Source organism: Culex pipiens, chromosome 2, assembly GCF_016801865.2.
Source record: "Culex pipiens pallens isolate TS chromosome 2, TS_CPP_V2, whole genome shotgun sequence".
Lineage (NCBI taxonomy): Eukaryota > Metazoa > Arthropoda > Insecta > Diptera > Culicidae > Culex > Culex pipiens.
This window is the reverse complement of record NC_068938.1, coordinates 198,434,731-198,557,576: the sequence shown is the minus strand read 5'-3', so window position 1 is coordinate 198,557,576 and position 122,846 is coordinate 198,434,731. Positions and strand designations below refer to the sequence as shown.

At 36.2% G+C, this 122,846-nt stretch overlaps 4 protein-coding genes across 6 annotated transcripts; 3 read left to right on the top strand and 1 right to left on the bottom strand.

The window, feature by feature from the left end:
• Nucleotides 1-1,200: 1,200 nt before the first annotated feature.
• On the top strand, nucleotides 1,201-88,227 carry LOC120412718 (sine oculis-binding protein homolog B). Of its 3 annotated transcripts, none has more exons than XM_039573302.2 (4): nucleotides 1,201-1,830; nucleotides 76,899-77,445; nucleotides 86,336-86,656; nucleotides 86,719-88,227. In XM_039573302.2, the coding sequence occupies exons 1-4, from the start codon at nucleotides 1,738-1,740 to the stop codon at nucleotides 88,014-88,016; spliced, it is 2,259 nt and encodes a 752-aa protein (XP_039429236.1). In that variant the 5' UTR covers nucleotides 1,201-1,737; the 3' UTR covers nucleotides 88,017-88,227. The 3 variants fall into 3 exon arrangements, with proteins under 3 accessions (XP_039429236.1, XP_039429239.1, XP_039429238.1); XM_039573304.2 differs by lacking the exon at nucleotides 1,201-1,830 and adding an exon at nucleotides 51,756-51,845 and having other exon boundaries at nucleotides 86,719-88,226; XM_039573305.2 differs by lacking the exons at nucleotides 76,899-77,445; nucleotides 86,336-86,656; nucleotides 86,719-88,227 and adding exons at nucleotides 55,453-55,829; nucleotides 55,889-57,315 and having other exon boundaries at nucleotides 1,450-1,830.
• LOC120412719 (uncharacterized) lies at nucleotides 48,210-50,161 on the top strand. The gene is made up of 2 exons (XM_039573306.2): nucleotides 48,210-48,631; nucleotides 48,697-50,161. Exons 1-2 carry the CDS (start codon nucleotides 48,327-48,329, stop codon nucleotides 50,069-50,071), a joined length of 1,680 nt encoding a protein of 559 aa, XP_039429240.1. The 5' UTR covers nucleotides 48,210-48,326; the 3' UTR covers nucleotides 50,072-50,161.
• On the top strand, nucleotides 51,049-51,470 carry LOC120412720 (protamine-like). Its single transcript, XM_039573307.1, has one exon. The coding sequence runs from the start codon at nucleotides 51,150-51,152 to the stop codon at nucleotides 51,453-51,455; it is 306 nt and encodes a 101-aa protein (XP_039429241.1). The 5' UTR covers nucleotides 51,049-51,149; the 3' UTR covers nucleotides 51,456-51,470.
• Nucleotides 88,228-96,233: 8,006 nt separating the features above from the next.
• LOC120412759 (guanine nucleotide-binding protein subunit beta-like protein 1) lies at nucleotides 96,234-97,573 on the bottom strand. The gene is made up of 2 exons (XM_039573351.2): nucleotides 97,182-97,573; nucleotides 96,234-97,126 (listed from the first exon to the last, which is right to left on the bottom strand). The coding sequence occupies exons 1-2, from the start codon at nucleotides 97,317-97,319 to the stop codon at nucleotides 96,275-96,277; spliced, it is 990 nt and encodes a 329-aa protein (XP_039429285.1). The 5' UTR covers nucleotides 97,320-97,573; the 3' UTR covers nucleotides 96,234-96,274.
• Nucleotides 97,574-122,846: the final 25,273 nt, after the last annotated feature.

The window sequence follows — 122,846 nt, the reverse complement described above, 5'->3', positions numbered from 1 at the left end:
AAAATACAAAAATACAAAAATACAAAAATACAAAAATACAAAAATACAAAAATACAAAAATACAAAAATACAAAAATACAAAAATACAAAAATACAAAAATACAAAAATACAAAAATACAAAAATACAAAAATACAAAAATACAAAAATACAAAAATACAAAAATACAAAAATACAAAAATACAAAAATACAAAAATACAAAAATACAAAAATACAAAAATACAAAAATACAAAAATACAAAAATACAAAAATACAAAAATACAAAAATACAAAAATACAAAAATACAAAAATACAAAAATACAAAAATACAAAAATACAAAAATACAAAAATACAAAAATACAAAAATACAAAAATACAAAAATACAAAAATACAAAAATACAAAAATACAAAAATACAAAATACAAAAATACAAAAATACAAAAATACAAAAATACAAAAATACAAAAATACAAAAATACAAAAATACAAAAATACAAAAATACAAAAATACAAAAATACAAAAATACAAAAATACAAAAATACAAAAATACAAAAATACAAAAATACAAAAATACAAAAATACAAAAATACAAAAATACAAAAATACAAAAATACAAAAATACAAAAATACAAAAATACAAAAATACAAAAATACAAAAATACAAAAATACAAAAATACAAACATACAAAAATACAAAAATACAAAAATACAAAAATACAAAAATACAAAAATACAAAAATACAAAAATACAAAAATACAAAAATACAAAAATACAAACATACAAAAATACAAAAATACAAAAATACAAAAATACAAAAATACAAAAATACAAAAATACAAAAATACAAAAATACAAAAATACAAAAATACAAAAATACAAAAATACAAAAATACAAAAATACAAAAATACAAAAATAAAAAAATACAAAAATACAAAAATACAAAAATACAAAAATACAAAAATACAAAAATACAAAAATACAAAAATACAAAAATACAAAAATACAAAAATACAAAAAACAGTTCAATAAGTTTATTTATGTATTCATTAGCCAAATAACGATTTTCTTTTCTGTTCCTCTTATCTTTGTTCTGACATTTTTACTGTTCACTCATCGCACAAATTTAACGATATCTAATAAATCTATTTTAGCTAAGCTATTCCCGTTTCCATCGATGGCATGCACTGAATCAATAATAAAAAGTCTGAAATCAAATCCATCTCCAATAATCGCTTTATTCTTGGTTAAAGTTTTATTTCTTTTTTTTCTCGACTTGCTTTCAGAAGCTTTGTGTGATCCGATCAATGCAATGGTGGTGTCCTCCGCAGCAAAATCATAAAGCATTCCCCAAATCGCGCAAGATCTTCTCCAAACCGATAAACTTCCAAGCTGTCCACCGGGTGGGGACACACGGCCAAAGGAAGATCTCAACCAGATAACGAGGCAGAAGAAAAAACAAAAACAACAGCAAATTAATTTATGCAGATCTCACCCCGGCTGAGTAACCGGAACGTTTCAAATTTCATCGAGTTTGAAATCGAATCAACGAGACTGCTTTTCTCTCTCTCTGGTTTTTTCGCGCCCGATTAACTCGCGTGGGACTCTGCCCTGGTCCGGCAAAACAGTGTGAACAAGTGACGTCACCGTTTCGAGAGCGCGCGCGCTCGTGTTAGTGTGTGAAAAACAGATCAAGTTACTCCGGCGGAGATAACTGACTTGTCTGCGCTGCGCCCGGATTGGAACCCACGTGGATGGATCTAGTCATGGCCACGTCAGCGAAGAGCACATCGCCCCACCGGATTAAGGTCAAGAAGGAGATTTGCAGCGAACCGGACAACATTAAGGTAAGTGGTGCAACTATGGCCAGGCGGCTCCGTGTCAAAACGGAGTTGTATTTCTTCTGGAATTCTCCTTTCTGCGCGCACACACTTTGTATCAACAACATAACCTATAAAAAAAACGAAACGGCCGGTGTGGAGGAACGCGTGCGTCTGCGGTAATCCGATATCCCGTACCACCGTCGACCGGTCCTGGTCCTGGTCGTGGAGAGCGAGATGTAATCGGACACCTTCGGAGTCGTCGTCGTCACCGTCATCGCTGTCTGATTTGTATCGGATATATAATGTAACGTGTTTTGTTGCTGCTGCTGCAGTTTGCCCGGCGTGTAATTGTGTGATTCCGTCGGTTGATGAGGAATTTGTCCACGGTGCATGTGGCTGTAATGCGGTGTGGTACAATGTTCGGGTTCGTTACCCTGTTATCGGGGAATGTAGCAATTTTTTACTGAAATATCAGATTTTGTATGTTATGTGCAAAAATTGTTTAAATATAGTCTGCAGAAGTTAACATTTTTAATGAATTTTTCATCCTATTCAATCATTTGTGAATAAAATAAAGGCCATTGAAAATTTGCGTTATTCAAACAAGTCGTACCGTCAACTATTTTTGTTGTTTTTGTTATTTTGGATTTTTTAAAGATTAAATCAAGCCAAAACAAAGTTTTTGGTCCACAAAAACAACCTCGTAAAATTTAGAACCGATTGGTTGCTTCCACACTTGGCGCATTTCAAATTAATTTTGTACCTATGGAAATTCGTATGGGCAACTCCACTTTTTGTATATATTTTTTACTTTTTGATTTTTGTATTTTTTATTTTGAATTGAATTTTTAAACCCAATATATTTAATTCAGAACGCCAGTTAAAAAAAACATTAAAGCTATTTCTAGAACGATCATGTTAACATTATTGACTCGTGATATGATGATATGACGGTTCGCCACAAACGCGAATAATTTTACTTATGTGTTACATGAATCAATAACATGAATAAAATTTTATATTTTACGCAGAAAAAAGAGATTTCATGATATGGCCATGGTTTCCGTATTCATAAGAAATATTGATTGCAAAATGTTTTGTACATCCTACACGGAGAGACTGTGCCCAGAAATTTTAACAATTAAAATTGTTGATTTTACTTTCGTAAATTTTAACAAAAACGTACTTGTTACTGCCAATATTCCGTTAAAATAACTAAAATTCAGTAATAATTTAATAACCTGTTTGTTGAAAATGCTAGAGGCAAAAAGCTAACAGATTTCCCGAACTCGAATGAACGTGCTCGACTGTTAGCTTTGGTTTTAGGAAAATCAAAAATTTTGTTGGTTGAATATAATTAACAATTGGTTGAATATTTAAAAGATGAACTTGGGTTTGTTTACGTCTGTCATTTGAAGTCAGGATTCGAACGAGAGCGGTCGATTTGTTGAGTTTGTGTTGTTAATTATGAAGTGAGAGGATGTGAAATGTGAAAATTACACTATTTGATTAATGTTGAAGTGGCAAATCAAAGTGTTGCAACTGGGGAGGTGGAATTGGTGAGTTGGTTTGTTGATGATTTCTTTGCAGGTGATAAACTATAAAAAGCAAGAGGACGACCTTCGCCATGAGGACCTCTAATGCGAGGGGACTTTATGATAATGTTTGGTGGAAAGAGAGGGGCAGTGGAAGGAAGAGGCGGACCAACTCTTGCACGACAATACTTGCACGGGCAAATTTAACAAAATGTTGGTTAATCTAAGTAAGTATGGTTTTAATTTTACACAACAATTTATCTATTGTGATTTTAATTAGAAAACTGGATCATTAGGATCCATCGTGCTTACGATGGATACAATTTAAATGAACCATTATTTTTTCAGAATCATCAACCATAAAATACATGGAAATGCGTACACATTATATCAAAATAAAAATTCGATGGTGGGAAATGTTTAAAAAAAAAAATTATAAAAGATATACAAAAGAAGACATTAATATTTTAAAAATGCTGTTGAAAAAGACAGCTCAATAAACTGGTAAGTAAAACTCAAAATATTGTTGTCAGGAATCGGAGTACGTTGAATAAATTGAATCAAATGCAATGAAAGTGTGTTGCCAAAAGTAGTTGTTAAATTAGTGCAAACTTGGTAAGTAGCATTATTGATATTTCTTCATTCCTCATTATAATTACATTTATTTACGTTCCTTTTATCAGTTTAGAGCCGAAATTATTTTTTTTTTATTAGATTAATAATAAATTTCATATGTCTATTTGCAGCAAAAGGTTCGCCTTGGTGTAAATTCTGTGTCCAACCACAAGAAAAATAACTAAACATGAGACCGTTGTAGATGATGACGACTTATCGGATGATTTCAAAGTGATGGTAAGTGAATACAACACTTAATTGTATGCAACATAATAAAAATATAAGCTTAAAACTTGGTGAAAATTTTACTCGGTTTCTACTTTTAAGGAATTTACGAGAAATTAAACATCTTTTTTGAACATGTTTAACAAAATTTGTAAAATGCTTTTTTATTATATTTTTTTTAAACATTAATCAAACTTAACATGTTTTATAATAACAATTAAAAAAATACAAATAAGTACAAGTACAACGAATTAATTTGTGAGGCATTTACTGCAAATTCAATAAAAATATTGCTAACAACAGCTAATTACTGACTACATGTACGAATATTTTTCTGTATTCAAGTAAGACATTTGTTAAAAATATAGCTAGAAATTCGGGCCAGCCGAAAATATAGAAAATATATATAGACACTAACATAAATTATGTTTAAATAAGAAATGTTTTGTTATAAACCACTAATAATTTGCTGCATGCAAAAATATTTCAGTTGATACAACGAAAAAAAATGTTAAAAAATAGTTGAAAGATATTGTCCAGCCTGTTTTTTACAGAATATTTAACAATATTTCAGCTGAAAACAAAAAAAATAGTTAATTTTGTGAAAAAAATATTCTAGCAGTCGACTACTAGAATTTTTTTTCGGTCATTTAACCAACAAAAATGGCAATTCTAACTATTTTTTTAGTTACTTTTACCTACTGGTGGTCAGCAATTTTGGGTTAACAAAATCAACAATCGATTGTTGAAAAAAAGCTGTGTAAAAAATTAACCCATACTTTTAGTTAAATTAACCAAGAATTTCTTAGATTTGCCCTGGCCGGTCTCTCCGTGTAACAGTTTAACAAATATCCAAAAAATAAGCATTTTTTAGATTAATTTTTATTTTTGAATAGACTGAAATATTGGCTGAAACGTTGTGAGTACTTTCTGTCTGAATAAATAGGGCATCTTGCATCATTAGTTTGTCCTTACAGCTACCAAAATTGTGTCCAATTTGTGGAAATTTATGATCTCTCCGAATAAAATAAGAAAAAAATGAAGCCATGCTTAACCCTCTACTGCCCAAATTTTTTTTTCGAAAATTTTCATTTTTCCCTTGTTTAGGAGGTCATTTTTGTAGAGTCTAGACATAACCTAATCATTATACACCATGCTCCCCTATATTGTCATGCTTCTGAGAGTATTTGACAGCAGGCGAGAATGAGTGCTGCATTCGCTGAGAGCGTGAGTTACCGGAGGTTGTTTGACAAGTAGCGCTCAAGTGATGCGTGCTCAGTTCGGATTCTACAATTGGCGCAGTCGGTAGCATAAACTTTGCTCCTGATTGTGTTGTTTTTTTTTACAATAAAAATTGAGTGAAAAGTGCAAAGAAATTATATGACTGGGGAAGAAAAGGTGAGGTTGAGGTGAGTGATAGTTGGAGCGGCAATTTGAAAAAAAAAAAAAAATTGGCCATGAACTATGGTGAAAGAGTTTGTTGCATAATCATAGCATTTGCCAAAAACGTGGTCGCATAAAGGGGCAAATGAACTGCGGCGGCAGCGAATGCAAGCCAAAGAGGGAGAAGAAAAGTACCAAGAATTCCTTCCCTCTCCTTTGTGCTTGGCGAGTTTTCGTTTATTCGGGGAAGAGAAGGAATGCACGGTGGGTGGAGTTTTTATAAAGGTTTGCACGTGGCATGGCCTACTGCGTTAACCTAAAGCTTACATAATCTAATTTTCAAGGGCCGCACTTGGGCTTGACTTCCAACAGCGCTGCTTTCCTTAAGCTTTTTCGTGAACCCTTTTTGTTTTAAAGATTATTAGACACTTGTAATAGGTTGTGATGATTCCTGCAATTCTGCCTTTACATTCTTTTTCTGGCAAAATGGATAGAGAAATCCCGAAGTTTTGGGTAGAGAAAGGAATGGTCTTTGAATGTGTTTTCTTCAATCGGTTTCATTGTTCTTGTAACTGTTAAGCTACGTCATAACAGAACGTCCAGTGTTAGTCTGGCCAACATAGAGGTATCTACGTCCGCATGTACTGCGTATGCGTACACGAACAGGATTGAGGTTAAATTTTGTCCGGCCAGCAAGATCAAATAGTGCGCTAACGTCATAAACCTCTTTTGGCATGTTATTAAGTTGTAAACTAACAGGTTATCGTTATAAATATGCGCACAAATTACAAATTATAAAATTAATGAACTTGAAAGCAGGATTGTTATTGGGGTTTGTCGTTCTCTGAATGTGTTGAAAGAGTAAAAATATGCAATGCCCAGTTGACAGTGGTGAATAGATCGACAGTCAAAAAGGCGAGTCCGACGAAGGTCGTAGCGCTGAGAAAGAGGCGAGTCCGACGAAAGTCGTAGCGCTGGAAAAAGGCGAGTCCGACGAAAGTCGTAGCGCTGAGAGAAAGGCGAGTCCGACGAAAGTCGTAGCGCTGAGAGAAAGGCGAGTCCGACGAAAGTCGTAGCGCTGAGGAAAAAGCGAGTCCGATAAAGAAAATCGTAGCGCTTAGAAAAGGCGAGTCCGACGAAAGTCGTAGCGCTGAGAAAAAGGCGAGTCCGACGAAAGTCGTAGCGCTGAGATAAAAGTGAGTACGACGAAGGTCGTAGCGCTTGAACAAAAGGCGAGCCCAACGAAAGTCGCAGCGGTGAGAAAAAGGCGATCCCGATGAAGGTCGTAACGCTGAGGAAAAGGCGAGTCCGACGAAAGTCGTAGCGCTGAGACGAATGAAAAGGTAGACAAACGGTAGTCGTAGCACGGAGCAATGAAAAGTTGAACAAATTGAAGGGTTGATTTGAACGAGATGTTGCCGATTTTCTAGAATCACAAAAAAAAGTCAAAATCTAGAATCACAAGTATGGTTCGAATTGAGATGAATGAAAGTTCACTATTTCAATAGAAGATAGATGGAAGATTAAGATAGGTCAGTATTTTAACACCCAAGAGAGAGAGAGAGAGAGAGAGATACTTGGCAGACTTTGCCATCCAGAAGGCACACCGGAATCCCTGTCAGGGCGTTGTAGCAGGATTCTAACAGCTGGCTATTCTGACAACATTCTGACAGGAATAATTCACTAGCAGAACTCTGGAAGAACCAGCTCTGCTAAAATATCCTGTGACTGGAATACCACGAATCAGACGAGAATCGGAAAAGAAAGAACGTGTGATTTACATTGCTCTAACAAGCTTTATTGAGCCTGCTAAACAATCAGATCTGATCAGTCTGATGGTTGAATAAAATAAATGGTTGAATTGACCGTTCGGTGCGTTTAATTCCTCAGTGGGCATCAAGGCTCGGCAAGGAGCAGTAACCTAGGCAGTAACGCACCAAAGTTGTGTAAAGTAGATGAACACGGCTCATTTCAACATTACAGAGAAATAAAATTGATATGGAGGATCGAATTAAAGTTACTAAAGTATTACTGATAGTCAGGTAATTGCTAGCTGCCAAAAGGGATAAAAAAGAACACAATCCTTGGGTGTAGTCAACTGGTTATGGGTTTGACATTTCCATTTGCATTATTTATATGTATTGTTTAATGACTGAAATTAATTCTACGTTAGCCTGGCCCATGGCTTCCTTCCAAAAGGTACTCACAAGTGTGAAGTGTTGCGATTGACATGGTGGCTATCTTAGACTCTCTTATATGGAAGCTGACTTTCTTTAATTTTTGGTTTTAGTGGCATGGACTAAGTCTCTCAGATTAATGCAAACCACGATGATGAATACCTCTGAGATACTAGCCAACCTAAGAGTAAATTTGTCAGAGATCCAAGCAATACCCAAGAGTGAAGATCCAATCAAAGACAGAAACTTCATGTAGGATAAAACCGAATACAACGTTTACCCCAAGTTACGATCTCACTAGGTTTTTTTGGCCAAATTTTCCCTAGTTTTTGACTATTTGCATTTAAAGAACCTTCTGTTACCAAGCGGTAAATGAAAAAGAAATAGTTGCAAGGAACACCATATCTCTATGAACCAGCCAATCACACAAGATGTAAAATTGTTATTTCGGTAAATAAAATGAATTGAAATGAAAATTGAATACAACGTTAGTTGTTGCAATTCAATAATCAGGCTTTTTAGGCACACTTAAAAATCTATGACTTGTGTTAATGAATGAATTCTCCTCAGAGTGTCGCCACAGCCGCTGGTAGTTTCCTGATGAAAACAAACAACTATCACAATCCCAGCGAAATATGTTGGCTGATATCGGGCGGTCAATCAAAAAAATAAAACAGGCAAGATGTCACATGATAAACACTTTTTACGAGAAAGAACAATTTCTGATGCAAACAAACCAACGCCTGTGATACTCAGGGGTGTGAATGTGTTAGTAATTAAATTAAAGTTTGTTTAGAGGGTTTGTAGAATCTGAATGAATAGCAGCTTGAGTTATTTGAAGAACTGCAAATTTACACAAATAGTGGCAATATATTGATGTAACATGATAAGATTATGTATGGTCTTCACTATGATTGGCAGGAGCTTAAAACCGCTTGACAACCGCTGTGTTAAAATCGATTGGATTTAAATAATGTTCAGTGTTGATTTGTTTATCAACTTGATTTGGCCTGCAATAAAATAACTTAGATCTATGGCAAGTCAAGAATAAAGTTGTTTTTGAGACAGTAATTCACCTGTCATGCGGTCACACTATAACTAGCGAGCTCGAATATTAAACCCTGCCGTGATCATATCGGTATAGTTGATAAAGGCAACCCTTAATTATTTTTTGAATTTCTTTCGAAAAGATGAACAATTCTAGATTAAATTTTCAAAACAACCTATCCCTCATGGGTTTCCTATGCAGATAGGGCCTTTTGAAAATTTAATCGAGAATTGATAAATGTTATCAAAACAAATTAGTTTTTACGACAGTTTGTTTCTGAATCAACCAGGATAGGAACCACTTCCTAATATGCAACTGGTTTTCTTTGTAATTTTACTATTTAAAAGTCAAATTAGATAACCAACTTGTAATTCATAGACTAAAGCGCGGCAGTATAACAAAATTCTGGTTGCTGATTATGAGGATTGTTTTTCTATGAAATTTCTATAACTCATTTTTTTTTTTGTTTTGAGTAGAAAAGGGATTGTAGAGTCTAGACATAACCTAATCATTATACACCATGCTCCCCTATATTGTCATGCTTCTGAGAGTATTTGACAGCAGGCGAGAATGAGTGCTGCATTCGCTGAGAGCGTGAGTTACCGGAGGTTGTTTGACAAGTAGCGCTCAAGTGATGCGTGCTCAGTTCGGATTCTACAATTTTGAGCAACTTTTGTTCTACGAAAAACTTCACTTCTCTTGTTTTATGTTTTTCTTGTTTTATTTTTAGTATTTTAATTTTCATTTATCTTGTTTAGTTTATGTTTGTTTTTGGTAGTATTTGGCCTATTCTAACACCTCCTATCATTACATTTTGCCTATCTAATTTTTTTATGTTTCTACAGTCACTTTTTCAATTTTTTACTTGTTTTTCACATTTTTCGCTATAGAACGGCATTATCCATTATCATTTATATTGTAAACAAATGCGTAGAGGCATAGTCTGGGACACTACAAAAATTACTGCATACTTATTTTTACTTAAAATATAGCAAATGTTAGTAAAAAACACAGCCAAAGTTCACCCCTAAAAAAAATAAATTTTTAAAAACATTGGCAAAGTCACATTAAACAAGTTATAATTCCAACCCTGAAATTTTCTAAAATTTTAAGAGTTCTTCTTTCCAATGCTTTTTTAAGATCAAAAATTGGTTGGAAAATTGATTTTTGGCGATTTTTTAGATCGAAGCCCGTCTAAAGGCGGGGTTAGGTTGTAGAGGGTTAAGAAAAGGTCTTAAACAACTAATTTTCAAATTTTTTAAGAGTATGAGTTATGAGCAATTCTCTACGAAATCGGTATTTTTTCTTCAATTTTAATTTTTGTATTTTTTAATTCAGCTGTAACTTTTATGGTGCTTTCGGTATGCCCAAAGAAGCCGTTTTGCACCATTAGTTTGCCATATAATTTTCCATATAAATTTGGCAGCTGTCCAGCTATTGTTTGGGTAATTTTAAGCATTTGTGCAAATTTTGAGCGAGATTAGTTGAGATTAACCCATTGATACCCGAGCCTAAAGTTGGTGAAACAAGTGTTTTTCATACCTAAATGACTATTTTTTATCGCTAATAACTTTTCAGGGTTAAGTTTTACAGCTTTGGTATATTCTACAAAGTTGTAGAGCATTAAATTTTCATTAAGAATCTCACTTTTGGGAATATTTTGATGAAAAAAGCGCACTGGGCAGACCAAACCGTAAGAAAATTGAGTTTTCCATACATTTTTTCGATTTTTCCCATACAAACTTCACCTTCGAGTATCAATGGGTAAATGTTGACCGATTTTGCTCATATTTGGCCCAGAGTCCTAAAATAGCTCAAGGAACAATATTCAGCTTGTGGAGCGAGGTTTTGAGAAAAAGTCCCATATTCTGTGCACCCTGCTGTCCATACAAAAATGATGTATGAAAATTCAAAAATCTGTTTCTTTTGAAGGAATTTTTTGATCGATTTGGTGTCTTCGGCAAAGTTGTAGGTATGGATATGGACTGCACTGAAAAAAAGAAAAAATACACGGTAATTTTTTGTGATTTTTAAATTTTACTTTTTGTAACTAAAAATTGGTTAGCAAAAAAAAACACTATTTTTTTCTGATATGATTTAGGTAACATCAAATGACAACTTTTCAGAAATTTCAAGAATAGCCAAAATATTTTTGACCGAATTATGAATTTTTGAATCAATCCTGAATACTGATTTCAACTTAATTTTTCGATGTAAAATCGAATTTGCAATCAAAAAGTACTTCAGTGAAATTTTGATAAAGTGCACCGTTTTTACGTTATAGCCATTTTTAGGTAACTTTTTTGAAAAAAGGCGCAGTTATTCATTTTTTTTTAATTTGTTCCCATGTTTGCCAACTTTTGAAAAAATATTTTTGAAAAGCTGAGAAAATTATGTATGCTTTGCTTTTTTGAACTTTGTTGATACAACCCTTAGTTGCTGAGATATTGCCATGCAATGATTTAATAACAGGAAAATTGAATAATTTTAGACTAACAATCATTTTTTTAATCAACACTAACATTTCAAAAGGGCCGCACATTCAATATTACACCCTTTTGAAATGTTAGTCTTGAGTAAAAAAAATATCATAATATTGTTTTCGATAAGATTGGAAAATTTCACGAATGTTTCATATTTTAACATTGATAATCGGACCATTAGTTTCTGAGATATCGACATTAGAAAATGGAGGGTTGTTTGGACTTAGAAAAATTCAATTTATCTGTTTTTAAATCTTTGCATGGCAATATCTCAGCAACTTAGGGTTGTATCAATAAAGTTTAAAAAAGAAAAATATACAGAATTTTCTCAGTCTTTCAAAAATATTTTTTCAAAAGTGGGCTAACTTGTAAACAAAAAACAAAAAAGTTACCTAAAAATGGCTTGAAAACGGGGCACTTTATCAAAATTTCACCAAAGTACTCTTTGATTGCAAATTCGATTTTACATCGAAAAATGAAGTTGATTTTTTTTTGCGACAGTATATCGATTTTTGAAAAAATCAGGATTTATTCAAAAATTCATAACTCGGTCAAAGATATTTTGCCTATTCTGTAAAATAAAAAAAAAACTTAAAAATAGTGTTTTTTTTTTGCAAATCAAGTTTTAGTGACATAAAGTGAAATAAAAAATCACCAAACTTTTTTTTGAATGATTATCACTTTTTGCAGTGTAGTCCTTATCCATACCTACAACTTTGCCGAGGATACCAAATCGATTAAAAATCCTTCAAAAGATTCAGATTTTTGAATTTTCGTATATTATTTTTGCCTTCCTCACCTTACTGAGGAAAGGCTATAAAATCACTATAAAACTGAACTTTTCAATTAGACCTCCTAGACCCACCTTCATGTATACCTATCGACTCAGAATCAAATTCTGAGCAAATGTCTGTGTGTGTGGTGGGATGTTGATCAAAAAAATTTGCACTGGATTATCTCGGCACTGGCTGAACCAATTAAGTCTCATTCGATCCGTCTTGGGGTCCCATAAGTCGCTATTGAAAATTATAAAGTTTAGTTAAGTACTTCAAAAGTTATGCTAAAAAAACGATTTTAACAAAAGTCCGGAAGATTGTAAAAAGGGTGGTTTTTGTAAGAAAACCTGGCATGTTATACATTTTTAGAAAGGTATTTAAAACCTTCCCAACGCGACCAATACATTGAAGATCTGACAACCCTATCAAAAGTTATTAGCACTTAAGTGTCATTTATGTACTTTTTGGAAGCCGGATCTCAGATATCATGATGAAAACGTTGTCCGGATCTATCATGCAACCTGTCGTTGGATAGGTAATCAAAAGACCTTTCCAACGCGTTCAAAACATTGAAAATCTGACAACCCTACCAAAAGTTATGAGCACTTAAGTGTTATTTATACACTTTTTTAGGACAGATCTCAGATATTTTGATGAAAACGTTGTCCAAATATATCATGCAACCTATCTTTGGATAGGTAATTTAATGACCTTTCCAACGAATGTGAGGAAGGCACCAACCACCTAAGGGTGGATTAAGTAACGTTTTGTATGGACAGCTGAAAAATTTGTATAGAAAATTTAATGGTCAAACTAATTAGGCAAAATAGCTTCTTTGGGCATACCGAAGGCACCACAAAAGTTTCTGATCACTTTTTTTTCATTTTAATGCAAAAAAAAAAAAAATACAAGACAACATTTTTTCGATGGATCAACTATGGTCCCCTTGGAACGAGCTATCAAGTAGGACCTTTTCTGTCAAGAAGGGCCGCGAAGTTAATTTTTCAAAATTGATTAAAAAATCCATTTTAAATCCTTTGCGGTCGTACAAAGGGTCATTGTACTCAGAAAAATCATCTTTTTCGTTGTGAACAATAATATCACAAATTTAAGCTTAATTTTAGGACCCAATTGCTCATAAGTGGCAGCAAAAAACTAAAGGGTTAACTTGGGGTTAACTTTGATTTTAACGAAAACATTGTAAACAAAGAAAGATTTTTCTAATAATAAATTTAAAAGCAAGAAGCAATCTCCCACAGCAAACTAATATGTGACCAAAACTCTTGCTTAGCCGTGTCCCGACTCCACAGCTTGTTTACTATATATGGCGTGTAACCCTAGCTTATCGTATTAGTTTTCGCGTAATGAACTGAACGCTTAGCCATTATAAACATCATCAAGCCACGTGTAACCCAAAACCATTGCACGGTGGTGGTGTCCCGTCTCCCGGCTCCGTTCCCCCCTCCGATATAGTGGTGGTTCGGGCTCGGGCAAGATAGTATTACCATCGTTAGTATATATACCATATAGTAGTGTATAGGCTGGCTCTAGCCTCCGGCTGGTGGGTCAAGCTTCCTGTGAGGTCCCGAGGACAAATTGTTTTGTTTTTGGAAGAGCTATTTCTTGTGTTGATTTTAGAGGACAAATTGAAGTAATTTTTTTTTGAAGAGCATGACGAAAATAAAAACTTTCAAATTAGGTATTTTTTATAAGAAAATAAAAATAACACAAAAAATGTGGCTTATCACTCTTAAATTACAACGATCCCACTGAACAAACAGGTAAAATTACCTTTTCCACGGTTTATTTCTATATTGCATATCACGTGTGCGTATGTATAATTTCTTCTACTTTTTTCGCGCACGACTAAACGACGGAACTAAAAATAAGCCTCTCTGTGATATGCGACGCTCGAGCGACGCCGCCGCCGACGTCGCCAACATTATAAACGAATTACGCAGGTAAAAAAGGCAGTTGGGGTGTAATTTGTGGACCACTCTCGAAATATAAATTATTCAAAACCATTTGTTAAAAATTCGTTTTATCTAATTCATTTAAGTAAAAAATATGAAAATTTACGTTTAATTTAAATATTGTTTTCTTTGTCCAGTTTTCTTGTGCTATTTTTGTTTTTCAAAAAACACATCTTTCATATTTTCAATTATTAATTTTTTTTTGAGGATTTCTCTAAAAAACAGCTCTTGAATGTTCCTCCCAAACTGTATCGCGAAAATATTGCACACCTCGGTTCAAGCATGTTCTGATGGCCCTCCTTCTCAATTTCCCCGCCAAAGGTAAGGAAGCGAAGAACTCATCATAATATGTTATGTTAGTCAAAGCAGAAAGGTATAGTGTCCGAGGGGTGAATGGTTGTGAGCGCTGCTACAAATGAGGTGTAAGTGAGAAGCAGCACAGAACAGTCATCGTAAGATGTATTTTTGGCAAAATTGAGAGGAAAAAAGGCAAACAAGCAAAATGACACCGAATCCGAAAAGATAATTTCTTGGGGAGAAATGTTCCCCTTGACTGGTTGTGTTGAAATCGGATATCGGCAAAGTTGTATTTTTTTCTGCTTGCTTGTTTCTCTTTTCTTGGTTTGGTGATGCTGGATATCGCGCTCTCTGTCTCATTTGCTGACTGATTGACTGACAATGAGCAGTTTGACACGGAACAAATGATCATCTTTTTTTGTTGTTGTTGCTCTGCGATGTGACCTAGGGCAATGGGGTAAGTTTAAAATTTTTAGGGGATTTTATGATTGGTTACAAATTGTACTTTGAGATATTAGTGACATAAATTTAAACAAATTTTTAGAATAATATTTATTTTGTTTACTTAAAAAAATTATTTCAAAAAAATGTTCCTCTTTAGAGCAATGCTATGACCAGTGTTGCGTTCCTCACGCGCTCACGCGCTCGTGAGCGCTCATTTTTCGCTCATTCGTGAGGAGGAGCGCTGCGCGAGCTAGCTCACGTTTGCCCGCGCTCACGTTTGCTCCGATTTTTTCAGCTCGCGTTTGCCCCACGCTCGCGCTCGCGCTCATTTTTCGCTCACGGAGCGCTCACTTTGGAAGTATCGCGAATCGTTTTACGTTTTTGAGACAGTTTTTTTGTTTTTCAATCCTAGTTAGATTTTTTACTTAAGGCGCAGCATGTCAGTGGAAACATCACTTAGTTATTTTCATTAACCATATTTTTGAATAATAAATTGGATTCACAAGGGTCAAATCATATTGGGGACCTACAGTCAGAGTTGAAAATATAAATATTTTCGAATTAATCGGCCTTACCTTAATAATAGTTAAGGTAAATACAGACAATTGCTGGGGGAAGGGTATAAGCGCGTAATCAAAAAGGACTCCCCAAGGTTTTCACCTTGGGAAAACTTACAAAACAAGAAGTCAAGTTAATTATATTTAGCACTTCCGCTACCAAGCCTCTGAAAATATTCAATTACAAATTCAATAAATGATTTTTTGAATATGGACATTCTATAAAATGTTCCGAATATGAGGGATGATTATAACTTTTATAAAGCTTTCTGCTGGGTTTTTTAATGGTCCAATAAAACAAATTTTATTTTTTTGATGTTTTTAAAACCGCCTTGAGTCAAAACTCTGGATTCTAAAAACTTAAAATAAACATTTGTCAATTAATTCATTTTTTTTGTACATATCAGTGCATCTCTTCACGTCAATGAATTTTTAAATTAAGAATGAGTTAGCTCTTTGTTAGAACATCCTTAGATTATTCTGAATTTAAAATAGAACGTATATTTCGGTTCGCGGAATAAATCCATTTCATTGCTTACTTTTGTTTGTTTGACTACTTTCTTGTTTGTTTTTGCTGCCTGTGCTGAGATAGTTCTAGAAACTTCTTTTCAAACAGGCAGATGCTTCAACAGGGAAAAACAACTACCTACTTTGGCTCACCAGCTCACGTGAGCGCAAAACGCTCCGGTGAGCGTGAGCGAGCACGAGCTACCTGATAAAAACTCACGCTCCAGCTGGAGCGAGCACACTTTCCGTGAGCGCTCGCTCATTCGCAACCCTGGCTATGACTCTTCGGACAACGATTTTTGTTGTTTTTTTTATTTGACTGAACATTTATGTGTACCTTTCCTATAACCAAAAAAAAAATAAAATAAAATATGTATATTGAGAACGGATTTTCTGATCAATTTGGTGTCTTCGTCAAAGTCATAGATAGTTCTTAGGGCGATTCAGGAAAAAACATAACTCGTTTTTTTTATTCGACTTCTCACACAAAAAAATATTTGCGCAAAGTAACAATTTTTTTGAAAAAAATAGTTTTTGGACATGTTTTAGATTACAAAAAAAAATCATTTTTTGAGCTACGGCAAAAGTTGTTCAAATTTGCTTTGACAGTGTTGCCAATTAAAAAAAAAATGAATTTATGAAAAACGTAGTAAAAAGTCAATATACATTATTTTTTGATAATAAACAAAATTTTGAACCAAAAGGTACTTTAAGATACAGTCGACTCTCTGGTTGTCAATATCCAAGGGACCGTCGAGGAAGAGAAGCATCAGTTTACAGAACGATGCAACATGAAGACTCGATTGAAATTTGTTTTTTCTTGCTAACCAGCTATAGGAGAGAATCATGGCAACGTCCAGCAAACAAAAACAAATAAATGTCAAACACCCCTTCAAAGCTTCGTTTCTCAAAGAAAAATGCATATGCGAGCCATGAGAAAGTGAAATTATTGACGACCGGAATAGATATTTAAAGCAAATAGAATCCAAGGGACCGTCGAGGAAGAGATCCTTCAAGCAAAAGAAAATATCGAGGAATAAAGACAAGCGAAGTATGCAGTTTGAAGGGACTGAAGAATTCATCGGTACATGGAGCATTATTGATATCGAGAAGATCGACAGACAGATAGTCGACTCTAAATCATTTTTAAATATGAATGTTAAAACCACAACCAAAAATGTTAACTGATAAAATCTAACAATAATTTCGTTTATTTTATAAAAGTAATTGGCTTGAAAAAAACAAAAATCAATCAAAAAATTTGTAAATTGTCCAGTTTATATGAGAATTGAACATGGTCCACAAGTCTTCGGCCACTCCTGGTGTACACATTTCCGTACAGCATCATCACCAATTGGAGAGCATCGTGAAGAGATCTTAAGCCGTACCATGCCTGAACGGATCAGGTTCTGCAGATGATGGCCGCGCGCGCGTGTCCACCATCGGCATGGCCATCAAACCATCAAGGACCAAGTTACTGCTGCTGCTGCTGCTAACTGACTCCGCTGCTGACTGAGTCTGATGAGTCTGTGTTTGTGTGCACACACACGTACATCGCAAAAGAGATGGTATTTCGTTAGCATTGGGGAAAAGTATTCCGTTTCACGGGTATCGTATTTCGAAGTTATTCTCAATTTCGAAATTGCGTAGCTGCTTCAAGCTCTGAGACTCGGGACTGCTGCTTCTGGCCATGGTCTGGTCTCTCGCTTTGTTCCGACACTGCTGCTTCCCGGTTCTCTCGCACTCGGTCCGGGTAGTATATGAGCTGCCGCCTCGCAACTAAAATGACTGCTGGTTTTAATTAAGTAAGTTGATCCCGTTGTTTGTGCTGCGCGGAAACGAACCAACCAACGACTGTGGGTGCGGGGGTGGTGTTGGACACGATGGACGATTTTCGCTAGGAATATCATCGGTCTATTTTCAGTGAGGCAGCAGCAGCAGAAAGTGTCCATGATCTCTGGTTGGTCAGTCCATTATTTGTTGTTGAAGGGTTTCTTGGAAGAAAATCTTGCGCCAGAAACTGGGTGCAATTTTGAAAACAATATCCCATTTTTTTACAATTTGGAACTTTTGAGGTGCTTCTGTTTTTGATGTTTAATTTATGAGTAATTCTCGCTGAAAGTGGACCACTATTTACACAAGGTGCTCAAAAATCAAATGCAATGTACTTTTCCAATAGCCCCCACCAAGTTATGAACGAAACCATGTTTGGTTGGTTGAATTTGTCCTCACCTCGGCGCCACGAAGCAAAAACATTTTTTTTAATTGGTAATTTTTTGACTTAGGCGCGCCTACAAAATTGCTAATAACTTTGCAAAACTTCAACGAACCCTTGATGTTTAGGGGTGTTTTGGAAAGGAAATGAGCAGAGCTTTCGAATGCACTTGTCAGAAATATACCGTTCCATACATTTTTTAGCCACAAAACACCAATGTATTTTTAAAAGTCATTTTTGAAGGCCGGCGCCCCGCTTTATCGAAAAACTGACAAATCCATTCGAAAGCTGAGACGATTTCACATAAAGGACCAATAAATCTAAGGTGTATGTTCCTCCTATCTTTTTTAATCTAATTTTGATTCTGCGAGCACAGCGCTCCGTTCGCATTTCGGGCACCCAAAATGTTGCAATTTGCTTGCCCCATTTCAAGGTTTTGTCAAAAAATAAAGGTGCTCACTTTTCAAATGATAGTTTATTGTCCAAGGATCAAAATGCACTTTCGATAATTGACCAATATTTATGTTTTTGGGTTCTTCCAGGCAATTTAATGTCGAAAAATTGTTTTTTTTTTACTTTTTTTTTTGTAAAATGCTCACTTACAATTGGGTGGACTTTATTTCAGTAGAACTAATGAATGTAGCATGTAGGAAATTCGCTACGAACATTTTTCTTTAAAAAAAAACGTAATTTCGATACTCCAGTGCCAAGATATTTTAGTTTTAGTGAGAAAAAAAAGTACCAATTTTACAAATTTCTCGGAATCAACAACAACGGCCTATTATTTACATGCGGCATATGTTTTGGAGGCCAGAGTATGGTTTCTTATAGTTATTTTGGTCGCTGAATTCGGATCTGGAATCAAATTTCAGATTAACAGTGAACCGTGATATTTTATCCACGCTCAAATATTATTTGCGTGTATTCCCCATAGCCACTTAGGGATCGGCAGCCGAAGCCGCTAACCACCGCGCCACGAGGCCTCTTAAAACAATCAGAAGTTGAAAAAAAACAATCTCCATAAAAAAATCCGTGAGTAAAATATCAATTAAAGGTGAGCGAAAGTTGAAATATGACCGAATTCACTAGCGATTAAAATTACAGAATACTACCGCAAATAACTTTTGGGCGTGGCTCCAAATTTAACTGTTAATCTGAAATTTGATTCCAGATCCGAATTCAGCGACCAAAATAACTATAAGAAACCATACTCTGGCCTCCAAAACATATGCCGCATGTAAATAATAGGCCGTTGTTGTTGATTCCGAGAAATTTGTAAAATTGGTACTTTTTTTTCTCACTAAAACTAAAATATCTTGGCACTGGAGTATCGAAATTACGTTTTCTTTTAGAGAAAAATGTTCGTAGTGAAATTTCTTACATGCTACATTCATTATTTCTACTGAAAAAAGTCCACCCAATTGTAAATGAGCATTTTACAAAAAAAAAAAAAAGCAAAAAAAAACAATTTTTCGACATTAAATTGCCTGGAAGAACCCAAAAACATAAATATTGGTAAATTATCGAAAGTGCATTTCGATCCTTGGACAATAAACTATCATTTAAAAAGTGAGCACCTATATTTTTTGACAAAACCTTAAAATGGGGCAAGCAAATTGCAACATTTTGGGTGCCCGAAATGCGAACGGAGCGCTGCGCTCGCAGAATCAAAATTAGATTAAAAAAGATAGAAGGAACATACACCTTAGTTTTATTGGTCCTTTTTGTGAAATCGTCTCAGCTTTCGAATGGATTTGTCAGTTTTTCGATAAAGCGGGGCGCCGGCCTTCAAAAATGACTTTTAAAAATACATTGGTGTTTTGTGGCTAAAAAATGTATGGAACGGTATATTTCTGACAAGTGCATTCGAAAGCTCTGCTCATTTCCTTTCCAAAACACCCCTAAACATCAAGGGTTCGTTGAAGTTTTGCAAAGTTATTAGCAATTTTGTAGGCGCGCCTAAGTCAAAAAATTACCAATTAAAAAAAATGTTTTTGCTTCGTGGCGCCGAGGTGAGGACAAATTCAACCAACCAAACATGGTTTCGTTCATAACTTGGTGGGGGCTATTGGAAAAGTACATTGCATTTGATTTTTGAGCACCTTGTGTAAATAGTGGTCCACTTTCAGCGAGAATTACTCTATATATTTTAAAATTTAACTCCTGTGTTCGTATTATTAATTGATTTTTTATGATTCTTTAATTTTTATATGATTTAGTTATGATTCAAAAGCTTGGTAATGTTTTCATTTTATTTTGAAAGTTTCAAACATTCGTGAATCGTAGAACAAACTTTGAATATTCGACAATCTGTATCTCGCAAAAAAATCCCCTTTAAAAGAATAAGTAATTTTTTATTTCACAGATGGTGAAATTTCCAGAATATCGTATTTTTAATTTGGTGGAAATGGTACAAATATTATTTAAACATTGTGTCCCTCAGCTCTGGTCAAAGACGAAGGGGAAAACTGAATTAAAAATTGCAAGCTTATTTTACAAATTCTGAAGCAAAAATTGCCACACAATGATTTTTGCATTATTACAATTATGCTGCTATCGAAAATAAAATATCAATTTTCTTAAAGTTTTATGTCTTTTTCCAATCGGTTTTCGGACCATAAACTCAAAAGTTTGTAAATAGTCCAAAAGCACCCTATTTGTTTAAATAATAAAAAAAAAGGTTATACAATGTATTTGAAATAGTTCACAACCAATTGTACAAGTTTTTTTCAATGACCATTTTTTTGCCCTTTGAGAATTTTAAAGGGTGGGGGTACAAAAATTTGAAATAAAGTTTGCAAAATGGGGACCTAAAAAGGAAACTTTTGTGCCATACAAAAGTATAGACAAATTCTCGCTTACTTTTACAAAAGGTCGTATCTACATAGGAAACCCATGACGCATTGGTTGTTTTTAAAAAAGTACTCTAGAATTTTTTTTCAGATATTGATTTTTTTAAATAGTAATTTTTCGCAAATATTCAGTATGTACTCCAAATTTTTTTTATAAATATTATGTTTAAGGTAAAACGGGACGCCAATACTTGGACAAATTCTGTTCAACCAGAATCAATTTTTGAATTCAGACACATGTGCTTGCTAATGACCTTTTTAGCGTAACGTAACTTTGTAAGTTACGGCATTTTCCTTGGAGGGGCCAACAAATAACAAAAAAAAAACAAATTCCATGCCAAACCTTAAACATTCTGAAGCAATAAGAACCAAAAAGTGTTTTATAAATTGTTACATATATGCTACTAACGAAAATTTGTAAAACATAAAAAAAAAAAAATGATGATACTATTTTTCCAAAAGTTTTATGTCTTTTTTTTCGATCTGTGGTTCTAAATACAAAATTTGCTAAAAGTCTTAAAGTGTCCTAATTGATTTAAAATACAAAAATAAACGTTATACTTCGTATTTAATTTTTTTTCAGCAAAATAATTGTGCTGGAAAGCAATAATTTTTTGTCGCCTGATTTTTTGGGGCGTTTTTGAAGGAAAAAAGGCAACAAAAACATGAAATAAAAAAAAAAAAATTTCAATGGCCTCAATGTTTTTTTTGAATAATAATGACTGTCCATTTCTGAAAAAAATCAAATTGCTTTCTGGACAAACAGTTGCTGAAACATAGCACTATAAAGAATTTAAATTGAGATTACTGCAATTTTCTTTATGTTTTCTATTTTGTTTTATTTTCTAAGTGTTTTTTAAACACCGAAAGCCTTTTTTAAACACCGAAACTCCCAAGCTCGAAAAAAGGGGAAATTCCCCCTTTTTCTCGAGCTTGGGAGTTTAACTGGTAATGACGATAGCTTTCAAAATTCGTATAAAAATATTTATAAAAAATCAAAGTTAAGCATAACATTGCAAAAGGGACAAAAAATTGCTGTTTCTTCAAAATTTTATATTATTACTTTTTGATTTGGCTAAAAAATCGGTGGGGGTCTTCTGTAAGTATTTTTTTGCGACATAACGTAAAATTCCCAAAATCCTTTTTATTATTTTCGTGTTTACTAGGCTAAAGAAAGAAACTTTTGAGCTAAGCAAAAGTATGAACAAAACCTTGTTCACGTAACTATATTTGGCGAGGTTTGAAAAATTAAAGTTACTTGAAAAAATCTCAGAAAAACTATTTTGTGTGTTTATTACATACACTTTGAAGATATTTGCATCTGCCTTATATCACATGTTCAATCTAAATTATAATCTTAAATAAAATTTTCAAACGCATTAAAGTGTGTTTTTGTAGAAAAAAGTTTTTAAATTAATTTATGAAAAGAATAATAATTAAATTTCGAAGAATAAACAAGTTTAATCTATTTTTTGACATTTTCGCTTTTCGACATTATGTCTTTCTTTAGTTTTGGATAAGTTCTTATTTTGTACAGATGTTTTATACATTGAAATTATTTTCATTTGTTGAATTGAATAAGTGGTCACTCATGCCGTTTAAATTTAAAACATATTCAGCAACAATAAATTAGTGCGATACAAACAGAATCTGAATTGAAGCTAAAGCTGACACCACTTTGATGGGGGTTCATATTACAAAAAAGCACAGATAAACAGATGTTTCACTACGAGAATTTTTTGTTTCAAATTCTCTTTCAAATTTTTAAAATGATTTTACCAAGATATTTTTGTTTTCGGAAACATATTTTTCATTTTTTTTCTCTCTCAACTGACATCAACAATTAGCAGCAATAACAACCCCCCTGTGAAACTGTGAAAAGTTCGAAATCGGACGACACTTTTTTCATGCAAATGTTGACTGTATACGTCAGACGCTTTCGGCTTTCTTGCTTGCGATATCACATTTCAAATGGTGACTGGTTCTGGGTAAACAATTTTATTTTCGACGCTGAAATTCATAAATTTTGTTTTCGAGCGCGCGGAGCCAGTTTCTGGAACTGATTAAAAAATAATCAGTTTTGAGGGTCGTCCAAGGGGCGGTTTATCGCGCGAATAATTTTTCCTGCAATGTTTAATTATCGATATGCTTAATTGGAAGAATCATTAACGAGTGAGATTTTTTTCCCCCGATATTTCATAATGATTTTTAAAATGATATCACTTTTCGACATTTAAAATTAAAACCCCATTTCCAACTATACACATTGAAGAGAGTCACCCTTCATTGACGCTGGCGATCAAAGACCTTTGATCTTCTGTGTCAGCATGGAGCAGAGCCGCTAAAAACAGTCGTAAACCTCGTGCGAGCATAAAACTGTATCTATCTTCGTCCGCGGGAGATACATATTATAGGCCGGCCGGTCAGACTGTTAGTGTTACGATCCGGTTGCACCCAGTTGGAAATTTGTGCACCTGTTGGTTGTCACTGGTAAATCTGTCAGACTTCAGTGTGGAAATTAGTTTAACGGAAAATAATTTTTCACAAGTTTGTGGTGGTTTTTACCTCATTTAAACTTTTGTTATTTGAATTGTTTTCTTTTTTTTTAATAGTATTTTTTTTTAGATTTAAATTTCTTTCCGTATTTTTCTTGACTTGCATTTCATAGACTTTTTGGACACATTCCTCGCGGCATGTGGAATGGCAATCGCGTTCCTTCTCTTGATGAGCCCGGCTGCCATTCGAGATGGGTTGCATTTGCGCGAAATCAGATCAAGATGTTTCGCGTAGCTTGCATTGAGGCGAAGCAATTCTAGAAATTCAACTGAAATTTTTTATGATTTTTTTTTTCAAAATAAATTTATTTTTTTGCCTATATTTTTCATTTCAGCTAAAATAAGCCCATTTCAAATCATAATCCCCTTAAATTTTATGCAATTTAGTTGCCCCAGCATCAAAAATATGAGCGAGCACTGCCAAAATTATTATTACACGTTCGGCTGTTTATCATGTTTAACTCTCGGCTAATGAGCCATAGTTTGTCATAATTAGATTACCTTTGCCGGTGCGGCCCGGTGACGGCTCATCAAAAATATAAAGTTACTCACGATCGTGGGCCGTTTCGGGTCGTTTCTGGGATAATTTGGGACTGTTTTATGACCGCTCTTTGGTTGTAATCAGATAAATTTAGGCTGATCAAAACTATGCAGGAGTTTTGTCACTAATTTTATTTCTTAAAATAAAATTGCATTTTTTCCACACAAAAAAAAAACATGAACACCGAGATTTGAACCGAAGCACTTTGGATGATACTCTAACTCTTTACCGCCGTGCCACAATATATTGTTATCATTAGAGAGGCAGAACGCAAACATGTTCTTCTCCCTTTGCGCTCTCTTTCTATATCTCTCTGGTTGGGTGAGAGGATCTCATCATTAATTTGCAGTAGAGCTGTAATTCACTGTGAGAGATTTCTGATTACATCGCGTTGCAGCAATTATTGATTTGGGTGTAAAGAGTACATTTGATTTTTGTTAACTATTTATTTATTATTTTTAAAGTTAGAACTATGGGGTATTTAAAACGATTCCTTGGAATGTGCCACAAAATCCAACCCGCGTGAAAACGGTTCCGTTCCAATAGTGTGTGTGGCAGCACCATCAGCAGGTATATAGTCAACCAGCCAGCAAATCATCGCCACCAGCCATTGGGCTGATAGAGGACGGAGGGAAACCTTTTTGGCGTGTAGAGTTGCATTGATTGAATAAATTTGAAACCAGATATGGAACCGGTCGTCACAGATTGGTATCACAGGAGGACAGAAGGCATCCAGGTAAGAGTTGTAAGATAATAATAATTTATCCGACATGAGCCCCTGATGCAAGTAGGATGGCTGGTTGGAGGATGTTGATGTTTGCCAAAGTGTCGGATTTATCGGGCTGTTGGGAATATATTGGAAGTAACCGGCTAGGAGCCGGTAGGAGCTTAATTATAACAAAAGTGTTCAAATAACAAGTAACAACACTGAGTTTCGACAAAAAGTTATCCCAGAGTATAAAAAAAATCACCAATTAAAAAAAAAAACAAATTCCAGGTAAAATAAGATAATAAGCAACTTGTAAAAAAAAAATCCAATCAAATTTCATGTAATATCTTTTTGATATTTCAATTTAACATTATTCTAAAAAGCTCTGGCTCAGGATATTATTTGAAATGATTTTTGTTATTCTTGTTTGAGAAATATTCTAAGTTACATAAACTTTTAAGATATATTTTGGAACGGCTTATTGATTTTAGAAATTGAGCAATTCTCTGAGATTTCAGTCATTTGATTTTTTTTTTGTAATTTTTAATCCGGCTTTTTGGTGCCTTCAGTATGCCCAAAGAAGCCATTTTGCATCATTCATATAATTTACAAATTTGGCAGCTGTCCATACAAAATGATATATGAAAATTCAAAAATCTGTATCTTTTGAAGGAATTTTTTGATCGATTTGGTGTCTTCGACAAAAGTGGTAGGTATGGATAAGGACTTTTTTGTGATTCTTTATTCCACTTTTTGTCACTAAAATTTGATTTGCGAAAAAACACTTTTTTTCTATTTTTTGATATGTTATAGAGGACATCAAATGCCAACTTTTCAGAAATTTCCAGAATGTGCAAAAAATCTTTGACCGAGTTATGAATTTTTGAATCAATACCGATTTTTCCAAAAAATCTAAATATTGGTCGCAAAAATTCAACTTCATTTTTCGATGTAAAATCGAATTTTCAATCAAAAAGTAGTTTAGTTAAATTTTGATAAAGTGCACCGTTTTCAAGTTATAGCCATTTTTATGTAAATTTTTTGAAAATAGTCGCAGTTATTAATTTTTTCAAATTAGTGGAGATTTGCTATTTTTTATATTTGTTTTAAGGGAGTTAAAAAGGCATATTTTGCGCTAGAGGTTAGGGTTGTGCTAAATGGGGTACAGGCTAGGGTACAGGAGATATGAAATTAAGCAAGTTTTTTTTCTCTTTCTTCAGTTAAAACAAATCGAGTGTTTTATTTAAAGTCCTGTAAACCATTGTGTTTTATATTTTTATATATATATGTACATGAAATCTATTAGCTGTAACATTTTTAACAAGAATTTGATGGAGGAACAACATCACTTGAAACGCAAAATTAAAAAAATGTAACATGACTTTCCACCATTAAAAATGTATTGAATTTAATTGAGATATGAAATTTAAAAAAATTGAAAATGTCTGCAATATTTAGTTTGTCTTTATAATAATATAAACCATAATTTTTAGAAAAAAACAACTCTTACTTTGTTTTGATAAAGTGCACCGTTTTCAAGTAAAACTAATTAAGGCTAATTGTCTTATAAGAAAAAATCGTTTTTTTGCAATTCAAAATATGAAAAATATTTAAAATTTAGTATTTTTGACTAGTAGACTACTAGTCTAAAACACTAAATTTTAAATAATCTAAAATTCTAAAATTTTAAAATTCCAAAGTTTTAAAATTCCTAAATTCTTTAATTTTAAAATTTCTAAAGCCTGAAGTTCTAATGTTCTAAATTTCTAAAATTTTGGAATTTTCGTGCACGGCAACGAATGAAGTTGTTGTCTTTTATTCCAAAATTGTCAAAACTTACGGACCCAATCCTGCAACAACAGGATTATAAAATAAGTCAAACTTTGTTGTAAATTACTGTGTGAACAGTACTTTAGGGGACGAATAAAAAAATATTTCGATAATACCCGTAATTTTGAAGATATTAAAATGTCTGTAATAAAAATCTGGGTGCAAAAGCTCTGGTTGATGTGCACCGTTAAGGTTTCATATTAAAGGAAAGTGCAATTTCAATTTTATGTAAATGTCATTAATACATCATTCTTTAAATGTTTCTTAAAAAAATGAAACCATATCAACAAATTAAAATAAAAACATTATCCCTTGGAGTCAAATCCTTCAAAAGTGAAACCTCCAAGATTTTTCCCGGAAAATTCGCACAATTTTCTGCCCATCAAGACACAACACACCAGCAACAACAACAACAACATATTATGCTCGTGCATCGACTCAGATAGCTCACATTTCGACCTGTTCCCCCTCCCTCTCTCTGGAAACCTGTCCTCCCACCGACGTCCGATAAGCGAATCTTCATAATATTCAATTTCACCCGGTTTTCCACCCGGTGGTGGTATCCGGTCCCCGATTCCGAGGCGGCAGCCCCCCGTCAGCAGCCGATATGGCTCTCAGGTTGTGGCGTTTCATTTTCACAAAAGTTCTCACATTTCGAAAGCCGACCCAACTTCAGATGGGCAAAGCCAACCCACGTGGCGTCACAGCCGTGTGCACGTGTATATTTCCCCAGCATCATCATCATCATCAGAAGCTTCACCGGGAGTCACCGGAGAGGACGTGGTGGGTCTCCTGTTCCGGGTTGTCCGTTGCCCGATGTTGACGGTGACGGTGGTGGCGCCCAAAAGCAGCACTAAAATAACACATAATTTCATCGTTAAACAGTGCCGCATTACGAAACGCGAACCCAACGAAGGGGTATCGAATTTGACTCGTTTTTTTTCCTTCCCTGGAAAATGGAGGAAAAACTGGGACAGCGTCGTTCCTTTGGTGCACATTTTTACGCAATAATTAATGCGTTGCAAATTTGAAAGTGCAAATTTGGGAAAATTACACGATAGTTGGCAACACTGCCAGTGGCACTGCGAGGAACCGGAAATTCAACACCCAGCGATTGGATCGATTTTCTTTGTTGCTTGTTTTTCCCGGAGAATTTTCCGCCCGAATCAGGTTACGTTACTGCTGTTGGAAATTTCATAGAAAAAAAGCAGCTGGGGTAGGTTTGAGGACGTGCTCTTAATCAATTTTTATTTAAGTAATTCTGTTAAACTTTGAAATTTTTAACCATGAAAACTTAAATTGAAAAATCGTTATTTTTTGCATGTCACTATTTTTTTCGAAAAGTGCTTAACATAACCTATAACTTTGCCGAAGACAGAAAATCGATCAGAAAAATCATTCTAAAGATAAACATTTCAAACATTAAATGTTTTACATACCCATTTTGTATGACCAGCAACCAAAATTGCATGGAGACTTGAATGACAAAACTAATTATACAAAATTGCTTAGTTCGACATTGGGAATGCATGGACAAAGTTTAGTCCAATTAAAAAATATTTAAAAAACACGAAAAAATGTGCGAAAATCTAGAGAACAAATCATCTTCCAAATGAATTACTCGATATCATCCCACTGGATACCGATTGATGGGAAAGGTGAAGTCATGTTGAAGCTGTTCGCTTGAGATTCATTTTCTCCGTGGGATAGAATTTCTTCGTTGTCTCGAAAGAGCCCCCGAGCCGGAGAATATTGAATGTTATCTCTGCGCGTTGGAGAGGTAATCAAAAACTTGAACCCTTGCCGTGGATGCACTTTGCCAGAGATGATTTTTCCTGCGTCTGACACGTTTCCGATAGATATTGCACAAGGTTCGAGTATCTCTTTGAAAAGCGTGTGATTGTGTGTTCATACGAAAATAAAACAAATTCAGCAGGTCATTTACCGACGTGGGCCACCATCAAAATGTGCCCGGTCAAGTGAAATATAATAGGGGAAGGTGGGGCAAGACGACCATATGGGGCAAGAGGAACAATCGCTCGTACGGCCGTAATTTTTACAATTTTGACCATTTCCAGTATGAGGAATTGTTGCTAACAATGCGATTAGCTGATTCTACTACCACATAACCGCCAAAACGACGTAAACGCCACGGAGCATAAGGTTTAATGAAGTTTTTGACATAGGACTATGTCTCTACTTACTATATTGGGGGGCCAGTTCAGAAATTCGATCCAAACCGTCACAAGCGTGCGAAAAAAATTGACATATTTCAAACGCTTATATCTTTTCCCCCAATCGATTAATCCAGAAGATTCAATCACCAGTCGAAAGGGGAAGACTTAAGCTATCGTTTTATTACATAATAACTTTGACTAAACATAGTTTAAGCGCTTAAAACATGCAATCCAAATGAGTCATTTTTCAGTTCAAATCGGGCAGATGACCAATCAGAGCGAGCGTATGCATTCGAGGCCGCGCCCCTTTTGTGCCGTTCTCCGGCTGTGCCGCTATATAAGCAGAAAATTTCGCAAAAGCAAGTCACTTTGGAACGAGCACTCGAACCGGGTACATCGGGCCAGCGCGGAGCAGCAGCAGCAGCGGCCAAAAGAAGAAGAGGACCAGCAACCAGAAGGAAGAACCACCAGCAGCAGAAGGAGGAAATTCGAGCGAAGCGGACCGGTGGAAGTCGCTATGAAAAATGGCCATTTCGACAGTGGTGGCCAAATCCTGGAGAGGCCGGTGCCCTCGAAGCAGGTTCCCCCGGGGCCCGGAGGGCCTTTTACAGAACCATACGAGTTGTGGCAATATGGGTATCAAAATTCATGGTTTTTGATACTGAACATGAAAATTGCCATTTCGACAGTGGTGGCCACAACCTGGAGTGGCCGGTGCCCTCAAAGCAGGTTCCCCCGGGGCCCGGAGGGCCTTTTACAGAACCATACGAGTTTTGGCAATATGGGTATCAAAATTTATGGTTTTTGATACTGAACATAATTATTGCCATTTCGACAGTAGTGGCCACAACCTGAAGTTGCCGGTGATTTCAAAGCAGGTTCCCCCGGGGCCCGGAGGGCCTTTTACAGAACCATACGAGTTTTGGCAATATGGGTATCAAAATTCATGGTTTTTGATACTGAACATGAAAATTGCCATTTCGACAGTGGTGGCCACAACCTGGAGTGGCCGGTGCCCTCAAAGCAGGTTCCCCCGGGGCCCGGAGGGCCTTTTACAGAACCATACGAGTTTTGGCAATATGGGTATCAAAATTTATGGTTTTTGATACTGAACATAATTATTGCCATTTCGACAGTAGTGGCCACAACCTGAAGTTGCCGGTGATTTCAAAGCAGGTTCCCCCGGGGCCCGGAGGGCCTTTTACTAAACCATACGAGTTGTGGCAATATGGGTATCAAAAATCATGGTTTTTGATACTGAACATGAAAATGGCCATTTCGACAGAGGTGGCCACAACCTGGAGTGGCCGGTGATCTCAAAGCAGGTTCCCCCGGGGCCCGGAGGGCCTTTTACAGAACCATACGAGTTGTGGCAATATGGGTATCAAAATTCATGGTTTTTGATACTGAACATGCAAATTGCCATTTCGACAGTGGTGGCCACAACCTGGAGTGGCCGGTGCCCTCAAAGCAGGTTCCCCCGGGGCCCGGAGGGCCTTTTACAGAACCATACGAGTTTTGGCAATATGGGTATCAAAATTTATGGTTTTTGATACTGAACATAATTATTGCCATTTCGACAGTAGTGGCCACAACCTGAAGTTGCCGGTGATTTCAAAGCAGGTTCCCCCGGGGCCCGGAGGGCCTTTTACAGAACCATACGAGTTTTGGCAATATGGGTATCAAAATTTATGGTTTTTGATACTGAACATAATTATTGCCATTTCGACAGTAGTGGCCACAACCTGAAGTTGCCGGTGATTTCAAAGCAGGTTCCCCCGGGGCCCGGAGGGCCTTTTACTAAACCATACGAGTTGTGGCAATATGGGTATCAAAACTCATGGTTTTTGATACTGAACATGAAAATGGCCATTTCGACAGAGGTGGCCACAACCTGGAGTGGCCGGTGATCTCAAAGCAGGTTCCCCCGGGGCCCGGAGGGCCTTTTACAGAACCATACGAGTTGTGGCAATATGGGTATCAAAATTCATGGTTTTTGATACTGAACATGCAAATTGCCATTTCGACAGTGGTGGCCACAACCTGGAGTGGCCGGTGCCCTCAAAGCAGGTTCCCCCGGGGCCCGGAGGGCCTTTTACAGAACCATACGAGTTTTGGCAATATGGGTATCAAAATTTATGGTTTTTGATACTGAACATAATTATTGCCATTTCGACAGTAGTGGCCACAACCTGAAGTTGCCGGTGATTTCAAAGCAGGTTCCCCCGGGGCCCGGAGGGCCTTTTACAGAACCATACGAGTTTTGGCAATATGGGTATCAAAATTTATGGTTTTTGATACTGAACATAATTATTGCCATTTCGACAGTAGTGGCCACAACCTGAAGTTGCCGGTGATTTCAAAGCAGGTTCCCCCGGGGCCCGGAGGGCCTTTTACTAAACCATACGAGTTGTGGCAATATGGGTATCAAAATTCATGGTTTTTGATACTGAACATGAAAATTGCCATTTCGACAGTGGTGGCCACAACCTGGAGTGGCCGGTGCCCTCAAAGCAGGTTCCCCCGGGGCCCGGAGGGCCTTTTACAGAACCATACGAGTTTTGGCAATATGGGTATCAAAATTTATGGTTTTTGATACTGAACATAATTATTGCCATTTCGACAGTAGTGGCCACAACCTGAAGTTGCCGGTGATTTCAAAGCAGGTTCCCCCGGGGCCCGGAGGGCCTTTTACTAAACCATACGAGTTGTGGCAATATGGGTATCAAAATTCATGGTTTTTGATACTGAACATGAAAATTGCCATTTCGACAGTGGTGGCCACAACCTGGAGTGGCCGGTGCCCTCAAAGCAGGTTCCCCCGGGGCCCGGAGGGCCTTTTACAGAACCATACGAGTTTTGGCAATATGGGTATCAAAATTTATGGTTTTTGATACTGAACATAATTATTACCATTTCGACAGTAGTGGCCACAACCTGAAGTTGCCGGTGATTTCAAAGCAGGTTCCCCCGGGGCCCGGAGGGCCTTTTACAGAACCATACGAGTTTTGGCAATATGGGTATCAAAATTTATGGTTTTTGATACTGAACATAATTATTGCCATTTCGACAGTAGTGGCCACAACCTGAAGTTGCCGGTGATTTCAAAGCAGGTTCCCCCGGGGCCCGGAGGGCCTTTTACTAAACCATACGAGTTGTGGCAATATGGGTATCAAAAATCATGGTTTTTGATACTGAACATGAAAATGGCCATTTCGACAGAGGTGGCCACAACCTGGAGTGGCCGGTGATCTCAAAGCAGGTTCCCCCGGGGCCCGGAGGGCCTTTTACAGAACCATACGAGTTTTGGCAATATGGGTATCAAAATTTATGGTTTTTGATACTGAACATAATTATTGCCATTTCGACAGTAGTGGCCACAACCTGAAGTTGCCGGTGATTTCAAAGCAGGTTCCCCCGGGGCCCGGAGGGCCTTTTACAGAACCATACGAGTTGTGGCAATATGGGTATCAAAATTCATGGTTTTTGATACTGAACATGAAAATTGCCATTTCGACAGTGGTGGCCACAACCTGGAGTGGCCGGTGCCCTCAAAGCAGGTTCCCCCGGGGCCCGGAGGGCCTTTTACAGAACCATACGAGTTTTGGCAATATGGGTATCAAAATTTATGGTTTTTGATACTGAACATAATTATTGCCATTTCGACAGTAGTGGCCACAACCTGAAGTTGCCGGTGATTTCAAAGCAGGTTCCCCCGGGGCCCGGAGGGCCTTTTACTAAACCATACGAGTTGTGGCAATATGGGTATCAAAATTCATGGTTTTTGATACTGAACATGAAAATTGCCATTTCGACAGTGGTGGCCACAACCTGGAGTGGCCGGTGCCCTCAAAGCAGGTTCCCCCGGGGCCCGGAGGGCCTTTTACAGAACCATACGAGTTTTGGCAATATGGGTATCAAAATTTATGGTTTTTGATACTGAACATAATTATTACCATTTCGACAGTAGTGGCCACAACCTGAAGTTGCCGGTGATTTCAAAGCAGGTTCCCCCGGGGCCCGGAGGGCCTTTTACAGAACCATACGAGTTGTGGCAATATGGGTATCAAAAATCATGGTTTTTGATACTGAACATGAAAATTGCCATTTCGACAGTGGTGGCCACAACCTGGAGTGGCCGGTGCCCTCAAAGCAGGTTCCCCCGGGGCCCGGAGGGCCTTTTACAGAACCATACGAGTTGTGGCAATATGGGTATCAAAATTCATGGTTTTTGATACTGAACATGAAAATTGCCATTTCGACAGTGGTGGCCACAACCTGGAGTGGCCGGTGCCCTCAAAGCAGGTTCCCCCGGGGCCCGGAGGGCCTTTTACAGAACCATACGAGTTTTGGCAATATGGGTATCAAAATTTATGGTTTTTGATACTGAACATAATTATTGCCATTTCGACAGTAGTGGCCACAACCTGAAGTTGCCGGTGATTTCAAAGAAGGTTCCCCTTGGGCTAACATTAACCGAAACATACGAATTGTGGCAATATGGGTATCAAAATTCATAGTTTTGATATTGAACCTGCAAATGGCCATTTCGACAGTAGTGGCCACAACCTGGAGTTGCCGGTGCCCTCATGGAAGGTTCACCTTGGGGGAACATTTATGACAATTTTGCCGACAAATCTATGAAACAAAATAAAATAATCTTATTCCAGATTTCACTAGCAATCCAAAAACTCATTCAAATTGTTTGGTCCTATGTCTTTCGGTTATGTCTCTGACATACCATCTTGAACTTTTTTCAAAACCTTTGTTTTCTTATAATATTTGGAAAGTACAAAATAAGGCTTAGGGTTCGTTTTAAGGCTAATTTTATCAAAATGCAATTTTTCCTAGATCAGTAGTGTCCCTACCAATGACTTGCACCTATTATAAAGTATGATTTAACTTTTGGTGATTTTTGTTGAGAGCTTTTAAAAATTTTTGCTCAGGTGGGGCAAGTGTACCATATGGATTTTTAGTATGGAAAAAATTATGAATTGCTGCAACAACATATTTTATTGGGAAATAAATACATAAACGTACTTAAAAACTGATAAACAATTGTTTAAAAAATTGTCCATACACTATATAATAATATCATGAAAATTTACTATTTATCATCTAAGTAATATTTTTTTTTTTCGTAAAAACGGTAATTTTTTTTGTAAAATATTATTTTTTAATCTAAAAATGAAAGAAACGTTTCAAATACACCCTAATCTGATGTATCTAAGTGATAACAGTTCAATTGTAAGTAAATTTACATGTTGTTTCATGCATTGTTCCTCTTGCCCCAACGGGTTGTTCGTCTTGCCCCACTAGTTGAGTAGAACGTACGGAAAATCATTTTTTTTAAATCAATTTTTTGCATTCAAAAACAGGATTTTTTAAAAACTTGTTCTATCAAAGTCTTAGTCAAGACCTGGAATAAGATGATTATTAAAAAATCCGACAGATTTTTAACGTTTTTAATGGGTTACAACGATCATTTCCTTAGCTTGTTACACTTGCCCCACTTTCCCCTATTTTGACCCTAACTGCTAGGAACATGAAAGCGGATCGTTGCATATTGCAGAGTGCAGCGTGTTCTTTATTTTTTCATATTTTTGCATTGCAGCTTATGCAACGCGTGTGAAAAACTTGAGAGCCCGCAAACACCTTGGCGCATTATTGATCGCATTTGGAGAAACATATTTCCCAAGTAACATTTTTTCCCGGAGTTCTACAAGAGCTCTTCAAGACATCTACAGCATAGCAGTTTGGACCGCGGTAGGATAAAACTCTCTTCAAGTACTCTTCCAAACTCCTGAAGAAGTTTTGAAGAGAATTTTATCCTACCGCGGTCCAAACTGCTATGCTGTAGCTATCTTGAAGAGCTCTTGTAGAACTCTTGGAAAAAATGTTACTTGGGATGGTTCATGTTGTAGCTTTTTTGATTAATAATAAATAAATAAAACTCTGAATCAATTAAAATAACATTGCATATTTTAAATGGATTTTCATTTAAGTCAACGAAAAATTAAATAAATTAATCAATCATGTAAAAAAATCAAGTTTGTCAAAATATAATAAAAGCAGTATATTGTTTTCATTTCTTGTAAATTTCAATCTAAAAAAAATCAAAATTGTACAAAGGAACTTTTAAATTTAGAATAATTCTAACCTTAAATTTTAATTCTGAATTAAATTTTACATCTAAAATGATTTTTTGATATTTTTGTGTTCACTTTCAATACTTTCCAAAAAACACTTTGTTTACAAAAGAGCATAGATTAGCAAAAAAAAAAACGTTACGTAATAAAAGAACGCCCTCTAAAGTTGGTCAAAATAGATTTTTCGGATTTTTCTTAATAGAAAGTTATTTAAAACCTGTATGTTTTTTAGAGTGTTACCATTTCATTCTGAAAGGTTTTCATCATATTCAGAAACCCAAGTAACATTTTTAAACCAACTAGCCTCCATCTAGTTTTATTGAGGTTTTGTGGTAGCATCTTGATTGCTTATAAGTTTTATGTTGGCATCCAATAAAAAATCAAATTATTCGCTCTACAGCATTGCCTTGGCGTTCTCGATTGCGAGATTCCTACTCGATACTAGGTGTCCGAAGGCTTGATTGTTGAGGCAATTGCAAACCTCTTATTACACCTAAGCTTCCATCCACCCCGGGATTCGAACTGACGACCCTTGGATTGTTAGTCCAACTGCCTACTGTCGTAACTCTGGCTACATTCTGCCACACGCGGGAGCGAACCTTCGTTTCGTTTTATGGTCCCACCACCCACCACATAAAACTCAACCGCTCGCTTCAGGATTAAACGCCAGACTGAAGAACTCTTCTGAATCCCGAAACCCGAAGGCCAGTCCCGACACAATCGGTCCACAAGCGAACAAACACACGCGTAACTCTCTCAATTTCCCTCAACCACGCCGCGCGAGTTCATCCCGAAGTTCATCAGCTACACTCTCACGACACATCCGCGTCTACGTTCGTTTTCGCTCTCTCTCTTTGCTCTACCAACGTGCGCGTTGCGCACACTTCAATCTACCCAGACGCCGCGCTCACACTTATACAGTTGCACCCGCGGAGCAGGCTCATTTCATTGCACACGAGGTTGCTCTCGCTTCATGTGCATCTTCGTTGTCTAACGGAGAATCAAGAGACATTCGAATTGCGGCACTAACATTTCGAATGGTCACAGGCAATATCTCTGCAACATTTTGTGCTCATTTACGCATTCTTCAAATTCTACCATCATTGCCCGCCCTATCTGCGACATTTTCCTTCTCCTGTACTCCGCTTTGAATAAACAATTCAAATTTCGCAATTTTAACAATTCCTCTCCAGCGCATTCATCATCAGGTTTAAATTTTCCTTACAATTCAATCAAAATTTTAAAACATGATTGTTCTCTCTCGCAATCACCATCCTCAATTCTCACTAGAATTCAATCAACGGCTCCAACATAAGTCGTGTGGAGTTTCAAACTACCATTTCTTAAATCTTTGCTCAAAACTGATTGAAATTCTCAAACCCAACGATTTTTCTCGTTCGCAAACACCATTTTCAAATTCTACAATGAAATCAAAAGCTCCAACGTAAGTCGTGTAGGGTTTCAGGCTACCATTTCTTAAATCTTTGGTCAAAACTGATTTAAATTCTCAAACCCATCGATTTTTTTCTAGCTCAAATCAACATTTTAAATTCTCCCTGGAATACAATCAAAAGCTCCAACGTAAGTCGTGTAGGGTTTCAGGCTACCGTTTCTTAAATCTTTGCTCAAAACTGATTGAATTTCTCAAACCCATAGATTTTTCTAGCTCAGATCAACATCTTATATTCTCCCTAGAAAACAATCAAAAGCTCCAACGTAAGTCGTGTAGGGTTTCAGGCTACCATTTCTTAAATCTTTGCTCAAAACTGATTTAAATTCTCAAACCCATCGATTTTTTTCTAGCTCAAATCAACATTTTATATCCTCCCTGGAATACAATCAAAAGCTCCAACGAAAGTCGTGTAGGGTTTCAGGCTACCGTTTCTTAAATCTTTGCTCAAAACTGATTGAATTTCTCAAACCCATCGATTTTTTCTAGCTCAAATCAACATTTTAAATTCTCCCTGGAATACAATCAAAAGCTCCAACGTAAGTCGTGTAGGGTTTCAGGCTACCGTTTCTTAAATCTTTGCTCAAAACTGATTTAAATTCTCAAACCCATCGATTTTTTTTCTAGCTCAAATCAACATTTTAAATTCTCCCTGGAATACAATCAAAAGCTCCAACGTAAGTCGTGTAGGTTTTCAGGCTACCGTTTCTTAAATCTTTGCTCAAAACTGATTGAATTTCTCAAACCCACCGATTTTTCAAGCTCAAATCAACATTTTAAATTCTCCCTGGAATACAATCAAAAGCTCCAACGTAAGTCGTGTAGGGTTTCAGGCTACCGTTTCTTAAATCTTTGCTCAAAACTGATTGAATTTCTCAAACCCATCGATTTTTTCTAGCTCAAATCAACATTATAAATTCTCCCTGGAATACAATTAAAAGCTCCAACGTAAGTCGTGTAGGGTTTCAGGCTACCGTTTCTTAAATCTCAGCTCAAAACTGATTGAAATTCTTAAATCCAACGATTTTTCTAGCTCAAATCAACATCTTATATTCCCCCTAGAAAACAATCAAAAGCTCCAACGTAAGTCGTGTAGGGTTTCAGGCTACCGTTTCTTATATCTCAGCTCAAAACTGATTGAAATTCTCAAATCCAACGATTTTTCTAGCTCAAATCAACATTTTAAATTCTCCCTGGAATACAATCAAAAGCTCCAACGTAAGTCGTGTAGGGTTTCAGGCTACCGTTTCTTAAATCTTTGCTCAAAACTGATTTAAATTCTCAAACCCATCGATTTTTTTTCTAGCTCAAATCAACATTTTAAATTCTCCCTGGAATACAATCAAAAGCTCCAACGTAAGTCGTGTAGGTTTTCAGGCTACCGTTTCTTAAATCTTTGCTCAAAACTGATTGAATTTCTCAAACCCACCGATTTTTCAAGCTCAAATCAACATTTTAAATTCTCCCTGGAATACAATCAAAAGCTCCAACGTAAGTCGTGTAGGGTTTCAGGCTACCGTTTCTTATATCTCAGCTCAAAACTGATTGAAATTCTCAAATCCAACGATTTTTCTAGCTCAAATCAACATCTTATATTCCCCCTAGAAAACAATCAAAAGCTCCAACGTAAGTCGTGTAGGGTTTCAGGCTACCATTTCTTAAATCTTTGGTCAAAACTGATTTAAATTCTCAAACCAACCGATTTTTCTAGCTCAAATCAATATTTTAAATTCTCCCTAGAATACAATCAAAAGCTCCAACGTAAGTCGTGTAGGGTTTCAGGCTACCATTTCTTGAATCTTTGCTCTAAACTGATTGAAATTCTCAAACCCACGAATTTTTCTAGCTCAAATCAACATTTTAAATTCTCCCTAGAATACAATCAAAAGCTCCAACGTAAGTCGTGTAGGGTTTCAGGCTACCATTTCTTAAATCTTTGCTCAAAACTGATTGAAATTCTCAAACCCACCGATTTTTCTAGCTCAAATCAACATTTTAAATTCTCCCTAGAATACAATCAAAAGCTCCAACGTAAGTCGTGTAGGGTTTCAGGCTACCGTTTCTTAAATCTTTGCTCAAAACTGATTGAAATTCTCAAACCCAACGATTTTTCTAGCTCAAATCAACATCTTATATTCCCCCTAGAAAACAATCAAAAGCTCCAACGTAAGTCGTGTAGGGTTTCAGGCTACCATTTCTTAAATCTTTGCTCAAAACTGATTGAAATTCTCAAACCCACCGATTTTTCTAGCTCAAATCAACATTTTAAATTCTCCCTAGAATACAATCAAAAGCTCCAACGTAAGTCGTGTAGGGTTTCAGGCTACCGTTTCTTAAATCTTTGCTCAAAACTGATTGAATTTCTCAAACCCAACGATTTTTCTCGCTCAAATCAACATTTTAAATTCTCCCTAGAATACAATCAAAAGCTCCAACGTGTAGGGTTTCAGGCTACCGTTTCTTAAATCTTTGCTCAAAACTGATTGAAATTCTCAAACCCAACGATTTTTCTCGCTCGAATCAACATTTTAAATTCTCCCTAGAATACATTCAAAAGCTCCAACGTAAGTAGCCTGTACGGTTGCTTAAATCTTTGCTCAAAACTGATTGAATTTCTCAAACCCACCAATTTATCTCGCTCAAATCAACATTTTAATTTCTCCCTAGAATACAATCAAAAGCTCCAACGTAAGTCGTGTAGGGTTTCAGGCTACCGTTTCTTAAATCTTTGCTCAAAACAGATTGGAATTCTCAAACCCAACGATTTTTCGCTCGCACTTTTAAATTCTCCCTAGAATACATTCAAAAGCTCCAACGTAAGTAGCCTGTACGGTTACTTAAATCTTTGCTAAAAACTGATTGAAGTTCTCAAACCCACCGATTTATCTCGCTCAAATCAACATTTCAAATTCTCCCTAGAATACAATCAAAAGCTCCAACGTAAGTCGCGTAGGGTTTCAGGCTATCGTTTCTTAAATCTTTGCTCAAAACTGATTGAAATTCTCAAACCCAACAATTTTCTCGCTCAAATCAACATCTTATATTCTCCCTAGAATACAATCAAAAGCTCCAACGTAAGTCGTGTAGGGTTTCAGGCTATCGTTTCTTAAATCTTTGCTCAAAACTGATTGAAATTCTCAAACCCAACGATTTTTCGCTCGCAATCATTATTTTAATTCCTTAGAATTCAACCAACGGTTCCAACAAAAGTCGTATAGAGGTACAAGCTACCTTTTATTAAGTCTTGTCTTTTCCTAAATATCTATCCTTGTTTCAAACGTAGCATTTCTTCTACCAAATATGTTTCTTTCCGTAACCGTAAAATGCTAGTTACACAAAGATCCTGGCATGGTGGCTCGTGTTAATGCCCACCAAGCAAAACTCGTCTCGAGAATTTTCGCCTCAGTGGCCAACGAACAACGCTCGTCTCACGATTTTTTCTAGCGGTCATCGAGCAACGCTCATCTCACAATGTATCCTCCTTAGTGGCCAACGAGCAACGCTCGTCTCACAAATTTTACTCTCAGTGTCCAACGAGTAACGCTCGTCTCACAATTGTCCCTCTAAGCGGTCAACGAGCAACGCTCGTCTCACAAATTCATCCTTAGTGGCCATCGAGCAACGCTCATCTCACAATGTATCCACCTTAGTGGCCAACGAGCAACGCTCGTCTCACGAAATTGTGTCTTTGTGGCCAACGAGCAACGCTCATCTCACACATTTCACTTTCAGTGGCCAACGAGCAACGCTCGTCTCACAACAGTGGGCAACGAGCACGCTCGTCTCACGAAATTGTGTCCTAGTGGCCAACGAGCAACGCTCGTCTCACAAATTCTCCCTCAGTGGCCAACGAGCAACGCTCGTCTCACAAAAGTCCTTCTTATTGGCCAACGAGCAACGCTCGTCTCACAAATTCTTCCTCAGTGGCCAACGAGCAACGCTCGTCTCACGTGATTTTGGTCTAGTGTCCAACGGGTAACGCTCGTAACACATTTTTTTTATAGTGGCCAACGAGCAACGCTCGTCTCACAAATTTCAGTGGCCAACGAGCAACGCTCGTCTCAAGATACAAGAGACGCTCGTCACACATTTTTCTTAGTGGCCAACGAGCAACGCTCGTCTCACAAATTTACCGGCAAACTAGCAACGCTTGTCAAACAAATTTTCATCTAAGTCACACATTGTTTAATTTATTTCTTGTATTAACTTTCATGTTTACCTTTTTAGTGTCCAATCAACAGTTATCACCATTTCATGTTGCCTGTAATATTTTTTTATATAAGTCTAGCGTATTCCATTTTTTGACTCACTCTCAAATTTCATCACGGAACGATCCTTTTAATGTCAGCTCCAAAACAAACGACATCGAATTGATTTCGACCACAACATGTAGCCGAATTGCATAACCACAAATCAAATAAACTTGACAGCTCTCCAACCATTCAACGTCAACTCAATATTTCAGCGCATTTCAATATACCGTTCCAATCAGAATCAGAACATTTAAAATATTGTTTGAAGTGCTACCGCTTCCAGTATTGCTTGACCAATCATTCGACAATTTCCATTTTTGTTTTTATAAACAAATCCTATAAAAAATAACTATTTCAACAAATCACGCCATAAAACACCGAATCAGACAAAAAAATAATTTCTGCGTGATATCTAATCATCATCGGGCCGAAATTGGGCAGAAGTGGTCACCCTTAGGATGTCTCGTCGACTCAACTTTCACCTGACAAAATTAATTCCTTCGGCACGATGTCTGATCAACATCGGCCCGACATTGGTCAGGATTGCGCACAATCACTGCGGTTTGTCGACCCAACTCTCACATGTCTCGAACCCAACATACTTTGCGGGCCACACACATTGATGCGATTAAACATGGCGTCTCGTTCAAAACACCTTTGAAAAGTCACGAAAACTTACCGGCTTTCTTCATCTGTCCAAGGAGTAGAAAACACCTGCTGAATTTCAGGAAACTGCTCATCAACACATTTCACAACACTACTTTTACAATTACTTCAATCACTTCTTGTGGGACCATCAAAACAAACATTATCGGAGAAATTACTCACTTTATTTAATAAACCTACAGACTGCGCCATTGTCGTAACTCTGGCTACATTTTGCCACACGCGGGAGCGAACCTTCGTTTCGTTTTATGGTCCCACCACCCACCACATAAAACTCAACCGCTCGCTTCAGGATTAAACGCCAGACTGAAGAACTCTTCTGAATCCCGAAACCCGAAGGCCAGTCCCGACACAATCGGTCCACAAGCGAACAAACACACGCGTAACTCTCTCAATTTCCCTCAACCACGCCGCGCGAGTTCATCCCGAAGTTCATCAGCTACACTCTCACGACACATCCGCGTCTACGTTCGTTTTCGCTCTCTCTCTTTCCTCTACCAACGTGCGCGTTGCGCACACTTCAATCTACCCAGACGACGCGCTCACACTTATACAGTTGCACCCGCGGAGCAGGCTCATTTCATTGCACACGAGGTTGCTCTCGCTTCATGTGCATCTTCGTTGTCTAACGGAGAATCAAGAGACATTCGAATTGCGGCACTAACATTTCGAATGGTCACAGGCAATATCTCTGCAACATTTTGTGCTCATTTACGCATTCTTCAAATTCTACCATCATTGCCCGCCCTATCTGCGACACCTACCAGCGACTCCACCGAGGCAGGACCCAGGGAGACGAGTCCTACTCCTGGACTGAGCTAACGACCTAACCTCTAGGTTAGACCGGGACCAACATTTACTTCCCTGTCCGACGGAAGGCGTGATCAGACAAATCTCGTATCAAAATTTGCCACCGGGACCTTCTGGGATCGAACCCAGGCCGACTGGGTGAGGTGTTGGCATCCACAACAACCAATTAGCATGGGCTGATTTAAAGGTTCTAAGAAGGTTTTATGCCAGGGGTGACCAAAGTATGGCCCGCGGGCCAAACGTGGCCCGCGAGGTGATATTTTGTGGCCCGCGGACCCATTTTGAATGATCATTTAAAATGGCCCGTAGACCACTTGTAAAGTGATTTTATACTTTTTCAAAAATAAGGTTTATTTTAAACTTTTATATGCTTTTTTTATTTTTTGTTAATTAAAAAAACCTATTATTTATATTGTGATCCCCACTTTAGGATACAAATAATTTGTTCAAAAAATTTTATAATTAAAACAATTTCACACGTTTCAATGTAAGTGGAACTAGTAAATATCGTCAAAATGTTCATCAAACATTTTTGGAAATATTAAAAAAAACGTTCAAGTTTGACTTAGAATTCTGTAATGGTTGCAAAAATATAAGTTTTCTTTATTAATTTGCAAGCCATAATGACCCTTTTATGAACTAACCCTCAAATTTACATTGCACTTCAGGATTCGAACGTAGATAACGAATCTGATTCACTACCAACTGATTCAGGCAGACAAACGGACGATCAAGTTTGTTGCAAATATTTTACAAAGCTTTCGGAGCAAAAAAATATTTTCAAAAAACTTTAAAAAATTAAACTTAAATGCAATCAGCTGAAATTTATTAAATATGCATTCCTTTGCATTCGAGCATGTTGGGGTTTACTAAAAATAATTTGAATTTTAGTGAATTTTCGATAAAATAAATAAATGTTTTTTCGCTAGATTGGTTTATTTTGTCGAATCTTATTTTTTTTAAATGATTGCAGTTTAACTATACGGAAGCTAATATCATTTTCTTACAATTTTTTTCATTGAAATGTTGAAATTCTGTCTCTCAAAGATTTTTCATTAGCCACACTTTACTTATAGATATAATTACGCCGTTAGAAGAATTGTTCAACATGTAATGTAACCATTTTCGATACATAAAAAGAAAACTTTTTTTTTTTTAAATTTCGGCTAAAAACTTTTTTTTTCAAATACCTGAAACAATAAAATAAACAATACCGATAGAAAACCGTTATTTTGTGGTTTCTATTATTTTGAATTGACTTTTTTAAATAACAGAAATTAAATCTTTTGAATTAAAATAGCGCAATTTATTTTTATAAAACCTTTTTTGAAAATTTGGCCCGCAAGCTCATTTGAGCTTCAAATTTGGCCCGGCCTCCAAAAACTTTGAGCACCCCTGTTTTATGCCAATTGGCTTTCAATAAGGTTTTATGAAAATTTTAAGAGTGTCTTGAAAATAGATGGCAATGTCATGCCAAACGGTTCTATTGCATGTTCTTTAAAACCAAGCTGTCAAGTACCATTAGGCATGCAAAAAGCTTAAGTTTAATCGGGCAAGAGAATTTATTTTTCCAAAATCTCTCAGTTATTTAGTAGATTTTAGCCAATATTTTACAAGCTAAGCAATTTTAAATGCTCAAATTTTTTATTCGGGTAAAACTTTAATGTACGAGCAGTTGTACAATGAAAAGTTTTTCTCATTTTGTTTAGAAAATCATTTACTTTTGGAAGAAAAGTAGGAAACTGAAAATTAGTTTGAAAAATTTTAAGTAGTGTTTGGCGACAATGCTATATTGGGTTTAATTTTTATCAGCAATATTTTTTTCAATTTGGAATTTCATTTTCAGTTCAAAAAACAAATTTAATGCTTCAATTTGTTCGAAATTCAATAAATTATATTTATGACAAGTTAAAAAATCATTCCATCTTGGAACGGTTATTTCAAAGGGCGGAGTTTAAAAAAGAACCGCGGTTCTTTTTTTGTGAGCCATGGTTCGTTCGCTCTTTTTAGTGAACCAGCTCTTTGAGCGGCTCGCTCTTTTTTTGCCCACCTCTACTCAAAATCATATGCTCCTAAAAAAGAAATTTAACGCGGCCAAATAGCAATGCATAAATATGGCGCTAAACGCGTGATCTAATTGAATGTGATTGACCGCCATCTTGGTAGAAAAAATAGAAAAAGCAATAAATTTGATTAACATTCGAAGAAAACACACATTTATGCTTTTTTACACAACCAGTATAACCATCGAAGTTCAAAAATATGTTGAAATTTTATTTTCTAAAAATTGCATTTTTCTTTATTAAAACTTGTGATGACAAAATAATTATTTTTGATGAAGCTATCTCCCCCACATTTATCGATACAATTTAAACCACAGGTGAAATTAAGCCACCACCTGCGAGAAATAATCATTCAAATTATTATACACGCAGAAAAATAAGGCATATTTGAATCAACAAAACGTTTTGTTGATTTGAAAATCAAGATTTTTGTTTAATCAACGCTAAACGTCAAAGCAACTTTTTCAAAACAACAAAAGATTTTTGTGGAATTGAGAAAATCAAGGTTTGTTTCAACGCAGAATCGGCGTTGATTATATTCAACAAAAATTTTGTTGAATCAAACCTCGTACAGGCTGATTCTACAAAAAAATTTCTGCGTGTAATTACCTTCAATACATATTATTTCATCAACGCCATTTTTGCAAAACATCTCCACCATATCATATGGCAGCACGAACCCTTATTTTTGCCAGAAAAAAAACCTGTGGCTTAAGACGTTTGAAGACGTATGAAATGTCATTTTTTCATAAGTCCTGACAAAGGTTTTATCATGGCTTTGAGTAGGTTGTTAGGATTCAATGATAAAGCCTTGAACTCCTATGTAGGTTTTATAAATAGGCCGTGACAACCTTTTGCGGAGGTCCTTTTGGGTTTTAAAGAGGTTTATCGGGGTTCTGGGGAGGCGGTTACGACTAAGAGGTTTTAATGTTGGTTTTGGCTGGTAGGTTTTATAGCGGTTGCGACAGCTTGAAATGTTACTTGGGCTGGACATCAGGAGTCGATGGAAAAAATTTCATACAAATTGAAATTTTTAAAATTGAATAAATTTGAAAATTATAAAAATTTGTCCTAAGATTGATTACACTTACTTTGAATCATTGAATTTAAGTTTCACTTTAAAAAATAAGATTTTTTAATGTTTTGTTTATCCGAAGTCTCTGGAAACTTTTGGATACTAAAATTTTATATAATTAATCTTCGGTTAACAGGTATTTTGAGCAGTCAGGTGCGGGATGTATTGTTTCTATAACATATATTTGAATTCTTTAATGTTAGATTTTTAGTTTAGTTCGAAAATTAAGGAATTTATCATTTAATAATTTGAAAAATTCTAAAATTAAAAAAAAATAATTCAAGAGTTTAAAAATTCAAGAATTTTGAAAATTTAAGAGTTAAAAAATAAAAATTGAGGAACATAGAAATCAAAAAATTAGGAACTTTGAAACTACACAATTTGGATTTTTATGCAATATTTTTGAATGAATCTGATAAAAAATTCGATCTTATGAGGCAACTCTGGATTTTCAATAGGGGTTTCTACGTGCACATGTATTGTGTGTACGTACACGAAAAAGATTGAGGTTAAATTTTGTCCGGCCAGCAAAATCAAATGGTGCGCTAGTGTGCGTACGCGAAACGTCATAAAGCTCTACACTCAAAATCAGAAGTACCCCTCAAAAGGGTTCTATCTACCCTTTATCTGTCAACACAAGGAAAACAAACCCTTTTTGAGGATTACTTCCACCCTTTTTTTTCAAGTTTATACGTCGTTACCCTTTTGAAAAGGGTGACTATCGGTAAACCTGAAAAAAGGGTGAAAGTAACCCTCAAAAAGGGTTTGTTTTCCTTGTGATGACAGATAAAGGGTAGATAGAACCCTTTTTGAGGGGTACTTCTGATTTTGAGTGTATACTGCCGACAAGCACCGAAGTGCAACAAATTCGCCATAATTCGAGCCGACAAAGCGCAGTGCGCGGTCCAAAGAAGCCTGCGTCGCGACGCCGGCTAAGGAAAACGCGCGCGCGCATTACAAAACAGGCCCGGGGGTTTCAATTTCGCAAAGGAAAAGTAAATAAAAGCTGATGCACTCCCATGTGCCGTTTTCTGGCCAGTGTTACTTTTTGTGTCTCTTTTTTTGGTTTGTGGCACATTTTCTGCAGTTTCAAAAAAAAAGTTTGTTTCGACTGCTACGCTGAGACGTTGTGCAAGTTTATTTGCACTGTATCATATTTCAATTAGCAATTCTCCCTTTTTTTATGGACACTTTTTTTTCTGCGCCGGCATTTTGGTGTGAATGGGTGACAGAGTGTGGTAGAGAAGGTTTCAGTTGTTATTTTCAGTTTGTTGGAATCGGCTTAAATTTCCGCTATTTAGGTTCAGGTTTTGTCCCAGGACTGACAGCGCCTTGTAAGGGTTTTATATTTTAGCAGCCTCTCTCGGAGGTAATTATAATTTGAATTGTAAGTGTCGAATTGCAGTTGTGTACATTGCTGGTTGAATATATTGGCGATTAATTGGTGTAAAAATGGTCAAAATCAATCCGCTTCACAAGCCGCCTTTAACCAGGCGCGATCGCGCTCTTCTCGTTCCGCCATGGTTGCATTCTGTTAAAAATTCTAAAATTATAAAATTCTAAAATCGCATTTCCAGAAAAAAGCCTAAACATTAGTCTATTAATCTAATCTAATCTAATCAGACCCTAGCGCAGCCAATCTTTCGAAGGGATCCTGGAGAGTGCCTTAGGTTAGATGACGCCTAGCACTCTTCTTGTCATTTATTAACATTTGTAGTGCGCCATTGCATTAGAATGCATTGAAACATCACAAGTGTTTAAGCGGCCAGGCCTTCTGCGTAAAGCCTTATCGCAGAGATGACTCGTAATTGGGTTGAGTTTGAGCACTGAGTGTTCGAACAACAACACAATTCTGAATCGACAGGGGAGGAAGAAGCGTGGGGACACAGCACCATACGCTTCGAGATTTGGTTGTATTCGTTGGGAGCACCATGCTAAGAAGGTTTGGTACTCCGGGACCCTCTGGGATGGGACATTGTATTTCCACGAATGCCCTGGACACTATTTGCTGTGGTTATAGCGCCACAACTCGCTCTCTGTAACAGTATTCCTAATTCCAGTCCACGCTCACCAAGTCGTCATGGCCTAGTGGTTAGCATTTTTGCTTACCAATCCAAAGGACGGAGGATTGAACCCCGCCTTGAGCGACTTTGATTTTTCGTTCATATTCATCATTTCAAATTAATGTGTTCTTAACTTTCTCGTTGGGAGCAGATGGGAATCGAACCCAGAACCATTCGCTTACAAAGCGAACACCTTAACCAGTCAGCAACGGCTGCTCCCTAAGCCTAAACATTAGTCTTTTATGACGGACTTTTGTCCGGAGTGCACAGCGGATTACCGCGACGAGACGAGAATCGGCGAAAGGAAAAACACTCGCGTTTAACTTTTACAAAAGAACGTTTTATTCTGCGAGAAAATATCGAACCGCACGCGACAACGTTTTGGGCGGGAAAACGTTTTGGGCGGTAAACGCCGAGGCAACTCAACTGAAGGTTGGTGCAGAAACGGCGAGCCAAGGAGGAGGCATAAAGGTGAACACTGTTACTTTCAACATTTTAAGCCTATAAATTAATCTTTTTAGGCCTAAAAATAAGGCCTAATGAAAGTCCGCCATCTTGGATTTTGCCCAATATTCGGTCGCTTTGATTCCCTCGCATTTCCAGAAAAGTCTAGAAATTAGGCATTTTATTCTATAAATACGTCTTTTTGGGCCTAAAAATTAGGCTTTATCAAGTTCTGCCATCTTGGATTACGCCTAAATTTGTATCGCTCTGGTATCGTTCATTTCTCGAAAAAGACTAAAATTTAGTCTTTTTGAAGGAGAAAACAGGCCTAAAATTTAGCCTTTTTCATACTAAAACGAGACTAGTCTTTTTAAGACTAATCCATCATTAGTCATAAAAGAGTTAACACGGTTAGGTTCGATAAAGGCTAATTTTTAGTCTTTTAAGACTAATGTCGGTTTTGCGTGTAAAATCGCACTTCAGTTAACAAAAAATGTGTAAAGTCAAAAAATAATTGGTTCCCCACAACAGTGCATTAAACGACAGAAAATTTTTTGGCGCGAAAATCAGATCCTCGGAGAAGAACCCAAACAACCAGTCGAAACTTCTAGTCCGTCGTGCCGGAACAGTCATAAACGCCCCCGAACCATGAATCCGAACCTGCTTCCGTCACCCCTGGCGGCCGGTGCCATCGATCTGCTGCAGGAGATGCTCCTCGAGCGGGGGGCCATCCGGGCCGACTTTTCGCTGTACCAGAACTTTATGGACGCGCGTCGGGCCGTGCTGCTTGTGCCGGAACAAGGCAAGTGCGACGCCGACGCGGCCCGCTTCCGCAACACCGGCAACCGGCTCTACCTGGACGGGAAGTACGAGGAAGCTTTGGTGTGGTACAACCGGAGCATCTGCTTCGCGGAGAAGGGGACGGACCAGCTGGCCACGGGATACGGGAATCGGTAGGGCGGAAGGCGAGACGTGTGTGGTTGAGGTTAGGTTTTGATGTATGTTTTTTATTTTGAAGGTCGGCGGTTTACTACGAGCAGGGCGAGTACGAGTTTGCACTGTACAACATCGATCTGGCCAAGAAGCATGGTTATCCGGAGAAGTTGATGCCGAAGCTGCGGGTCAGGGAGTTGAACTGCAAGCAGCAGATTGCCGCTGGCCGTTCGAAGGGCACGGTTCCAAGTCCGCGGATGGACATCAATGTGGACACGAATCCGAAGATTCCCTTCCTGGCCAAGGGAATAAAGGTTGATGACCGGCGAATCCTGGTCGCCGAGAAGGATTTCAATCCGGGGGACGTGATTATGGATGCGGAACCGCTGCTGACGGCGATCGACTTCAACCTGTGCTACGAAAACTGCAGCCACTGCGGGGTCAAGTTCAGCAACAGCTTGATTCCTTGCCCGGGCTGCGTCTTCTTTATGTACTGCGGCGAGGAGTGTCGGAAGAAGAGCTGGAAGCTGTGGCATCGGTTCGAATGTCCGGTGGCCACGAAGCTGCGCAATTTCTCCAACTTCAATGTGCTGAGCACTCCGCGTCTGTTTTTCTACGGTCTTTCCCTGTTTGATGACGACTTGACCGAACTGAAGCGGTTCTGCGAGGCAAACGAGGGCGCGGAGCTGAACCGGTTCGAGTTGGATTACAGCAACCTGGACCGACGTGAGCTGTTCAGAATTCTGTACAACACGGAGCCTCGTCGCGACGAGGTCGGAGAGTTTAACGGCTACATGGAGGAAAAGCTGATTTCTTACGGTTACTTCTTGGTGTTCCAAGCGAATCCACTGATGGTTCCGGTCACGGCTGGCCGCCGGAACTTTACGATCCAAACCCTGAACAAGCTCGCTCGCCTGGCTACCACTCTGCTCTCAAACAACCGCGACTACCTCGGGCGCATCATTTCCTGGATCTTCCCGGCTATCCCCGCCAACATCCACACGTGCGATCCGAACGCGCACACGGCCTACGAATCCGGCCGCATGAAGATGGTGCTGCTACGCCCGGTTGCTGCCGGCCAACCCTTCGTCGAGTCGTTCGGACCAACCTGGTGGAGTTCCGACCCGGAACCGCGCCCCCCAGGAATGAGCTGTAGCTGCGCCGCCTGTGACGATGGGCCACGTGGCCGGGTGTGGCGTGCCCAGCTGCACCGTAAACCGCCTCCGGAGACGGCCAAAGATTTTGCCGTGGCGACTCAGGTGTTGAGCAGCGACGACATCGGCGATGCGGACAAGCTGAAAGCGCTGCAGCAGTTTATCAAGCGGAACGGCCACGTTCATCCGGCGGTTCAAGTAGGCCAGATCTTGGAGCACTACCGGCTGCTGCTGACCAAGGCGATTCACGCCGAGCGGGGAGCGCTGAACCGTGCCCAGCTGCAGGCTGCCTACGTTGAGCAGTGAGGAACGAACTCTTCTTCGAGAAAATTAACTCTGAACTTGAATTAAAATGCAAAAACTGAATTCTCTTGCAAAATAAACTTCTAAAATCAATCTGATTTTTCTTCACAACCCAATCAGCAAAGAGTCAATCCGCTCATGACCGTTGCCACTGGTCATCTGATCGGATGGACCAAGTCTCAGGTGACACACTCAAGTCTTACTTGCTGCCTGAACTTGTCCACTCGGGCGAGCCTGAAAACGCTGAAATTTACGCAGAGCTTGGAAAAAACTCCGAAGCGTGAAACCTAATCAATTTAATCGAAGCTGGTTTACTCGCTTGATCGGCGCGAAAATTACGACTCCGAACACCGAATCTGTGAAACTCTATCCGTTATGCAAAGTCGGACTTACGGTAATAAATATATCTCACGCGTGCTAGAACAACGACAGTGGGATGTGAGCTGCACACAGCTAAAATATCATTTAATTTGCATTTTGCAGCTGGGTTGGCTCTAGGTTATGTCGTCATGATGGTCGGAATGCATCCGACGAGACGAAATTATGAGATGGACAGATCCTTAACTCTACCGATGAAATAGAAGAGTTATTTTTTTAGGTTGCTGACCGGGTTTGATCCCTTAACCTTCTGCTTGTGAAGTAGAAGACCAGTTTTGAGATCTGTCAAAATTTTAATTTGGTGTCTACTTTGTTCAATCTAGGGTAACAGTTTTCAAAATCTTGGCTAAGGGAGCGTTCTTTTATTACGTAACGCAGTAGGGGGGGAGGGGGGGGTCGGAGGCCGTGTTACGCTCCATACAAAATTTTTAAAATTTGTATGGAAATTTTGTTACGAGGGGGGGGGAGGGGGTCTAAAAGTCCGATTTTTCGCGTTACGTAATAAAAGAACGCTCCCTAACTTGTCTTTTATTAATAATTTTGAGAGCACTTTCGATCCTCTGATAAGAACAAAATAAAAATGTCTGGAAAAAATCTTTAACCCATTTCCAAATCGAAGCACTCGTTGATTTTTTAAGATAGCGTCGAAGAGTTCGGAAACGGAACCGTCAAACATACTACACACCGAACTTGTCTGCAAATTATGGACTCCCAGCGAGACTCGAAACGTTCCGGTGGCCGTTCCTGCAACCCCGGTCGGCGCTCCCGGAACCCGTACATCAACTTTCTGCGTGATTTCCGGCGCTCCCACTGTGGCCTCCGGCCCGTCGAAGTGATCCGTCAGGGGGCGCAGGCGTGGGGCCGGCTGACGGAGGAGCAGCGGCTTCCGTACATCCGGGAGTCGTTCTATCATCCCCTGCGCCGGCGGCCGTGTCGACCTGCGGCCAGGATGGCGTCCCGCCGGAGATCTGGAATGTCAAGCAGAACGCGGAAGAGTTCTGGGAGATGATTTTTTTTTTGGGTATGGAGGCGATAAATTATTTATGAAATAAATTATGAGATGGTGGAAAAAAAAGTCTATTAATTTTTTTAAAGGAATTTTTTTTCGACATTCAATGAAGCATTTTTGAGGATATTATTTCTCTCCGTGTCTTATTTTCACTCGACAAACGATTCACATTCAGATAGCGTCGTCAATTCCGCTAGAGGCGCTGCGAGCTCGTTTGTTTTGTTTTGAAGCTGAACTGTCACAAAATCAGCTGGAATCTGCGAGTTTTGGTGTTGTGCTAAGTTTTCGAAATTTTAATTGATTTCTTGTGGAATTGTCCTTAAAAAGTGTATATTTTGATGAAGTTAAACCAGGTTTTGTGATTTGTAATAGTTTTATGTGGCATACGTAGTAAGTGAAACGAAATTCACACCACCATGTTGATCAACAAGCTAGCCGGCATTACAGTTATTTTATCGTTGTTGTTTACATTAATTTATAGGGGAATACAGGGCTTATCGAAAAACTTCTCTTTTTAATTTCTTTGCAAACTTTTACAAACTTTTTACCTCTCGGATGTAAAAGTTGCGTTTGTTGTTTTTCGTTGTTCCTTGCAAAGGACCGACCTTCCACATATCACGCGCAAATTTCTTTGAAAGTTATTAAAAAAATGTTATGCATGAAATTAAAAATAATAAAATTCAAAAATTTAAATCTCTAAAATTTTCAAAAATTTTATTCTTTCAAAAAAATATTCTTTCTAAATAAAAAATCAATATGAAAATCATTGTGTATCTTTGACGGCTTCGTTTCCGAACTTTTCGGCTTTTTTTAATATAAATCGATAAGTGCTTCGATTTCAACTTGGTTTTTGAGACAAAAATAACAAATAAACGATTTGTCTTTTTAATGCAGCCTTTTATGATACAATATTTATTTTTTAAAGTAATTTAACCTCAAATAAAAAAAATAAAATAAAAAGTATTTAAAAAATCAAGAAATTTTTAAAAGTAGAAACAAAAATTAAAAAAAACCCCTATTTTAAAATTTGCGGTTAAATAACAATGTTTTTGTTTTATTTTTGCCTCAAAAACCAGATTAAAATCGAAGCACTAATTGATTATTTAAAAAAAGAGTCGAAAAGTTAGGGCAACGGAACCGTCAAACATACACACCAAACTTAACTTTTTTTGTAAATTATGGACTAAATGCGAACAAACACCAAGATTTAAATATTTTAAAATTGAATAATTCAATCATTCAAAGTAAAAAAAATGTAAAATAAAATAACCCAAAAAATAAATAAAAAATGAAAGACAACTAGATTTTTTTTAAAGTTAACAAGGAATTTTTTTTTGAAACTTTTTTTTTTATTGGAAAAAATCTCTGTTAAAAAAAATTTGCTTGCAATTTACATGATTTCCCGGTTTTCTGAAATACTTTTTTATCCAACTTTTAATCGATAATTTTTTTTCTTGTTTTTTTTATTTTTAAAGGGTAAATAATTTACTGAAAATTTCATAATTGGGTAAAAATTCATTAGTATTTTTCCTAAAAAAGTATTTTTTGCTGCAACTAAAATTAATTTTATAGTACAAAATACATTATCATACATTTTGCAAAGTTACTTGTTTCCCTAATAAAACGAATAAATCTGAAGATATTTTTGAGTTCGGTTTAAATAACACTTAAAACTTGTAACCTAGAAATTAATTATCCCTGTTCCAAGTGTAAGAAAAACTTTTTTTCATTGAGACAAACATGACACTTTGCAAATATTCAAAAAATCCTATCGATCTATGTTTTCATAACTCTTTTTTTCATAACTCTAGTTAACTATTTTTGCCTTCCTCACCTCACTGAGGCAAGGCTATAAAATCACTCGAAAAATGAACTTCTTAAATACACCTCCTAGATAAACCTTCACGTATACCTAACGAATCAGAATCAAAATCTGAACAAATGTCTGTGGGGATGTGTGTAGACATGATTTTTTTTCCACACGATTATCTCAGAACTGGCTGAACCGATTTTGGCCGGATCCGCCTTATTCTGTTCGTTTTAGGGTCCCCTAAGACCCTATTAAATTTTATTCTGTTTAGTGAAGTACTTTTAAAGTTATGCCACGAAAAAGTTTTTTTGTAGCTGTAAAAAAGGGTGATTTTTGCATAACCTCAAAGGCCGGATCTTTTTTCTTACGCGCGAGAGTCGCGCAGCATGCGTATCGCCCGGTTGCCACATTGCTTAAGCAGTGTCTGCGTCTCTTCTGGAAAAAGTCTGTATTAATTATGTTGCTGAATACATCATTTTGTCTCGACAAAGATTTACACGAACTATAACTGAAATATACAATTCAAAAGACATTGTTTACTAAGACTAGGGGGACAGCTTGCATTTCCATCGTGCACCTAATGTTAGCATATCAGCACTTTTAAATTCAATTACAGCCCCCCTCCCCTATTCTCCTTTATTTTGGAGAGTTGGTAAAAAAAGAATTGAAAATTGCTGTTCTGGTAAAAACAATAATAATAAAAAAATTAAATGAAAAAAATAAAAAAAGAATAAAAAATACTCTTAAATTTGTAAATTTAACCTAAAATACAACATGAATGTGAGGAAGGCACCAACCACCTTAAGGTGGATTAAGTAACGTTTTTAAACTGAAAATTATTTCTTGGGTTACCTTGAATACTTATCTACCAAGCTCCAGCGGTTCCATACCATTTCGTTTGTTCTCTAGTAGTTAATGGAAATTTTATGATAATAATTAATAATTAAAATAACCTTTAAAAATATAACATTCATAAAAAATATAAAAATTTCGATAAAACTTCGTTTTTAATACATTTACACTTATTTTCATGTACTTATTATGTGGCAGTGCGTAGCCGAATGGTTACGCTGTCCGCTTTGTAAGCGGATGATTCTGGGTTCGATTCCCATCTGCGGCAACCTTCCATCGGATGAGGAAGTAAAATGTCGGTCCCGGTCTTGGTTGTCAGGCCGTTAAGTCATTCCAGGTGTAGGAGTCGTCTCCATGCCATAAGTACAAACAACACACCAAACCAAACCTACTCCGGTGGAATCGCTGGCGGCGGTTGGACTCGCAATCCAAAGGTCGTCAGTTCAAACACTGGGGTGGAGATTCCTTGGAGTAGAAAGAGGTTTGGGTGCTCTCCCCATTCAAGCCTTCGGACTCCTAGGTTCGAGCAGAAACTTGCAATAAGGACCACAAAAGACCCGGGGGTCGTTAATGTGGATGGTTTGATTTTGATTTTTATTTTCATGTACAGAGTATCCAGCACCTTGCTAGAATGGAACCTTAGTCGGAATCACTCGACTTTTGAGCAAGTAAATCGGTAATTCCAGAGTTATAAAGTAATCCTACAGTAATTTGTGTAAATCCAGAATTTTTCAGTAATTCCAAACACCGAACTGTTTTCTAAAAGTTCTGGTCATTACTGGTAATTGTTTATAAGGCAAATCTAGCAACACAAAATGAAGAAACGATGACAAAATCCAAATAAATTTTTAAAGTAGTTTAAAGTGTTTCTGTAGATTCTAGGTAATTCTGGAAAATTAAAAGTAATCCGTGACATATTTCAGTAATCCTGGTAATTCCATGCAGACTGGTCAGTGATCCTTGATGTTGGAAACCTCTTTGGTCTGACAACTTGGTAGAATTATGTTGTTACGGTGGTAGACTCCAAGATCTGTATTTCAGGATACTGGATACTAGGATGGACGACCAGCTTTGTCCCGTAGCTGGTCCAAAGTGTTCAAAGTATTGCCATAGGGTCCAAGAAAAAATAATTAAAAAATTACATCGTTACAGCGGCCAGACATAGCGTGTAAAATTTACCGCAGAGTTGTTTTGTTGAGCTAGGTTGGACGATTGATTGAGTGATAGATAAATTTTTCGGGATCCGGAAAGGATTAGCATGTAATTTCTTGTTTGTTTCAATCAACATTTCAAATTAAACATGCTTCCAAACCAATCAAAACCCCCCATTTCCAGCCCTCTCTACCGGCCACCACTATGAACCTATCAACGTCGGCACCAACTCCCTCCACGTCCACAGCCCCTCAACCGGGCCCAAGTGGAGTAAAGCCGTCACCCCCGCCAAAGCTGCACACCGTTCTGCTCGAAAAGTTCCTCGCCAAGGGCGTTCCCAACGCGGACATTACCGTGTACCGGGACTTTGTGCTGCAGCACGACGCCCTGCTCGAGGTGCTGGAGGTTAAAAAGAGCAACCGCACGGCGGTGGCGATCCGGGAGGCCGGAAATCGACTGTTCCTGGAGAAGAAGTACGACGAAGCGCTGGAAAAGTACAACGAGAGCATCTGCCACGCGGAGTTCAACTCGGAGCATTTGGGGATGGGTTATGCGAATCGGTAAGGAAGTTAATTCTGCCTCGAAAGTAGAGTTTTTGAGATTTTTTTTCGTTTCACAGGTCAGCCGTGTACTTTGACCAGGGCGAGTACGAGTTTGCGCTGTACAACATCATGCTGGCGCGGAAGCACAACTTTCCGGAGGAGTTGCGGTCGCAGCTGCTGCAGCGTGAGATCAACAGTCGCGAGAAGATCATCGCGGGTCAGTCGAAGATCGCCGGCCAGGTGCCGCCGAGTTCGCGCATCGGGCTGAACGTGGAGGTCAACGCAAAGTTGCCGTTTGTGGCGAAGGGGATCGCGATGAAGTACTATCCGGAGTTTGGGAGGGGGTTGGTTGCGGAGCGGGACTTTAACACGGAGGACGTAATACTGGACGAGAAGCCGATGCTGATGGCCGTTGAGCACGGACTGCGGTATTCGGTGTGTAGTTACTGTACGGCGTCGTTTAGGAAAAGTTTGATTCCGTGCCCGAACTGCGTTTCTTGCATGTACTGCAGCGAAAAGTGTCTGGAGATGGACCATCGGTTCACGCACCGGTTCGAGTGTGGCATCATGGAGCGGCTGAGGAACGCCTCGTTCAACACCTCAATCATTACCTCAAGATTGTTCTTCTACGGGTTGACCCTGTTCGGCGACAACCTGCAGCTCATGATGAAGTCCTGCTGGGACACGTTCAACTCCGGCGGAAACCCCTTCGACCTGGATTACACCCAATACGACCCGCTGGAAGAGTTCAAAACCATGCACAAGGTCAAGTTCCGACTCCCAAAAGCCAACATCGAGCACCACTACCGGATGTGCGCCGCCCTGCACTACGCCGTCTTCATGAAGCACCCCCTCGTCCAATCCCTGGTCGTCGGCAAGACCTACCAAGGCTTCATGCTCCAATGTCTCCTAAACTACACCCGCGTCGTCTTCTTCCTCATGAAGGACACCCTCGCCGACCTCCAAAACCGCGTCATCAGCTTCCTCTCCCCGATCGCCACCGTCTTCAACCATTCCTGCGACCCGAACGTACTCATCATCCCCCGCGCCAGCCGCATCGTAACCGTCGTCCTTCGCCCAGTCCGAAAAGGCGAACAACTGACCTCTTCCTACGGTCCAACCTGGTGGGACATCCCGAACCTGCCGCTAACCTTCGACTGTCGCTGCGTCGTGTGTGTCCTCGGCAAGAAAGGGTCCGACTGGTGTCCGCCCGGAAGGCAACTGCCGGCGGACGCTAACCGCGAACTGAAGCGCGTCTGTGACCAGGCGGATGATGTGGCCATGTTGAACGCGGCGCAGCAGTTTATTCAACGATACGCGGCCCTTTATCCGGAGGTGAACTTGGGCGGGATGGTGAAGCTGTTTCACATGCTGCTGATTAAGGTGACCTGCTGTGAGACGGACGCGAGGGATCGGATGAGGGTGCTGGCGGCGGGGATCATTTAAGATTGCAGCGTAGGTTAAGTTTTGAGCTTTGAAAGCAAATAAAAGTATGGTGTTACACCTTTAAAAATACATTTGTTAAACTTTTCTTTATTCAAAAGAAATGGTCCATCTCGATAGCTAACGGTTATTTTTGTCTTATTGTTCCGTATTTGGTCGCCTTCAACAGCAAAATTCCACCTTCTTAGATGTTGAAAATCTACCGAAATGCCAATCACTTGGCCCTTGACCGCATTCAAATGATTGCTGTCATCACACAAAAGAGAACACAAGAGAAAGGAAATGAGAGAAAGAGCATGTGCCATCGTGTCGCCCGGCTGTTTGAGTGCTGAGTGCGGCATTCTTTCGTGTCAACTTCGTGTGTATCAACCGACGGTCACATCCAAGTGACGATCATGACCAGTCTGATTTATCCACGCTGGCGGGATCGAATTGAAATAAACTGGAGTGAAAATAAACTTGACAATAATTATACAAATATCTATTTTCTTACTGAAAAAATCAGTAATACAGTAGTTGTTCGGTACCTGGGCGTTGTTTAACTGGGCTGCTTTTTAACTGGGCGCTCGATAACTGGGCAGTAGCCCACTTAAAAAGCAGACAAACGTCAACAAACCAAAACAAACCAAAATGACCGAGGGTTTGATGGATGCAAAAATCATTTTCAATAAATAAAAAAACCTTTTCCAAACTTTTGTTTAATTTCAAGTTACGATTAAAGAAATATGAAAAGCAAGAATTGTAAATAAATTTGAGTAACTTTTACTTTTATATTTCATCTGGAAAATATTATTCATCGGTGGTCCCCTCGTTATTTTTTGTTCAGCCCAGTTAACGAGCAACATTCGGTGACTGGGCTACGTTATCAGCCCAGTTACCGAACAACTACTGTAATCTGATATTCGACAGTACAAATGATTTAAAAAAATCGAAAATATGGAAAAACATATATTTCAGGTATTTCAAATAACAAAAAATATGAAGGAAATTCCAGCCATTTTTTAAATCTTTATTTCGGAAATTAAAAAAAAATTAGGGTTAAAAAAAATATTATAGAAGTCGAGATCAAAGAATTTAAAAATTCAATAGCTCAAAAAATTAAAAATTGAAAACCTGTTAGAATTTAAGAATTAAAAAATTTAAGAATTAAAAAAGTTAAGAAAAACTTTTGAACATTTGTACCAGCCTTATTTTATAATTTCCAAATTTCCTAACTTCCTTATTTCCAAATTTCCTAATTTCTTAATTTCTTTTTACCAAATTTCCTAATTTCTTAATTTTCTAATTTCCTAATTACTATACTTCCTAATTTCCTTACATCCTAATTTCTTAATTTACTTATTACCATTTTTCCTTACTTCCTAATTTCATAATTTTCTGGTTTCCTTATTTCCTTACATCCTAATTTCTTAATTTTCTAAATTTTTCAATTTCCTATCTTCCAAATTTCCTAATTTCTTTATTTCATTATTTCCTAATTTCCTTATTGCCTATATTCCTAATTCCCTAAGTTCCTAACATCCTGGTCTATAATAAAATGGGTATTCCGCAACACATCAAAGTGATGGTTGTAGTGGTCACAACCCTACAAAAAAAAGGTCAAAAATTCTGCCGGCGAGTTATAAATTTTAGAAAAAGCAGTGATTTTGGGAAAAATTCGATTTTTTTTTGAAAAGTTCAGGAAATTTGCTATAAAATTGTTTAGGAGACATTGAAGATTGGACCTCTGGTTGCTGAGGTACAAAAATAAAAATAAACACAGATTTTGGAAAATTTTGTTTTTGTGAAAATTTTTTTATTAAAAACCCGTCAATTTTTGTCCGAGTACCTATTTTGAAGCCGCAGTTTTTTTTCAAATCATGTGTGATAATTTGAAAAAAAAACTGAGATAAACTAATTATTTTAGTTTTTTGTGTATGAATTAGGTATTAATATTTGTTTTTAAGTTAATTTCCCAGTAAAAATTCTAAATTTTTCGAAAAAGTTCTAAATTATATTATTAAAATGCTAATTTGTTTAAAATCTATTTCTTTTCCCCAAATAGGTAATTTAGAGCGAGTCCACGAACAGGGCATACCCCTTTGTATGGGACGTCGTTTGGACCTCACCAATCTGCCTGAAAACTAAAAAAATCACTAAAAGTAAAAGTGTCTATTTAATATGTTAAACTGCCTTACCCAAAACGTTCTTAGTCTCAGATGGTAGTCCCAGATGTCCCCTACAAGCTGCAGGTCGAACCGAGTTGATATCTGGATGGAACACTTTTTTATTTGAGTTTGAAAATTATGCTATTTTTTCACTAAAATGCCAATAACTCCCTTTAGATTTAATCAATTGGGATGCTCTACCCAGCATTTTGTTGCATTTTTTGAGCCCTTTCAGATGCATTTTGAATTTTGAAATTTAATTGAATTTTGCCTAAGTTATAGCCTTTTTAAGATTTTTGACGTTTTTGAACCTTTAAAATTTGTGTCCCGATTTGTCCCACTTCTCGTTGACCTAGAGTGCTCATATTTTGGCCAGATGCTAGTTTTATATGTACAAACAACCCCTAAAAATTTCAGGCAGATTGGTGAGGTCGATGCGAGATGGGTATACTTTGCTCGTGGACTCGCTCTTAAGGGGTTACAAACATGAAAAAAATCACAAAATTTCATATTTCAGAATATTCACTAAATACACAAAAATATGATTTTCAATCACTCCTGAAAGTTTCATGAAGATATTTCGTGACTGAACTGCGTAAGATACGATTTAAGTTCACAATTTTGCGATGCGCAAAGCGAACTGTCAAAATTCGTAAACGTTGTTCTCTAAACACCGAGTTGATTTACGGGTGCCACGATATCTCGAGATGGGATCGACCAAATTGGCTGAAATTTTGGGTGAAGACTCCCAAGACCAAGAGTCCCAAGAGTCCGATTTTGAAATTATGCTTTTTAAAAAAAAATACAAAAATCAAAAACAGACGATTTTTAATTCAAAAACATGAAAATATTTGTATCTTTTACAAAAATTAAGTTTTTGAAAATCGGCCTTCGTCATGCACACAGAACCGGTTCAACGAGTCTTCACCAAAATTTTGAGCCAATTGGTCAATGTAGTGTTGAGATATCGTGCCACCCGTTTGGCAATGGTAAGTCGAAGTGTCTTCATATTTATTTTGTTAATAGATGAAGATGTATATGTTAATGCCCTGCAAAAAGATTTAAAAAAAGTTCAAGTGAGTGCTCATACCAACCTCTGACATTTTTGACGATTTACATGTATGTAGCCCCTTAATCAAATTTGATGAAAGACTTACCGGTAATTGGTAGTCCTTGGTAAAAAATAGATAAGCTATAATTAACAAAAACATCTCTAAAAAAGTAGTTAATGCATCAAGTTGCGAGGTTTGATAGATACGACGAGTATTGAAAAACATAAGTTTTGGATATTTTTTTGAAATTCCGAAAAAAAACATCCTTTGGATGGATTTCAAAACGCTCATGTATTTAGTCAATTCACCGTTCAACTCAAAACAATATTGAAAAGTGCTGAAAAGTTCAACTTTTCAGCACCCATTTCAGTGCTAGAAAGGAAAAGCAAAATAAAAATAAATCAAATATCTATTTTGATTGTTACTTATTCAGGTGCTCGAAAAGGTTTACACAAATCGTGTAACTTGAGCCTATCCGCACAAGCGGGCTTACAAAATCTTGATTGTGCGACACACTATAGCTGCTCAATCACACGGTTATAACTCTGACAAGCGGTGGCCGGTCCCGAGCAATAAATCACCCTTTCCCCTTCTTAAGGGGACGGGGTGAGATATCGCGTAAAATATCACTTACAATCGGGCTGACCTTATCGATTGAAATTAAAAGCGCGATCCCCGCGACCAGAGCAAAAGGCGACCCGCCAAAATTTAAATGAAACGGTGCCGATTTCGAGGGGGGATACCGTTTTATCGTAGAGCTATAAATTAGTTGATTTTTTTTTGGTTTTGAGATCTGATGAAAACGCCCAATTTTCTTAAAACTTTACAGGTCAAAGTTAATAAGGGCATCTCCAGCGCTGGGGTGCAAATCAAATTTGCACCCGGCTCATGAATACCGAGATCAAATTTGCCACCTTGAAAAAACTCCGTCATCCCCACCGCTAGGGTAACAAATTTGCCCCCGAGACAAGCCCACCGCGAGGGCCAAATATGGGTTTTTTATGATTTTAGGCTATCGTTTACCTTCAAAATCAATAATTATGTGTTGATTCATGCCTAGAAATGCTAAAAGTTTATTAAACTTTTTAATCCTATTGAAAATTTCAAAGAATTTCATTTTTCGAAAATGTCGAAAGTTAAACCATTTGCTACCCGATTTGATTCCCACCAAATTTGCTCTCGAGTTTGCCCCCGAGTCTCCCACCGCGCGTAGCAAAGCAGGTATCAAATTTGATCTCAAGTTCATCTGTAGAAGAAAAATATGTGTCGGTACCTGTCGGGTACTCATTTTCTGATACCCGACAAGTACCGGCAAGCCGGGGGCAAAGTTTTGAATGCGTGTTTCGGAGATTTTTGTATGTCTGCTCTTGTGTATGATTCAAAAATTCAAAAATTCAAAAATTCAAAAATTCAAAAATTCAAAAATTCAAAAATTCAAAAATTCAAAAATTCAAAAATTCTAAAATTCTAAAATTCTAAAATTCTAAAATTCTAAAATTCTAAAATTCAAAAATTCAAAAATTCAAAAATTCTAAAATTCTAAAATTCTAAAATTCTAAAATTCTAAAATTCTAAAATTCTAAAATTCTAAAATTCTAAAATTCTAAAATTCTAAAATTCTAAAATTCTAAAATTTAAAAATTCAAAAATTCCAAAATTCAAAAATTCAAAAATTTAAAATTTCAAAATTTCAAAATTTCAAAATTTCAAAAATTCAAAAATTCAAAAATTCAAAAATTCAAAAATTCAAAAATTCAAAAATTCAAAAATTCAAAAATTCAAAAATTCAAAAATTCAAAAATTCAAAAATTCAAAAATTCAAAAATTCAAAAATTCAAAAATTCAAAAATTCAAAAATTCAAAAATTCAAAAATTCAAAAATTCAAAAATTCAAAAATTCAAAAATTCAAAAATTCAAAAATTCAAAAATTCAAAAATTCAAAAATTCAAAAATTCAAAAATTCAAAAATTCAAAAATTCAAAAATTCAAAAATTCAAAAATTCAAAAATTCAAAAATTCAAAAATTCAAAAATTCAAAAATTCAAAAATTCAAAAATTCAAAAATTCAAAAATTCAAAAATTCAAAAATTCAAAAATTCAAAAATTCTAAAATTCAAAAATTCAAAAATCTAAAAAAATTAAAAATTCAAAAATTGAAAAATTTAAAAATTCAAAAGATCAAAGATTCATAAATTTAAAAATTTTAAAATTTAGAAATTCAAAAATTCGAAAGTTCAAAAATTCGAAAATTTTAAAATTCAAAAATACAAAAATTCAAAAATGCGTTTAAATAGCTTATTTTCTCAAAAATTCAAAAATTCGAAAAATTTAAAAAGTAAAAATTCAAAAAATTTAAAATTCAACAATACAAAAATTCTAAATGCGTTCAAAAACCTTATTTTTTGCAGCTTTTTTTATAAATTGAAATAATTTTTTTAAATTTTTTTTTATTTTTTCATTTATTTTTTTAATTTTTTAAAAAATTTTAAATTTATTTTTAATTTATTTTCCAATTTTTTAAATATTTTTTAATTTTTTTTATATTTGTTAATTTTTATAAAAATTTAAAATATTTTTTTTTGAATTTTTTAAATTTTTGCTGTTTTGATTTTTTTATTTTTTTTTAGATTTGATTTTCTTATAATTTTTTTTTAAATTTAAAAAATATTTTTTTTATGCTTTGAATTTTTTAATTTTTTGTTTTTTTTTTTCAATTTTTTTTTTTTTTTTAGTTTTCTTAAAATTTTGTAAATTTGTTGGATTTTTTTTAAATTTTTGTTTTTTTTTTAATTTCTTTAATTTAAAAAAAAAATAAGTTTTCTTAAAATTTTTATTTAAAATTTTTTTTTAATATTTTTCCAATTTTTTCAAGTTTTATTTTTTTTTAGTTTTTTTATTTTTTTTTAATTTTCTTGACATATTTTTTTAACTTTGTCTTTTTTTATTTTTTTATATTTTTTTAAATTTATTTTATTTTTTTCATTCTCTTTTGATTTTTTTTGAATTTTTTAAATTGTTTTTTATTTTTTTTAAACTTTTGAAATTTTATCAGTTTTTTTATTTTTGATTTTTATTTAATTTTTTAATTTTCTGTAATTTTTTTTACCCTTAATTTTTTTTACATAAAAAAACAATTTAACTTTTTTTCGTGCATGATTTAGTTTTCCGTGCATCATTCCATTTGCCGCAGTAGCAAACCAGCAGAATAGCGGATAGCAAAGTGAAATCCCGAAGAACTGAGAGCAAATTTGCTACCGCGACAGGTACCGCGGTGGGGTTGACGTCGGGTGCAAATTTGATTTGCTTCGATCTTTGCTACCCGCGCTGGAGATGCACTAAATAAAACAATCACGCTGGTTTTAATTGGAAATTTAGCAATATCAGGAGTGGTCAAAACGCGACCCAACGAATGAAAACGAATCAGATTTAAAAAACTCTGATCGACTAGAGTGGAGGAGGAGTGAGACACCCACGGGGTGAGAGTGGGGTAACCTTCAAGTTGGGGTTTGAATTTCAATCCCCGAGAAACATGGATCCATTAAATAATTTATATTGTAGAGTTTAGATGATGGGATCGATTACCGGTTCGTGAAGTTTGTGCTTACTGATAAAATCAGTAAGTGTACATTTTTTAAAGGTATCTATTTCGCCAACCTTAATTCTGGCAAATTTTAAATGTTCAACAATTTAATCGTATTTTGAAATGTGTCAAAGTTCAACAGAATTTGCATTTTTTTAAGTGAAAAATTGTAAGATTTCATTTTAAAAAGATAAGAAAATTTCTCAGAATTTGAAAACCGTTGTTCTGAAGAAATATAGCAAAAAATAGTAATCCAGCTACGTGTAAAAGGCCTGGGTTTAAAATACATTTTTGCATTATTAAATTAAATTGTATGTAATAATACACCCTGAAAAATTTATCCCATCAGTATGGGAACCTACTTGGCCGAAATGACAAGCTCAAATATTCATTTAACCTGTCACTTCTTCTTCGTTCTGATGGCCGAACGGGCTAAGGCGCCAGTCCTTACTGTAGGTGCTAGGTTTGAATCCCGTATGCAGATTTTTTTTTTGCATTGTGTAATATTAAGTGTCATTTTTGACGAAGGTGATGTGCATGCTTTTGCATGCGATTTTACCATCGGATTGTTTGCTGTGTAGTCTTTCCCAAAATAAGCAGTAAATACGGAGTAATTCTAAAAAATTCTAGATATTCTTCAAAAATAAAAACCGACACTCGAGACATTCAAAGTAACGACCACGTGATCTAACTGTTCACCAGAATTACACGAGTCAGGAAAAAAAGTACAGAATCGCCGGTGATCTGAGCCAACTTAATTAATTTAATACTCTGAGTAATGGACGACTTGCCGAGGACGTGGTGTCACATTGCCGAGACACACACATTGCAACGATCAAATTTGAACCGCATGTTCGGCCTCAGAAGGGCAGTGTTGCCAGACCAGACAGTCACAATTTCTTGGATCAATTCCATCAAAATGCGGGCCGCTACTTTGTAAATTTGGCGAAATTTTAAAGTTCACTGCAATCGAGGGTAAGAAGATGAGCAAGTCGGGAGACGGAGGCAATCAAACATTTCTGAATAATTATCCGGCGGTCTCGGGATCGATGTACAATGTTATACGGCCAGATCTGGCAGCTGCCGCTGCTTGGTCTGATATTTGAGTGTCATTCCTCTGGTCGGTGGTTGACGCGACGGACGATTGGCTTCTAAAATTACATGTGTCATTTAGAATTCTGCAGCAGACCGTTGCCAAGAAACGATGATGATTTTTTTTAGTTAATAACTGTGTAGTCGATTGAATTAATTGAATAAATGAATACTTTGTAGTAGCTTCTGCTTAACAATTATTTTAGCACCGAAATTTCGCCAAATTTCTCCCTATTAACAATCACAACAAAAAAGCAAACCCCACAGATCACTCAATAATAATCATTCGCCAATCAATCAACCCTCCGTAATGGAGCTCGCCCTCCAAACAGCTGCGGAACCATTTTATGGCTGCCCAAAAAAGCTCCCACCAAGGGATCACTTTTCATCACTGCGTGTAAACGAGTTGGGATTGAGCGAGATGCATGTCAACAACACTTTGATTTTTGGTTATGGGGGCCTACCCCCTAAATAGAGCAGCAGCCGAAAGACATTGATCATGTTTGACACCATGAGTGGCTTCTGATACACTTCTGGGCCCCCCCCTTTTTCCCGTTGACGGAGCATACAAATGACCAATCAATCATGCAACGGATGGGTGGGTTTGGGGTTCGTCGATGGCGGTAGCAGTTACGGTGGAAGGGTTCTACTAAATGGACATGATTTTTGGCTGATCTAGCGTGTAAGTTTTTTTGTGAAACTTCGCTTCACTTGGAGATTGTGATGTTAGCGGATTGCAGACTGGATTTCGTCATGTATATATGCTGATTTTCCAAAACAGGTTTCCTAGGATATGATAATTGGGAATAAAACCAATTCCTTTGCCGGCCGCTCCGACCTTCACCGCGCACCATGGACAAGGCAAGGGATTTGAAGGCGGGAAATGTTGATGCTCCACATATTTGAGGGGATAAGGGATATTCTTCAAGGCGGTTCAACACAACTCAGAGAGAATTTCGTAAATTTAGATTTTCGTAAATTTACTGGCCATACAGTTCGCAAAATTTTATGGAGACTTGTTACAGATTTTCAATTTTCGTTCGAATCATAATTCTGGAGCTTAGCTTTTGGCTATGATGCCATATCATATTTGATTTCTGACCCGATGACCTTATTATGGCGTTCAAATTGCTAGAAATTAACATTACGTTAGTTTGTTGTAAAAATTATGACATTATTTTTTTACCTTCGACAAAATGACTTCAACCACCAGCCTCCTTCACGAACCATTTCTTCACAACTTTCGCTACTGCTGCGATCAAAAGTGTTAAAAGGTTCTCCCCTTTCCAACCCGTAGCAGGTTCCATTGCCGCTGCATCCCTCAAGCAGCACAATTTCGTACCTTTTCATTTCACTGCCCAGCTGAAACCGGTTCCACTTGGCCCACTGAATGCCCCAGAAACCATCGGTCACCTCCACCAGCAGCTCGTGCACGTGGCCCTTCGTCAGCAGGTGCACCTTTTCCAGCCCCCACCAGTGGTCTCCGTCGAGCGACCCAAACCCGTTCCGATAGTCCGCCCAGGATCGGTTGAAACTTTCCGCACCGAGTCCTCCGGAGGAACGTCTCTGGATGACCAACCAACCTCCGCCGTAATCGTCCTGTTCGCAGTAACCCTGCACGGTTTGGCTTCCAACTCGAAGCTTTTGGGGACCGGTTTGATCCGGAGCATCCCGACAGGACGGATAACCGCTGAGGGTGTGAACCTGCCTCAGATTCTCCAGGAAATTCTGGTTAAGTTGTGCGTTTTGAGTCACTTGCTTCGCCAGATTGTCCTGAACTACAAAAACAAAATCAATCCAAAACTTCAAGATTCCTTAAATTTCTCATTCAACGACCTAACACCTTGCCGAAACTGGGACTCGCTCTGGGACAGCTTCTGCTGCAGGTTCCCCACCAGGGCGTCCCGAGCTTGCAGCGTGCTTTGCGTCTCGTCCAGCCTGCGTTGAAGGGTCGAGATCAGCTTGGAGGTGGCGTCCAGCTGCTGTTGGATCGAGTTTTGCTCCTGAAGCTTGGCTTCGAGTTGTTCGATTTTGGCCAGCAGAAGCTCGAAACCGAAGCCGGCGAAGCCGACCGTGTCCGCCAGGATGGTCTCGTTCGGGGGTCGTTCCGTGCTCGGTTGGCACGAGGAAAGGGTGAGGAAGAGTGTTGCAATGAAGGGGTAGCTTCATGATGAACGATTTGGATGGAACTGAGAATATTCTCAACATAGACAGTCTTATCAGACAGAATGATGCGGTAAGAACGTTGTTATCACTTCTCGCAAAAACAAAACGTAATATGCTAGGTATTTGAATAAAAGAAGTGAAATTAGGTAAACGGTTTTTACTTTTTCAACGACACTAAATTTATTTAGAGCCTCTTTTTCCACCTCAGAGTAAAACAAAAACAAAAACAAAAACAAAAACAAAAACAAAAACAAAAACAAAAACAAAAACAAAAACAAAAACAAAAACAAAAACAAAAACAAAAACAAAAACAAAAACAAAAACAAAAACAAAAACAAAAACAAAAACAAAATCAAAAACAAAAACAAAAACAAAAACAAAAACAAAAACAAAAACAAAAACAAAAACAAAAACAAAAACAAAAACAAAAACAAAAACAAAAACAAAAACAAAAACAAAACAAAAACAAAAACAAAAACAAAAACAAAAACAAAAACAAAAACAAAAACAAAAACAAAAACAAAAACAAAAACAAAAACAAAAACAAAAACAAAAACAAAAACAAAAACAAAAACAAAAACAAAAACAAAAACAAAAACAAAAACAAAAACAAAAACAAAAACAAAAACAAAAACAAAAACAAAAACAAAAACAAAAACAAAAACAAAAACAAAAACAAAAACAAAAACAAAAACAAAAACAAAAACAAAAACAAAAACAAAAACAAAAACAAAAACAAAAACAAAAACAAAAACAAAAACAAAAACAAAAACAAAAACAAAAACAAAAACAAAAACAAAAACAAAAACAAAAACAAAAACAAAAACAAAAACAAAAACAAAAACAAAAACAAAAACAAAAACAAAAACAAAAACAAAAACAAAAACAAAAACAAAAACAAAAACAAAAACAAAAACAAAAACAAAAACAAAAACAAAAACAAAAACAAAAACAAAAACAAAAACAAAAACAAAAACAAAAACAAAAACAAAAACAAAAACAAAAACAAAAACAAAAACAAAAACAAAAACAAAAACAAAAACAAAAACAAAAACAAAAACAAAAAACAAAAACAAAAACAAAAACAAAAACAAAAACAAAAACAAAAACAAAAACAAAAACAAAAACAAAAACAAAAACAAAAACAAAAACAAAAACAAAAACAAAAACAAAAACAAAAACAAAAACAAAAACAAAAACAAAAACAAAAACAAAAACAAAAACAAAAACAAAAACAAAAACAAAAACAAAAACAAAAACAAAAACAAAAACAAAAACAAAAACAAAAACAAAAACAAAAACAAAAACAAAAACAAAAACAAAAACAAAAACAAAAACAAAACAAAAACAAAAACAAAAACAAAAACAAAAACAAAAACAAAAACAAAAACAAAAACAAAAACAAAAACAAAAACAAAAACAAAAACAAAAACAAAAACAAAAACAAAAACAAAAACAAAAACAAAAACAAAAACAAAAACAAAAACCAAATGACAAAAATGACAAAAATGACAAAAATGACAAAAATGACAAAAATGACAAAAATGACAAAAATGACAAAAATGACAAAAATGACAAAAATGACAAAAATGACAAAAATGACAAAAATGACAAAAATGACAAAAATGACAAAAATGACAAAAATGACAAAAATGACAAAAATGACAAAAATTACAAAAATTACAAAAATTACAAAAATTACAAAAATGACAAAAATGACAAAAATGACAAAAATGACAAAAATGACAAAAATGACAAAAATGACAAAAATGACAAAAATGACAAAAATGACAAAAATGACAAAAATGACAAAAATAACAAAAATGACAAAAATGACAAAAATGACAAAAATGACAAAAATGACAAAAATGACAATAATGACAAAAATGACAAAAATGACAAAAATGACAAAAATGACAAAAATGACAAAAATGACAAAAATGACAAAAATGACAAAAATGACAAAAATGACAAAAATGACAAAAATGACAAAAATGACAAAAATGACAAAAATGACAAAAATGACAAAAATGATAAAAATGACAAAAATGACAAAAATAACAAAAATGACAAAAATGACAAAAATGACAAAAATGACAAAAATGACAAAAACGACAAAAACGACAAAAACGACAAAAACGACAAAAACGACAAAAACGACAAAAAACGACAAAAACGACAAAAACGACAAAAACGACAACACTAATTAGTTTTTGTGGCGTGATTATTCTGAGTGATTTTTTTCCGAGTCCTTTTGATAGTCTTGTAAGTACTGTATGATTTTCAATAAATTGAGGTAAAGTTTCACTTCAGAAGTTTCTGCTTATTAATTTGCTATTATTTGTCTGATTTTGCTGATGTCATATTCGTTTTATCCAATTAAATTGTAATTTTTGGTAGCCACCATGGTGTTCTGCAGCGCAAAAGCCAGGACACCAGGATGGGCACACGAGCCTGCAAAAGCTCGACGTTAAACCTGAGCCCGTGAAAGGTGATATTTTCCAAAGTAAAGTCATTATTTTATTAAACCCGTAATACCAGAGGGACGATGCATCCCATGGGGATAATAATTGTAACCGGATCTCGGAGTGCCAGTGCCAGTGTGACATGATGCTTTGGTACGTTTTTGCGCGACGGGCAAGAAGAAACTTTTCATCATCATCATTGGCAAGCTGAGGAGAAGGACATTATCGGGGCAGAGGAATCAATCTCGTGACAAGAGGAATTACGGGATGATGACAGGCGCGCGCGCCTGGTTTGGATGTCCAACGGGAAGAAAGAAGTGAACACAGGAACGATCGTATCGAGTTCGGATTAAGGACAAGTATCTGCACGTGCTTTGTGCTAACTAACTAGATGAGGCTGATTTATGGGATTTTGGTTTTTTTATGTTTTAATTGCTTTTTCATACTTATTTTATTAAATTGCGTTTTTCAATTTATAAGATTGAAACAAAGTCGTGCTGCAAAATCTCAGTCCTAAAATGTTTTTTTGTCTTGCTGCTGGTTGAGATGACCGATTTCAACGGGGTTCAGTCGTGGGTCAAGATCAAATTTCACTTCAGATAATCGAATCACGAAAAAAAATGTTTTCCTTGTCTAATTTTTGATTGTCGAGCTTAAGTACGGCCCCTAAACTATGCTAAAGTGATTTGAAAAATTTAAATCCAAGATGGCGGCTAACATGGCGGTGACAAAATATTGAAAAAATGCATTTTATTATTAATAAGGCAATCAACTATACAAAATTTGACTAAAATGGGGTCGAAGAACTCGAATTTTATTTTTAAAACAAGAAAAAAATAAAACGAGATTTTGTTTTTCGTGATTCGATTATCCGAAGTCCCATTACACAAACCTTCCGATAATCGAACTTCGGATAATCGAAACTTCGGTTAATCGAGTCTGGACTGTACTTCCAAAATTACCCAAAGCTCAATCACAACATGATTGTTTTTCGATATTCTCAAAACCATCAGAACGTGAAAAACAGACTCCATGAAGCGTTTCGCGAATAAAATATCAATTAAAGTGAAATGCAATCGGATTTATGACCGAACACATTTTCCTATTAAGTTAATTATTTTGTATTAAATTAACTCAAAGTTCAGGTATTAGGGAAGTTTTGTTTTAATTATCAATATTGCTTTTCTTTCGTGGGTTTAACCCGACTTGAGTTGCCACCCTGGTGTTGTACTTGTACGGGCAAAAATAATGGGGTCACTATTGGCCTATCTACAATCACTTAGCTTAGAATAGTTAGGTATGGTAAAATAGAAAAATTACTTAGAAAAAAAAAACTTTTTCAAGCTGGTTCTAGAGGACCTTTTTTAATTTTTTTTTGATTTTTTTTTAAATTCTATTTTTTTTTTTTTGCCGGGACCGTGGTGTAGGGGTAAGCGTGATTGCCTCTCACCCAGTCGGCCTGGGTTCGATCCCAGAAGGTCCCGGTGGCAAATTTTGAGACGAGATTTGTCTGATCACGCCTTCCGTCGGACGGGAAGTAAATGTTGGCCCCGGACTAACCTAAAAAGGTTAGGTCGTTAGCTCAGTCCAGGTGTAGGAGTCGTCTCCTTGGGTCCTGCTTCGGTGGAGTCGCTGGTAGGCAGTTGGACTCACAATCCAAAGGTCGTCAGTTCGAATCCCGGGGTGGATGGAAGCTAAGGTGTAAAAAGAGGTTTGCAATTGCCTCAACAATCAAGCCTTCGGACACCTAGTTTCGAGTAGGAATCTCGCAATCGAGAACGCCAAGGCAAAGCTGTAGAGCGAATAATTTGAATTTGAATTTTTTTTTATTTTTTTAAATTTCAAATATCAAGATCACGTAAATTCCAGGCTCGACTATTTGAAGCCTCTCAAACAATGGTACTTCAGATAATACTTCAGAAATTTTGAAAAATATGATGCTCTTGAGTATTCTTGTATTAATATTCAAAATCATATTTGGAAAGAATGGAATATGTCAAACAGAAACTATATTTTCAAAAGTTTTAATAGATATTTCCCAATAGGGGAGAGTAGGGAGACTTGATCCCTTTTTTGTATCGCACATAACTCTATCAATTTCTCACAAAACTATAAACTTTTTGCATGAATTGAAAGCTTAAACATTCATCTATGTTTGGCCAATAAGGGTATTTCATCAGATGAACTCTTCGAATCATGCCAAGCGTTTTAAAAAAATATTTTAAACCGGCATTTTAAAAATGTTAGGGGTAACTTGATCCCCCTTTCAACATTTTGAAGAAATCTTAAGCAAAATGTTTCTTATTCATCCAAACTTTTAATTTTCTATAAGATACAGCAATTTCACATTAAACCTGTACGTTTGTGTTCAAAATATAACAAGTTTAGCATGTGAAATATTTAAATACTTAAAATTTTCTTTTTTAAACCAAAATTGAGCATGTTTACAAAAGCTGGAAATTTTTGTTTACGAAACTTTTGAAAAAAGGTTCAAACTGCAGTAAGTTATGTACAACTATACTAAGGGAACTATGTATGAAAACTAGAGGTGGGCAAAATCGCTCTTTTGAACGGCTCTTTCGCTCTTTTTAAAAATTTTGATGAAAATGTTTTTTTTTTTAAGAATCGTATGGTTTTAAAAGTTTTTTTCACACTGGACTTTTACAAATTATTTGATAAAAAAATTAAAACTGAAAACGAGAAGATGTCCTTGAAATCCATTGGTCTTGGCGGTCTCTATGTCAAGATTTCTACTCGAACCTAAACATTCGAGTAATTGAATGGCATCCAAACTTAAATCTAGGATTGGGAAAATTGCTATTAATTTTAAAATTGCGTTTATTTCTGCAAGAATTGAACTAATGCTGATATTTTATTTGGAGAAAACATTCTGTGAACTCTTTTCTACATTCTGATTTAATTGATAAAGTCTATAATCGCTAAAGTTGATTTGGACAGAAGATTTTTTTTCAAAATCTCTAAACTATTCAGAAGATTTTTGATAATATTATGCAATTTGAAATGGTCAAATTTATATTCCAGTAGTACTTTAATTTATAATCAGTTGTAAAGTGAAAAATATTTTCATGTTGTTTAAAAAAAACATTTTTTTGGTTTTTTTATAGGCATTGAAATATTTGAAATTGCATTTTCAATTCTCAAAAACAAATTTAATACTAATTTTTTTTGGAAATTCAATAAATTATATATATATATAACAAAAATCATGCCAAAATGGGCCGGTTCTTTCAAAATACTGAAGTTTAAAAAAGAACCGCGGTTCTTTTTTTTGTTTGCCACGGTTCTTTCGCTCTTTTCAGTGAATCGGCTCTTTGAGCGACTCGCTCTTTTTTTGCCCACCTCTAATGAAAACCCAGCCCAATTAATTAATCTTGAGACTGATTCCAGTGACCGTAAAAATGCAGGGATCATGTCTCCCTAAAAACACACTTTTTTAAACAATTGATTGTAAAAATAGTATGACGATAAATTTAACATCAAATACGTAAGGGTTTGATTGTTTATCAAACAATTCATATATAAAAAATATTTTTTTAGTGTTTTCTATGTATATCAGGGTGGCCACCAGATTTGGATTTTCAATTTCCCGGTTTTTTCCCGGTTTTCTCCCGAGGCCAGAAGGAATTTTTCCATATAGTTTTAAATCAAATTACTATGTTTTTTATAGACTGACGTTAGTATCAAAATACTTTTTGAACGTATACACAACGTATACCTTTCGTTTTGAGAATTACATAAATTATTACTGGAAAGCAGGAAATAGGATTTACAATGTATCAAATAGGTAAAAAAGATTTGCCACATTTATTGCAAATAAGTTATGCACGGACATAGAAAAAAGAAAAAAATAAACATGTTTTGATGTTTTAAAAAGTTTGAGCAACACAAAATGGTAAGAAATCAATTGACTGTGCTGCGATTTTCTGAACAACACAACCGAAACAGTCAAAATTGAGTTAATATTTTTTAAATAAATTTTCAGATGAGAATTAAATAAAACCCAACAAAAACTCAACTTTTATGTTGATGTAGTACCTATCCACATAAAAGTGACTGTTTGTATTGAAATGACTATTTTGCAGTAGAACTCTGAAAATATTGTAATTTTAAAATATCTGAAAATTGTATTTAAAATTTAAATTACAGTTTTAAAACAAATTTTGCAAGAAAGATATTTCAAGTGTTTTGAATTTGAACACAATTTGATAAGCATTTATCTGTTAAAAGATTCCCAAATAACTATATAAAAATATCTTAAATACCAAATATTTCCGACATTTTAAAATTATACAAAAGTACTCAAATCTGTTTTAATAACACAAAGACAAAGTTTCATAGCAATTTGTCCTTAATAATTTGTTAGACTGACAAAGCCAAAAATCATCTTATAAAATACTACTAAAAACAGATTTTTGAAATTCCACCAAATGTTTTACAGTAAAAATTGTGTACAGTCCAGACTCGATTATCCGAAGTTTCGATTATCCGAAATATTATCGAGTCTGGACTATATTATTATTTTTACGGCGCACATCAAGTAGAGCTTTTTGCACCACGCTTTTCGGATTTAAGTATCTTAAAAATTATGGGAACTATCGATATGATTTTTATTCATCCCCTGAAGTACTGTCTACAAAACAAATAAAGCAGATTTTTACAATTTTTACAATCATATTGCTGAAGGGTTAAATCCGTAAGTTTGACAATTTTGAAATAAGAAGGCAACAACTTCCTTGGCTGCTGTGCAACCTTAAGTTGATATTGAAATATATAATAAAATTAAACGGATGAATTTAGTCAATTGTTTATTGTGCTTATGGAATTCAATACTTATTGAAATAAGATTTCAAAAATCATACGGCTGAGTAAATTTTCTATTGACACGCGAAATTGATCGGAATATTGCAGCTTATCAAACATTTGTTTTTTAAATCGGGTCCGGTGGTTTTTTAAATCGTGGTTGCATTTCCCCCCAGTTGGCCCCGATGGCATTTTACGAGACGAGATTTGTCGGAATGAGGAAGTAAATGGCCCAGGCTTAACCAACTCACTGCCAAAGGTCGTCAGTTCGAATCCCGGGGAGGATGGGAGCTTAGGTGGAAAAAGAGGTTTGGATTACCTCACTGTTTTAAGCCTTCAGACATCTTGTTTTGCCATAGCCATAGCGCCAAGTCTACAGCATGACCTTGAACAATTTATTTTATTTAAAAAAGCAAGTTCACCGAAGAAAAATATCATGGAATACTCAACAGAAGAAAATAAAACCAAAGCCTAGTAGCTTGAGTCTATTACACAAAATAGTATAATATTCTAATAGAGAAAAGTATACATTGAATTCATTTAAGAGGAATTTGTCGAATTTTAACTAAACTTAAAATATTTTCCCGGTTTGTCAGTCAAATTCCCGAGTTTTTCCCGGTTTTCTCCCGATGGAATAAATTCCCGGGTTTTTCCCGGTTTTCCCGGTTTTTTCCCGAGGTGGCCACCCTGATGTATATCAAAAAAGAAAAAAAAAAGATCTCTTGGAAGTTTTTTGCAGCATGTTTTAGAAAAATGTGTGTAACTCAATCTCAACATTTTTTAATTTTTTTCTTTATTTTCTACAATGAGTTTTAGTTAATTTCGCACAACTTTCTAGAATCAAGCTAATTGTTTTACCCACATGTTGACGAGATACAGGCTTGGGATCAAGTGTCCCCGGGGATCAAGTCTCCCCACTCTCCCCTACATATTTTTCTAAGACATTAATGAAAATGGTAAGTTAAGATTTTTTTGTTTTTTTTTTGTTTTAACTGAATAAATAAATAAACATAGAGTAAAAGTATGTTTCCTCACATTTATTTTTTCAACTATTACAAATTTGCCGTTATTTTACCCGGAAACTGAAAAATAATTTTGAAAATCTTAGGCAACCGACTAAACATATTTAGCCATCCAAACCAAATTTGAAGAGTTAAATATAGCACAGCCATCCCTCATATTCGGAACAGTTTACAAATCGTGCAAAGTCGAAAAATCTGTTAGAAAATCGATGATTAAACATATTTTTTCGATTACCTAATTTCATTTCAAGGCTTTCCATTTGATCTTTCAAATGACGTATCGACCAATTGCATTTTTTTTCGTGTTAGAATCAAATTCAAAAACCACAAATTTCGAACACAGCTTTTTAACAGATAAGTAGTTTTCTAGAATTTCGCATTTTTTTTCAAGATTTTTAATATTTTTTTTAATAGAATGAAACAAAAAAAAAATCAAAAAGGTCAAATATTCAATATAACGCTCTTAAAAAATGTTAGAGTTGATCCCGAAATTTTAAAAATAAAATTATTTTTTTTTTCATCTTTTAACCTTTAAAATAGGACCATTAGTTCTAGGTTGATTGGTCTTGAAAAACTTAAATTTTCTTATTTCTTTCATTTTCTTTATTTCAGCAACCAAAAGTCCAATCTTCACTGTCTTTTAGGCAATTTTATATGAAAATTTCTCAAGAAATATTTTCACTATTTTTTTTTAAATTAAAATTCAGTTTAAAATTAAACTTTAAGTGGCTATATCTCGAAAACGCTAAAGTCTAGGGTAAAGTACTTTTTAATTGCAAATTTGATTTTACATTAAAGACTGAAGAAAAAAAAATGAGCTAAATTTCTATTCTTCCATATTTTTCGGTGGTTTATTCTTTTCTATAGATCAAAAGTTTTGTCCTCTAAAACATATCAGAAAATTTCAAAAATATAAAAAATATGGATTTTAAGAAAATTGATTTTTTCGTGAAAAAAGTTAGATAGTTAGTTTTTTGAATAGTCCTTATCCTACAACTTTGTCTAAGACACCAAACCGATCAGAAAATTCCTTCGAAAGATAACGATTTTCGAATATTTACGCACCATTTTTGTATGGACAGCTGCAAAAGTTGTATGGAGACTTGTATGGGCGAACTAATGACACAAAATGGCTTCTTTGGTCATAGGGAAGTCCCTCAATAAAGACCATTTCTTGCTTTGGTGTAGATTTGCTCAACTTGGTAATTTTCAATCTTTTCAGCTGAATATATTATATTTATTCTGTAATAAAGTACTTAAATAACAATTGCAATTCCTTCTCCTTCTCCCCCTTCCAGGACTTTGCCGAAACGGCCATGAACGACATCCTCGGCTGGTACGGCTACGGTGACAGCGTGGATCGTATCGATATCGCGTCGTCTTCATCAACAGCAGCTGCTGCGCCGGCCGCGGACAGCACCCACCACCCCCGTCACAAGGAGTCCAATAGCAGTAGCAGTAGTACGCTGAAATCCAAGCACAATAACAAGCCTCAACAGCACAAGCCGTCCAGGCAATTCAATATGTTGCAACATCAGCAGCATAATTCCGGCGATAGTGATAGCATTGCAGCCGTGGCAGCATCAGGTGTAGTTTCACCACCGGTGGCAACGGTTCCGTCCAAGGCTGCTGGTGTCCTAGTTTCACCGGGAAGCAACAGCAGTAGTAATATTAACAATAGCAGTAGTACAGCCACGGCGGAGGCTCGCAACGGAGTCAACTTACACGAGCAGCAACGGGAACGGGAACATGGCCAAGGGGCAGGGGAAAGTTCCACCTCGGAAAAGGACAGCTCCCGGGAAAGCTCCAAGAGTCCGATGCTGGTGAAGATGCTCGAAAAGCAGGGTGAGTTTTGGGTTACGCGGCAGCGAGCGAGTCATTTGTGAAACTTTAGCTTTTTTTTGTGCGCGGGGAAGGTTGTTAGATGAGCGTGGGAGGCTCAAATTCTAGGGGACTGGGTTGAGAGTGAGGCATCAAGTTTGAAGCTTGGGTTTTTGTTGGTGGGAGGATTTAAATAACTTTGTAATTTTATTGATTTTATCAATGTTGTTTAACGTAAGCATTCGGTAAAGTTTCATAACTTTCTACAAATATGTCGAAAAATTAAAATTTTGTTCGAAAATCAGAAATTAGTAGATTACGAAATTTCATATTTTTTTTGAAAATTGAGCATTGAAATATGGACCTACAGTTGGCAAGATATAGTCAGTTCACAAATTTTTATTATGAGCAATTCCAGCTCAAATCAGGAATGTTTCTGGTACTTTTGTACCCGACCCTCTCCGATTTCAATGAAACTTTGTAGACATGTTATCCTAGACCTATATAAGCCATTTTTGTGTATATGGAGCCAATAGTACTCGAAAACAACATTTGAGAAGGGTGTAAGGTATTTAAATATTTTTGTATTGTGCAATTTAAAAATTACTGTATCTCGAAGCCGTTGCGTCGTATCAAAAAGTGGTCAAAGACAAACTTGTAGGAAATTGGACGAGCTTTCTGAAAAAAATACACTGAAATAAAAATACACGCCACTTATATGAGATTTTTTGATTTTTAAGTCTAAAACTTAAATTTAATGGTGATGACACGATTTTTTTTCGTTCAAAATTTTTGAGGAAATAGCCTAAGATGTTACCAAAAGACTGACGAAAAATGCAGGATGGTATGTCTCTCCTAAAAAAATACAAAAATCATTTACTAAAACTGTTTTTTTTTTGAAAAGTGGTCTAAACGTCGAAATTTTCAAAAACCGGTAGTGGGAATCGATTCCCCAGACAATTTTACATACTATGTCCAATTCTTGGGAAGATACAGCGGTTTTAAAAATAAAAAATGTTGCAAAAATGGGTTTTATGGTGGTTTTTGGCAATTTTTATATGACAGACTTGTTTTTCAGTCTGGTAAATATTTTTACCGGAAAGCTCGTCCAATTTCCCATAAGTTTATCTAAGCTAATTTACTATCCAGGTTTCTACCACACTGAAAAAAATAATCTCTTTTCAGTTATTAGTAATGTAATTAAGCTTATATCTGTAAGTCCTTACATCCAAATGCTGTCAAAGACAAACTTATGGGAAATTGGACGAGCTTTCCGGTAAAAATATTTACCAGACTGAAAAACCAAGTCTGTCATATAGAAATTGCCAAAAACCACCAAAAAACCATTTTTTCAACATTTTTATTTTTAAAACCGCTGTATCTTCCCAAGAATTGGACATAGGACAATGGTCAATATGGAGACTTTTATGTAAAATTGTCTGGGGAATCGATTCCCACTACCGGTTTTTGAAAATTTCGACGTTTAGACCACTTTTCAGAAAAAAAAAACAGTTTTAGTAAATGATTTTTGTATTTTTTTTAGGAGAGACATACCATCCTGCATTTTCGTCAGTCTTTTGGTAACATCTTAGGCTATTTCCTCAAAAATTTTGAACGAAAAAAAATCGTGACATCACCTTTAAATTTAAGTTTTAGACTTAAAAATCAAAAAATCTCATATAAGTGGCGTGTATTTTTGTTTCAGTGTATTTTTTCAGAAAGCTCGTCCAATTTCCTACAAGTTTGTTTTTGACCACTTTTTGATACGACGCAACGGCTTCGAGATACAGTAATTTTTAAATTGCACAATACAAAAATATTTAAATACTTTACACCCTTCTCAAATGTTGTTTTCGAGAACTATTGGCTCCATATACACAAAAATGGCTTATATAGGTCTAGGATAACATGTCTACAAAGTTTCATTGAAATCGGAGATGGTCAGGTACATAAGTACCAGAAAAATTCCTGATTTGAGCTGGAATTGCTCAATGATTGCAAAACGACAGAACTAGTGCAATGTATTTTGAAACAATTTTTTTATCAAATATTGAAATTATGGCTTGTTAATCCAATTTTTACATTTTTGTTTGTCCCCCCTTCGACCCCGAGCCTAGCCGAGGAACAACAACCTTAAAAAATATTTGCATTGGCCTTATTGGTCACCATTCCCAGATGTTATAGTACCAAGGTTGTTAATCGATAACATTATCGTCTAACGATAACGATATTGTTATCTGGGGTGAGATTTTGTCATACAAATTTCGGCATTTTTGTTTGACCCAATCTCACCCCCAAGACCCAATCTCACCCCTGATGACGGTACTAAAATTTTCAAAAAATTGTAATATGGGTGTTAAATAAAGCAAAATTTGGTATGCTTTTTCACTTCATTCGAGTTTTTTTTTACAAATACTATAATTTTCACGAAATACCGTATTTTTTCGAAAATACTCAAATTTTCCAAATTTGCAATATAGGTGTCAAATGAAGCGTAATTTTGTATGCTTCTTCACTTCATAAGAGTTTTTTTTTTTAAAATACTGTATTTTTTTTCGAAAATACTAAAATTTTCTAGGGTTTGATTAGATTAGATTAGAAAATACTAAAATTTTCAAAATTTTCAATAGGGTTGTTATCAAACAATGTTATTTTTTATGCTTTTTACTTCATAACAGTTTTTTAATACCAAATTTTTACAAAATACCGTATTTTTTTTCGAAAATCCCGTTCTGGATCAGTGTTTGTGTTGGTAAATTTATGTAGCATGGATGCGATTGGGTGAATGTGATAGTATGTGTTTTACAAAAGAGCTTTTGACCAAATTTTAACTTAAATTTTGGTTGGATAACAAACAGAGTTTTGTTGCTGTGAAAAGGTTGGCTTCATTTTAAATGAGCGTTAAAAATTGTGCATAGGGTACCCAATTTTTACAGGTCGCGAATTTGCTTATCTTTTAGTTTTTTTTAGTTTTGGTTCAATATTTAATTATTTAATAATTCAGTTTTATCCGTGCTAATAGTTACCAGAGTGAATGCCAATAGTTTTATAACTTTTCTAAAAACTGTGTAAGTTTAAATGAAAATGTGTCACTATACAGATGTTGCGTACGAAGTATTTTTCAACAAGTATTTATGGATTGTTAAGTCATGAGGCAGCTAAATGGTTCCTTTCTTTAAGGCTGTTCGCAATTTTCAAACCCGTTGTAGCATTAGCATAAAAACTGAAAGTTGCTGATCTTCAAATCGAGGAAGCATCAATGTGTGTGAGTGAGTGAGTGATTGTGTTGTGTATGTATATTTTTCAGCTAATAATAATTTAATTATTGTATTTATTTGAAGAAAATAATTTAAATATGCTGATTAATCCCATTACACTAAAAATAAATGTTAACTAAGTATGCTTTTTGAATCGGTCGTTTTAATTAAACATCTAAATCCTACATTCAAAATAAAACAAATGAGTAAATAATGAATGTTTACTCCTTATCGCTGTAAGAGTTTAAAATCAAAATATCAATTATGCGTTAAATCATTTACAACCTCGAATTTCGCTTAAACATATAATTATTTAAAGGAAAATATAAACTTCTCTCTACTCTTACAGTTGATATAATGAGTTTAACAACAGACATGTTAAAACTGTGATTAATCAGCATTGCTTTTACCTGAGAAAATGGTTGGTTTAGTAATATGACACTCAATTTAATCGTGCACGGCTTCGTCGCGTTGTTTCTGCCGTGGTTTAAAATATAAAAAAATATAAATCATGGATTTTTAACACTGTACAATCACAAGTATAAGTTTAATAATAAAAAAAATAACTCTACTTGATTCGCCCGCAATACCTTTCGGGGTATATCCTAGGGTTCTACCTCTCCTACTAACATTGAGTCCAAAACCTCCCTACAAACATCTATACCACTAAGGTGACGTAGGGGTCCCTGCGCACTTTAGATAGGTGTTTACTAACATTCCTTCATTTCCCTGAGGATAGCTTGGACCCGGCGTGGACCCCCTTATGCCCTGGGCTGTATTACACACTCATCAAAAGATGAAGACATGGTATCTCCCGTGTTGGATTATTGTTCCGGATGAGGGTCTAACACAACCAGACCAAACAGTGGGATAAGCGTTGTGGAGCCTTCCGGTGGTGGGGCGTCCTCCAAATGCTAATGCTAATGCTAATACCGTATTTTTTTTCGAAAATACTCAAATTTTCAAAATTTGCTTTATGGGTATCGAACAATGCAAAATTTTGTATGATATTTTACCTTACTAATGTTTGTGTTTGGAAAATACTAAAATTTTCACAAAATACCATATATTTTTTCGAAAGTACTCAATTTTTGAAAAGTTTTAAGCAAAGCGAAATTTTGCATGCTTTTTTCACTTTATTAGAGTTTTTTTTTATAAATACTAAAATTTTGACAAAACGTTGTATTTTTTAGAAAATACTCAAATTTTCTAAATTGGCATTATGGGTATCGTATGAAGCGAAATTTTTCATGCTTCAAACATACATTAAATTTTTGTATGCTTCATTGAAAAATGCTTTGTTTGGTATCCATACATATTGCAAATTATCGAAATCTGAATATTTTCCAAAACTTACTGGTAAAAATTTTAATGATGTACAAAAAATAACAGTGAAAATGCATTCAAAATTCCGCTTCCTTTGCGATTTTTAGAAAATTTGAGTATTTTCAAAACATACATTATTTTGTGAAAATTTGAGTGTTTCATAAAAAAAAATTAAAAAAAACTGAAAATGCACATCCAATTTCGCTTTTTTGGGAATCAAACCCATATTGCAAATCATATAAATTTTGGATACTTTAAAAAAATGGTATTTTTTGAAATTTTTGTATTTTCAAAAAAACTCTTATAATGTGAAAATACATAACAAATTTCGCTTTAATTGATGCCTATATTGCACATATAGGAATTTTTAAAATTTTCGAAAAATATGGTATTTTGCGAAAATATTCAAATTTTCAAAATACGCAAAGGAAGCGGAATTTTCGATGAATTTTCACTATCATTTTTTGTAAGCCACTGAAATTTTCACATAATTTCGTATATCGTCGTTTTTTCCCCTCTATGAAAATTTAAGTACTTTCAAAAAATAAGGCATTTTGTGAAATGTTTTAAGCATTTATACTTTTTAACTTACTATATTTTCAAAAAATACTTTCTTAGTGAAAGCATTGAAAATTTAAAATGATTTCGACGGTAACATTTCAAAAAGCATCATGTACATTTTAACACTTTCTGGGTTATTGCATATTCTGAAAGTACTCCTAATAAGCTACCTCTCCACCAAAAATGAGCAAAAGTTACTTCAGTAAAGTCTGTTTAATCGTGATTTTAAATAAAGTAACATAAACAAAATCTCTGCCATCAGCAGTCCCTGTTTATATAGCCCTGTCAATCTGTCAAACAAAAGACTACATAAACCTCGTGACGAAAAAAAAGCAACATGAACAAAGCGCCATGTACATTCGGCGAAGAAAAACGAATCATAACAAAGCGTCCCCCTCAATGACAGCAGGGTGATATAGACGTTGGTGATTTCAAAAGAAGTTATGTTTGTTTTTCTCAAACAAAATTACGGAAATAATGTTTTATTGAATTTGGATAATCAAGTATCAATAAAAGCAACGTTTTTCATCGTTTGTTATCATTAGAACATTTTATTTTGCTTTTATATTAAAATGGGAATTGAAAATGGATGCTCAACATTCAAATGCGTTTTTCTCAAAACGCATGGTTTGTACATAATGCTTTTTGAAATGTTGGCGTCGGTTTAGTTGATTTAACCCTTTCAGGCCTGAATTTTCAAAAAAAAAAAAAATTTTAACTAATGATGGGAAAATGATTTTGAGGAACATACAAAAATTATAGGCTAGATATCAAAATTTTGATTTTTGGGTCATATATGATCCATCGAAAGGATCGAAAGTCGATTTTAGAAAGCTTTGAAAAATAACCGTAAAAAAACTCCCATACAGAGTTGTTGAAAAAGACGAATTCGATGATTATGATGATTTCTAGAGTTTTTTTTATTAGGTCCTATAAACATATGAAAGACAATAGTTTATTGGTCCTTTTCAAGAAAACTCTGGATTTGGAGAGTGTGCCGACTCCGATTCCGAAAAGAGACTTTAAAAGTGTTTCAATTTGAATTAAAAAATCTTAAAATAATTTTAAATAAGTTTTTCGCAAGATATGTTTTACAAGGTATTTTTTGCATTATTTTTTTATAAATCATTTTAAGGAGAAATGGTGAACAAAACGATAATAAATGTTTTGCGAGTAACTCAGCAGCATTCATCATCAACAAAACCGATATTTATATCGGTTCTCTCTCTCTCTTTCCTGCTCGGGCGGCGCTGTGCCGTGGCTGACAGCAATCCTTTGAATGCAGTCAGGGAAGGTGATCGGAATGACGGTAAAATGTCATAAGAGCAAATAAGAGCCAATCTTCATTATTTCTTGAAATAAATATTTGTTAACAGCAACGATATTAAAGTATTATTTTTTTTAAAACATTTTCTTAACATGCTTGGAAATACTTGATAGCAATGTATTTTTTAAGCAAAACTAATGAGTGCCTTATTCTCCATTTTTCTCATAACAAAGTTGAAACCTAAACTGTGAAACTCATACCCGTACGCGTTCCACGTCAAGTATGGCGTTGTTCCTCATCTAATGGGGGGCGCCTTTTTCAGTGACCTCCGACAGTCTTTCTTTGAAGCTCGAAGACTGCTTTTCCTTGCATCTCATCATCTGGTCTCTGCGAGGAGAAACGACGCACATTCCTCCCTGTGTCGAAGCGTGTGTAGTGGCGTCACTTCTCCTAGCCCCATAATGGCTCTACAATTGCCATAACGAGCATGCACACGACCGTCGTCGTCTCTTTTTCGGACACCTTCCATGTTTGAAGAAAACGCAAGACGAAACCTTTCGGGAATCCGATCCGTTCTCAAGCGGATCAATTTTCACATTATTTTAATTGATAATCATCAGACGACGGGCCTGCTGATGCTCGGACACGGCTCTCGGAACGACTCACGAGGGAGCAGGTTTCGTTTGCAAATCAGTGACCAGCACTCGTTAGGCCCCGGAAATCGAACGTGACCAACGTTCGGATCATTAAAATCGCGAAATTGTATCCCTCTTGGGACCACACCGTCTCTGCGAGCATCCATTATGGCAGCGTTTTTTGACAGCTGGCGTCACGCTTTTTATAGCACCGTGGTGCCATAATGGCGTCGCGCGCTCAAACTCCTTTTCGTTGAGCTCATGCCAAAACTAACGAGCCGCGGTTTTTGGATGTTTTTGATGATGAACGTGAACGTTCTCATTACGATAACAAATTCGGATTATTTGAAAATTCTGCACCGGAAGGATTGCAACGAATGCATCGTGCGCGCCGGCTAGGTGAGGTTAGGTTTTCGCTCATTACGTGCAGTTTTGGGTTGGAATCGAACGGTCGAGCAGTCGTTTTGCTGCGGGATTCCGATACTGATGATTGAGTGTAACTTGAGCCTCCAGCGCAATAAGCGAGGGGAATAGACCTCGTGGAAAAGTAATTTGGACGAGGTGAGCGCGGGCGCCTTGTTTTTGGTTTGGATTTGTTAGAGTGAAAAACTAATGAGCGGTCGGTGTGATGGTTGAGATTTGATGGAGTGCAGTCGTAGCTAGAATTTTCGTTAATTATAGCCACCACAATGGTGGGATATATTTTGTGGATGATTTTCAATTCCAAAGTCAAATATGGTAGAAAATAAATGATAAGATTTAAGAATTGAAGAATTAAAGAATTTTAGAATTTTAGAATTTTAGAATTAAAGAATTAAAGAATTAAAGAATTAAAGAATTAAAGAATTTAAGAATTTAAGAATTTAAGAATTGAAGAATTGAAGAATTGAAAAATTGAAGAATTAAAGAATTTAAGAATTTAAGAATTTAAGAATTTAAGAATTTAAGAATTTAAGAATTTAAGAATTTAAGAATTTAAGAATTTAAGAATTTAAGAATTTAAGCATTAAAAAAGAATTTAAGAATTTAAGAATTGAAGAATTGAAGAATTGAAGAATTGAAGAATTAAAGAATTGAAGAATTAAAGAATTTTAGAATTTTAGAATTTTAGGATCTTAGAATTTTAGAATTTTAGAATTAAAGAATTGAAGAATTGAAGAATTGAAGAATTGAAGAATTGAAGAATTGAAGAATTGAAGAATTGAAGAATTGAAGAATTGAAGAATTTAAGAATTTAAGAATTTAAGAATTTAAGAATTTAAGAATTTAAGAATTTAAGAATTGAAGAATTGAAGAATTGAAGAATTAAAGAATTGAAGAATTAAAGAGTTTTAGAATTTTAGAATTTTAGGATCTTAGAATTTTAGAATTTTAGAATTGAAGAATTGAAGAATTGAAGAATTGAAGAATTGAAGAATTGAAGAATTGAAGAATTGAAGAATTTAAGAATTTAAGAATTTAAGAATTTAAGAATTTAAGAATTTAAGAATTTAAGAATTTAAGAATTTAAGAATTTAAGAATTTAAGAATTTAAGAATTTAAGAATTTAAGAATTTAAGAATTTAAGAATTTAAGAATTTAAGAATATAAGAATTTAAGAATTTAAGAATTTAAGAATTTAAGAATTTAAGAATTAAAGAATTGAAGAATTGAAGAATTGAAGAATTGAAGAATTGAAGAATTGAAGAATTTAAGAATTTAAGAATTTAAGAATTTAAGAATTTAAGAAATTAAGAATTTAAGAATTGAAGAATTGAAGAATTGAAGAATTGAAGAATTGAAGAATTGAAGAATTTAAGAATTTAAGAATTTAAGAATTTAAGAATTTAAGACTCTTGTTTAACTTTTGTTCTTCCTCCCCTCCACAGAACCCATCTGCGGCTGGTGCCGCCGGGGCGTCCCGCCCAACCAGACCGGCTGCATCGCCGGCACCACCGAGGGCATCATCTTCTGCTCGGAGTCGTGCTTCTCGCAGAGTCGGCGGGCCTCGTTCAAGCGGGCCAAAACGTGCGACTGGTGCCGGCACGTGCGCCATGCCGTCAGCTACGTCGACTTCCAGGACGGGGTGACGCAGCTGCAGTTCTGCTCGGACAAGTGTCTCAACCAGTACAAGATGCAGATTTTTTGCAACGAAACGCAAGCCCACCTGGACATGAACCCGCACCTGAAGGAGAAGAGTACGTCGGCGGGTAGGGAATACCTTCTGAAGATGATTCTGATTTGTATTGACTTTCTTTTGTGTCATTTTTAGGAAGTCTCATCACACCCGATCTCTGGCTTAGGAACTGCAAAAGTCGATCGGCTTCACCGCTTTCGGATCGTTCCGAGTCCGTTTCGCCAGCTCCGTCCTTGCCGATGCGACCATCCCCGGAACCTTCACCGGTTATGCAGTCACCTCCTGCCAAGAAGCCGATGATATCGGTAGCACATCCCTCGAAGCTCCTATCGAAGAACCTTCAACCGAGCGCAGCTGTCAACGCCAGGTCCGTTATCAAATCTACCCGAAAGCGGCGTCCAGGTCTACGACCTCTTCAGCAAAACACGCTACACAATCGAAGAGCCGCCAAGGTGGACTACGGTCAGCTCACACCAAACAATAACAACAACAACGCGAGTGTTCTCAACAACAACTTGCCCGCCAGCAGCATGCCAAAGCCCGCCACAGTCACAAGTGCGAACATCCAAGATCTCCGCGCCGGAATTTCCCTTCAAAACCTCACCCATTCCCTGACTCCAACCAAGTTCGAGTCCAGTGAATCCCCAACGACTCCACGACCACCTCCTCTCAACATCCCGCCACAATTTCTCCAGCTTCCACCAAATCCCGCCATGCGACCGCCATTCTTCCCGCTAAACCCCGCCTTCCGGTTCGGTTCCCCACCAAACCCGCAAGCCATGCCTCCTCCACCCCCGCCCAACATGGACCCAAACAACCCCCAGAACCGGCACCAACCCCCGCTCCTGGGCTTCCCAGCTCCCCCTGTAACCATCCTCGTCCCCTACCCAATCGTCATCCCACTCCCCCTGCCAATCCCGATCCCCATCCCCCTAATCGACTTCCTCAAAGCCACCGCCCCCAAAGAGGAAGCCAAACCGGAACCCACCACCAGTGAATCGCCCGTTTCAACGACGGAACAACCCGCCCGCACCCTAATCGAGGACGACTCCGTCAGCGATCCGGAACTCGAAGAACGCGACTCCCCGCTCGATTTCACCGTGCCGCAAAACCGCCCTCCTCAGCAAAGCTACTCGCTGGAACCGGTACAGGAACCTGCTACGGAACCGGAAGCGGACTGCAGTCCGGAGCAGCGGTTGCCAAAGTTTAGGATTACTAGGCTGAGTGGGGGCAGCAGCAGTTGCGGCAAAAGGGTTGAGATGGAAAGTGAGGAAGAGCCTCCGAAGGAGGAGGACGAGGAAGACCGGGTGGAGCGGAGTCGGCCGTTGCGGAAGCGGAAGCGACTGGTGGGGCATCAGGAGGAGACGACGGCGGCGGGCGCGCCGCCCAGTGAGGGTGGGCGAGGGGTTGAGGAGGAGGGGACGAAAGGTTAGGTTAGAATTTTGTTGGGAAGCTGTGGATCATGGATTGCTAAAAATGCGGTGTCAAAATGGCATTTTAGGTTGTATTTTTGTTTTGTTCCCGTTCGCTCACATTTCTATAAAACTTTTGTTTAAACACAAATCGGTAATCGCCCAAATGTAAGAAAAATATCAGTTGATTTTCTATTTTTTCGCTATTAATCAACTGAAATTTAGCTAGCTTGATAACAAATCCACATTTGCCGTTTACATCATCATTTAATTTAATAAAACATTTTTGAAAAAAGAAATCGATCTTATTTTCGCTGGGATCAATACGTCAAATGCTGTATCAAGTAGCTAGGCGAATACCTGTTTTATCCCTAATCCAACAAATTGTTAAATAATATTTTAATTGATTCTAAATGGATTAAAGAAAGATAACTTCCACAAATCTTCCGCTGTTCGTGGATGTTACTGTTGGAGGTTCAGGTGATGGGAAAGTTTTGATGTTCAACTTTTTTAAGGGGACAAGGGAAAATCTCCACGGTTGATAAGTTTCGCTTGGAGTTCGACTGTTTTTGGGAAGTTAGGGCATCTCCACCGCAGGGACCTAATTGCGTTGCAAAGCCAATTTGGCACCCGCGTCAGCCCACCGCGGTACTTGTGCGAGAGCTAATTTAGGTTCGAGTTCATCCGTGTTCATCCGAATCTAAATAAAACTGAGGTTAGCTCCGGGATCTACCGGGTGCAAATCGTATGACGGATGTTTTTTTCAAGCAAAACAATGTAATAAGGCCAATGTGAGTTTATAAACAAATAGTTTATCCTGCTCACATCAGTAGATGTTTACATTAGGAGTGATGATTGATTTTTCGGTTTCAATTCTTCGAGTTTGGAGATATTTTCCCTCCTGTGCTGCAAGTTACGCATGAAAAATTACTTTTGACAATCTGGGGTGATGCAGTTTAGTTTTTATGTCAGATTGGGGGTGTGTTTGATAAATTTTGGTCAACGCATTGTCGAGCAACTACCGGACATGCAAGAGACAAGTCATTTGTATTAAGTAAAAAGCAAAATTCAAGCATTGCGCTGCGTCGGTCGGATTCTTCGTGTAGAATCGCCACGTCACGAAGAAGCCGTCCAGTGCTTTGATCTGCCGTAGGTCCTGGATTTTGACCGACCCACGATCGAAGTACAGGAGGTACAATGTGTACGTACCTGTCACCGTTGTCGATTTCGAGAGCACCTTAACCTCTCGAGGCTTAACCTTGACGCCCGACAGGTGTTCTTCCAGGTCGGAGATCGGGCGGTCCGGATATCCCTGAAGGACGATCTTCACTGGGACCTTCTCTGCTGGGTCAAATGTGAAGAATTTGAAGTTTCGCAACTTCAACTTCTTCACTACCAAGTCGAAATTCTGTTTTTTATGCGTAATCACCTGCACCGAAGTTTTACTAATTTTAAGACAATATTGGAGTCCCTCAAGCAACTCGTCAACATCGTCCGCCAACGTATCCAAAACAAAAATTGGAGGTGGTCGTCGTTCCTTCGGAGAGTTACCATTTTTCTGCTTTCCTTGCTTGCGCGCAAGTTCATCATCGTCATCGTCGTCGCCAGCACTGCTGCTGTCACTGGCGGTATTGTTTTCTTCTCCACTCAGCATCTCAAATTCGTTGCTGGTGGGAACGTTAGAAGTGGTTGTCGTCGTAGTGCTGGTGAACTGCTGCTGCTGCTGCTGCTGGCCGGAAGTGCTTCCGGATGCCCGGGTCGATTGTCTCGTCCGTACTGGGGACTCACGTGGACGGTATGACACGTGTAAAAAAGAAGGATCGGTGACGTCACCGGGCACGCTCCCGTGCGCGATGGCGGTCGATGCGGCGTTGGTATGTTTACCTTTCTGCACTCTGCCGGCAGATGAACTTCGCGGGTTTTTCGAGGCCGCACTCGAACTGCCACGGCCACGGCCGGCCCTTGGCATGCTGGAGCAGCAAACTCGCGGGTAAACACTGTTAATTACGGCGAAAAAATCGAAAAGTTTGAGGAGCTCCGAACAGTTGACTGTTGCTGGCTGGTGTTGCCAGTCCCGATGATGTTTTTTTTAATTCTTAAATTCTTAAATTCTTCAATTCTTAAATTCTTAAATTAACAAATTTTTAAATTCACAAATTCTTAAATTTACAAATTTTTAAATTCACAAATTCTTAAATTCACAAATTCTTAAATTCACAAATTCTTAAATTCACAAATTCTTAAATTCTTAAATTTTCAAATTCCTGATTTTGAATTAAATTTTTGATAAAAATAGTGTTTTTGAATGTTAGAATTTCGGGTTTTTCGTAAATTTATATTTTCGAATATCTAAATTTTAGATTTTTAAGCTTTTGTAATTTCGACATGTAATTTCTGAATAAAATAAATACTTTAATATTAAAATTATTATTCAATTCTGCATACTTTTTATTTAGAATTTCCAAATTTAAGATTTTTTACTATTGAGTTTTTCAGTCAGATAATAGATATTTGTATGATAACTGTCAAGTTTATTTTCACTCTGGTTTACTTCATTTCGATCCGTGTGGATCAATTGGACAGCGCACTGGACTCACAATCCAGAGGTTGCTGGTTGGTACTAGAAATAGTGGCCGACAGCTATAAAGACAACTTCTGTTTTTACTCATTTCGACCAAAAAACTATATCTGTCCATTTAATTTCAAAGTTCTGCATGAGATTCGGCGGGGTTTTCAATATTATTATATCGAATACAATATTATTAAAACGTTTGTGAGTTTCAGTCGCATATAAAAGGAAATTTCTTGATATATATTTGAATTTTAATACATAATTTGAAAATGTTTAAATTTTCTGTGATGATTTGCTTATATCACATATAGGTGGTTGATTTTATGTAAAAAATACTAATAACAAAATTTTTCAATTTAATAAAGTCATTTTGAACCAAATTACTGATTTCTTCAATTGAGGTTTTGCAGCGCGCCTGTGTTTCAAATGTAGGTGGCGCCAAAATGAGGTTACATGCCAAAAATCGTATTCCTTTCTGCTGGATTGAAGAACAAAATCGCTTATTTCTCATGATTCCCTACATCAATCTTCATGAAACTGGTTGCAAAAGACGAGAAAAATTTTTTGCTTTAAAATAATGAACATCAACTTTTGGGCGCGCAAAAATTTGTGACCTTTTTCTTTAAAAAACATGTTTTGGAACACGAAAAAATGAGTTTCCCTGTATATACCAAGGAAATAACCAGTTATATAGTTGATAACAGATGTGATAAAGTATATTCAACAATTTGTATTGATTTTTGACAGACTTTCTTGCCAAATAGTCCAAATTACTATCTTTTTCTAAATTTACAGTTTTCTCATAGAAAAATCAAACAAATATGGGAAAGTTATACACCAAATTGTTGGAAATAATTTTTCTCATCCGAATCCGGCATAAGTTTTATAAAAATGTTGATTAGGAAGGAAAAAACATATTTTTTCAAAAAATCAAAGGTTTACGCTATTTGTTCATAGGTGGCGACACGCCTCTTTTAGCTTTGCTGCAAATTCTCTATATTCATTCAAATTTGATAATAAAAATAAATGCAACTTCAACCAAACGAAGGCAAATAATTCTAAAAAATCGCTGAAAAAATTAGCCACCGGCAGCTCGGGGACTTCTCGAGCACCTATCTTGGCTACTCGACGGATCCCCGATGAACTTTTTCTTCGCTGAATGAACTCGAAGGCTAATTCAGCTTTAGCTTTGCTACCCGCGGTGCGAAAGTTGGGGTGCAAACATGTCGGGAGCAAATCGGATGAGCTCTTTCAAAATTTTGGAAATGATATTTTATTGATGGAAGCAAACAATTAGGACATATAATGCAATTGGAAGCATGTTCTATCATGCTAGAATGTAGTTTTATTGATTTCGATCAACAAAACGGCTAGAATTTGAAAATAAATAAATTAGATCCCCGCGGTGGGCTTGATTCGGTAGCCAAATTAGTTCCCAGCGGTGCGAAAACGTGTATTGAGGTTTTGCAGCGTGACTGTGTTTCAAATGTAGGTGGCGCCAAAATGAGGTTACTTGCCAAAAATCGTATTCCTTTCTGCTGGATTGAAGAACAAAATCGCTTATTTCTCATGATTCCCTGCATCAATCTTAATGAAACTGGTTGCAAAAGACGAGAAAAATTTTTTGCTTTGAAATAATGAACATCAACTTTTGGGCGCGCAAAAATTTGTGACCTTTTTCTTTAAAAAACATGTTTTGGAACACGAAAAAATGAGTTTCCCCGTATATACCAATGAAATAAACAGTTATATAGTTGATAACAGATGTGTTAACATATATTCAACAATTTGTATTGATTTTTGACAGACTTTCTTGCCAAATAGTCCAAATTACTATCTTTTTCTAAATCTACAGTTTTCTCATAGAAAAATCAAACAAATATTGGAAAGTTATACACCAAATTGTTGGAAATAATTTTTCTCATCCGAATCCGGCATAAGTTTTATAAAAATGTTGGTTAGGAAGGAAAAAACAATTTTTTTCTAAAAATCATAGGTTTACGCTATTTGTTCATAGGTGGCGACACGCGTCATTTAGTTTTGCTGCAAATTCTCTATAGAGAATTTGCAGCAAAACTAAATGACGCGTGTCGCCACCTATGAACAAATAGCGTAAACCTATGATTTTTAGAAAAAATGTGTTTTTTCCTTCCTAACCAACATTTTTATAAAACTTATGCCGGATTCGGATGAGAAAAATTATTTCCAACAATTTGGTGTATAACTTTCCAATATTTGTTTGATTTTTCTATGAGAAAACTGTAGATTTAGAAAGAGATAGTAATTTGGACTATTTGGCAAGAAAGTCTGTCAAAAATCAATACAAATTGTTGAATATACGTTAACACATCTGTTATCAACTATATAACTGTTTATTTCATTGGTATATACGGGGAAACTCATTTTTTCGTGTTCCAAAACATGTTTTTTAAAGAAAAAGGTCACAAATTTTTGAGCGCCCAAAAGTTGATGTTCATTATTCTAAAGCAAAAAATTTTTCTCGTCTTTTGCAACCAGTTTCATTAAGATTGATGCAGGGAATCATGAGAAATAAGCGATTTTGTTCTTCAATCCAGCAGAAAGGAATACGATTTTTGGCAAGTAACCTCATTTTGGCGCCACCTACATTTGAAACACAGTCACGCTGCAAAACCTCAATTAGCTACGGAGCAAAGCTAAAACTGGGGATCCAACCGATTGAGGTTTTGCAGCGCGACTGCGTTTCAAATATAGGTGGCGCCAAAATGAGGTTACTTGCCTAAAATCGTATGCCTTTCTGCCGATTAAAGAACAAAATCGCGTATTTCTCATGATTCCCTGCATCAATCTTCATGAAACTGGTTGCAAAAGACGAGAAAAATTTTTTGCTTTAAAATAATGAACATCAACTTTTGGGCGCGTAAAAATGTGTGACCTTTTTCTTTAAAAAACATGTTTTGGATAACGCAAAAATGAGTTTCCCTGTATATATCAAGGAAATAACCAGTTATATAGTTGATAACAGATGTGTTAACGTATATTCAACAATTTGTATTGATTTTTGACAGACTTTCTTGCCAAATAGTCCAAATTACTATCTTTTTCTAAATTTACAGTTTTCTCATAGAAAAATCAAACAAATATTGGAAAGTTATACACCAAATTGTTGGAAATAATTTTTCTCATCCGAATCCGGCATAAGTTTTATAAAAATGTTGATTAGGAAGGAAAAAACACATTTTTTTCTAAAAATCATAGGTTTACGCTATTTGTTCATAGGTGGCGACACGCGTCTTTTAGCTTTGCTGCAAATTCTCTATAGGCCCCCAAAACCAAAGCTAAAAACTCGATTCGCCACCTACATTCGAGTAGGAGAACTTTGGTGCAAGGTTACGTTTACGTTTTTGCGCGATAAGTGCAAAGGGGAGTGAAAACTATTCTAAGGTTTTTAATAGAAAATTGATCTTTTTGAATAAAATAAAGTTAACAGGTGGTAAGAAATAAAAAGTTCTATCTACTGACTTTTTGATTTTTTTGCTAAGTTTCCTTTTTCATTGAAAATTCTGAGATCCGGATTGAAAACGCGAGAATGAGGTTAGATTGCTAATTTTGAAAATCAATCCAATTATCATTTTTCAAGCAGATCTTTGCTTTTATGATAGAAGTGACTTTTAAAAATATTTGTCCACTTGAATAATCTACATTCTCAATTGATTAGTTAGGTTTTGGTTGATTAAATCTACATTCTCAATTGATTAGTTAGGTTTTGGTTGATTAAAACATTCCCTTACAAGTTAAATCGGCAATCACAAAAATATTTTCGTTTATATTGAGGTTTTGCAGCGCGACTGCGTTTCAAATGTAGGTGGCGCCAAAATGAGGTTACTTGCCTAAAGTCGTATTCCTTTCAGCTAGATTGAAGAACAAAATCGCTTATTTCTCATGATTCCCTGCATCAATCTTAATGAAACTAGTTGCAAAAGACGAGAAAAATTATTTGCTTTAAAATAATGAACATCAACTTTTGGGCGCGCAAAAATTTGTGACCTTTTTCTTTAAAAAACATGTTTTGGAACACGAAAAAATTAGTTTCCCTGTATATATCAAGGAAATAAACAGTTGTGTAGTAGACAACAGATGTGTTAACGTATATTCAACAATTTTTATTGATTTTTGACAGACTTTCTTGCCAAATAGTCCAAATTACTATCTTTTTCTAAATTTACAGTTTTCTCATAGAAAAATCAAACAAATATTGGAAAGTTATACACCAAATTGTTGGAAATAATTTTTCTCATCCGAATCCGGCTTAAGTTTTATAAAAATGTTGATTATGAAGGAAAAAACACATTTTTTCAAAAAATCATAGGTTTACGCTATTTGTTCATAGGTGGCGACACGTGTCTTTTAGCTTTGCTGCAAATTCTCTATCAATTAAGCTATTTATTTCTTACCTGAAAATGGTATAATTTGCTATTAATGTCGATTTTATGATGAAATAAAACAATGTCAAATTTCAAACCAATTTACTCGCTGTAGGTTATAATGAAAACATCACCCCAAGTTTGAGCGCCCTCTAGTGGGGGGGTAATTTTGACGTTTGATTGCCTATAGGTTTGCCACGCAATTAGATCTCTGCGGTGGAGATGCCCTTAAAAGGCCTATGATTGCCAAATTGACACTGAATTGATCAGAAAATCCGTTCTCAAGATTTTTAAATAGTTTAAGTATGAATGGACTATACTAACGTGCTTTTCTTAAAGTTTTTTTTAGTTGTTCTTAAACTCAGAGATTTTTGTATCATTATGATACCAAAAATCATTTGTAAATCATGCCAATTATATCTCCGAAATAAAATGCAGCTGTTAAAAAGGCGTTTGAGATATGATCTTCAGTTACATTTATTAGTTCAATTTACTTAATTTTTTGCATAAATTTCAATTTAATGACCACGTTCAAGCACAAATTCAACCAACAATATTCTCCAACCGTTCCCAAGATGTACGAAGAACCAGAATCAGTTACCCCCTCCAGTTCTAGCCGTTCAGTGTTAGAACATATTTAGTGTTAAGCCCGTTCGGTAGCGTTTAGACAATTTAGTGTATCGATGGAATTTTCGGCACGAAAAAAAGAAGCTGTACAATAACAACAAAACATTGTGAATATTTTTTTGTTTTCTGTAAACATGTAGTAAAAATAGTAATATATTTATATTATAATATATGCTCTAGTCTCGTAGATTCGTCGTTCAGAACAAATAAGGGAGCGTTCTTTTATTACGTAACGCGAAAAATCGGACTACTAGACCCCCTCCCCCCCCCCTCGTAACAAAATTTCCATACAAATTTTAAAAATTTTGTATGGAGCGTAACACGGCCTCCGACCCCCCCCGCCCCCCTACTGCGTTACGTAATAAAAGAACGCTCCCTAAGCCGAAAGCTGTGTAGATTTGAGGGGCGTGCTGCGTACTTTTAAAGTAACTTCCGGTTAGGCAAAATTTCGTCACAGTCAAGAATCGTTTCGTGTGTTGTTACAACCGCATAATAAATGTGTAAATCTCTTAACATTTTTGAAGGTTTAAACGCGACAAACATAATGTTAAGTAACGAGTATCATATGTAAAAAATTCTAACGAAAAAGCAAACAAAAATTGTCGGAACTCATATGATGTGAATAATAAAGTAAAATTGTAAGAAAAAAATCGTCCGCGGTTTTATTTACCTCACTCTCAGTTGTACAAATCCCACAGCGAGATCTGCCCGTCGGAGCCGGCCGCCGCCATGATGGGGGCCTTCCACATCGAGACCTTATCCTCGGAGTACGCCAGGTCGAGCAGCTCGCCGCCGCGGTGTTCCGTGAGGACCGCCAACGGCCGCAGACTCTTCCACGAGAAGATCCGAATGCGGCCGTCCCAGCCGGCGCTGGAAAACACCTTCAGGTCCTTGCGGATGCGCACCCGGTGCACGCCCGCGTTCTTGATTCCGATGTCGGACTTGCGGCGGATTTCACCCGTCGCGCGGTCCAGCGAGAAGACCGTGATTCGGTCGGACGATCCGCCGGCAACGCCACGGTTCGTCACGGGGTCGTAATCTAGCGTCATGAGGCATTCGTCGTCGGCGGTGGCAAGTTTGAGGTGGCTCACCACCTTGGAGCAGTTCAGGTCCCACAGTACGAGCGTGCCGGACTCGTAGCCGGCCAACAGGTAGGTCACTCCGGCGGCGCCGAGTTGGACGGGCAAGAAACACATTACGGTTCCGAGCGGTGGCAGCCCGGCGCCATCTTCGACGGCCAGCAGCTGCCGCTCGGCCATGGTGCGACCGCACAGGATGGAAATGTTGGATCCCCCGCGGGGAACTATCACAGCTGGGCCACCCACGGCGGACGGGTTGTACACGAACCGGCAAAAGCCGACGTGGTCCGTGCTGACCTGGTGGCTCTCGACGTACGCCGAGTTGGTCAGCTGCCACAGCTTGACCACGCAGTCATTTTTTTCCTGAGTTAGCAAGGCCACATCTTCGGTGTGGTCCAGGGCAATCACCGGGCTGGGACCGACCGGGAGTTGGTACGGGGAGCGGTTTGTCTGAGAATTGAAACAAATTATCCAATGTAAAGATGCTCAACAATCTGTTACTTACGTGCAAATCCCACAGCTGGACGGTTCCCTTGCCGGTGCCGGCGTAGATCCGCTCGGACGTGTGAAAGCACAGCGAATGAAACGGACTCAGATCCGGCGATTTCAGACAGTAAACCGGATCCGGCGGCAGCAGAGCCATGGCGCGTTGAGCAAAAAAAAAAAAATGATATGCAAAATGACACGCAAATCCCGTTTCGTCGAAGTGACCTAGTTTCGCGACGCGGATTACGTGGAGTTGCTTTCCATTTCCGTCCGGCGTCCGGCGGGTGTGACCTTACGACCGCGCTGGAGAATCGGGTGCAGCTGCTCGCACGGGAACCGAAAACGATTTCCTGCGACGCACCGTGTTCCGATATGACGACGAACTGCAACCGCGAACAAAAAACCAAACTGTCACTTTACTTTCTCCGTGGTTTGTTTTGGTTTTCAGAACGATATCGGTGAGGTATTGTCGGTTGCAATAAATTTTTGATGGTTTTTATGTATTTTTTTAGCTATTTTGTTAACAAAGAGTCTATCCCTCGGTCTATCCTGCTCACGTAAGTTGATGTTAACATTTGGAACGAGCAGGATAGACACTTTGTTTACACTTCGGCTTTGGCCCTATTACAATGTTTTGCTAGAATTTTATGTTCCTCAAAAACTCTTTCTAGATTTTATTTTTAATGGAAAAGTCCAATACTTTCTGTTAGTGCATCGGAACTTTTTTGCACTGGGGTTTTAGCTAGGACACATCTCAAACTCCAAAAACTTATGAATGATGACCAAAGATGTCGCTTTAGTCAACTTCAGACGGAAAGAAATCATGATTGCAGTCCTGTTTATTTTTTAAACTTCATGAAACTGCAAATCTACACTCAAAGTAAAAAGTATCCTTTTTTCAAGTTCACCCGTCGTCACCCTTTAATAGGGTATCGAAAATGTACTGAATTGGGTACTAAAGCCCTATGTCAATTTTTATGTACAACGGTAAAAAACACGATTAAAAACAATTTCTGATCACTTTTTTTCATTTTAATGCAATTTTTTTTTTTGACAAGACAACATTTTTTCGATGGATCAACTATGGTCCCCTTGGAACGACCTGTCAAGTAGGAGCTTTTCTGTCAAGAAGGACCGCGAGGTTAATTTTTCAAAATTGATTTAAAAATCCATTTTAAACTCTTTGTGGTCGTACAAAGGGTCATAAGGCTTTCTAGTCAGAAATTTACCAATACATTCAAAGTATGTTTACATTACAGCTGGACGATTGTTTGCATCAGGTTTCCTATCTCTTTCTAGCAAAAGTTTTTTGTCAGGCGACTTCTAGCTGGTTTTTTTGACTGACCGCCCGATATGTCAGCCAACATACTTCGCAGGGCTGTGACAGCTCGAGCTCGATCATTGTTTGCATCAGGACACTGTGACGAGAAGTTCATCATTTTTGAGTTAAATTATATTTTTTTCACTGGGCCTAGAAAGCCTTATAAGGCTTTCTAGGCCCAGTGAAAAAAATATAATTTAACTCAAAAATGACGAACTCCTCGTCACAGTGTCCTGATGCAAACAATGATCGAGCTGTAGCTGTCACAGCCCTGCGAAGTATGTTGGCTGACATATCGGGCAGTCAGTCAAAAAAAACCAGCTAGAAGTCGCCTGACAAAAAAAATTTGCTAGAAAGAGATAGGAAACCTGATGCAAACAAACGTCCAGCTGTCATGTAAACATACTTTGAATGTGTTGGTAAATTTCTGACTAGAAAGCCTTATTGTACTCAAAAAAATAAGCTTTATCGCTGTAAACAATAATATCAGCAATCTAAGCTTCATTTTAGGACCCAATTTTACATACCCTTTTAAAAGGGTGACGCCGGGTGAACTTTAAAAAGGATAGAAAGTATCCTTTTTGAGGATTGAAAGTACCCTTTTGAGGGATACTTCTGACTTTGAGTGTAGACTTTTGTCTTTTTGTCTTTTTGTATTGTTGTCTTTTTGTCTTTTTGTCTTTTTGTCTTTTTGTCTTTTTGTCTTTTTGTCTTTTTGTCTTTTTGTCTTTTTGTCTTTTTGTCTTTTTGTCTTTTTGTCTTTTTGTCTTTTTGTCTTTTTGTCTTTTTGTCTTTTTGTTAGTTTTTAGTTTTTAGTTTTTAGTTTTTAGTTTTTAGTTTTTAGTTTTTAGTTTTTAGTTTTTAGTTTTTAGTTTTTAGTTTTTAGTTTTTAGTTTTTAGTTTTTAGTTTTTAGTTTTTAGTTTTTAGTTTTTAGTTTTTAGTTTTTAGTTTTTAGTTTTTAGTTTTTAGTTTTTAGTTTTTAGTTTTTAGTTTTTAGTTTTTAGTTTTTAGTTTTTAGTTTTTAGTTTTTAGTTTTTAGTTTTTAGTTTTTAGTTTTTAGTTTTTAGTTTTTAGTTTTTAGTTTTTAGTTTTTAGTTTTTAGTTTTTAGTTTTTAGTTTTTAGTTTTTAGTTTTTAGTTTTTAGTTTTTAGTTTTTAGTTTTTAGTTTTTAGTTTTTAGTTTTTAGTTTTTAGTTTTTAGTTTTTAGTTTTTAGTTTTTAGTTTTTAGTTTTTAGTTTTTAGTTTTTAGTTTTTAGTTTTTAGTTTTTAGTTTTTAGTTTTTAGTTTTAGTTTTTAGTTTTTAGTTTTTAGTTTTTAAGTTTTTAGTTTTTAGTTTTTAGTTTTTAGTTTTTAGTTTTTAGTTTTTAGTTTTTAGTTTTTAGTTTTTAGTTTTTAGTTTTTAGTTTTTAGTTTTTAGTTTTTAGTTTTTAGTTTTTAGTTTTTAGTTTTTAGTTTTTAGTTTTTAGTTTTTAGTTTTTAGTTTTTAGTTTTTAGTTTTTAGTTTTTAGTTTTTAGTTTTTAGTTTTTAGTTTTTAATTTTTAGTTATTTATTTCAACACATTTTATACAAGGATAGTTTCGGATACAATTTTATCAAATGAAAACCACAACCACCCGCGTCCGCTGTTTTTTGTTCATACTGACTGAGGCATTTATTTTACATACATCTTTGTTTTTTATGTTTAGTATATATAATATATAAATAATGATGTATATGATCAATCTTTGCTTTATTCATTTCATCTCGATACAATAATAATATCTTCATTCGGTAGATTTTGTGTTGTTTTTTTCGGATCATTTGATGACTGCAGATTTGCAGCTTGCTGCTTGTGTCTTTGTGTGTGTAACAATTCGAAAGTTTTGAATTTTTTTTTGTAATTTTGTGAAAACCAACCAACATATATTTGTTTTTACGTCGGTTTTTATGTGTTTTGTTTATGATGATCACACAAAGAAGGCAAAAATGTTTTTTTATTTTGTTATATTGTGTTTTTTTTCTTTTTTGTTATTTAATAAGTTGGTTTGTTATGCGGGATGCTATTGTGGGTTTCATTTATTTATATTTTTTCGCTGAAAGATCGAGTTTGTTTGTGTTTGTGGGTGTGAGAAGATTTGTGCTGAAAGATCAAGCCTATATGTAATATATATGAGAAAATTCGTATTCGTTAGCCTTTTCGTGTAGAAATTTGTTACAATTTGGAGAGGACCAGCCCTTTCAAGTTTCGCGGATAATAGTTGTACAAAATGTATTAACTCGTTTTTACGTGAGTATTGTTGTTGAGTTGTTGGTTTGAGAGTTGAGTGTAAAGCCGATATAGGAGAAACCAAAAGTTGTACGACTGAATTCTGGATTGTCATTTGAAAGAGCTCTTTTCTTTCCCCTCTCTAGCTTTTCGGTTGGGATTTGTTAGTTCAACCAGGTTGTAAGTCAAGTTTTACGAAGAGAAGGGCTGGACTGATTTGTACAGAGTTTTATTTGCTTCACAATTAGTTTTATTTAAGTGCTTATTTTACACAATTCTTCAGTCATGTTCATTGTTGAAGCTGTTTTAGCGTAAAATATAATTTTATTTTCTTCATTAGAGCATCCTTCAAGGATTGTTTTTTTTTTCGTGCACAATAGGAACTAATGACATAAAGACAAAGCAATGAAACGTCACATTGTCACTGTTGTTATGTTTTGTTATCTCTGCTCATGTGTGTGTGCTGCGTAAACTAACATTACCCTAGTTGAATTGTTTGGCATTGCTATGACGACTGTTTGGCTCACGGTTTTTCGGTTTTGTTATATTTTCACTGTTCGAAAAGAGCACAACATTCCCCCTCCCATGTGAACGCATCTGATGGCGTGTCTCTTAAAGTTATGTTTTACTTCAATTTTGCCCTGCACTTACACAACTATTTAACTAATATTTACAGCGATTTACACGTTCCGATCACTTTGCCCTGCAAACCTCGCAAAGCTACCGTTAACGGCTGGTTAGGCAACGGGTTTGATCTGACGTAAATATTTTGTTTTATTTTTGTTGTTGTCAAAAATAAATACTATTAATTTAGTAACAAAAAAGATTCTCATTCTGTTCATTGTTGTGAAACTTTTTTCCCATCTTCGTTACAATAGTTTCTGTTACACTCTTAAAAATAATCGCATGATTTCTGTAATGTTATTTTTCATAATAGTTTAAATGTTTAAGTTGTATATTTAAGTGCAATATTTTAATGGTGCTTTACGTTTGTCTTGGTGCATCACAATACTTGTAGTGAGTTAATATTAAGGTGCTTCTGTGTGTGTGCTACATCGTTTCTGTTTTGTTGTTGCTTGCTAACATGAGTGATTGAGTGATTTAATTTAAAGCAAAAAAAAAAACTTTTCAATTGTTTTGAACCTGGCGAAAAATATGAAAATATATTGCTTTGATGGTTGTGGTGATGTCATTAAACGTAACTGAAACAAATTCAAGATGAAAACGAATTTAACCTATTTTTTTTTTACCAAACTTGCGATTTCAATCTGACATTTGCCCATTTGCTTATTTTTGGGTTGTTTCGGTTTTAATCAAAACTGATTAATTTTAAATGAGAATGCAGAAAGAAGTTTTGAGGCCAAACGTAAGATTACGGAGAACTTGACTCAGCCTGCGTTAAATCACGTTAAATTCTGATTGAAATTTACCAAAATCTGACGTTTGGCTTCAGAACTCATTTTCGAGTAGGTTCGACTTTAACCAAGCTAAGTGAATTGAATGTGCGTGTAGAACTGTCAACATGACACGCTGACAAAAAAAGAGTGATAATTTCAAAAAAAGTTGCATAAAAATATTTATTCAAAACTAAAAAGAGATAAATTAAATTGATGATGATTTATCAGTGCAAATGCATAGTTTTAAAATACGAAATTATTTCAATTAGATTTGTTTTGTTTTAAGGTACACTATGCAGACTGCAGTCTAATCTAATCAGTCAGCAGACTTTGATGAGTTCACTTTGTGAGTAATATTTAATAGTAGTACAGTACGAAGTAATATATTTCAGTAATGTTAAATAGCTGCCTTTCATACACACATTTGGCTGGAAATTGTTAAATTTAAAATATAATGTTTCGTAAAAGTAGTCCGTAGTTGAATTTCGACTGACAAATACACGATATTTATGAAAAGATACCATAAACTGTACTGAAAGAACTTTTTCTTATCACATTCGTGTGCAGTGCATTTAAATATGGTTAAACTTTCTGTTTTTATCTTGTTTTTGATTTGTAAATGGCCTACAACATTGAATTTTGAAGTGCGTGGGAAGTGTTTTGTTCTTTTCCGGTAAATTTTGTTTGAAATCGTATGACCTAGCCTTGAATCACAATAGTGCGTTGACGTGTTTAAAGACGGTGCTCCTAGCAATAAATGTTCTGAAAATATGTCTATTTCACTATGTTGTATACATTTAGGCGTATGTTTTTACATCGTTTCCTATCCAGTGATAACACGGTTTGTATACTAAAATTACAGCTGCACTTGAAATCTCTACGTTTTCACTGATTTAATAAAAAAACATATCCATCAACAATCCCCGGTACCCGCTAACCAAAAAAATCATTTGGAAAATATTATTCCGCGTGTTCAAAAGTTACCCCAAAGCTGTCTAAAAATAACACAAACATATCATCCTTTTACCCATCACCGAGCACTCTCAGAGCAGTCTCGAGAAACAAATCATGATGATCTTTGTACCCTCCGGCAAAAATGGTTTTCCCTGCCGCCACGCGTTGTATCGAACATTTCTCGGTCGGAAAATTGGTGCCGGTTTCCTTTCTGGTCGATTTTCCGCCTTTTTTCCCCATATCCTGAGAGGAGACCCTCAGACACGTGACACTCACACGCATACAGGCACACATACATGAACAAAAAAATGAAATGAAAAAGTCGGCACGAGTTGAGAAGTTGATCAATTTTTATCATATTTTCGAACCCCTCACCGGCTTCTTTGGAACGTTGGAGTCTGCTTTTTTTCTGGTTGAACTGGAACAGGGGGCTTTCTTTTGCGTTATTTCTAATCTGATGATGCTGGAGCTTGACAGCGAGGATAAACGCTTTAACGAGGGGTTAACAGTTTGAAAAAAGCTCATGTAAGAAAATAAGAGATATTTTTACGGCAACGCTTGAAAATTCAAAAACTTCTGTATTTTTTGAGTTTAACACTTAGGTACAAAGTACGCAATTTCAGTGTAATAAATTCATTTGCTGACATTACATTTACTATTAAGAAGCTTCCTAGACGCACTATAAAGATACGATTCTACTCAAAAAATAAGTAAAACCCTCATCAGAGTGCAGTCATCACTGAGATGCTTACACGCTTACAGAGAGTACCCAAATTTGAGTTGATCTCGCCAAAAAAGGGCGTTGAAACGTTACCAACATAGAGCTTTATGACGTTTCGCGTACACACACTAGCGCACCATTTGATTTTGCTGGCCGGACAAAATTTAACCTCACTTTTTTTTCGTGTACGTACAAGCAATACATATGCACGTAGATTACTCTATTGTTTATGCCTGGTGACCTGGACCAATCAAAATAGTGCTCAACTTCACGTAAGCAAAACTGAGTTCGAGTGCTCTATCTCAAATTTGAGTAAACTCCGCTCTCGGTCGCTTTTGCCGCGGTTGAAGTCAAAATTGAGAAGTTTCGGAATAGCGCGTACGATTTGATACTAACAAAGAGCTGTCACATTTGAAGACTTTCCGGGGTGAGTTAGCACAACAAGAGGCAAGTTGTGTTAAATAATTAAACACAGATTAAATGATTCAGGGAAGGCAAATGGTTAGATTTGCGTGAATTTCACTCAGTTTTTATTGAATTCTGCACTTCAAATCACTTATTTTCGTCAAAGCCGAACCTACTTAGAAATGAGTAAATGGGGCAATTGTCAGATTTGAGTGAATTTCAATCAGATCTGGGTTGATCTCACTCAGTTTTCGATGAATTCCGTGTAAAATTCACGCAAATCTAACAGTTGTGCCATTTACTCATTTATGAGTAGACAAAAAATGACTGATTTTGAACGTTCGTGTGGATTAAATTGGTCGAAATCTAACGTTTCCCTCAATAGAGTTATCTAAGCCCGCTCTCACGCACACTTGCACGCCATTTGTTTTGCTGGCCGGTACAAAATTTAACCTCAATCTTTTTCGTGTGCGTACACGCAATACATGCGCACGTAGATAACTCTATACTCATTCCTGAGTAAGATGAAACTGAGTGATTTCTATTATGCGAAACGTCAGATATGCGTGTTTTAACGAAAACTGAGTGAAAATTGAAGATGTCATCGAAACTTACTCAGAAGGGTAAATTTTAGCCTGTTTTTTGGATTTGTGTTGAATACACGGTTTAGAAATAAGAAAAAAATGTTTCTTTTCTGATGTTGGAGTAAATTTTCTTATACTGTGAAAAACACTTTTTTTTTCAAATTGAATCCACAGTATCAAATAAAATGGAACCTATAAAAACAACAATTTACTCTGATAACAAAGTGTTCATTGATTTCCTATAAAAAGTATTTGTATTTATAGTGTAATTGCAACGCTTATCCACTTTCATTGATCCTATTTATAACCCGCAACCGTTTAAATCGTCAGACCCCTCCCCCAGCCCAAGAATCGATTCTTCACATTGTTGACGACATCCGAAAGATTCGATTTCTAGCCCGTCCCTAACCCTTACCACTACACCCGTACACTTTTCCGAGAACTGTGAAAAAGGGTCGGGGAAAAACTTGAATGAATGAGTGGATTTCTTTTCTGCCCCTCCCCCCCCCCCTTTTTCAACTTGAATGACGTCACAAGTCGACGGGAAATTGCCCGGCCTGTTTATGCAGTCGGAGATTGTCTGCCCGGAATTCGTGAGATTCTGTGTCTCATTTCGTTACCCGGGCTCGAACCTTATTATTATCCCTCGTTATTGATATCTACGGGTATGGCAGCCCTGGCGTGTGCTGACAGTCGAGTGACGTCATACCGTTTAGTGGCGATGGAAGTTTGCATGTTTATCTGTCTAATGTGAGCCCGGGAGGTTACAACGTTAGTCCCCCCCTTCGTAAATATGACCCGCAACGATTCACGTGAGATTTGATTGCCCTGGTCATAGTCATTTGGTTTTATTGGCGGGGAGGGCCCCCCAAATGATTCCGAGCCAGGCTGGCAACAGTGTTTGGGTGCCGGAGCTGTCAAAGCGAGGGGGTACTCAAAATTGGGTAGAACCACAATATCTGTTTTTGTTTTCAAAATTTTACAAAATTCAAACTTTAGTAAATTTATTTGAATTGAGTGTCAAAAGTTAGACAAAGGCATACTCAAATTTGAGTAGCGTTGCTGAGTTGAAAATTTGCATAACGATGTGACATTTGACAGTTCGCAGAAGATGCCACAGATAAACAGATTTAAAGTTTCACAATCAATATTGCGCGTATTCCCGAAAAAGACACGCGGCAAACCAGCCTCGGAACGACGCGCCGCACTTTTGGCAAATGCGCGCTGTCAAATTCCATACTGCGCGTTTTGTTTTTGTTGACCTTTTTGTTCGAATCGCCTGGCTATGTTGCCAGGTATGTTTTTTATTGCACCAAAAGTGCAGAAAATCGCTGGCAACAATGTCTACAGCACATTCTGAAATGCCGCGCGGCGTGTACCTTTGAAAGAAACGGACAATAACAATCTATGACCTGCTTTCACTTTTTTTTTACAAGCAGCTTAATCCACAATAAATTCACCTCACCTTAACCTACCACATAACATTGTCACCCCAGTTGAAGCGCAAATCGCGACTCCAGAATAAATTGCTCATGCAGCCCTCGTCGCAATCGCGTTTAACCTTTAATGTCCAGCATTCTAACCTTTATGTCCGATTCCGAACGTCCCCCTTCCAGAACAAAAACAAACAAACGACGTAAAAAACATTGCGCGCCATTGCACCTGGAACAGATAGATAAAACAACACCTTCATCCTGTGTCTCCTTGGTTCCATCCCCTCCCTTGCAAAATGGCTGCCGCCGGTGCCAGAGGGTTGGCAAAATAAAAACATTATAAATCAACAGGTGGGTTCTGGATTCTCTGGGTGCTTTTTTTGTTGCTTTCGTTCTGAATGAGCACCGGGTATTTTCCAGTGAAGCAATGAAGTAAAATAAAACGCCATTTTTTTGTTAAACACAGATTAGTGGATAAAATATGTAGAAATTACAATATTTTGACATTTTTGCTCTTCAAATAAAAATACATTATTAAAAATAAAAATAAACTACAGCTTAAAGCAAATAAAAATAAATTCGAAATTTGAGAGAAATTTTGAATTTCTTTAAAAAAAACATTAACCCAACAAGCAAAATATTGAAATTTTGTTTATAGGACCTTTTGAAAAAGACTCTGATGAGAAAATCAAAATAGTAACCGTTGCGTAATCCTGCTTAGTACGTTGTTTCTATTTGACAATTGAACGAATTTTTATTCAGTATTAAAGAAACATCTCTTGGCAGTGCTCCCAGATTGCTAAAATGTATTTTAGATACTCATCTTTGAATATGCAGTAAGGTTTGATGCCATGTCCATAAAAAAAAACACTCCAATGCCAAAATCACATTACAGGGTTGCCAGAACTCCATGACTTATCAGAAAGTACTTTCAAACATAACGTATAAAAAAAAGCTCCAGCAAGCTTTGTGGCAAGTGGCCTAAGAGAAGATTGAAAAATACAACGATTTATATTCATGATGTTTCAATACAGGGCTGCCAGATTGTCCCAATTTTAGGTCTCTTCGAAAAAGTTTTTCTAAAAAAAAAGAAAATCAGAAAAATCAGGTGGAACTTTCGAGAAGTTTTCAAATAACATTTTGGGAATCTGTTAAACATTTGCTAAGATTGCTGTTTTGTAAAATATCTCCGTAAAATAAAGACATTTACATAAAAAAAGAAGAACAAAAAAACATCAAATCAAGCAAAACATTGTAATAGGGCCGTAGCCGAAGTGTAAACAAAGAGTATCCTGCTCACGTGAGTTGATGTTTACATTAGGAACGAGCAGGATAGACTCTTTGTTTACACTTCGGCTACAGCCCTATTACAATGTTTTGCTTGAAATATGTTATGCTTGAACTTGAAATTAAGAAATAAAAGTTAATTCAACTTTGGATATATTTATCCAAAGAAGCTCTGCTGAGGCTCTGCTGTTTTTGCAATTCCGAAAAAAAATCTTGAGCAGGATTTTTAAGTTTAAATTTTAAAAAAATGTGGTGTGTTTGATTTCACTTTTTTTTTACATATTATTCAAGGTAAAACTACAGAAAAAGGTAATATTATTGTTATTTTTAGTGACGATAAGTTTGTTGAAAAAATCGCAAAAATGGCCAATGCGATCAAAATAAGTAATTTTTGAAGAAAAATGGCGTATTATAATAAAAATATAATCTATTTTGAATTTTCAACCAAATGAGCTGAAATTGGGACTTTAATATGTTGAAACATTTTTTGGATTCTTCAAATTTAGCAAAACAATTAAAATTATCTCTCCAGTTGTCTCTGGTCGCAATCGTATCACTCGATGCGCTTCCAGAGTCCTTCTCTGCCGGCAAGGTTTACATGCACCTAATTGGACACGACCATTAGCAACCGGCCTGGCCAACCCGGCAGTCCAAAGATCCCCGCTTCCATGCCACAGTTCCCCGACCCCTTGAGGCCGGGGGCGGACATAACTAAACCGGACGTCGGCTATCAGTAACAGAGAGGCCCTAGTTGAAATAAAAAGAGGAAAAAGGTTCACAAAACGGAAAACAAATCCTAATTGTTCCGCTTTATTAGCCTCGGCGATAAAATGCTCTATCGCTTGCCTCCGCTGTCTCTCTGTGGGTGTTGGGTGGAAAATGGGAAAGAAAAACCCCTTGTTTCCTGGGAAAATGCTCCGAAATGTTGGGTGGGGAAGCTGTCTGTTTAAAGTGTTTGGTAGGTGGATTTAAATCAAGTTCAAATTTGTACTTGTTACCAGCAAACCAATGTTTATTGTATTAAATTAGCCCCCTTCCCCCTTGGGTAATTTCAACAAATTGAAAGCAAAATAAACCAACAGAAATGTTAATATTTGGTACATAATTTTCAATGTATCAAGGTTCACTAATCAATATTAAACTCGTATTGTAAGGCCATCGTGGACAACGTGAACGATGGCGGTAATCCCTTTACCGTCATAATGTTATTCCAAAACAAATCGTTTCAACTAATTAAAATCAACAAACCAGCGATTCGAACGATGCCCTGCAAGCATGGGGAAATTTATACAATACATGCGCAGGCAGAACTGGTAAATTTTAATTATCACTCACAATATATGTAACATGTAGCAAAAGCTGTGGCAAAAGGCTAGGTTGGTCCAAATTGTAAACTATTTTTATTTATAAAAAGATACAGTTGTGAGAAGAATTTTTATTTCGGTTTTCAATGTTTTGGCATTTAAAGGTATTTTACTCCCCTTTAAAATGATATTTTCTTAAAAGACACATAAACTCTGAGAAATATATAAACTTATTTTGAATAAATCCTTAAAAAAATTAACATGAAAGCCAATTTATTATTTTTGGAAAATCACTGAAAACTATTTCTAAATCGAATTGATTTTTAAATATCCCTTGGTGTACACAAATCTGAGTAATATTTTTCCGATGTAGTCACGTTTTCCCTAAGCAATGTTCCTAGATTATCGAAGTTTATGATTCAGGTTATTTGAATAACCTACCCACGTAAATAAAGGAAAGTCATTAATTTTAACTAGAATTCTGATAACTTTTAGCAGTGTTAACAGATCTTCAATATGCCCCTTACAAATACAAACCTCTTTAAGTTTTTAACTCTGCAAGGTCGAGTCCAAAATCTTTCGAGGAAATAGTTTTTATGTCAGATTTGTTCATTTATGACTGTGTTTGTTAATTTAATAAAATTTCGATATTTCATGACAGTGTTGCCAGATCGTCTAACTCAAAAGAATAATCATTCAAATACCTACATAACAAATTACAAGCCAAATTGCACAAAACTAGACAGAGATTTAGAAGTACCAAATAAGTTTGTTTCCAGATTTTGTACTTCATAACCAGGGTTGTTGAGTCAGGTTCTTTCTTGGACCAGGAGTTAGAGTCGAAGTGGAGTAGGTATATCTGAGAAGCTGGAGTCGGAGTTACAATCTGGGGCAGGACTCGACCAATTTTAGACAACAATTTTCACGGACTAAAATAACCGTTAGAGCAAAGTTTCAGGAAAATGGGAAAGTGGTTGGGGTAACTTCGGTATGCAGAGATGACGAAAAAATCAATTTCGCTTGCGAACTTTCTTCACCCGCGAAAGAGAGAGGAGGCAAATCACGCAAAAGAAAATCGCTCCCGAAATTCTCCAAGAAAGTCAATCTGCTTATGATTTTATTGCAATTACAAAAAAAATCCCGAATTTCTTAAATAAAAAAAAACGCTTAGTTCTTGATGAACTTTAACTTTTATGTTGAAAAAGTGTTTGTTAAAAAAGAAATTTAATTTTTAACCGATTTAAACCGAAAATTCACAGATTCGGGAATTAAAAAATTTAAATATATAATATATATGTAGCTGTCTGACATATGGCGTCGCGGTGTGCATCAAGCTTTCATAGCATGCTAAGGAAAATTTGATGCTTTTTCAGGGAAAACCGTTGATTCCGGAGACATCGGATTGTTTGCCGATGCGCCAGCTCTAGGTACAACGAATCCGTGTGCTCTCTTCGGGAAAAGTGTTCTCCAGACCATTCCCCTTAGGCCTGACCATACCAGAAGTTGGCGCGTGATTTTCCCAGACCTGTAGGAGCGTTTGAACAAAAAGTTCCAATTTCCCATAGTAATTCCCATGTAAACTTTAACCCTGATGCGCGCAGCCAGTTTACAACTAAATGAGCTGATATTTGGCATGAAAGTCCCTATGGGCATGCCCTACAAGGGGAACCATACTAAAACTTGATCGGAGAACTTTTTCAAAAAAGTACCCACCCTAATATATATTTTGATGATACAGTAATCCCACATATTCGGAACACCCACAAATTCGGAACACTTTTGTGATAATTTGTCAATAGCATGCCAAATGCATCTTTTCTGGCGACCCTTCTATTTTTGAGACCATTATTTGGACATTCTCTTGCTATAAAAAAAAAATTGTATTTCGAGACAATTTAATTCAGAGCAGTAAAACACTGCCTCAAAATTGCCTGTTCCTTTATTGTGGGATGTTATTGTGCCTCCCACAATTGTGGAACACCTAAATTTAACAGATATTTTCACAAGAAAAGTTATCAGACCATTCATAAAACATTACTAAGCTTGAGTTTCAAAGGTTCTAGTGTGTGAAGTCATTGTTTTGTAGAAAATATGTACTCCAAAGTTTGTTTACATCCGTAAGAAAAAAAAGTTCCGAATTTGTGGTTTTCATGGGTCAATGTTTTTCTGTAAAAAGTTGATATAAAACTTAAAAACATACCGTCGGTCAATACATCAATCGAAAGATCGCAAGAGAAGCTTTCACATGAAGGTAAAAGCGAATCATTATGTTCAATTATCGATTTGCTATGATTTTTTGAACAAGGGCCGATCTGTAAACTGTTCCGAATATGAGGGATGACTGTAAATTTTTTTAATTTGTTGGAAAAAATCTGAAATTTTCATTTATTTATTTGTTGAAAAAAGGAAAATAAGAAAATTCCAGAATATCTAAAAATTGTTTCATTGTAGAGCTTTTAACTATTTGCTTTATCTTAGACAAAAATTATGTCACAAAAATTAAAAATGTTCGTTTTAATACAGTTATATAATTTTACTTGCACACTTTCTAAAATATTCTCAAAAGTATGCAAATATATTGCTTATTAAACTAGATTCAAATATGTTCTATTGAAAATATGACTACACTTCAAGCGAAAACCCAAAACCAGCTTTGGTCAAGATGATTAGACAACCAAAATGTTTGAAAATAGTTTGAAAATTAAGCTTAAAAAAACTCGACAAAATTGGTCGTTCCAGTGTTATACTAGATTCAAACTTGTTCGATTAATAATATTAGTTTACTTTTCATAAGCAAAAAAACAAAACCAGCTTTGGTCAAAATTATATGACAAGCCAAATGTTTGAAAATTGTGCAAAAATTAAACTTATAAAAAAAATTATAACATTTCTCAAAATGCTGTACAAATGCTAAAAAAATAAGAAAAAAAAGTATCGGTAAATGGGGCGAATTTTGGTTGGTTTCATTTAGAGCTTATCCAAAGCAGCAAAATGTTCAGATTGCGTGATATAAAATCTCTATTCAGACGACTGTCCAAATTCACCTCAGCTGACCATAAAAAAATCTTTCAAAATCAAAGCACACAAATGAATTAGAAACCAACAAAATTTTCAAATGCCGTTTTTTAAAAATAATAATCCGGGAACGCAGTATGTAATATGATTGCTCAAACACCTTTTCAACAATTTTTTACAATTTATTATTTTATTTCCCAAATTCATAAATACATCAAGCTTTGAAACCTATGCATTTTACTCAAATGCTCAAAATGTTTGGCAGTGTTGTCAGATATCAAATATTAACCTTTCTTTTGAACTCTGAAAGTTAGAGTCCAATCATGTCGTGGTCTCCAACAAAAAAGGAGTTTTATATTTTGAACCAGCCTATTGTGCACATTGGGATATTGATTCACTGCCTCACCTCACACACCAATGTTACACTCCTGCCTTTATGATACACACCTGGTGCGCATCCATCCAGAGTCCTCCAGTGCTAGATACCGAGAACCAGTCGAACGGATCACACGCCCACGCCAAAAACCGCAATAATTAGAGCGTATTCCCAGGTTTCTGATTGATTTGCGACCATTGGCTTTGAATTGTGTTGGAAATTATTTGGAAATTAGACATTTTCGGTTAAAGAGTAGCTATAATCAATCCCAATTTTATACAAAATTAATAGATTTGAATTCCCGCAAAAAGTGTGGACCCCCCGTGCCAAGGGACCATTTTCCAGCAAACACAGAGGTGATTCCAACCAATATAATTGGTGTTCCGTTCGTTGTGAAATCCGGGTTGATTGATTTGATTGGCGAAAATCGTTGAATGGTGGTTTTGTGTGGGTGGTTCATTAAATTGAACGAATCTTTGGGGTATTTTTTTTCGGCAGGAGGAACATTGCGGCACTAGTAATTTTCTAGCAGCAGCTATAAATCGATCCACTTCCGGGAAGTGGTCCATGAATAACAAAAACAAACACCTCGCCGGAGGAGAGGTGAGTTTACGCATGAATGGACAGTATCCGATGCTTTGGCCATGCTTTCACCATGGGCGAAGATTTTTGGGAGAAATTGATAAACAATATTTGGCTTCTTGTTTTGGAAGTCAAGCGGAATTTGTATCCAATGTTTGAACATTTACGTACCACATTTGTATGATTACAACTCAAATTTGTATCAAGATGATGAAAAATTGCTTTTTTATGCTTACCAAGGGACCATCCATAAACCACGTGGACACTTTTTTGGGAATCTGTTACCCCCCCCCCCCCCCCTCGTGGACAATTGTCCATACAAAAAAAAACTTTTTTGTATGGATCATAGACAATCGCCATACCCCCCCCCCCCCCTAAAGTGTCCACGTGGTTTATGGATGGTCCCCAAATTGATCAAAATATTATAGAAAAAATACAAAGTGTTAAATCTGGTCTAACCTAATTCTTTTCAAATTGCGTAATTCTCAAAATTTCAAATATTAAAACTAATACAAACCTTGTACATTTTCAAGTTTTTAGATATAGATAAAAATCTGCATTTTTATCTTGAAGATTTTAATCTTCTACCAAAAATGTTGCAAATATTTGCAGCTTTCCAGCAATTGATGACGAAGTAACATTGCATGTGACATTCAGCCAATTTCACCCCCAAAAAAAAGGTCCAACATCAAAAAGTGTCAATCACGTGGCTGGCCAGGACAGAATATGATTCGGCCTCCATCATGGGTACCTTACCTCAGCCGGCGACCCAGTCATCAGAAAGAAAGTTTTTTTTAAAGGAGTTTTCAGACGATCCCTTCCGGTTAGGTGTGGGCGAGTATTTCTACTTTTGGCTTAATTTTTCGAGGATAATCTAATTTTTGGCGAATGAAAACCTGGCGAAAGATTTTTCTTTTTAAGGAACGGATGAACACCGGAAATGAGAAGATTAAAGTTGGTTGATTTTGTTTTATTTTGAAGATTGTATTTTGGGAGATTTGACCATTTTCAATGTTATGGAAATACTTGATGATATTTTTGTCAAATTTGCATAAAAAAAAACTTTTAGGTCACAAAAGAAATTTGCTTTGCCTTTATATCTAGCCAATATTCACTTTACAGGTGTCCCAATCTTCCTTGAGGCACTCAGAGTAATCCAATATTCCATTTCCATCCAAATAGAAACGAATGTGACAGGTAAGTGCCCTGTCTGCGGTGTGACATTCATCGGCACCTTTCCGTTCAGAAAAGCAATGGCATATCATCATGTCCTGCACGTGCACACACATTCACTATTGGCTTTCATCGTGAGGTAAAACAATAAAATTTTCCATCCGCAAATAAAATATGATTTATATCTGGCGGTGGATTTGATTGCGCATATGGCAAAACCGGTGGCGGCAAACCACACGGTTCTGGGGTTGACTTTGTTTTCTTTTTTGTCGCAGATCTTCGTGGAAAATTGAAATTGACATTTTTCCGCTTTCGGGATGAATATCTAAAAATAACAATTGTTTTTATTGGTGAAACGTGCTACTCATTGTCATTGATTTCTGGAGCAACATTTGAAAAGGGCGCATAAGCATTTTGACAGTCAGAATTATTTTGCAAATTCAGAGCCAACAAGTAACTATTTGACAAAACCCACAGTGTTATAAAGTAGCTGAGAAGGCCAACTTTAATATTTCGAGTTTTGTGAAAAAGTTACCTGTTGACTCGGAATTTGCAAAATAGTTCAAGCTGTCAAAATGCTTGTCCGCCCTTTTCTCGTGTTGCTCCAGATTTCTTTAGCAATTTAGCAATTTTACATCAATTATGCTAGCTTATGGTTTAAATTTTTTTTTCAAAAATAATAAGAATTATTAAGACCTTACAGAGTTCTGTAAATGTTATGATCGCAAATCTGACAGTTGATCACAGGCGCAATCCACAAATTAACGCTGTCTTGTCGCACGTCGTTTTTTGACGTTCCGAGAAAAACGCGATTGTTTGACCTTGAATAAACCAAAAAAAGAGCACGCAATGTAAACAATAACAAACACGTTTTGTTTGGTTGACCATTCTGTGCATTGTCCCGAAGTTTGGTTGAATTTGGTTGCCGGAGTCCCGAGTTATAATTACAAATATTCAAGGTAGTCGGGCATGTACGTGTGTCAAACGCGTTCTGTCCTGAAATCCCTTTGGCCAATTGTCGCACATACAGCAGTTTTCCAGATGTGTCAAGATAGCACGACTAGATTGAAACTTCTATCATATGAAGAGTGACAACAATGCACGGAGTTTTTTCGGTTTTTATTGAATATCTCAGAATTGAAATTAAATTTTGGAGATCTGTGAAGGTCACAAGGTGAAGCATTGTGAGCTGCACAAAATGGCGTTCTTGATTCAATTTGTCCCAAAATGCACGTACGACAAGGAGGACGAAATGTGGAACCCTACACTCCAAATTTTAGTGGACTGTTTCATTTAGTTTCGGCCACTCACATTTAAATTCACACAGTTTTCGATCAAACCGAACCTTCTCAGAAATGAGTGAATTGAGTAAATTTTACTCAGAATTTGACGAAAACTGAATGAAAATCAATCAGATTTTACTGAAATTCCGAGTAAAATTCACTCATAACTGACAGTTAAACTAATTACTCAGTTCTGAGTAGGTTCGGTTTTGACTAAAACAGAGTGAATTCGAATGTGAGTATAAAGGAGGTATCAGACTACGGCAAACAGTCAAATAAACTCGCACATTTGTGCGCTAACATTTGTTTGCAGAAACGTCAGCTTGCATACATTTTGGCTTGTTTGCGAGTTTGGAAAACTGTTAAACGCGAAAACGTGCGAGGTTGTTTGTTTGTTTACCATATTCTAATACCTCCTTAAGGCTTTCTAGGCCCAGTGAAAAAACTATGTGTTAACTCAAAAAAGTATAAATCCTCGTAAGAGTTTCACCATATTTGAAATTGAGAAGACAGTTATTAGCAGTGTTGTAAATTAAAGCATGGCGTGCAGGGAGGTTTGGAGGCTATTTTATGGGGTGGAGAGATGTAAAATTGAAGATTATTATGTTTAGGACCGACGGATTTGCCACAACAACCGAAAAGACGGTAGCTTCGTCATCGCCGTCCTGAAGGTCGTTTGCAAAGGATGAGGACTTGTGACAGGTAGTTGAGATTAAGAGAGGTTTTGGGGCAAAATTGAAAATTGCATGTTGTCTGAGGACTATCACAAATTAAATTATGAAAATGAAAAAAAAAGATTAAGTAGGAAATGAACATTTTTTCACTAAAGAAAAGTTAAATCAAAAAAGTTTGGCACATAAATAAACCTTAAATTTTATAAAAAAAATACCGAATTCACAACTTCTTTCAACAGAAAACTCAGAGATAATATGACATTTTGCAGCTCTTATCTTGCAAGTCCGTCCAATTGCGTGTTTCTTTCTTGCAAGAAACATGGTTTTGTCGTCATTATTGCCTTTGTTGTCTGCAAAACAAGGTGACGAGAACCGCCCCCGTGACACGTGGAACATTTGTTTATTTCCGGGCAGTGAACTGAAGGTAACCCTCTGAATTCCGGCTAGTTTTTTTTTTTCAGATGAACCAACCATAAAAATTTGATTTTTTGAACAATTTTAGTGTTTTTTTTTTAAATTTGAATACAGGAATAAAGACAGATTTTATGTCTGAAAAAATATGTAATAATACCTCTAAAAATGTGTTAATTTACATAATTTGAAGTGTAATTTCACACGTTTTACACTAATTGAAGAAAAATAACATCGAACAAGAAGACAATTTTGCTCAATAAGGCACCAAACTCATTAAAAAAAAAACACAAAATTGATACGTTGCTGGTTTCTTCCACTACTTGACACCGGAATAAAATCCGACGACGAAGTTGTCCTAAAAATAAGTTCTTCCTCCACTTGGACATGACAAAAATATAAAAAACGAGCAACGACTGCAATTCCTGCCAATGACAGCAGAATCATCGAAGTCTTCTCCTCGGCTTCACAGTAAAAAAATGTGTAGATTTTGAAGGTTTAATTTTGAAAGGTTGAATATTACCTCTTTTATGATGTACACAGTAAAAAATAATGTAAATTTGGAAGCTGTAATTTTGGAAGGTTGAATATTACCTCTTTTATGATGTAATTTTACCTCAATTAAGCCTGAAAAAGTGACATTACACCAGAAAAGTGGTAAAATTACACATTTCCAGAGGTAAAATTACACCTTTTTCTGAAATAAAAGATGCACCCCTTCCCAGATGTAATATTACCATGATTTTTTTACTGTGTTTCTATCTCAGTATAAATCACTAAGCCTCAAGCTTTTCCACACTTTTCTCCAGGCTTCCTCAGCTAAAAAGCACAAGAAAAAGACACCAGATTTTCGGAACAGAGGGAAGAGGGGTCCACTCATAAATCATTTACGGTGTTGCTCGTCAAAATGGAGCACTTTAAGTGGTGGTTGACATCAAAGGCACTGATTTGAATTTGCAGTCTGAGTGATTGGATGTTTTAAGAGGCCGTGCATTGCACAATTTTGAATTGGGAAAGTTTTTAGCCACGAATGTTTGTACAAAGTAAAAAAAAGTTAAATTTTAGGAGGTGACAATTTGATACTTTTTTTTACTATTTTTTTTTGTAATTTTACCTACATTAATATGTAAAAATGGGAAGTCCAGGAAAATTATGGAAATTTTACATGTTCCTGATGTAAAATTACACATTTTTTTCATAGAAAATTTTTCATCACCTTTTTTAATTGTAATTTAGTGTCATGTTTTGAAGAAAAAGTGCTGCTTAAATTTTTGGCAATTATCTTATCTTAATCTTGGTAAAATAAACATAAAAACAAATGCCTCCCGAGTTTCACTGCTGCGGGAGGACTTGAACTTTCCGATGTTACAGATACCGATACATTTACATGCATGGAAATGACTCAATAACGCTGTTAAAGTAAATCACTACAGCAAACTTTGCAAAATAATCCTTGCCTTTTCATAAATAGAATTGAGTACAAAATTCGCAAAAAAAAGCCGGGACCGTGGTGTAGGGGTAAGCGTGATTGCCTCTCACCCAGTCGGCCTGGGTTCGATCCCAGACGGTCCCGGTGGCATTTTTCGAGACGAGATTTGTCTGATCACGCCTTCCGTCGGAAGGGAAGTAAATGTTGGCCCCGGACTAACCTAAAGGTTAGGTCGTTAGCTCAGTCCAGGTGTAGGAGTCGTCTCTCTGGGTCCTGTCTCAGTGGAGTCGCTTGTAGACAGTTGGACTAACAATCCAAAGGACGTCAGTTCGAATCCCGGGGTGGATGGAAGCTTAGGTGTAAAAAGAGGTTTGCAATTGCCTCAACAATCAAGCCTTCGGACACCTAGTTTTGAGTAGGAATCTCGCAATCGAGAACGCCAAGGCAATGCTGTAGAGCGAATAATTTGATTTTTGACAAAATTCGCAATATTTTTCCTGAATTAAGTTGGCAAATCGTGATTTGACATTAATTCAAACATAACCATTGCCGTTTTAAAGGATTTCCTGCTAAAGTTCCATCAAATTTAGGCGTTGCTTTATTTGCTCCCGCTAAACCCTCGATCGCTCGGCCTTAATTCATCCGAGGCCCCCGTGATTTCATCAAACACGCTAAATTTTTAATGGCCAAAATCAAATAGAATCGCACGCGCCTTGGCGTTCTAAAATTGAACGCTTTCACTTTCACACCCACAACTTTTCTCAGTGAAAGTACTTGGCACGTTGATCGCAGTGCGGTTTACTGGGGAAGTGTGCACTGAATTTTTAATTTGAAGTTATTCCAGATTAATATTATAATAATGTCCAACAACGCCAAAAATTAGGATTGCTTCAGAACATCAACCTGACCTTCAAAGAAAGCCCCACTGCTTGCTTCCCCCACCAATGTTCTATTGGTTTTTCCGTTGTGCAAATAATTTCCCACCAAGTGTAATAAAAGTCTACTGTGCGTGTATTTGCTGTGTGAGCGTGTACAAATATATAAATACCGTCGTTTGTTGGAATTTGCCACCACCGCCGACGACGACGCTTGGAGTTCCAAAATTGGACGCCTCCAAAAGTTCACCGGTTTTCCGAGTTAGCTCCACGAGTGAGAGGGACAGAGACAGTGCAAAGTGCCCATTAGTTTTCATTTTCCTCGGGGGGGCCAAAATTGAGCCACAGAACCCCCAGTTTGTGGATAAGTCCAGTGTGTGTCTAGCTTGCAAAAATTAAGCGATTTATTGAAGGGTGAGCGCAAATCGGATTTCGAGGCCCGGAGAAGAGTTGGAATTTTGAAAGGTTAGGGCCCGGATGGTTTCCAATTAGACTGGATCTGTAAAAATAGAAACTGAGGAAAGGCTTTAAAATTACTCGTAAATTATACATTTTAATTAGACCTCCACCATGGGTGCCCAATAGGGTGCCCAGAATATGGGACTTTTTTTCAAAACCTCGCTCCACAAGCTGAAAATTGTCCCTTGACCTATTTTAGGACTCTGGGCCAAATATGAGTAAAATCGGTTATCATTTACCCATTGATACTCGAAGGTGAAGTTTGTATGGGAAAAATCGAAAAAATGTATGGAAAACCCAAGTTTCTTACGGTTTGATCTGTATGGTGCGTTACTTCCATCCAAATATTCTCCAAAGTGAGATTCTTATTAGAAATTTAATGCTCTACAACTTTGTAGAACATACCAAAACTGTAAAACTCGATCCTGAAAAGTTATTAGCGATTTGAAAAAGTAATTTTTGTATGAAAAACTTTTTTTTCACCAACTTTAGGCTCGGGTATCAATGGGTTAATCTCATCCAATTTCGCTCAAAATTTACACAGATGCTTAAAATAACCCAAAAAATCGTTTTCCGCTTGTGGAGCAGGGGGTCATTTTTTCTGGGCACCCTAGTGCCCAACCATTTCGCTCTACGGGCCAGATCTGATTTTTCTGGTGCAGTGGCGGGTCAGGAATAAAGTTTGATAAAAGTTGAAAAGAAAACAAATTAACCCTCTAATGTCGAAATCGTATCTTTGAATTTTTTCCCCTGTTCAGGAGGTCATTTTCAGCAACTTTTGTTCTACGAAATACTTTACATATCTTGTTTTGCGTTAAAAAAATGTCCACCTGGATAGTCCCTATTGAAAAATAAATAAAATAAAAATAAAATAATCAACTTGGTATTCTTCAAATGAGTAATTCTCGCTGAAAGTGGACCACTATTTACACAAGGTGCTCAAAAATCAAAAGCAATGTACTTTTCCAATAGCCCCCACCAAGTTATGAAAGAAACCATGTTTGGTTGGTTGAATCTGTCCTCACCTCGGCGCCACGAAGCTAAAACATTTTTTTTAATTGGTAATTTTTTGACTTAGGCGCGTCTACAAAATTGCTAATAACTTTGCAAAACTTCAACGAACCCTTGATGTTTAGGGGTGTTTTGGAAAGGAAATGAGCAGAGCTTTCGAATGCACTTGTCAGAAAAATACCGTTCCATACATTTTTTAGCCATAAAACAACAATGTATTTTTAAAAGTCATTTTTGAAGGCCGGCGCCCCGCTTTATCGAAAAACTGACAAATCCATTCGAAAGCTGAGACGATTTCACATAAAGGACCAATAAATCTAAGGTGTATGTTCCTCCTATCTTTTTTAATCTAATTTTGATTCTGAGAGCGCAGCGCTCCGTTCGTATTTCGGGCGCCCAAAATGTTGCATTAGCTTGCCCCAATTTAAGGTTTTGTCAAACAATATAGGTGCTCACTTTTTAAATGATAGTTTATTATCCAAGGATCAAGATGCACTATCGATAATTGACCAATATTTATGTTTTTGGGTTCTGCCAGGCAATGTAATGTCGAAAAGTTGTTTTTGTTTACTTTTTTTGTTGTTAAATGCTTTTTACAATTGGGTGGACATTTTTACAGTAAAACTAATGAATGTAGCATGTAGGAAATTTCACCACGAACATTTTTCTCGAGGAGAAAACATTCTCCATAAAAAAAATCCGTGAGTAAAATATCAATTAAAGGTGAGCAAAAGATGAAATATGACCGAATTCGCTAGCGATTAAAATTACAGCATATTACCGCAAATAACTTTTGGGTGTGGCTCGAAATTTCACTGTTTATCTGAAATTTGTTTGCAGATCCGAATTCAGCGACCTAAATAACTATGAGTAACCATACTTTGGGTTCCAAAACATATGCCGCATGTAAATAATAGGCCAATAATTCTGAGAAATTTGTAAAATTGGCACTTTTTTCTCACTAAAACTCAAATATCTTTGCGTTGGAGTATCATAATTACGTTTTCTCCTCGAGAAAAATGTTCGTGGTGAAATTTCCTACATGCTACATTCATTAGTTTTACTGTAAAAATGTCCACCCAATTGTAAATAAACATTTAACAACAAAAAAAAGTAAACAAAAACAACTTTTCGACGTTAAATTGCCTGGCAGAACCCAAAAACATAAATATTGGTCAATTATCGATAGTGCATCTTGATCCTTGGATAATAAACTATCATTTAAAAAGTGAGCACCTATATTGTTTGACAAAACCTTAAATTGGGGCAAGCTAATGCAACATTTTGGGCGCCCGAAATACGAACGGAGCGCTGCGCTCTCAGAATCAAAATTAGATTAAAAAAGATAGGAGGAACATACACCTTAGATTTATTGGTCCTTTATGTGAAATCGTCTCAGCTTTCGAATGGATTTGTCAGTTTTTCGATAAAGCGGGGCGCCGGCCTTCAAAAATGACTTTTAAAAATACATTGTTGTTTTTTGGCTAAAAAATGTATGGAACGGTATTTTTCTGACAAGTGCATTCGAAAGCTCTGCTCATTTCCTTTCCAAAACACTCCTAAACATCAAGGGTTCGTTGAAGTTTTGCAAAGTTATTAGCAATTTTGTAGACGCGCCTAAGTCAAAAAATTACCAATTAAAAAAAATGTTTTAGCTTCGTGGCGCCGAGGTGAGGACAGATTCAACCAACCAAACATGGTTTCTTTCATAACTTGGTGGGGGCTATTGGAAAAGTACATTGCTTTTGATTTTTGAGCACCTTGTGTAAATAGTGGTCCACTTTCAGCGAGAATTACTCAAATTTCTTTAAAATATTTAAGCTCGTGAAAAAAATGTGCTCTTCATTTCGATATTTATTTTCAGTATGATAATTTTTAAAGCTTCCTTTAAACAAGCAAAACTTAATCGCTCAAAAGTTGTTCTGAAAAACAATATAATGTGTTTGCTAACTTGTGTTTTTTTAAACACATTTTTCAAATAAAAACTTTAATTTAAAGTAAAATGCAGTTAAAAAAAAATTACGAAACAGAGAATTTTGGGCTCAAGGAACACTTTTTGAATTATTTTTAATTTCATTCTTAAAAATTATAACTAAGAAATTATTACAGTAAAAATCAAACAACATCCTTTTTGTTTAAATTTAACTTATTTCTAATTTGATATTTTTCATTATCAAATTGAAAATAATTGAAAAAGTTTTAAAATTGTTTTTTGGAGCAAAAATGTTGATTAAATAAGGCCGTTGCAAATATTTTTAAAGCTTTGTCGTTTTTTTTTCAAAAAACTTCAAAATTTTAATCCGCTACTGCCAAATTTTTTTTCGGAATATTTAATTTTTCCCGTGTTTAGGAGGTCATTTTGAGCAACTTTTGTTCTACGAATAACTTTACTTCTCTTTTTTTTATGTTTTTTCTTGTTTCATTTTTAGTGTTTCAATTTGCATTTAACTTGTTTAGTTTATGTTTGTTTTTTGGTAGTATTTGGGCTATTCTACCACCTCCTATCATTACATTTTGCCTATCTAATTTTTTCATGTTTTTACAGTCACTTTTTAAATTTTTTGCTTGTTTTTCACATTTTCTGCTATAAAATGGCACCATTATCATTTAAATTGTAAAAAATGCGTAGAGGCATAGCCAGGGACACTAGACAAATTACTGCATAGTTCTTTTTACTAAAAATATAGGAAATATTAGTAAATAACACAGCCAAAGTTGACCCCTAAAAAAATGAAATTTATAA

Coding starts and splice junctions, on each gene's coding strand:
- LOC120412720 (XM_039573307.1), top strand. CDS start 51,150: ATGGACTCCCAGCGAGACTCGAAACGTTCCGGTGGCCGTTCCTGCAAC.
- LOC120412718 (XM_039573302.2), top strand. CDS start 1,738: ATGGATCTAGTCATGGCCACGTCAGCGAAGAGCACATCGCCCCACCGG. Junction 1,831..76,898: donor GCGAACCGGACAACATTAAG/GTAAGTGGTGCA, acceptor TCCCCCTTCCAG/GACTTTGCCGAAACGGCCAT. Junction 77,446..86,335: donor GAAGATGCTCGAAAAGCAGG/GTGAGTTTTGGG, acceptor TCCCCTCCACAG/AACCCATCTGCGGCTGGTGC.
- LOC120412719 (XM_039573306.2), top strand. CDS start 48,327: ATGAATCCGAACCTGCTTCCGTCACCCCTGGCGGCCGGTGCCATCGAT. Junction 48,632..48,696: donor GCCACGGGATACGGGAATCG/GTAGGGCGGAAG, acceptor TTTATTTTGAAG/GTCGGCGGTTTACTACGAGC.
- LOC120412759 (XM_039573351.2), bottom strand. CDS start 97,319: ATGGCTCTGCTGCCGCCGGATCCGGTTTACTGTCTGAAATCGCCGGAT. Junction 97,127..97,181: donor TCCAGCTGTGGGATTTGCAC/GTAAGTAACAGA, acceptor TTCAATTCTCAG/ACAAACCGCTCCCCGTACCA.